We start from the raw sequence: 101,869 nt of genomic DNA, 5'->3' as shown, positions 1-101,869 counted from the left end.
TTATGCCTATGTTCACTTTCTGAAAAGCTAATGTTCATATTTTTTTATACCTATGTTCACTTTCTGAAAAGCTAATGTTCATATTGTGCTGTTGTTACACCTATTTCTAGGTGCATGAGTGTGCACCTAAGAATATGCGCATTTGAAATATTAGTACTTGGGCCAGATAAATTAAATTAAATTAAATTAAATGAATCATATCAAAGACTCTGAAGTCATGAAATGGGCCAAGCCCGTATAGCTGACTTTGTCAAACGCAGGCCCATTTGAGAACAGGTCCAATTCTCAAATTATGTAGTCCACCATAATTTACAGGACCTGCAAATTATGCTTCAATCGAAATATGGTGAAATTAGGGAAGAGGAAGAATTCAATTCAAGAACACAAGTGTAACCAAAAGTAAATTACTGTGTACTCTATGTTTCATATTATTTGCAACGATTTGACATAAAGTGTTAGTGCAAGGTGTTTAATCATTGCAAAAAATATAAAAGGAGTAAACTATAAATGTGAGTACTAAACTATTCATTTGTTGCAAATTGGGTACTCAACCATATCAAAGTATTATTGTGTACACAGGACCTGCAGATTATGCTTCAATCGAAATATGGTGAAATTAGGGAAGAGGAAGAATTCAATTCAAGAGCACAAGTGGAACCAAAAGTAAGTCACTGTATGTACTCTACGTATTATATTATTTGCAACGATTTGACAAAGTGTTAGTGTAAAGTGTTTAATCGTTGCAAAAAATATGAAACGAGTGAACTATAAATGTGAGTACTAAACTATCCCATTTGTTGCAAATTGGGTACTCAACCATATCAGAGTATTATTGTATGGATGGATGAATTTGCAAAATTTCCAGGTTCTGGCAGAGGAGAAAGTCCAACATTGATGCTTGCATCAAGAGGCCTAGGCCAAAGATAGAAAAGAAGTATTCATCTCTTAATTTTATATTGATTTATTTACGAAATTGTCACTATATAAACGTTTTTTTGTTTATGATAAATTTGGGGCTGCCTCGTAATTTCATAAAACTGTTCTTTACTCCGTATTTTGTCTTTATCACATCAATTTCTCTTCAATGGAGATATAACCTCTGTTGGGTAATACAGGCCATCGATTTGAGGAAAGAGAGTGAAAAATGAACAACACTTCAACGATGTTGCTGAGACGCAGCATCTGTTGCGCAACCTTGAACAATCCTCGTTGTTAATTATCCTTGAATAACAACAAAAAGAAGCCTCTTGTTTTCTAGGGTTCTCCTCAGGTTTCTGCCAAGGTGCTAGATGCTCTTTTTAATGCATCCCAGTCCCAAGACTCATCTTTTGAGGTTGGTTTTCCAATTTTAATCATTTCATTTCTGGGTTTTTTTTTCCCTTCTTGTTTTTGTAAAGATTTTCTCTGTGTTATGACTTGATTGATTTATATATTTGGGAAATTAGTGATTTTGTATATTTTGAAACTGTTGTGTATTTCTGACTGCAATTGGAGTTGGGGTTATGATTGTTGTGACAATTGAGCATTTGGTGGAAGACATGGAAATGTTTTATGATTGTATTGAGATTTCTACATTATTTTATGAGCTGTTGTGTATGTCTAGTGATCATTTTCCCTTGTTTCAACTTTCTAATTTGATTAGTTCATTGTGTTCTTGCAATCTGAATTGTTAAAAACTTAAAACATTCTTGAAAACTAAAACCCTTAATCCAAGACTCTAAGTTGGTGCTAATCATTTCCTCAAAAAAAAAAAAAAAACATAGGACTAGTATAGTGTATAGGAGCATGACATATTTCCCATGCTAGTTATTCCATGCCAATTTTGTTTAGAGGAAGATGGATTGTTTTTTTAATTTCCCAACCTCCTCTTCCCTTTAAGGAGTAAAATTATTTTTGTGTAATCAACTGAAGACACTGCCCCCTTTCTTTTACCCCAACTTGTCTTATTAATCCATTATTGAAATGGGTAAATTTGCTAAATAAGGATTGTTTTTGAAGTGGGTGATTGGGTGAATTAAGATATAACCTACTTGCCTTTGAACGGAATTAGGAAATACGTTGTGCAAATTTCTTCCTTACTTTCTTGACAACATTGTATATGTCCCTTCCTAAGCAGAAGTTGTGAACAATGTAAACATGTATTTTCTTAAAGTTATTTGTTATTCCTCTATTTTTAGTGACTAGAAAAGTAGAAACTTCAAAAGTGTCTTTGCTGTTGCTGGCTAAGTCGCTAAGGTCATAATTCTATGCAGCATGATCCCTTTGGGCGTACTTTAATTGTGGTTTAAGCAATCTGTGCTGGAAGTTGATGGTGTCTTTCATTGTTTTGTTATAACATATTTGCTTTTGAGAGCATGTACTGTTTACTAGATTCATAAAACTTTAAGAAGAAAATTGTCTGAAATGAGGCTAATGGATAATCCTTCATGTAATTATGACCTTGAGAATGTGGTGCCATTACATTTCAATTCCTGTATTGTCATGCTGGTTGGATCATTGATTCAAATTACTTGTGAATATTTGTGATTTAGGTTGCAGCTATTGTCACCCAACCTCAATCTCAGAGAAATAGAGGCAGAAAGGTCTTGCCTTCTGCTGTTGCACAACATGCCCTTGAAAGGGGTTTCTCTTCTGATCTCATTTTCACACCTGAGCGTGCAAATGTGGTGATAACCATGGCTTGATCACTCCAAATTATGCTTTTATTGTAAAATATTATGTTGATATTATTGTGTTGTATATGATGACTTTGGAGTTACTAGGGAACTATAAATGTGTCCCCTAGATGAAGCTTATGTGTAGGATTTTGCAATAGTTTGTTTCAAGATTTAAATTATATGCCTTGGTTTCTAATAACGAATGAAATATGCAAGAAATGTGCTGTAGCATGTGTTGATTCAACAGCTGTGAGCCTGTTATATGTACGATAGACTGCACCATAAGGGACATCATGTCCCATACTCCCATGTGCTACCTTGTAACATGATAAACAAATGTTGTGCTTTGATTGCCTTTGGGGCATAAGTACTTATGCATTGTGAAATTTGTTTTATATTATTGAATTCGATCCATATCCATCATAGGTGGACTGCAAAATGGTATGCACTGAGATTCTATCAGCTTCAATCTCACCATGTATTAGGTATAAAATTAATAGTTCTGAAAAAGAAAAGGCTACAGGATTTTCAAGAGTAGCTTCTCTTGTATTATATTGGTTAGTGTCAAGGTACTAGGATTTCTTGTAGACCTCCCCAGACCTTGCCTCAGGAACCATAACTGGTGCATCGTCAATGCTGTTGGATTCTAGAAAGGCTACTTCTTGTAGATGCTTATTAAATTATCTTAAGCCTTGACAATTTCTGTAATATCCTCTTTGTAGCTCTAATATTGTTTGGTAAGCAATGATTGAGTTGATCATTTTTTGTACTCATATTACCCAGGAATGGTTTTTGGCCAATCTTAGAGCCTTGGAACCTGAACTTTGTATCACAGCAGCGTATGGGAATATTCTATCCAACAAGTTTCTAAACATTCCAAAGCAAGGTTGGTACGTCAATCCCTTTATAGTCCCTCAAAGGCTCAAATATTTGTATCCCATTGATTATGTGACCATAGCAATAGAGCACCTTACTCAAATGATAGCATCGATTTCCTTGTTAATAGATGAGAATAGAATCACGATGATTTTTATCTTTTCTTTTCTTTTTAATTATTATTTTTTTAAAATTTCCACTCATTCTCCCCTCTCTAGTTCTCAACCCAATACTATCTCTGTTGTTTCTGCACATGTATAGGCACGGTAAATATACACCCAAGTTTGCTGCCCCTTTATCGTGGTGCTGCTCCTGTTCAAAGAGCATTGCAGGTTAAAATGATTTATTAGATCTTAACTATTTACCTTCATGCATGCATATTTTTAATATATATATATGTTGGGTGTTTCAATTATATCCAGGATGGTGTTAGGGAAACTGGAGTTTCATTAGCATTCACTGTTAGAGCACTGGATGCTGGACCTATCATTGCATCTCAAAAAGTTGGTGTGGATGACGATATTAAGGTACATATACTTATCATGAAACTCAATTATTGATTTGGAGTTGTATGTAGAACCTGAGTCTATATGTAGATTATTAAGAAAGTGAAATTACTAAGGAGTGGATGTATCACAATTTTTTATTTGCATCAAGAATTATCTTGTAGCTCTGAAGTCTTGTTAGACAAAATGGTTTGTTGTAGATACCATAATGTTTTTCTGTTTGCTCTAAATTTAGTAACATGTTGTATATAATTGTCAATTGAATGTAGGTCGCAGTGAGCGCAATTGTCTAGCTAATATACTTTCACCAATTTGCATGCAGGCACCAGATTTACTGGATTTTCTCTTTGATCTTGGTGTGTCAGCTGTCAACTTCTTATATATATCAAATACTTGCTGCAAAATTTCTGTTTTCTTGGTTAAATAGCTGATATGTTAGCCTTGACTTGAGCTGTTATTGATCTCAGCTGTCTCTGCTTTGCAACTTTATATATTGTACATATTATGTGTAATGTAAAGTTGTATTGTGAAATAGGTCCTTCATTTCTGCACAAGTAACTTATATGGAAGTATGTAATTATAACTTGAACTCGAATTGATGTTGACTAGGATATTGTTGTTCCCGAATCCTCTTTTTTCCAAATTTAGCTTTTCATCAACTAGCATACATATAATTATATTGCTAAACAAATTTTTCTCAACCCAAAAGCAAGTACATTTCTGATGCTGTGGTATTATGCTTTATAGGCTCAAAACTTTTGTTGCACGAGCTTCCTTCAATAATTGACGGAACGGCAAGAACTAAAGCACAACCTCAAGATGATTCTAAAGCTACCTTAGCTCCAAAGGTATCTATTCAGTTACTTTATAATATGACATGCTGGGGATCTTTTCTCCGTGCAAGCTGAGTTAAGAGGTGATCACTTTGTGCAGATTACTCCCGAAGAATCATGGCTATCATTTGATCAAGACGCTACTGTCCTGCATAATAAGGTAGTACTCTTTTATATAATTTGAGTCAATCATGACGACATTTTTAGGTACGGGCATTTGCAGGTTGGCCTGGAACTCGAGCTAGAGTTCTAGTTGTGGATGCAGCACATGCTCAAGAGAATGTTTTAGAGCTGAAAATAATTTCAACAAAAGTTTCCAGCACTTTCAACGCTCAGAATGCTGAGGCAGATTATGTTGCTTTCAGAAATGGTGCATTGATCTTTACTTGTGGTGGAGGCACAGCTTTGGAGGTCAGAGTCCTTAATTCTTTAGTTTTTTTAGAATTAGCTATGTTATTTCCTTTCCTTTGGTTGCAGGAGGTATCTGTTGTGGGGTATGCCAAATTGCCATATCCAATATTGGTCAATATAAGTTTCTCTAATGTTTTAACGTATTAGGATGATCACTAATGTTTGAAGTGTGTATGCCCCATAGTCTTCTTTTGAACTCCTTTCGTATAAATATTAATATAGTCATGTACTCATGTTTATGAATTTGGGTCGACTGGAAATACTGTCACATTTCTAAAATATGGTATTGGATTTAATCAAAAATGTCCTAACATATTCATTGATAATTAAAGCAGAGAACATTATGGTAATTCAGGTTCTAGAAGTTCAGCTCCCAGGCAAGAAAGTGGTGAATGCAGCTGCATTCTGGAATGGCTTGCGAGGTCAAAAGCTAAAAGTTTCTGTAGATAAGGGAGCTGCAATGTCACAAGTGTAAAAAGTGAGTATTTTCTTCGTTTTTCATCAGAACTTCCTAGTCAAGAAGGGGATAGATAGGCTGCCATAGTCGCTTTGATTGAAGAGTTGAAACTTGAGAGCAGCAGAGGCACTACTTGAAGTGCCGTCCATAGTTATAACAGCATTCCTGATTTTGTCAATACTAGCTTCTTTGCCATTATCATGTAACATGAGTTTTGGCTTTGTAATTTTTTGAACTACTGAGCTGAGACATCATACTTCTGCTGCCAGCAGCCCAGCAGATTGATGGTTTTTTTTTTTTTTTTTTTTTTTTTTTTTTTTTTTGGGAAAAAGCAGATCTATGGTTTTCCAATGAACTTTTACTGGGTTTTATTTGTAACCAGTTGTAATAATTTTATTTCAAATGCAAATCAGTTATGATCAGGAATAACTGGAATCAAGTTTGATAGCCAATTAAAAAGTGATAATGAGAATAAGGGCATGTTCTCATTTACTGAGCTGAAGTGAACTGAATTATTTATGAGAGGAGTAAATAAGAACTGAACTGAAATTAAGCTGAACAGACCCTATATTGAAATGTACTCCGTATTTGTCAACAAAGTTATATTCTAATCTCCTTAGTGATGTAATCCATCCTAGACTTGCGTTTTTCTTCATAAATTTTCATTATCACCCAATACCACCTCCTAAGTGTTAATGGGAATTTATGAAGAACATAAAATGATTTGAGTGAACTCGCATTACGTGGGGAAAGAATATTGAATTTTCTTATATATATATATATAGGGGAGTTTTTATAGCACCCATAGGATTTTATTTTTAAAAAATTTACTAGAGTGCTACTTAGGATTAATATTTTTAAAACGCTATAATCGGATTATGCCATGTAAGATTAGTTTTTTTTAAAGCGCTACGTAGGATTATCATAAAAAACGTCACATAGGATTAATAATTTTAAAACGCTACAATAGGATTATGCCACGTAGTATTAATTTTAGAGCGTCACATAGGAAAGTGTTATATTTTTGCCAATGGAAAAAAACAATTGCAATTTATTTTAGATCAAAATATTATATTAATTATAAAAAGAAAATCAAAGCGTTTTTTTGTGTGGCTGGCCATATCGTGTCGCTGACTGAAACACACCCAAACAGTAACCGAGTAACCCTGACTAGGGCTATTCATTTTCAGATATCTAATCCGATCAGAAAATCTCGGATCGGAGAAATTACGATCCGAATCTGATCCTAGATTTTCGGATATCCGAATTTTCGGATCGGATAGTTGGGTTTTCAGATCGGGTAGTTAAAATTTTCGGAAAAAAATCCGATCCGTATCCGATCCGAAGATCCGAATTTTTTTTCAGATACCCGATCTGAAATATCCGAAACCTTAAAAACTGGATCGATATCCGAAATTTCAGATCAGATCATCGGATTTCCGGATCGGATATTTTTGAACACCCCTAACCCTGACAGTCTAAGTAACTCCTAATACATTGAGTAACCCCTGATAGATTAAGTAACCATTAATCAACCAAGTAGGATCAAAGTAATCCCAACCACACGGTGTGACCCGCCAGGCCGCCACATATAAAATTTTGTGAAATAAAATATTATCTTTTATATTACGAATTTTATCTAAATATTAAGCTAAATTCTAATGTCAATGTAGAAAAAACAACCACTTGTACATGGTTCGTGAACGTTCTAGAATATTATGGATATAAGAGTAATGAAGGAAGCTTTGGAATATTCCGACTATTTCTTTCAAGCTCAATCTTCAACTATAAATGTAGGTCATGAGCATTTAATCAACATACATGCATACACACAAGAAGTCATACCTATACACACAAGTATTTCAACTCTTTGTAAATATCTACCTATTTACCTTCTCTCTATGAATCCACTATTCCTTTTTGTAATACCCCTTTGTGAGTTCACTTAATTAGAGTTTGTTATACTACTACTCACCGGCTCAACCTTTCAAGGGTTCTTGTGTACTCTCCTATTTTTCATATAATGGATTATTTTGGGTGTTTGTTGTCGTGGTTTGATAGTTTTTCCTACGTTAAATATTATGGGTTCATTTCATGTCTATTTATCTTGCCTTTATTTATCTTCCATATTAATACTTTCACAATACTTCTCAATCCCTTTCTACATTTTAAATTTGCTTCCGTTGTGTACTTACCAACCCTACCAATTTATATGTGTCAATTTATAATTATTATTATTATAAATCTGTCACATTTGTGCATATAAGTTCTTAATTTAATTTCGAAAATTTTGCTATTGAGAGACATGTTTAATTATAAAATCTAGCTAATCTATCATTTTTACAAGACATATAACATATTTCATAAGAATTAAGGTAGACAAATGAAGCAATTTATTAAAAAGGTAAGCAGATTAAGTAGAAAATCCTGTTTTTATTTGGCTATAGTCAAAATCCAATAGGTAAGTCTCACATGAAAATACTTTCTAAATCAACATTCATTAAACCAAGTTGTTCTTGACAGAAAAGGAAGGCAATGTTAAATATGGAACAATAAAGTATAACAAACCTCACGAAAAGTTTGCCTGACTGCCTTGTGGAAGAGAGTAATCAATGCTACATATCTCTCTTCTGAAGTATCAGCAAGCAAATCTTCTTCTTCTTCATCCTCTAATGTCGCACGAGGCTCCAAAAGTGATAAATAAACCATTAAAAAGGATCTCAAGGCTATAAGCGCAAATATACTTGTATGAAAGGTTGAGAAATTGAAACTATATCTAAATATGTGACTGGTCATTTATTATAAAAATAAAAAGTAATAACATAATACTACCTACTGAAACACATCTAACACTGGTCGAGTAACCTTTGACCGTCAGAGTACCCTTGAGGCATTGATTGATTGAGTAATCCTTCACCAATAACCAGATAACTTCTGACCAAGTAATCTCGATCGTGACCAGCCACATATGAAACTTTGTGATGAAATAAAACATTCTCCTTTTATATTACGAATTTTATCTAAATATGAGAAACAAAGTTATATATTCATTTTATAATAAAAAATTCAAGTAGTAAACTACTCCCTCCATTTTTAAATACTTGCTCCATTTCACCATGCGCGGAGTTTTAGGAGAAATTAGAGAAAATAATAAAATATGGAGGTAGTAGGGTTGGTGGAAGAATAAAAAATTGAAAAAAAAAACCAAAAGTAGTAGAGAGAATTAAGGGAGAGAATATGGAATTAATATTGTTGAGTCCACTTGGTGAGAAAATAATAATTAAACATTGTAAGAGCTTTCCAAATAAGGAAATGAAGCAAGTATTTAAAAACGGCCGGAAAAAGAAAGTAGAGCAGGTACTTAAAAATGGAGGGAGTAGTAAGCAAGTGAATATCACAAAGTTTATTAGATAATACTGTATATATTAGTAAAATAATTTATTTGAAAAAATACAAACAAATCGTGCATCGCACGGGCTTCATCTAATTTATATTTATATACATGCACAAATTAGTTTTAATTGCCACCTGCCAAACAGGCCGTTACATAGTTTATTATTGACCAAGAAACTTCATTAATCCAATGACCTAATAAGCTATATTATTTTTTTCATTTAATTCTCACATTACATACTTTGAGGTTTTTATGATACTCCTAGACGTCCTAGTGGCCGGTACTTTTGTCTTTCAAAAGCTAGACAATTTTTTTCAAGCTAGACCTGATTAATATCTGATATTAACAACTTATGTTAATATCAAAAGGGAAAAAAATAAATAAAGTAGTAAAAAATGAAAAGTTAATCTTCTCCTTTACCGCACAAAAAAAAAACATGAAAAGCTATTTTTTTTAGAGTTAAGTACAATATTGGAGTCTAAGGGCTTATTCACATTTACTAAACTGAGCTGAATTGAACTGATTGGAGCTGAACTGAATAAAACTGATCAAATGAATATTTTATGAGAGAAGGAATTGAATTGAACTAAATTGAACTGAACTGAATTAATTGGAGCTGAACTGAAATTAAGCTGAAGTGAATAGGCCCTAAGTTTTTAAGTTTTTTTTAACCTTTTGGGACCTATGTTTTTTTCACCTTTTGGGACCTAGAGTTAAAATTCCGGCAAGTTAACTCACGGGAGAAAAACTTAGTCCCTTAGCACTTATTTTTGGCAAAATAAGAAACATAATCCCTTCCAAAAAAAACACAGTCCCTTCATAAAAGCTATCAAACCAAAAAAAATAAGTCCTTGAATCTTATTTTAACCAAAAATAAGTGCAATCAGATTCAAGTTCTTTGAATCTTATACTTACCAAAAACGGATACAAATCCAAAAAACTAGTCATTGGAGAAAGTAATACAAGGAGTATAAATGCAATCAGATGCAAGTTCACTCTATTTAAGCAATTATCAAACAAATACACTCTATTTAAGCAAAAATCAAACAAATACACTCTATTTAAGCAATTATCAAACAAATAAACATAGTCCAGACATAATCAACCATATTTAACAACCACATTCAAAGAATCGAACCATAAATCAAAGAATCGAAAAAAATAAAAATTCAAAACCCTAAAACCTAATTACATACACTTTAAAAATCGAACTAATTCCACCAAAAAAAATCACCACAACAAAAGTTCAGGAAGCTTACCTCACTTTTGTTGAAGAATCGAGTGCAAATTAAATTACCGCTTTAGGAAGCCCGGATTGCACAAGAATTTGCAGAGAGAACGAGTGTTTGGAAGAAGAACAGGGGAAAAATGAAATGCCGCCAGAAATAAATAGCCATTCACAATCCCAAATGATGTGTTTGTTTACTCCCTCTAAAAAACAAAGCTTCTCGCGTACGCTTCCACTTCGCCACACACACATGAAAGCCGCCAATCAAATCAATCAAAATGTGCTTTTAACCTAAAATGTTAGGTAATTTTCGATAGCACTTGGCTTGCACAATGGAACTTCGTTGGGGTTCGATTTGATGAAAACCGAACTTGAAGAAAGTTGTACGTGGGGTTCGATCGTTGATGAAATTGTTCAGAACACCGTTGAAGAAGATGAAAAATGCGTCCTTTATAATGGTTTGATGGGAACTCATGCTAAAAGGTGGTGGGTGTGGTGGTGGTAGTGGTAGCGGATAGTAACAGTCAACCTCCTCCATTGTAGAACTGTAGAAGGTTGGAGAAGTGATGTTGGTGAATTTACAATAATATCCCTAAACAATTGATGGAAATGACGACATAATTACCCTGGTATAAACAAGTTTTTGTTAATATTGGATATTAACTTGTATTTTCTCTTTTTTGCCCACAAATTGTTGTAATACGCCGTATTTTCCTAATTAATTAATAAGGAATTATTTTATAAAAGGGTATTTTAGTAAATTTATTATTTGGAACCAAAATGATATTTGAATTTTGGCGCCAAAAGTATTTTGAAATCTAATTATTATTTTGGATAAGATTTATTATCCAAAACCGGATTATTTATACATTTCGGATATTTTAATGAAAGCAAAAACTATAATTTATTAATTAATTAAGAAGTCCGAAAATTCCCATTTATTTAGCTAAGAATTTCGGATTTTCTATGTATAGAAAATCTAATTTTCGTAGTTAGTTATTAGTGAATAATTAGTATTTAATTAATTAATTAATTATTTAATTAATTATTCTATATTAAGAGTTTTTATTTAATTAATTAATTGGTGAAAATCTGGTTTTGTGTGTTTAATTTCAAGGTTTGTTTTCTATGTGTTTTGTATTCTTAATGATTTTCAATTTTTTTGGGTTTTATGTGAGACAATTTTAAGGGTTTTCCTTTTTTTTTTTTTTCTTTTTTTCTTATGTTAATTTCTAGGAGAACATAATTGCTTTAGATTATTAACTAAATTTGTTGAACTGAAGTAAATGGTGACGACCATAAATTCACACTTAACTTAAATTATCTCACCTATATAATTTTAGGAAGTAAATAATTTTTACTAAAATTAAATTATTTAGTTGAAATTAAATTAGTTTAATTGAACTAAATTACACTTATGAGTTAAAACTTATAATCACTCTTGTATGGGAGCACCATGTGCCCTTATAGGTCCCTGAAATTTGGCCTATAATAAATACATTAGCCACCTCGCCCTATAAGTCCCTAAACTTTCATTTCTATTTTAATTAATGTCAACTCATCAACTAAAGGTCCCTAAACTTTGCATTTAAAATCATTTAATTTGTTGCCACATGTGCACTAAGGTTTTTAAACTATGCTTAGTTAGCTAATCAATTACATAACACTAATTAAAATAGACACCAAGAATGACACGTGTCAATTCCTGGTGTAGTTATTTCCCTCCAAAAACACACCTTCCCTTTTTGCTAAAATCTTCTTTGGAAATTTTCGTATAACATAACTAGCATAATATTGTTCTAAATCTTTTATACATATCTTTAAAAATTATAATAGATATATTCCTTTAACAGCATAGCGTAACATTTATATACACTTAACTTATGCATATAATAATCATGTACGAAAATTTGATTAAAAAAAATTTAGTTTTTATTTGTATCTCTCATATATACTTTTACATATATATTATCATATTTTAGGAAAAAAATTGACCAAATATCATTAAATCAAGGTTATTATTCCTACCCAATAGGTGTAATAAATAATTTTAAATAATACTTACATGGTTAATGATGACTCTTTCCCAAAATATTACTGAGAAAAGACTCAATTCCATATATACCGTCTCTTTTTATTTAATTCCGAAATTACCGTCCACGTCACCAGTTTAAACGAGTTTTTTTTTCGGTTTTTATAGAAAACCGCTATTTGAAGTAGTGGTTTACAAAAAATAAACTGCTACTTCAAGTAGCGGTTTTCATCTTAGTATGAAGTGGCGGTTTTAGGTATCATAATAATACGAAGAAAAAAAAAGTGTGTACTTCTTATCTCTCATGTTTTGACTTTTTGCTTCCAATAAAATATTCATCTCCCACAAGTAACACCCTCGATTTACTAACTAATAATAAACAAGAATTAAAGGAAAAATAAACAACTTTGAATAAAACTGCGGAAGCATACACCTAAATCGAAGGTATTACCACCACACTCAACAAATTGTCAAGTGCTAAGGCTTACAAAATCCCAATAATTACAACCCAATTAAACTAAGTGAGCTATTTATACAACTTTACAAACTCGTTATAAACAAATTAATCGAAACACTTGAGCTCCTTTAGCTACGATCACTTGATCAACTTGTTTAAACAATCTTTTCTGCTTACCATTAAGGACAAATTCCAAAATAGATCGTCGCAGGGCCGCCATAAGAATAAGACATGACCCCAAACACAAGTAGCACAACAAAACAACAAACACACACACGTCAGCAAAAAGCTAAGTAATCACCACTTATCAAAATATAGTATAATTGAATAATTAATATTACTAGCTCAACTAAACAATGTAGTTCAAAACTACATTACACATTATACTCTGAAAATAACCTTTATCAACTCAACCTCGAATAATAATGCTATCCTTTACTCAGTTAGCTCATCTATCCCATAATTGTGCCATGCTCTTTGTTCTATACCTAGCCTTGGACATGAGTAATTCGAATAACAAACCAACAAGTATAAAAACTTGAATACTCTCAATAACTAGAAAAACACCTTACACCAGACCACATACGGGCCAATTCCCACTGTAGGGAACCATAGAAAAATAGATAATAAAGATTATACTTCATTCTTAACTCATGATTATCATCCTCTTACTAACATGCCAAGGACTAAGGTATTTAACGTCGAGCCTCAAACCAAGAACAAAATATAATTCTCAACCTTTTGATCTCATACATCGACCAATAATCATAACACAAACTAATAGACAATATCTCAACAATGGCACATGTTCCCAAATAATATTACAATTCGATTCATAAATATCTCACCTCTTAGGGCAATAATACTAGCACCCAAAATAATCAAATCTCAACCCAAAAATAATACTCTGCATTACTAACCCTAAACCTCGATAAAACAATACTCCCTATAACAACAACATTAAAAAAAAACCCTAACACGAGTAACACAATAATCAATTCGACAATTAAAACATATAGTACAACAAAAGTAATACAATATTCAATACCAATCAAATCATATAATACCATATAATAATCAATTATATACATGTACAAGATTACAAATAATAAATCATACAATTCATACATAATAATAAGAAATATAATACAAACGACTCCAAAATAAATTCCGTGTGATTACCTTTCGAGAGTTTTAATTCACGGACTCAATTAAGAGCCTCCGATTTCACAAAATCCACGGACATAATTATATCAAAAGTTGGCTTATGGAGTTATGGAATGCAAAATTCATCACATTGGAAGAAGGTTAGGAAATAAGGTTACCCAATACTAATAAAAAAAAGGATAACATGAGGTTAGGTAATTGATAATTATTGCTTTTAGGGAAACAAAGAAGTGGAATCAGATGAAAGAGAAATAGAGGTATATACATATATATATAATAAATAAAAATAACTATTTTTTTATAAAATATAATATATTAAATCATAAAATATTCAGGTATTACACGTTATACTTCTTGAAAGAACCAATTTGATTCTGCCACCATTAGGATCGGCGCTTACACCAGAGAATTGATGTTGCCGCCACCGCCACCGTCACCGTCAATAACTCACTATTGTTGTAATATAAGGATGTAGGCATGGCAATTTTTTCAATTCAATTGTTAATCTAATCCCTAATTTGTTTTTATTTATTCAATCCACTTGTAATTTTTCAATTTTTGTAATTATGTGATTTAGATCTAATCAAATTAAGTTTTGATTTTATTTATTTTTAATTTTTTTAAATTGATTCGAAGTGTTATCAATCTTAAATGACTCTAGATTTGTTTTATTTTCTTCTTAGTATTAGTATTACAGTACTATATCAATCTTAGGGGTCGTTTGGTTGGGGGTAATCAAGAAAGGGAATGGGAATCAACTGGCTCGATTCCCAATTCCCATTGTTGATGTTTGTTTAGCACTTTTAATCATTCCCTTTACCCTTCCCATTATCCCAAATCCTTCCAACTTCATTTCCCACCCACCTAGACTTTCCCATTCCTTTTCCCTACCCACCTTCACACCACCACATCACCACCGGAAAACCATCCCAGACCACCACCGCCCCTACCCAGACCGTCGCCCTCCCCTCCCCCGAAAAAACCCCCCTAGCCCCGCAAAACCCTAGCCCCGATCTCCCTTGATCCTAAAACCGCCGCCCAGCCCTCCCACCACCTTCGAAACCCTAGTCGAACCAAACGACCCCTTAGTATTATAGTTATGTTAAATTTGTAGGAAAAGCTTTGGTTATTATAATTATGGAGTATTATAGCTATGTAATCAAGACTCTGTTTTATTCAGTTTTTTTTAAGTTGAAAGAACTTTTTTTTTTTTAACATTGTAACAGGAAACAGTTTTCAGTTTTGAAAGTCGCTACTTCAAGTAGCGGTCTTTAGTTTTGAAAACCGCTAATTCAAGAAGCGGTTTCTATGTGAACCAATAAAAAAATGGGTTTTTTTTCCTTGCTTACGTGGACAATATTCATGGAATTTTTGAAAAAGTGACGGTAATTTGGGAATTAAGTCTTTTGGTAGCATTATTTAGGGAAAGGGCTCGTTAATAATAAAAAAAATGATACTAATTATTCATCCAATAGGTGTAATAAATAATTTTAAATAATACTTACATGGTTAATAATAATAAAAAAAAGATACTAATTTTTCATTGAATTTTTAAAACAATCATATGGTATAACATGTATTTTTAATATACTCATTAGTCTAATCGATTATTTTCTGTACATTGCATGTTTCATATCATTATGTATGCAAAATAGGAAACCAAAACATATGTTATAGTTGTATTTTATTTATGTTATTTTTTATACAATTTTTATATTTTATTATTTAAATGTATTGAAATTACCGTGCATGACACGAGACCTAATCTAGTTCATACTCCGTAAATGAAAAGTGAGTCATTGTCTCATTGATGGTTAATGGACCAATTTACTTCATTTAAAAGTTGAGGGACTAAAATGCTACAAATACCAAAGTTCAAGGACCGTATTTTAGTTTAACACCTCAATACGGAGTTGGAAGAAAAGGAGAATAGGAAGGTATTAATTCGGCCCCCCTTTTTTCCCACCAAAACAAAAACCCTCTTCAATTCGCCTCTCTTTCTTCCACTTCCTACCATGAAGCAATCCTCCACCACCGGCGAACCCGAAACCCTAATGGACCCCACCGGATTCGACCCTAATGTCGACATCTCATCTCAACTCATGCAACGCTACTCTTCTTCCTCCGCCCCTCAACACCACCACCTCATCGCCACCGCCGCCGCCGTCAAATCCCTCCTTCTCGAAGAATCTCTCCCTCTCTCTCCTCTCTCCTACTTCGCCGCCGCCATTAACGAACTCTCTAGACCTCTAAACGACGACGCTTCTGCCTCTGCTCTCGCCACCTTCCTCTCCATTGTTCTCTCCCTTGTTCCAGAAGGTTCCATTTCTTCCGAGAAGGCGGCGGAGGCGGCGATGATTTTGGTTACTGTTTTGGGGAGTGAGGAGAGAGAGTTGATTGTCGGGTCTGCTTCTAGTGCTAGGTGTGTTGTTAAGTGTTTAGGGGTTTTGTTAGGGTTTTGTGATTTTAAGGATTGGAGTTCTGTTGAATTGCCCTTTCAAACTTTGCTTAATTGGTGCACTGATAAGCGCCCGAAGGTAATTCAGATTTGGGTTTTTAATTATCGCAATTGCATTGATATGGTGAAATCATTTATGTGTTTGTGTGATTGTGTACAATAATTTGACGTGGATTATTGCTTTTTAAACATTGCTCTTGACTATTGACTGTGGTTTGGCTATGAAATTAATTAAAATGTTTATTTCATTCACGCATTTTGAGGAGTGTGAAATGATTCAGGGAGTAATTACCGTCTTTTCTGTCGTATTTAGAGGTATTGTTAGGTAATTAGAGGCGTTAAGGGTTTTATGAGGTGATAGTAGAGGAATTTGTAAGAGAAAATTTTATGTTTGATTGGAGCATTTTGTATAATGCTTGTCAATTACTTAATTGTAGGTAGAATCTTTTTTAATGAACATATTGATGGCTAGTAGACTATTGGGAGTTGGGGATGGGAGGAAAGACGTATTGTGTTGCCCTTTTCTTGATCGATTAAGTACATATGATACATAGTGATATAAAGTACCCTTTAATACCATATATATATACACTTTCCAATGTACTTCATTGGATAAAAGATTATGCAAATATATCATAAATATTGTGTCGATGAACTTGGAACCCCATGCCTTTGTCTGTGCACACCATAACTGTTAGTTGATGATACTGCCTCCCTTAGCATGTTTAGGCCAGTTGCCCCTGCACACGGGTACAAGCATTTGCCCACTGTGAAATTATCCTTGATTACGATTTAGGCTCTGTTCTTGTCACCTTATGTTTCACTTAGTTAAGTGAGGTTTAGTTCAAATAAGTTTAGTCAAGTACAAGGGCAATAAATTCAAATAAGTTAGGTTAATAAGTCTAATTAACTATAGTTTAGGGCTTATAAGTTTGGTGAAGGAGAACATACCTGAATGGCTTCAACTGGGAGTAGGTTAGGAGGAAAAACGTTGGATTTGGTAATTGGTAATATGCAGGTTTTCTGATGGCAGATAGTTGTCTGTTTGCTATTAAGTTGTCAAGTTTGTTATTTTGGGAACTTAATTAGCCATGCTAGCTAGCCCTGCTGTATTTTGCTCTGCAGTACTGCAATTGTGATTTTTGGTAATGAGTTTCCAATTGTTTCAATTCTTCTCCGTGCTGAAGAACAATGTAGAGGTTCAAGTGGAAAGTGGAAACTGAAGGAACTGCAGTGGATTCGTAGATGGTATTTTATTGTAAAATATAGAACATGACATGTGGATAATGTATTTAATGTTATAATTCCATGAGTGATGGGAAATTTGGAAATTTTGTTGGTGCTAAGACCTAATGGCATTGTTTTCTTCTTTGCAGGTTAGAAAATGTGCTCTAGTGTACTTAGAGAATGCTCTTAAATCTTTTCAGTCTGAGACTGTGAAGAAAAAGGCGAGTGAATTAGTTATGTCTTTGTTGGAAAGTTTTATGTCTATTGCGATCAAGTTGGGTGTGATTCAAAGTGTTGATGGATCTGGAAGTGAGAGACAATGTGAAGCTGAGCAGTTGGACATCGTGCATGCGTTGAACATTGTGAGGGTTGCTATACCATATCTTTGTGGCGAAAGTAGTGAGAAAATCATTTTGAAATTAATCGAGCTTCTTGATTCACGCTCTTCTACGTTTTCAAGGCCTGTCCTTAATGCTATTGAAGTATTCTTAGAAAAAATTGAAGTTGGAATTAGTACGCAATTAGCTGGGGAAGTAATTGATGCCCTTTCGACATATATATCTTCAGAAATGAAATCCAATGACAGCATAATTTCTGCAGCAAACTTACTGAAGATCACTCTTGACAAACTTCATGCACGAGACACTGGCAAATGGAATAAGAGTCTTCCTGTTGGAGTTAATGCCATTGCAGGTTGCCCTGCTGACCTTTTTGATATATGCTGTCAATGTTCTTAGGTTTACGCCTGCGTAAATGATTTTAAGTAATCTTCTCTAGCAAAAAGCAGCAGTATCTTGATCTTTGTTTGGGAGTAGTTTTTTACTCAGTTTTTTCCCACATAATTAAAATTTGTTCCGCTATCATCCTTGTACAGATTTATCAAATGCAGTAACCAGAAAGCTTCTACTGTTCTTGTTCTCACTTTTTCTATTTGCAAATTTTGATGAAACTTCAAGTGTTAAGAGGAGGTATGATTAACTGCTCTTTGTTCTTTTTCTTTTTCTACTTCAACTGGCAGGGCTTCTTACACGTGAGGATGATATTGCTTCAAAGTCTTCGAGTATTTTGAAGAAATTGATAGATGACCAATTGTCTGATGACGTTGATTTCCAACTAGCTAATGTCGAGGAATCAAAAGCAATTGCATCAATGTGCTCAACCTTCATGAAATTGCTGGATTCTTTTGATGGGATTCCCAATGAACATACAATAGCGGTTCTATCTTTTCTTTTCCTCAAGCTTGGTAAGCAGATTCAAATTCTATTGCTCTATGGTGGTTTGGTGCTGAATTCATTCCATCTTTTGTTCTTCAACTATTTTGAACTCCAATTTCAACTGTACTCCTTTTAATTATTTGAATGTTAGTTGATGTCTCTTCTTGCTTAGTCTTTACAAAGTTAAAGATTTTGCATCCTTGTAGATCTGTTGTGTTACATTTGTGTTGTTGAATGAGATTCAATGCTATGACTATCTGTGTCGACTGTGGAATATGCGTTCTCTTGGTTCTTCACTCTCTTCCATTCTTTTGTCGCCACTGTGCCTCTTGTCAAATTTTCTCTGCTGCTACTTCTATAAAGCTCTTGGCTCACTGTTTCACTTAATTTACAACTCCCGTAATTTAATTGATGGAGAAAAAGCTCTGGTCTACAATGCTGATTTGTGCTGCTGCATGTGTTTAGGATGGTGTCGTGTTGAAGCTTATTTTTGTTGGCGTGCAAAAGAAAACAAATGGGATAGAATAAGAGAGAGAAAGCAGTTTGAAAGAAGTTTTACTTTCTTCTGTTGACTCCTTTAATATCTGGGTTTATAGGCTTACAGATTCTAATATGTCATCGGTACATTACTTTAGGTTGGCAGTTATGGTTGATTGAAGCAAGCTGTCTGAAGAAAAAATAAAATCAGTCCCTATACATAGTGGATTGTAAGCCAACGGTCAAAATAAGTTGTTTTGTACAGAGTAGTTTTGAAAAAAAAAAATCACAACTAAAACTGGAATCAATTTTTCAATAATAAACAATTTTAAATACTGGAAACTAAAATGATCTTAATTTTCTGGATTTATCACTTTCCAGTTGAAATTAGAATGCTAATTGAGTACTTAATTGAGACTTTGGTTAATTTTTACTTTGTACTAAGTATCTTGAATAACATTTTTTTAGGTATATGCTTGACACCTTGGTGCTCTTTCGAAAAATCATTGTAAACTCCCACTCTGAAAATTAGGACGGAGTCGTTAAGGGATCGATTTTCTTGAGGCATGCTATGCTGCATGGAAATATCCACGTTTCGTTATCTCACTGAAATGTTTCACGTTTCCAAATGATGGGAAACATCAAACAGGTACCAAATGCTTCATAACTGCTTATTCTGGCTATCTGAAACGTCCACAAGATTGTGTTGATGGAGTGGTGCAGATGCAAGTGGTCTGGATGTGTTAATTTCGGCCTAGAATAAGAAGAATTTGAAAAAAAGTTCTAGATCTGCTCTCATCATGAACAAGTGACTTCTCTCCCTCTTGCGACTTAATGCCACATCCTCCTCCTCTCTTTCTCCTCAAGCCACCGTCTTCTATTATCTGGAATTGAGAGTCTATCTTCCCTCATCACTGAGATCTCCTTGTCACCTTTTTCTTCCCAGATCCCTAATTCCCTATCATTGGATTCATACAAAATCTCCCTCTGCTGGCTGTATACTTCTGGTTGTCTGATCAAAATGTTATTTAAGAGAGGGCAAGCGCCCCTCAATAAGTGAGAGAGGTGAGATAGACAGAGGTACTTGATAGCCTTGACTAGGGATCCTGTACTAGTATGTCGAGTAAATTCTTTAGTTTCCCAGCTCTCTACCTATTTGTTAAAAGCAAAATTTGATATGTATGTCACATGGCAAATTAAAGCACGGACAGTCTATTTTTTGTATTTTAAATAATGTTTTATCATTGTTTGAAAATTGACATGTCTTCAGTCCGGTTTAGGTTTCCATTCCTGTTCTTGTATCCATTCTACGCTGAAGGCATGTATCTATTTTATCTTTTTAGTCACATCTCCAATGTTATTTTTTCACTTGTTGGGAAAGACTCAGTGTCATTGTTTTTATCCTTAATCTGATGCAGAATCTTCTTGATTGGATGTATTAATTTTTGTCACTTTTCTTTGTTTAAAATTTGATAAGAACTTCAAACTTCATCTCTGTAAATGTGTAGAGCAATACAGGAGAGCATACTGAATAACTGACAATTGAAGTGTTTTTGTGGATCATGCATACAGCATCAACTTTGATCTTGCACATTTTTATGCCTAATTCATGTGTTTATTTCTCACCTTTGCTTTTACATATCTGATGAGCCATGTTTTTTCCTTTTCAATTTAGGTCGCAATTCATTCTCACTTATGAAGAATATTGTCCTTAAGTTGACAGAGATCTTTACTCATCATGATGGCAGCAAGCAGAACACAGATCATGTAAGAATCTTTGTCAGTGTCTGTGCTCATGTTGTGGTGTCTGCATGTGTGTACGATGTTTGTGTGTGCTTCTCTTCTCTGTCTGTTTGTCTGCATTGATTTCAATGGGTATCTTTTAGTACTTAGTATGTTTATACTTTTACTTTGTGGAAGACCAGTTAAATGTTATTCATCTTTTCTCATCTGTATAATCTGCTATCGCTTATAATATGCAGGTCACCATTGACATCAAGACAATTTCTTATTCTATGATTTATAATGTCTAAGGGCTGACATGTCTTTAAAGCTCCATATGGTAGTCAGTATTAAATGGTGGTTATGGGAATAATTTGTAGTGTATAATCTTACAAGAAAAGTGTCATCTTAATGTCTGGTAATGCAACTCTATCCCCAAACAGGCAAACCTATTTTTTGCTTCATAAATTTCTATTAACGCATGATACCACTTCCGTAGTGGTGATGGATAAAAAAGCAAATATATGAAGAAAGAGAGATACTTTAAGGTGAAATTGGATTACCATGGGAATGAAATAAGGGATTTTTTATTTTTTTTTTATTATTATTTTTTTTAATCTACAAATGCATTCCCATTACCACCTTTTCTTATTGCTTGCCAAACGGGCATGTCTATGTTTTAGAGGCATTTTTAGTTTAGAAATGGGAACATTCTTTTAAGAGTGCATTGGAGACTGTAAAAGGGAAGTGATGCAATTTTTCAGTAATAGAGGGAGCATAATAAGCCAAAAACTTATGGCCTTTTTTGACAAATGGACGGATGTAGCCAGTAAAAAAAGGTTCTAATGCGGGGAGTCAAGTAATGGGTGACATACTAAAAAGGGTTTTGCAGAACGGACAATTCCAAAATCCGTTACAGAAAGGCTGTTATGTAACAAAATGAATGAGCTTTAATTTCACAACTCTGACCATTTGTCAAATTTGTTAGGATTTACATTCTCTACTTTACTGCAATCAAATATTTTATCCTCATTTACTTTAATTCTTTTCACTTTTGCACTCGGTAGTCCTGGATTCATTCATAGTGAATGAATGTAATGTTTTTACTCCATGCCATAGTCATGCACTGATGCACTAGTGCCGCAATGTGATATTTGTTCATGCTACTCACATCCTTAGGCTTCCACTGTGCACTTTTTCTAACAAAATTATATGGTAGTGTTATAGATAATGCTTGGCTCTTAGCTCCTTTTGCACTCTGTTGCTTCATTTTGTTTCTTAATGTCTACTAGCTAAAGAAAGGGATTGGTTTATTTTGCAGTTACAAATCTGTTTTGGCTGTGCTGTAGTTGCTATGGGAGCTGAAAATATTCTAAGCCTTGTACCAATTTCTTTTGACGCGGACAATCTAACATGTGCAAACATGTGGATGTTGCCCATTTTAAAGAAGTATACATGTGGGGCATCCCTCGGTTATTTCACGGAGAATATTGTTCCCATCGCTCAGTCACTTCAAAAGGCTTCTCGCAAAGGTAAATTGTGGTCCGAGTGGCACTGTCATTCCTGTAAAATGATTTTGTTCTATTGTCCTCCTGTCAATGCTATGAGAATATTGGAGGGAGAATAGTGATCTGATCGCTTGTGATGGAATGTTTTCTTGCCTTTTGCAAATCGCAAAAACCCATATGAAAGACCCTGCATTTTTTAGTACTCAGTTTTGGTTGTACATGTAGAGGCATCTTCTCTTGAATGATCGCTGAAGCCTGACCACTTCTGCTGGTTTTAAATCGGAAAGATATTCGAAAGTGATAATTAATAAATAAAAGTACCCTTACTTGAGTTTTTGTATAAATTTTGTACTGCAGGAATATTAACACACTTTAGCTTATAAAAGATTTATTAATTTTGTTTTTAAATTTTGCAGTTTTACCCATTGTAAGATATTATTTTCAGAATTATAATAAATTAAAAATTCAAGATTTCTATTTTTTAAAAAAAATGCTTTCAGAATGAGAATTTTTGCAGAAAACTGTTGAAGTTAGTTAAACATAATGGCATTTATTTGTTATCTTTTTGCTACATTCTTACTTTCACATTTGGCAATGTCTTAACTTTTACCGGTATTATATACGTCCGTTCTTTTATGTTCTACTCTCTTACTATAGATACACAATTTAAGAAATGTTGCTATAATAAAAAAATGAAGTGAAACTTGCATGATAAATTTTATTTAATTTGCTGACTATGATTTTCAAGGCATGACACATCATCTTTCAACTGCAATTAAAGTGAAACTGTTTGTACTTCTTAGAACACCAAATTGAGATTGTGCAAAGCAAGAGTGACACTGCTTTGGTTTTCTTCAATGATAATATCTTATTTATAAAATTCCTTTTCTTTGTTTCTCTTTCCGTGGGCTTTAATGCCTCAATGACTTTTTTTCAGATTATTGTTTTAGAATTGGTTTATAGATAATTAGGTGTCAGGGTTAGATATCAATATATAGTACTAGGAAGTAGGAAGTATTCAATTTTTCTTTACATCTTTTATTCAATTTTTAGTTCATGGAACCTTTTCTAGTGAGAGCTGTTTTGTAATCTGTAAATTACATGGTGAACCAGTTACTGATATTGTATCTTAAAATTGGTGCCTTTTCCAGTTAAAAAGTCAGAAATAGGACAAGATCTGCAGGGTCTTGGCCATGGTTTATGGGGTCTTTTACCTGCATTTTGTCGCCATCCAACTGATGTCAGCAAGAGTTTTCAATCTTTTGCGAAATTGATGCTCGTTCAGCTGAAGAAAAATGCATCCATGCGTGAAGATATTGTTGATGCCTTGCAAGTAAACATGGCCTATTTTGATTTTTTTTTTTTCTTTCTTGGTTTTGTCAATAGTCACATCTTTGTGTAACCTTTTGATAATCTTCTTTGTGTAGGAACTTGTTGGACAAAACAAACGCTTTCCAAAATTTGATGCTGCTATTGTCGAACCTGTAAAGCACTCACCTGATTTTTCATTGGAAGATTATCTAATTGAGAAAAGAAAATCATTCTTTTATTCCAAGAAAACTGCTATAAAAAACATTAAGGCTTTAGCAAAGTATTCTTGTGAACTGCTTCTGGCTCTGATGACTGTTTTTCTTGATTCAAAACCTGCAAAGCGCTCATCTCTGAAGGTATCTTTTAAGTTATTAGCTTGTCACCATGTTTAATGTGATGAAGGTTCATTGTTATTTTATTTAGGATTTTTTGTGAAAAACTACCTTTTATACATCAAATTTTGTGAAAAAATACCATATGAAAAATCGTTGTAAAAAACTACCTTATAAAAACTAAATGTTGTAAGTTACTACCATGTGCTTAATTTAACAATGAAAGTGAGGGGGAATTAGAGGTTATAAGGGGGCTTATGGAGAAATTGGGTGGAAAAGGGAGAAAAAATGATTGAAAATGGGTGAAAAAGGGAGAAAAAATGATTGAAAATGGGTCATTAAACGTCTCTTATTCAATGCAATAATTCGGCAAAAGGTAGCTTTTTACAACATTAATTGTTTTATTAGGTAGTTTCTTACAACATCTATTGTTTAAAAGGTAGTTTCTTACAACAATTTTTTATAAGGTAGTTTTTCACAAAAATTGACTTGTATAAGATAGTTTTTCACAAAAAGTCCTTTTATTTATGTGTTTATCCATACGTCTTTCTTGAGAAGATGAACTGGTATAAAATTTTGTCTCTATACCTGACATTTACATATATGAGGTTTGGATTATGGCTGTTTTGGGATACATTGTTGACGAATGCGAGAGATGTAAATTTTCTCATAAGGGGCATTAAACAGTGCTGACGCCAAAAGGGAGGGGAGGTTATGACGTTGGGTGACTTGGGTCAATCGTTTTTACAAAATAATTAATGGTATCTGAAATACACTGCCAAAATATCCATGCTATTGATCAGGCTCTTTTTTAGCAATCTAATTCATTAGGATGCTGTGAAAAAGTTCTTGCCATCTTTCTTAAACCATTTATTAAATCTTCATACATAAGCCTTAATGAATTTATTGATGTCATAGAAAACCTCTAGGTACTAATCATTTTATGGTCTCTAATTTCTCATATCACTGGTTTCAAATTCGCCCAGAAAGCTATCAGTTGCTTGGCCTCAATTTCTGATTCCTCTTCCACCAAGAAGATTTTTATTTCGTCTCTGGAGAGGTTCCCAGTGGTGAAGACTGTTTCTGTATCTGGAGATTCTGATCCATCAAATTTATTACTTAGTGATGTGCCATCGGATTCAAGCTCTGTAGATGATAATTCACAGTGGTATGGGATCTCTGTTGTTGCCTTATGATTTTGAAAAGAAACTTGAATATTTTTACTGCCAGTTATTTAAGAGTGATTTCAGTCTAAACTCTAAAATTTGGTGCTGTGATAATGTGCCCAGTTCACTCTCATGATATATGTCCATTAATTTTAACTTTGTTTAGGCCTTTGATACTGGGTTTAGCTTCATCCATTGTGGAGGGAGCTGATGAGGATCTTGTTGGTCTGATCTTTAGATTGACAAAGCACGTGCTGCAGGTTTGTCTTGTTTTCTTTACATAGTTGAGTAAGTTGACTTGTCCAACTTGTACGTATAGAGCTGACATATGTGTTTTTATGACTTAGTCTGGTGATGACAAATGTATTGCTGAAGCTTATTATACTTTGAGCTGTATTCTAGAGGTTGGTCCTTATTTTTTAATTCTGACAATAGTAAGCTCTGAAAATTTGATATGGCTGTACTCATTTTCTATATGTCTTTCTCTGGTTCAGGAACACCCTTGGTTCTGTTCTTTGAAAATGGATGAGCTAGTCGATCTTATAATTGGCTTGAAGTCTCCTGCTGATATTGCTTCTTTCAGCAATCGCCTAAGTTGTTTTCACTTATTGTTGGTCCATGCTTTAAAGGTGTAATTTCTGATTTTTTGTTTCTTACTATATGCTTTACATTGCAGAAAAATTGGCATGCTTATTTAATTAATAGTTCTATGTCGTTGAATGTGAAGTGAAGTGGAGTCGAAGGAAGAAGGGGTAAAGTAGGGGGATAAACCCTCGCGAAGTTTCGTCTTTATTTGCATTAGTGTATTCTTTTGTGTGTGTGTGTGTGTGTCTTGTTTTTTGGGAGACTTGTGCAATTTATGTGCTGCAGAGGCAGTTCTGTACTGTTTGTGTGTCATGGGTTACTGTTAGTGCAAACTGTTGCATTACTAGTGTTTTTTGGGAGTCTTGTGCTATTTATGTGCTGCAGAGGGAGTTCTGTACTGTTTGTGTGTCATGGTTTGCTGTTAGTGCAAACTGTGGCATTACTAGCTTATCAGAAAACTTTAATGTGGATCTTTTTAGGGGGTACTGCTTGTTTTTAACATCAGTACTATGCAATCCGCAGACCACAGTGCATGGAGGCTAATTTCATTTTGATAGCTTTGAGCATCCGTATGAATTAAACTGACATTGCAATGATATTGACAATGAGCTATTCAATTCTGCAGAGCAATTCTGATGTGGAGAATACACAACCTTTTCAAATTTTAAATGAGATTATACTTGCTCTAAAAGATGTAAGTGCTAATCTCAGAATTAATCTGAATGTGCTCTTTTAATTCTCTCTACATCTTTTCACTTAGTAGCGTTGTTGTGTAAAATAACTCTTATTTTGTGTCTGATTGTCCTCAGTCCAGAGAAGAGGCCAGGAAAATAGCTTATGACTTCTTGCTCAGAATAAGCTCTTGCTTAGTAGATTCATCTCCCACAGATCCTGATGGTCCATACTACAAACTGATTACTATGGTAGGCACATTTATAACTTATAAGAGCTTTTTTTTTCAACTTCCCACCATATATGTCAGACCTAATATCTCAAAGCTGACATACTCCCTCTGTTTCTTAATGTTCTACCCATTTACTATAACACTAAATACCAAGGAGAAGAGAAAGGCAGGGCCACCCATGTGGGGTAATGCTGCTTTTTGGGTGAGAAAATTTAAGGTATCTAATTGTTGATATAAGTGGGTCCCAAAAAGTGAGCTCTGAGAGGGTAGGATATGAAAAAACTCCCCCCCCCCCCCACCCCCACCCCCCACCCCCCCCCCCCCCCCCCCCCCACACACACACACGCACACACAAAAAAAAAAAAACACAAGGGAAAGTAATAGAGCAAAAAGAAACAGATGAATATGGAAAGTGGGTAGAACAAAAAGAATTAGACAGGTACTAATAGAAATATTCTATTTTTCATAATGCTAGGCTGTACTATTTTGAACAGGATTGTGGCTTTTCTGATTGATTTGATATCCTTTGTGTACCTACATATTAACATTTTTGTGCACTTGGATTGTTCTACAATGTTAATAGCATGTATGTGTTTCTAGTGTATTCTGGTAATGACTAATACATTGTTACTGCAAAATGACCAGGTTATGGGGTATCTCTCTGGCCCATCACCTCATGTTACAAGTGCAGCCATCGCTGCATTGTCTATGTTTGTATTCAAGGAACCAGAGCTCTGTGTGAAAATTCCGCATGTAGTTTCCTCTGTTGTATCTTTGCTACAGACCAAAGCTGTGGAAACTATTAAGGTTAGTGCACTAGAAAATGTTGTGGTTATCTGGTAGCCCGTAGTCCATAGCCCATTATCTTGGGTGATCATTCTTGGCTGTTACCTGTGCAGGCTGTTTTAGGATTTATCAAAGTATTGGTTTCATCTCTAGAAGCAAAAGACTTGCATAATTTTTTACCAGCTATTGTTGATGGAGTTCTTCCATGGTCATCTATCTCAAGACATCATTTCAGATCAAAAGTAACTATTCGTTGAACATGACCTATAATTTGCTTGTTGATGTGAATGCACAATCTTATATGATATTATTCCTCTTTATGATTACTAGGTTACTGTGATACTAGAGATCATAATACGAAAGTGTGGCTTTCCTACAATTAAGTCTGTGACTCCTGAAAGATACCAGTCATTCGTTAGGAAAGTTTCTCAGGTATGAATGCATGATCTCTTATTTTTGCATCTGCGTTGATGGCAAGTATTGCCCTCTTCATGTTTCCCTGTTGACAAATTCAGAATCGTCATGGGAATACAAACTCCAAGGAAGCTGATTCAGCTGATGCGAAGCCACAACTTTCAAATATTCAGACAAACGGGTTTGGATTCATAGCTTGGTTTAAATTTTTTCTTTTTATCTTTAATGCTATAAATATATATAAGACCCTTATCATTTACTGCTGCTTCATCATTCAGGTCAAAGAAGAGGTCATATAACGAGGCAAATGACAATGGAAGTGATTCAAAATTGCAAAGGAACAATAGGAGGAAACATATGCAAGATTTTCAGTCTCCTGGTGGTACTAGGAGAGCTGATGTGGGAGCTGATAGAAAGACCAATCAATTTAAGCATAATAATTCTAAAACAGGTCAAAATCAAAAAGGACAGAAATTCGATCGAGCCTCTGGCAGTATTCAAAAGAGACATGGACCAACGAATGGCCATACGGGAAGATTTGGCCAAAAGTCATAGTCATTCAGGTGTTGGCAAAGTTTTGAAATTATAGCTGACAAAACATAAGCGAAATGGAACAGTAAATACACCGATACACGGCTTCAGTTGAGTACACACCTGCCCTTGTAAAACAGGGTGACTCGTTAATCAAGTTCATCTCGCAAGTGTTAAGATTGTTGATCAGAAAACAACCCACCTTATAGGGAGGGTTGTAAGGTGGGTTGTTTGAATAGCTTCTGAAACTGTTAAGCACAGCTACAATATAGTTGGCTTGTAAAATTTTGATTGAGAAAGGTTTGAACCTCTTTAAATGAAATCAATCTTCTTCGTGATGCATTAGCTGCAGCTTTGAGACTTTAAGTGGTGTAGATAGTCTTGATACTTCCCGTTGGATTCATTAACTATTAGGAGCTGCACAGTAAGAACAATAAACTGTGATTTATGAGGCTTAAAAGTTTTGCTTGGCGCATTTTATGTTTAATAATGACAAGAGTATATGTAAAATATCCAATTCTATTTTAATCATCGTTTCCCATGTCATTAATATTTGCTTATTGTGATTCTATACGTTGATGGTATTGTTCATATGTTCTAATCACTTTTTTTTTTGAAAGAATATGCTCTAATCACTTTGTCTAATGAGCAACAGTCAACAGACTCGTATCATAAATTATGTTTCCAATGTGATTCTTTCTAGTAAAAATATGGATAATAAATTTTAAGGCTTGCATGCACTTGTACGCTTGGCCACCTGCTACTACTCATGTAGAGTTGATACATACCCTCTTATGTCCAATTTGCAAATCATGCGATGTGCTCGTCTATTATTTATCATGGTTTGCATTTATGTCCATTTGCTTTGACATGATATATCACTTATATGACACAGTTTGAGGTCGATGACTTGACAGTCATTCTAACTATTGGCTATTATTGCTTCCTTGGTGATGATTTGATTTCATGGACATAACAGTGTTAAGGGCCTGTTCATATTTACTTATTTTCAGTTCAGTTCAGTTTAGCTCCTAATTTCCCTCTCTCATAAAATATTCATTTCAGCTCAATTCAGTTCAGTTCAGTTTAGCTCCAATCAGTTCAGTTCAGTTCAGCTCAATTCAGTAAATGTGAACAGGCCCTAAGTTGCTTTCTCATGATCTTAGTAGCCCACGGATTTGGAAAAGAAGCAAAGAATCAATTATAGAATACAAAAATAGACTTTACTTCCACAAAATAAGGAAAAGAGCTAAAAAAGGAAAGATACATGGTCAAAGATATTAAAGAATATTCAATAGAATTTGATTGGACCAAACAAGGAATCAACTGAATCAATCAAATACCTTATGAAATCAAACAAAACTGCAAAATCAATCAATCAAAATTTATTCAAATCACTAGATTAATGAAATCTAATCCACACAACTATCCAAATCAAGTATTGACAATACAAACTCAACTCACCTTCTAAGCCTTTTAGATGGATATTTTTCTTTTTTAGTTAACAGTTCTATCTATCTCTATCATATCACATGAATCCAATTTTTTCATTTACTTTATCTCTGTAATGCTTACATCCATCCGCGCCCCAGTTAGTACAAGTTAAAATCCATCCCTACCCTTCCACCCATTTGGTTATCCATACCCATTCCAAATCAGCCCCAGCACCCATGGGTATGTTCAATACTTACATTCATTATTACATCCCCACCCGAATTGGTACAAGCTAAAAGCATCTCTACTCCACCACCCATTTGGTTATCTATACTCGCTCTAAACATGCTAATTGCTACATTTTTCAACCCAAAAAATTGATATATATAGTACCACATGCTACTTAAGTTAACAACAATAAATGTACATATGTGCCACTACCATACATTCGTTAATATGACAAATTGACAATTATCCCCCTAACTATAGTGATTAAATTGGGTATATAAGAAGAGGGGCGGACAACCATAATGAGTGGGTACATGGCGGGTCTAGTGTAAAATCCATATTTGACCCATCACTCATGACGGGTATAATTTTTATTCCCATCTCTACTCCACATACAACCAAACCGCCCCCTAGATGGAGATGAGGTAGGTCTCCTATTTAACCCGCTCCAATCGACATTTCTAGATGGGAGTCATGGACTCATGGGACATAGACTTTATCCAATCCACTTAGATGTTGTTTGTTTGTAAGGATAAATGATGGGATAGGGATTAATAATTCTTTTATTCCCTTGTATCTTATAATCCCTCATTTGTTTAATGAGAATGGTTCTATCCCATAGGAAAGAGATAGGGATAAAAATAAATTTTTCCCTCTAATTTTATAACAAAGGAGGCAGATATAAAGTATAGGGAACTAGGGATTAAATTGAAAAATAAAATACAATCTATAAATAAACTAAAACAATAACCGCTGACATCATCACTTTTTAAAATTGTACACATGTCAAGCTATTGTTAAAATCCCCCCCCCCTAAATCAATTGCTGATATCATATTTTTATTTATTTTTTTTAGCTTAAATTATAACAATATTTTTGTAAGACAATTATTATTATTATTATTAGGAAAATTTGTCAAAAATAAGTCAACCTTTGCGTGATTAGCTCAAAATAAGTCAACCTTTAGATTAATTATAAATAAGTCGAACTTTATATAGTTTCTTCTCAAAATAAGTCATGACCTGCTGAAGTTCAGAATGACTGATTGTTTCGGTTAATTGTGCCATGTGTCATTAGGTGGTTGGTTTTTTTTAAAAAATAATTAATTTTTTTTTTTTTTAGAAATTCAATTAACAATTTTATCAAATAATTAAACAAAAAAAAAAAAATTCATCCACTCAATACCCACGCCAGCCGCCCAGCCCTCCTCCCCACCAGCTCCCTTGCCACCGGTCTTCCAGCCGCGGAGACCACGGCCCGACGCCGGCGACCGTACTCCATCCCCTCCTTTTCCCCAATTTACAACACCCAACCCCGTCTTTTCCCTTTCTCGCTTCCCCACACCTCCACCTCGACACCCACTCCTCTTTCTCTCTCCTTTTTCGCTCTAGTTCGCCGGTAATTTGACGCTCTATTTAAGGGGATGTAGTCACCGGTAATTTGACGCTCTATTTACAAGGATGAAGTCATTCATAGAAAATTACCGAAATCCGACTTCCCTGGCAGTTTGGAGATGTCCTAAGGGATTAATATCGAACGAAACTTGACGACGAAAAATTGTTAAGTCGTAAAGCCTATTTCCTCTTCCAAAAATGGTGGTTGAATTTGGTCTTTGTTTGAATTTTGAACCATATGAACCTTCCATTTCCATGGTTTTGTGGTGACTGATGTCGTGGGTGGGGAAGGGGGGTTCGTGGGTGTGGGGAACAGGAGGAGAATTGGATCGTCAACGCCGGGGGAGGGAGGTGGTCGCCGGCGGTGGCAGGGGTAGCTTGCGGTGGTTGGGAGGGGAAGTGGGTGGGTTTTTTTTTAAAAAAAAATTTGTTTATTTAATCTAATTATAATTAACATTGACTTGTTTAGTAGGTTGTAAGTCATTGGACCTATTAAAAGAAAATATCCTTATAAAATCGACTTATTATGAGTTAATCGAAACATTGACTTATTTTGAGCTAATCACGCAAAGGTTGGCTTATTCTTGACAAATTTTCCTTATTATTATTATTATTATTATTATTATATTAATTATACTCCAAATTTTATATTATGAATTTATGAGCGACTATTTGAGTTCAAAATATAATTACTCGCGGTTATAGAGTACCCCGTAATGCATATTTTGCTTAACTTTTTACTCTTCTTCAAAATTAAAAAGATCTAAATATCATTGTAAATGAAAATTAATGGTTATGTTTCTATAATTTATCTCATATGAGGGACATATATAAAAAATATATTTATTTCAATGAATTTTTTTATGTTGTGCATCGCACGAGGCTTATCTAGTTTTACCATTAATGAAAGGAAAGGAAGAGGAGAGAGGAGAAATGTTAGTAAGGATAGTTAAGTAGTTTTACTACTTATCCTAATTTACTTCCCAAAGCATACCAAATTAATTCCCTACTTTCTTATCCTCATTATCCTTATCCATGTTGCCAAACGTCTCATTACAGTTTTACACCTATACTAAGGGCCTGTTTGGCTGTTCTCATACGTTGAAAGTCAGTTCAGTTCAGTTCAGTTAAGCTCAGCTCAGCTCCCAATTTTCTTTCCTTATATAATATTCAGTTCAGTTTAGTTCAGATGAGTTCAGTCAATGAGAACAGACCCTAAGGGTCTGTTCCGATTTAGTGAAATGAATTGTTTATGAGAGAAGAAAATTAGGATATGAACTGAAGTGAACTGAGAACTGATTAAGCAGAACTGAAATAAATAGTAAACCGTTGGCAATTTTTGCAAAACCCCAAGCGAAGAGTGGGAAGGTTTATCTCTTCATTCACATTTCCCACCATTTCTTCACAACCTTTTCTGCAACATCTCCCCTTAACAACTGCGTCTCTTCTTCTTCTCTGACGCGCATTCTAATGACAGCAATAACTTCTCAATTTCAATCTCCATTAAACTTCACCCAACAATTACGCCCAAATCATCATCAATCTCACTCAAACCCCATAAAATCCACCACTTACCCAACAAAACCCACTTCCCAAACTCCCTCAAAAATCAGAACTTTACCTTTGAAAACAAATTCTGAAGGCAAAAAATCCACAAAAAACCCAGGAAAATGGGAGAGAAAGAAGCAAGGCTATGTAGATTATGACAAAGGAGAGCATCACGTGACTGAGCACGTGAGTGGATTGAGGAAGGATGATATTCCTAGAAGGTACAGGATTAAGGTACAAGCAGATAAGTTTCAGAAGGATTGGTCAATTACTCAGGTGGTTCAGAAGATTTTGGCTTTAAATACGGGGGATGATATTGAGGGTGTTTTGAATCATTGGGTTGGCAGGTTTGCTAGGAAGAATTATCCTGTTCTTATTCAGGTAAATTCTCATTAATATAATTGTTACTAGTATTTTTATTTTTATCTAATGAAAATTTATGTGAATGTGTGTCAAAGGGGATTTTCTATGTGGGATTTTTCTTGGGTGTTTATATAAGCTAGGTAGTAGTGATGTAGACGGGATTCGAGCTGAGGTCTTGGGTAAAGCCTCTCGCGATTTTAACCAATTAAGCTAGTTGACATCCACTATGTGGGTTTTAAGGGTGTAGGTAAATGCTGTGGCTTTTGTTGGGTAATTTCAAGAAACTTTTGTGCCAAAATGCATTTTAAAAAATATTATGCAAACTGGCAGTTTGGTTGCTTTTGGTTATTTCTGTTGATAGTGATGATGATGATGGTGATGAGTGGCATTGTTGGTCAATGCAGTTTGTGATTGTAATATTTGCTTGGGGTAAATTTGAGTACATTGTAACATGTAGATGAAAACTTGATGAATTTTGAAGTTGGAAGTATAAAACCTTGGTATTTTGAAGGTAGCTCTCTACTCACATTTGAAGTTGATTCAAAACAATTGACAAAAATATAGCAAGCCTTTGAATTGACTCTAGGGGTCATAATGTTGGGGTGTCATCCCAAGTCCCACATGGAAGGAGAAAGGAGGAGAAGAGCTCCTTATAAGTGAGTGCACACTCCAAATAGTATGAGGCCTTTTGGGAAGGTGCCCAAAAACAAATCCGTGCGGGTTAGGCCCAAAGCGGACAATATCATACTAACGTGGAGTGGAGTGTGCGTGCGACCCATCAAGGTGGGTGACCCGGGCCCAACACGTAACTGGGTCCTAACCTTTATGATCCTTCAAACTATTCAGGATGTGCACTTATCTGCGTTGTAACTGTTGTTCATTGGCCTATGGAGTTAGAATCTCCCAATTGATTTAATGAAAGGGTTTTCTCCATTAAATCCATGTCTAACAGTTCGATACATGTGAAATTGTCCTGTCCAAGTTCTAACATTTCCATCTTTGGCTGTTCTAATCGTAGTCTGCAGGTTTAATGATATTAATTACACCTAGCTTGAAGGGTTATCCCCCCCTCCTAGGTTAGATTTGAGTGCTAAAGCTGTACAGCATCATATGCTAAGAAATTGTCTACTGTTGCTTATGTTCTAATGCCAAGTATCATGAGGTTCCAGGAATTTGTTCCTTTTTGTTTTTTTTTTTCTATGTGCTCATTGCTTGCACATTTCCACCATGGAATTCCCCCCCCCCCCCCCCCCCCAAAGGAGAAAAAAGGCTAAGTTTTTTTTGGCTGAATATAAGTAGTTTATTTACATTTTCCAGGTTTTCTGTTTTCATCCCAGTTTGGCCTAAATCGTTTTTTCAGGAAATGAACTTGTTGTTCTGCTAAGTGATGGTCTTCCATGGAACTGGTATAAACTTTCCTTGCTTCTGTTTCTCGTTAACCCTGACCAATGCTTAATCAAAGCTTTCAATGATTCTAGTTTTGCCCCCCCCAACACCCCCCCAACCCCCCCCCCCCCCCCCCCCCCCCCCCCCACACACACACACACACAAACATTTTCCTTCTGATGAATTTATGAGCATTTTTGTATTCTAAAATGATTAAGACTTGAAGAGTATTAATTTGTGCTCTTTTTCTTTCTTACTTTTCTCTTTACTTCTTTGGAACTTGGTAGTCTAGGTTTTGTGACCTGTGAACCAGATTGTTAAGTAGGTAAGTTGCATTTGCACAATGGACTTAAAATCTAATATCTGATTGTAGGAGTTGACTCAGTTGGGTTCTATTGAGCATGCAATTCATGTCTTCAGTTGGATGAAAAATCAGAAGAATTATTGTGCACGGAATGACATTTACAATATGATGATCAGATTACATGCCAGGCATAATAATGTAGATCAGGCTCGTGGCTTATTTTTTGAGATGCAAAAGTGGAAGTAAGTTCAAATGTGATCCATCAGAAGTTCTTATTGTATCATTCTTTGGTTGCTAGATGCATCTCATGAGCGAGGGTTCTAATTTCAAAGTTACAAGGAAAACATACTTGCATTGCAAAAGTATGTTTGATTGCTTAATACGTAGTATATTTTTTATTTCCAGGTGCAAGCCAGATGCTGAAACCTATAATGCTCTCATCAATGCCCATGGTAGAGCTGGTCAATGGCGTTGGGCTACAAACATTATGGAAGATATGCTTCGTGCAGCTGTACGTAATTGTATAATTTTGCTTAGTTGTTTACGGAGGATTTTGGGGGGGGGGGGGGGGGTTCGCATGATTGTCTGTGTTCTATTTCAGGTTTTTTCATATACAATAAGTACCTTGCCATATCTTATATCTGAGTATGAGTTTGAACTGATTTAAAGCATTATTACAGATTCCTCCAAGTCGATCAACATATAATAACTTGATCAATGCGTGTGGATCTTGTGGAAATTGGAGAGAGGCTCTTAAAATCTGCAAACAAATGACTGATAATGGAGTTGGGCCTGACTTGGTAACACACAACATCATTTTGTCTTCCTATAAAACCGGTGCTCAATATTCTAAAGCTTTGTCCTATTTTGAACTTATGAAAGGGACAAACATACGCCCTGACACTACAACTCTTAACATCATAATATACTGCCTGGCAAAACTTGGTCATTATGAGGAAGCTGTTGGTGTTTTAAAATCTATGAGAGAGAAGAAATCTGAGTGTCGCCCTGATGTAGTAACATTTACTAGCATCATGCATATGTACTCCGTTTGTGGGGAATTTGAGAATTGCAAGGCTGTGTTTGACATAATGCTTGGTGAGGGTCTTAAACCCAATATTGTGGCTTACAACACTCTGTTGGGTGCATATGCCTCTCAAGGAATGAGTGAAGAAGCGCTGAAAGTGTTCAATGAGATGAAGCAATATGGTATTCATCCAGATGTTGTGTCTTACACTTCTCTACTTAATGCCTATGGAAGGTCACAAAAACCGAAAAAGGCCAAGGAAGCATTTGACTTGATGAAGAAACATGGCTTGAAGCCAAATATCATTAGTTATAATGCACTTATTGATGCTTATGGTTCAAATGGTTGTTTAGCTGAGGCAGTGGAAGTATTGCGTGAAATGGAAAAAGAAGGTATTCAACCTAATGTTGTCTCAATATCTACTCTTCTGGCAGCATGTGGTCGCTGTTATGAGAAGGTAGTAATTGATTCAGTACTTTCAGCAGCTGAGAAGCGAGGCATTGAGTTAAATTTAGTTGCTTATAGCACAGCAATTGGAAGCTATATGAATGTTGGAGAATTTGACAAGGCATTATCTCTGTTTAAAGCTATGAGGGAAAAGAATGTGAAACCAGATTCTGGCATATACAATGTGCTGATAAGTGGTTGTTGTAAGGTGTCAAAGTATGATCAGGCCATTAATTTTCTTGACGAAATGACAAATTTGAACATTCCTGTCACCAAGGAGGTGTACTCCTCTGCTATCAGTGCCTATAGTAAGCAGGCAAGGGCCTACACATTATCTTTTGTTTTCTTTTAATTTGTATGGATGAATCTGACCCCTCTTCTGCCTCTTCTCTGTGTTTGTCTCAGGGACGATTGGCAGAGGCAGAATCTATGTTTACTAGAATGAAGACAGCTGGTTGTCAACCTGATGTCATTACATATACAAAAATGATTCACGCCTATAGTGAAGCTGGTAAGGTTGAAACATGGAGCTCTGACATTCTTGTACCTCTTCTGGAAGGATTTGATATCTAAAGAGAGAATGGATTTTAACTGCAGAGAAGTGGGACAAAGCATGTGCAATTTTTCAGGAGATGGAGGCAAATGATATTCAACCTGATGTTGTCGCCTGTTCAGCTTTGATGAGGGCATTTAATAAAGGAAATCAACCAGCTAAAGTTCTTATCCTACTGGAGTATATGAAAGAAAAAAACCTTCCAGTTAGTAATGCCGTACACTTTGAAGTCATATCTGCCTGTAGCTTGTAAGTTTAGACAATTACTGGCAGCATATTGTTTTTTCTTGCACTTTTTAATCACTGCTTGTCCGTTTTACTTCTATATGTTATTTATTCGCTTCGGGCTCTCTTTAGTCACTAACATGATAAATATCATTGATTCATCATCCTAAACTGTGTTTAATTTCTAAAAAATAAATAAGAGTGCTGTTTTACTACTTTTTTGTTTCAAAGTCTGATTTACAATAAAATTGGCTGAAAAGATGTGGCAGACTAATGTTTTTATTCCCGCATGCCCTTACATTTGATAAATGAGGCATAAGTGTTATACTTTGTTATATTGGGCTCCTTAAGCAAGATGTATGCCTTTGGATTCATGATCCTGTGCGTGTTTGTTTCTTTCAACTCATGCAAGCTCATTACAATCGTTTGGGTTTTTTTTTTTTTTTTTTTTTTTTTAAAAAAAAAAATATATGTATATATATATTTTAACTATTTTGTTGACATCTGATTAGGACCAATATGACATTTGATGATTGCATGGTTGTAATGGTGCTGTAATGATACCTACTTTGTCTGATTTTTCTTCTAATTTTTTTAATGGCAAATATACATACCAAATGTGTTGCTTTCACAAGGAAATAAAAGTGCTAGAAAACACTGGTAGCTCAAATATTTCTATGTGCAGTAGATTTTGTACTCCTAGTGCTCTTTGTTTAACTTCAGAACTTTGCTGATCTATTTTGAAGGCTTCGGGATTGTGAAACGGCAATCAATCTGATTAATGTGATGGAACCTACATTCCTTAAAATTTCTACTGGCTTTCTGAATCACCTGTTGCAATTTCTTGGAAAATCTGGGAAAATGGAGGCAATGATGAAGGTAAACCAAATTTCTGCACGGGCCTTTTGGTTTCTGAATTCTGACTAGTTCTTACAGTTGTTATGTATCTTCAACCATGCAGTTATTTCTTAAGATAGTAGCATCAGGTACGGAGATCAACTATTCTACCTATTCAACCTTGTTGAAAAATCATCTGGCGGCTGGAAATTGGAGAAAGTACGTTGAGGTAATTTGTTAATCAGTGTTCAGGCTGCTCCTCTACAGCTCTTAATCCACTATCATGAGGGACAATCCCAGATAAGATGCCTCTTTTTCTGTTTAATATCATTAAAATTGAAATTACCAAAATTTCAGTGTTTTGCTAGAAAGTTCTACTGGTAACCAAAAGAAGCAACCCAGCTTCAGTAGTGGTAGTAGCTTCAAAGGGATTGGTATCTGGTAGTATGTCTCTTCTGAAAATAAATTTTGATGAAAATGTAGATGAAACTCGTTTAAAGTTTAAGAAAAAGTCTTGTAAATAGTGGTATCCATTTATTCCTTTTATATTTAAATCTAATTAAATTTAGCAAAATGCCTAAATCACATTGCAGGTTTTGCAGTGGATGGAAGAAGCAGGACTTCAACCTTCAGTTACAATGTACCGGGATGTGTTGTACTTTGCTCAAAGAAGCGGTGGCTCTGACCTTGCTGCTGTCATTCAAGAGCGTATAGGTAAGTCTTCTTAGGAGATACCCCTCTTTATATTAAACATTAATTTTTGTTTTATATGTTTAAACTGAACTTAAAATTTGTGATAGATTCCTTGAAAAGTAGACCTCAAAACTTGGCTTCACGAAACCAGCTGTGCAGTTCTTCACTTTCAGCATCAGAGTTGACAGAGGAATGTGAACTTCATCCCCAAGTAGCAGCTTAAATCTTTGCAATTTGTTCAAAATTATAGTACAAAAGACTGGAGATGCTCGGTATAGGTCTATATTGTATATTGGTTTTACGGTTTTACCTGTATACCTGTCATATAAACAAGTCTGTAGGATGCTCAAGTTTTTTATCATATGGATCTTTTAGTATATATCTGTAATTATAGATCTTTTTGTAAAATTTTTTGAATATGGTTGCAATATATATATTTCCCTCATTTGTTTTTTTCAGGGAATATGCAGTTGACAAGACAACTAGTAGAAATACATAAATAACCCGAAACAAAAGTCTTGACTTGGCCCGAATCATGCCTAATATTGACCAAAACTGAAACTAATGTGACCTGAACGTTTAATGTGATTAAAATTGATTGATTTCTTATGATCAACTGACAAGCCTAAGATGAAGTGTAACCAGTCCAAATAACTCATTTGTTGAATAGTTGAATATGACATAAACAAATTGGCGCTATTGGAAGCAAAATTAACCAAGTAAATTGCTACCTCTAATATTAGTCATCCATGTTGCTGTGCTTATGCGCAGTCGTAAACTGCAAATTTGAATTAAGTAAGCATCACATTTAGGAGTAACTTTCTGCAAGTTATATTTGTATTTCTACTTCTGTAAGACTATTTTTACTTGTAGTTCTGTGTTCAGATGTTGGTATGCTTTCATCCCTTACACGAGGAGGAGTATTTTCTACAAGAACACGGCCAACTTTAGATGCAGAATGTATAGGCAGCTTAGCTCCAAAACCACAAGTCTGAAGAGTGTGCATAAAGTAACACCAAATGAGAATGTGCATAAAACACATTTGCATAGAGAGTTCAATAATCAGTACTGCTTGCCGCAGTTCATAGTATGTATTGCTAGCCATTGAAATGTTTCTTTTACTATCATATTCTGCAGTGTTAGGAAACTCTTGAAATTATAAACCTTGTAATATTTAGTCAGTATATTTCAATAGGCTATGTACAAACAATGATTAATAATTTGCACACTACAATATTAAAGGGAAAGAAAACTCTGAAAGGTAAAATTCCCGAGTTACAAAAAAAAAATGAAAATAGAAACTATCAAAGTCACATTCTTAACCTAGTATTTATGCTTCTCATGGTATGGTTTTCAACATCATACCAATTAGGTCTTAACTTTTTTTTTTTTTGAAGAATTAGGTCTTAACCTAGTATGTCAAGTGAGTGTCCTTTCTTCTATATATGTTCATTTACCAAAATATCGAATCTATATGACTAACCTGGGAACAAGAGAAACTATAAAGCAGCCCTGAAAAATATACTGGCAGCGTTGCCTCAGGCAACGATAGAGTTTACAGTAATGCGAAATAACTGCTAATGGCTACATATTAACAAGTGGTCGCACCTTTTACAGCTTAAGCCTAGATGTTAGGTGCATAGGGAGAGGAAGATAATTCTTCCTGCTATGCATTTCATAATAGGTACATAGTCCGCCCATGCTGTTTTATTTCTCCTCGTACAAGCATGCCCTGTGCTCTATCATAAAGATATCATACTCTGATTGTAATACTGTAGTTCTCTGCTCTATAGTGGCCAGATACCTTCATAAAAACTTAGAACATGGAATTTGTCATCCTTCTTCCTGCCTGAAGAAGCCATATGTTGAGCTGGTCTCAGTTTTCGTGACCTGTAAAAAAATGTCAAGTAGCAGAGTTGTTCAGGCATTCTAGTACATATGGATAATATCGTAAAAACAAAACAAGATGCTATTCGTGGAAGACAGCCACATTTTAATTTTATAAGTTTCAATAGCCTTTACTATTCAAATTGATTCTCCATCATTCAGTAATTCATGCCTTCGATACACTTTCCTTGACACACAGGGTTAATTTCTTGTTGAGCACCAAGAAACCTATACCACAAAACTAGGTGCTATGATGCAAAATAAAACAAGATGTTATTCGTGGAAGACAAGTTCATAACTGAACTCCACTTCCCATCACCCAACATTATTTATACTTTATCATGTTGCCCTAATGAATGCCAGAAAAGAGTCTTACTGAACCCCTTGCCCCTCTCCAAAAAATAAATAAATAGAGCATTGCCAAGAACACTTAGCAGCAGTAACAAATGCAAACCTCAGCAGTCCGAGAAGGGGCCGTAGGCAATAAAGGCATTAAAGACGTCCAAAGAATAGGGTCTGCTAAAGGGTCCATAGCATTGTAATTTGTCAAAAGTGGAGCAGTGAGCAGCGGAGACAAAGGAAACATGTTCTTGTGAAGGTATGATCCGCCTATTCCAAGGGTAGACCCCAATCTCTCAATTCCAGAGTCATCACTTGTTTTCTGGACAGCTTTGCCACAATCAATCTTGCTAACATAACTCTTGTTCTCTTTCTCATCACTATTATTAGTGGTTTCCTTTGCTTTAGATGCTTTCTCTTGCATGTCCTTGTATGCAGCAGATCTTGACAATATGCTCAAAGCAGAAGTTGCAGACCCTTTATTATTTCTCTTTGCTTCATATGAAGTTCCCAACTGAGGCATCTGATAAGGCTCTGTGGACTGGATATCCCGTTCAAGTGATTTGAGCTCTGTCCCCATTTCTTCAGCACTGCTATGCTTTCCACTATCTGATTGTCGGATTTTGCTCTGGCCCCACCACTTGATATAACCTGTCAAATCGAGTTTTCTTTCAATCGGAAAACCCCCAGGATAGTCACCCTCGGCTGGCATATCTTCTCCTTTACCTTGGGGCAAGAAATTAGTTTGTTCAAGTGAGAATTAAGGTAGGAATGTAGAATGAAGTATAAAACTAAGCTCAATTAAAACAATCAAGTAACCAAAAATGCAAAAAAAAAAAAAGCTTAAGATAACACTAAAAGAAAAAATCAGCTGAAATTTCTAGAATACCATAGTGAATTCCATGATGGTATTCAGTTGCAGTAGCACGGCCCAGTGAAGGTTCCCATCGGCCACTGGATCAAAGAAATAACAAGAGAATTGTTGAGCTTGCTAATAGACTTTAAGATAAGTGATAAAGTCATAGAAATACGGGTTGGCACCCATAAAAATATAGAAACAAGGATATTTGCGGTGTGAGTATAATAATTTAATTCCATATTCCAATGGATTAAAACTTGGATAGATAAGAAAGAAGATTATGCAATTCACTACTTTGTTATGAAGCCCTGCTGGCTGCTAGAGCTTTATACATAAACAAAGTATAATCGTACCATGCCAAGATTGTCAACTCAACTAAATTGTCAGATTCAAGTGTCAATGACGAATATGTACAGAATAAAGACAAAGCTCTTTTCTGCTACTCTGATGTATTTGACAAAGGTATTGCAAGGAAAATTAAAAAGTACAAATAACAAAGGTGGGTAAAAAAAAATAGTGATTAAGCTACTCAAAGATATGGAAAGCATACCTTGAAAGTGCACGATATTTAGCTATACCTCTTGAGAATCCACTACTCTTTCTGCACAGACCATACAAGACAATCGACAAAGAGTGTTAGTTAAAAATCTTAAAATGCACACAGTATATTGTGACAAGAAGAGGAGGTTGTGAAAGCTAATGGTTTTCACCTCCTGAGTGATGCTAGGTATTCCTCTCGAGAGACGTTCTGCATTTCATCTAAATCTCTACTATAATCTGTGACCTGCATCACACTACCGGCATTATTAATTTTCATGTGAATCCAAAATTTCAACTTATCTTTCTGTGCAGTTACAAAATTAACCATGTCTTTGGTAATTTGGCTTTAGATATATGGCAGAGGATTAGGTTTTTGGAGTCTCACTGGAAAATTGATAAGAGTTCCTGGACCCCAATACTTCAAGGCAGCAAGATCATATGCTCTAGCTGCAGCTTCCTCGTCGTCATATGCACCTGAGCACAAGATATTACTTTTTAAGTGAAAAGATCAAACTAAAGCTATAACTTTAATAAAGCATTCATGTACTCACCCAAATAAACTGCAAAGAGTAGATTGAGCAGCGTTCATCGGTTATGATAGCCAACAACGAGCAAAATAATGTCAGTTTCTTATAATTTCAATCAAACTAGCACTGTAGAGGAAAGAATCAGAAATGCTAACAGCCTTAAGAGAGAAATTACAGAAAAGGGAAAGGAAAACAACAAAAAAAAAGTGCATTTAAGGGAGGAAAGAATCAGCACCTTGTTTTCCCTTCTTATTCTGATTCTGATTCCACGTGCTTTTATCCCAAAGATGAGCTTCATATCGACCCGTCCATCTATGCCTGATGTTTCAAAATTTTCCCAAATAGACCCCCCCAAAAAAAGGAGAAACAAATTAATATTAGCTTTTTACATCAAAAATATCCCTGAATATTCTATCTTGCTTCACTTGACTTCTAAATAAACCGAAAATATAAAGTTTTTTTTTTTTTTTAATACTTAAACTAAATTTCTTGATATTTTAGATATAACTTATGGATGTACTTGGTACATCTTAGTGTTTTCATCTTCATAACCATCACTACTGGCAAAGATCACCCACCCCTCATTCGTATTGTTACATAAGCTCCTACCCTATATTACTCAGACTTTAATTCACTTCAAGGGCCTGTATAAGATACTCGAACTTCACATGGGTACGGACACTAAACACTTCATCTTAAACTAAAAAACGCACAAAATTTTCATAAATTTACCACACTTGAGAAGCTAGCAACATACCTATAACCAAACTAGTTTCAAGCCTTAAGTAACATACCCCTAATACACAATCTAACATCTCCACCCTAGACTACAACATACTCATACAAAATTTCCGTAAAATCCATTTACTAGTATGCTAAGTTTCAAATCCAAGCAACATACCTAGTGTCCTAGTACACAATCTAGCATTTCAACACCTTAATCAAGGACAACAAGGCTAAATCTAGCAATAAATTCGGGTTTCCTCGAAACCTCATTACCACCTTCTCCATCACCACAACTAACAAGACCTTACTTACTAACTAACCTAGCTCACTTCCAAACGGAAATTCTCCTTCCGTCTCTAAAAGCTCTTCCTATTTGAACGGTGATTAAACATTAAGAGACGAAGGGAGTACCACTACATCCATTGTTACTATCACTATCCAATGGAAGGCAGAGTAACCTAATCAATTACATCAAATCAGCCCAAATTACACCACAATTTCTCACTCATAACAACACAAACTACAAAAATACATCAAACAAACATTCCCAAATTACACTACAAAATAAAATTCAGTTCCACAATCAAACAAAAACCCATCAAAATCAGATCAAATTCAACCCAAATTTAAAAAAAAAAAAAATAAAATAGAAAAAGAGAAAAACCTGGTAACACCACGGTAGATGGAACTACGTTTACCAGCAGTAGAAGGCGGCATTTTACTAATCCTATCTTTAGCAGTAGACCCTCCTCTTTCTCTCTTGACTTTCTTCATTAACACCACTCCTACACTCTCACTACTCTCTTTATTCTTATGTATTGCGGCCGAAGCCACTGCCGCTGCCGTTGTTGTCGTACCCGATTTCATATTCACTGTCGCCACCCCAACTCCGCCGACATCGCCGCTTGACGTCGACGCCATACTCCCCTCCACCACCACTTCCAACGGTAACAATCAAGATAAAATTATAAATTATAAATAAATATACTCAAATAATGACTCAAAATAAGTATCCTATGTAAAAGATAACAATAATACTATAGACTGTATATATGGTATGATATTGAAAATGATAGTAACAAAATTATTGGTGTTTTTTTTTTTTTTTTTGGGATTTAAGTGGGATGAATGAATGAAGAAAAAACGAACAGTGTGAGAGAGGAGGTTAAAAGTTGGAGGAGAGAAAAAAAAGGGGACCCTCAACGGCTAAGTTGGGTGAGAGGGGTATTTTGGTAATTTTGAGGGGTTTGGCATTTTTTTTCAAAATTGTTTGTGGAATTGTCAGGAAAGAAGACCCGAGTTCACGTGAGGTGTATCTAGTAGAGGTTTCCTAGTGTCTGTTGAAGTTTAACTCAAGTCGTCATCTTCTTTTGTGAGAACGACAATCTTTGCTTTTTCGTGTTTTGTATTTTTTGAGTCGTGCTCATGGTGTTAGATTGTGTTTTTGGACGTAAAAAAGCCCACCGCGGTAATGATATAAACAGAATTTGATTTCGATCAATAATTTATCATATTGTGCGTAAGACTTTAATTAATAATTAGGTAGATTGATAAACATGATTATAATGTATTGGTGTTAAAATGTTAGTAATATCTATTCAAAAAAAAATGTTAGTAATATGAGGTTATTTTGTATTCAAATGAGTTGATTAAGTTTAGTTAAAGTAAAATATTTTTATATTCAAGTTGAACGATGAAGGTTCAAAAAATCAAAGTGCGATTTTGAGTTGAATCAATGGATTAAGCTTTATAAATATAAATTTTATTCTCTCATTTTATAGGAGAAAATACATAAACAAGTTTTAAAGAATATAGTCATTGAAGTTCAATTTCAACCATACAAATGTACAATTGGCATCTACTCAACTAAAACCATATTAAAAACCAACTACTTTAACTTGTGAATGAATTATTTTTTCAATTGGGATTAATGAATAGGTTTTTTGGGTTTAGTTACAATCTAGGTTTGGGTCACTAAAATTTGTACAAATTCCATCACTTCGAGTTGGTTTTTAAAGAGTGAAATACCAGGTGCAAGGGGATTATAATCAGAGAAGAAAGAGTAGAGAGAAGGGAGAGAGTTTTTGATAATATTAAGATCAAGAACAGATTACAATCCTTGGAAAACAAGTAAGGAAAACAGCTGAGAATATAAACACTACATGACAAAGTCACCTAACCAATCAACACTAATCATTGGTCACTGAATACAAGGAACCTGCAAGGAAGCTGCAGCAGGACAGGTGTAGCACAAACATAGGAGCTGAGCAGCTGTTATAGCTGTCATACAGCAGCCAATATTTAACCATGATTAGGAAGATGGTTAGAGCAAAGGTTATACCCTCATTACCCCCCCCTCAAGCTGAGTGGTTGTGGGAACAACACCCAGCTTGAGAAGTAAATGATTATGCTGTTTTACTGGTAATATCTTGGTGAGAACATCAGCTAATTGCTCTGTTGAAGGAACATGCTGAGTGATTAAAGTACCATCTTTGACCATGTCTCGAACATAATGGCAGCCCATTTCCACATGCTTTGTTCTCTCATGTAACACGGGGTTTGCAGCAATAGCAATAGCAGCTTGATTGTCACACTTTAAAAGAGTTGGAGCAAGACAATTCAAGCCAAGGTCCTTGAGAAGAGATTTCAGCCAGGTAACTTCACAAGCAGTCATAGCCATGGCCCTGTATTCTGCTTCTGCTGTAGATAAGGCCACTTTAGATTGCTTTTTTGCCTTCCAGGAAACAGGGGAATCACCAAGTAGAATACAGTAACCAGTAGTGGAACGTCTGGTATTGGGGCAGCTTGCCCAATCACTGTCAGAGTAAGCAGTTAAGTGAGCAGCAGAAGAGGAAGCAAGTAAGATGCCTTGAGATCTTGTACCTGCTAGGTACCTAAGCAATCTTTTTGCTGCTTGCATATGAGTAGAGGTAGGAGCATGCATGTATTGACTGAGCAACTGAACTGAAAAAGCTATATCAGGTCTAGTTACAGTCAAATATATAAGTTTCCCAAGGAGCTTCTGATATATGACAGGATTGGGAAGTAGTGTCCCTTTCTCTGCTGTAAGTTTGAGATGAGTGTCCATGGGAAGTTTCAAAGGCTTTACATCAAGCATGCCCTGATCCTTTAGAAGATCAGTGATGTATTTTCTTTGAGATACAAATATGCCTCTATTTGTTTGATCAATTTCCAATCCCAGAAAATATCTAAGAGCTCCCAAATCTTTCATGTTGAAGTGAGAACATAGAAGATCTTTGAGGTGGCTAATCTCATACTTGTCATTTCCAGTTATCAGAAGGTCATCAACATAGACCAAGATTGCAGTAATAGATTCACCAGAATGCTTAGTGAACAGACTGTAGTCAGCTTTTGATTGATTGTAACCAAAAGACAGCAGGGTGGAAGACAGCTTAGAAAACCACTGTCTTGGAGCCTGTTTGAGGCCATATAGGGATTTGACCAGTTTGCAAACTAAATTAGCACCTTTGTGCTGAGTACTGCCAGAATTCAGAGATATTCTGCTGCCAAAAGCTGTGTATCCTTGTGGAAGAGACATGTACACATCTTCTTCCAAGTCACCATGCAAAAATGCATTTGTTACATCCATTTGAGTGGTGATCCATCCATTCATTGAAGCAACAGCTAGGAGTGCCCTCACAGTTGCCATTTTTGCAACTGGAGCAAATGTTTCCCCATAGTCAATCCCATATTGTTGTCTGCATCCCAGCACAACTATTCTTGCCTTGTGTCTTTCAACTTCACCATTGGATTTGAATTTTGTTTTATAAATCCATTTGCTGCCAATGACTTTTTTCCCTTGAGGAAGCTGTGTCACTATCCAAGTTCCATTCTGCTCACATTGAATCAAGAATTGATTCATTGCATCAATCCAACACTGTTCTGTCACAGCTTGTTTAAAATGCACAGGATCTTGATGTTCTGCAAGAACAGTCATAAAACAAAGAAAGTCTTGATTCACAGTTTGAGTTGCAAAATTTGCAATTTTTCTGTCAGATCTTTTCTTGGGACCAACATAATCTTTCCACCAGCTTGGTGGTTTAGATATTCTGGTGCTGTGTCTTGAGCTATCTTCTGTCTCAGCTGTGTAAGTAACAGAATCAGTATGGGTTTGGTCAGAGCTGGCAAGGTCAGTTTGGTTGTTTTGTGTGGTCTCAGGTTGATTTTGTGGAGTTTTAGGTGGGTTATTATTGGTGGTGTTGTCAGGCTGGTTTTCAGGCTCAAGATCATCCCAATCAAGAAGAGATGGCTGCAAAGGTTTTTCAAGGTTAAGAAAATCTGGGAAAGGGTGCATGTATTTATCAATTGATTGCACTTGAAAAGGAAAGATGGTTTCATGGAAGGTTACATCCCTAGAAATAAACATTCTTTTTGTTTTATTTCAAGCAGTCTGTATCCTTTTTGAGTTGAAGGATATCCAAGAAAGACACAGGGCACACCCCTAGGCTGAAATTTGTCTTTAGACAGAGATGGATTTGAGGCAAAAGCTAAATAGCCAAAAACTCTCATATGTTCAAAGCTTAGAGCAGATTTATGTACGACCTCATATGGAGTTTTATTGTTCAACACAGGTGTGGGCAGTCTATTGATTATATGGACTGCTGTCATGACACATTCACCCCAATATGACAGATTCAAGCCTGCCTGGAATCTAAGAGCTTGAGCCATTTCAAGTACATGTCTGTGTTTTCTCTCTGCTCTAGCATTTTGCTGGGGTCTGTCTACACATGAAGTTTGATGCACTATCCCCATTTCACCAAAGAACTGCTTACAAGGTCCATCATCAAATTCTAAGGCATTGTCTGACCTTAGAGTTTTGATTTTGGAGTTGAAATGTGTCATGGCATAGTTGTAAAATACTTTAAACTGAGATAGAGCATCAGATTTGTGAACCAGCAGATATACCCATGTGTTTCTTGAACAATCATCTACTATTGTGAGAAAATATCTATATTTTCTTCTTGTGCACACTTTATATGGACCCCAAATGTCCATATGAACTAGTTCAAAAGGTGAGGTGGCATGAGATTCACTGAGAGAATAGGGCAGTTTAGTGAACTTAGCCATGGGACAAGTGATACAGACTTGGGTTTTTTCATGAATGGTCTTCTTTACACAAGGAATGTGTTGCAATTTTCCAACTGATGCATGTCCTAGCCTGTGATGCCACACTGCAAAGGGAATTTTCTTCTCTGAATTTGCAGCCAGACAAGTGTGAGAGTTCCATTGCTGAGTGCACTCATTCAGATTCAGAGGTTTATTAACCAAGTAGTACAAGCCATTTTTTGCCTTGCCTATACCTTTGATCTTTTTGGTGACTGTGTCCTTGATAACACAGTGATATCCATAGAAATTGACTTCACATTGAGAATCCTTGGTCAATTTTGGAACAGAAAGAAGATTGTACTTGAAGTTAGGCACAACAAGAACATTTTTCAGAACAATAGAGTTTTCCAACTCAGCATTTCCAGTATGAGATATCATAGATGATGCTCCTGTAGGTAAAACAATTCTAGAAAGATTCTTAGCAGCAGTCAGATTTGAGAGAGAGCTCAGATCAGAGGTCATATGATCTGTTGCTCCAGAGTCAAGAATCCACCCTTCAGTCAATTTTTCACTGTCACAAGACACCACCATGCCTGAGAAATTATTGTCAAGTTCATTATCAGTTTCACATCCTTTTGCAGCACTTGAAGAAGGCATGAGTTTGAGCATTTGCTCAAATTGCTGTTGAGTCAGAGTTATATTTCCACCACCTTGAGATGCACTCTGAGCTATTGCAGCTAGCTTAGGTGGTGGTCTGCTGCTACTCTATTTTTGTTCTGAGTTTCTAGGCTGTCCTTTCATAGAATTGACAGGCCTATGCTTAGAATGCCATGTTGGATATCCAACTACAGTCCAACATCTATTTTGACTGTGCCCTTTACCACCACAAGCTGAGCATTTTTCAGAGAAATTTGTTCTGCTGCCCTGCTTACTATAAATAGCATAAGCATCATTGTCAGATACAGGAAGCTGAAGAACTTCCCTTTGGCTTTCTTCTTGTTGCAATATGGAACAGGCAGTATCAACTGTAGGCAAAGGTGTCATCATGAGAAGCTGAGTTCTCAGTGCACTGTACTGGTCACTAAGACCATTCAGAAACTGGAAGAGTCTACTCTCTTCTTGATATTTAGCTATTGCATTCAAAAGTCTTCTCATTTCAGTTGTTGTTTCAGTAACCACAGGCATAGCATTCATAGAATCAAGCTCTTCCCAAAGACTAGACATAGCAGTATAATAAACATTCACAGTGTTATTATTTTGCTTAAGACTATACAGGTCTTTGTTTAGTTTGTATTTCCTAGATCCATTAGCCATGGAAAATCGTTTTTCAAGCTGAACCCATGTCTCTCTAGCAGTATTAACATAGAGTACAGACTTCTTGATTGTATCAGATAAACAAGAATGGATCCAGGAAATTACCATAGAGTTGCAGGTATCCCACTAATCTGTCTTCATAGCATCTTCTGCATATGCTGATCTGAGTACAGTTCCCAGCACAAAACCAATCTTCTTCTTTGAGGTAAGAGCTATCTCCATGGATCTTCTCCAGGATCTGTAGTCTGCTGCTCCTGTAAGCTTATCAATGGAGATGGAATAAGATCCATCATTAGGGTGCAAGTAGAGCACACTATTAGTATCAGTTGCCATAAAGATGAGATTTTTTGAGAAAAGAAGTAAGGTTTCTGCAGCAGATTTTTGAAGGAAAGATCTGTTTCAAAGTTTTAACAAAATCCCGATTTTGCACAACCTGGCTCTGATACCATAAAGAGTGAAATACCAGGTGCAAGGGGATTATAATCAAAGAAGAAAGAGTAGAGAGAAGGGAGAGAGTTTTTGGTAATATTAAGATCAAGAACAGATTACAATCCTTGGAAAACAAGTAAGGAAAACAGCTGAGAATATAAACACTACATGACAAAGTCACCTAACCAATCAACACTAATCATTGGTCACTGAATACAAGGAACCTGCAAGGAAGCTGCAGCAGGACAGGTGTAGCACAAACATAGGAGCTGAGCAGCTGTTATAGCTGTCATACAGCAGCCAATATTTAACCATGATTAGGAAGATGGTTAGAGCAAAGGTTATACCCTCATTAGTTTTAGATTGGGTTTGGGTTGGATTGATTTAGTCAAAACACAACTCAATTCAAAAGTAGTTTACTCTGCTATATAACAGTAAAGTAGTTATTGTCCTGTCCGAAGCTCTAGATTCTTAGTTTTTGTAATTTTATTTATATTTAGTGAGGATAATTTGACACTACAACATGATAAATAATTGTTTAAGGATAAATATTTCGTAATAAATACCCTTAAAAGTTAAAAAATATGAGTTTGAAAAAGTGAAAAAGTAGCTTATATCAATGTAATTTTGACAATGAATTAGTGTAAGAGAAGAAGTCTATAATAGTACTATAAATACTATAAATATATTGGAGGTTTGATTGCATGTTTAATTATTTTAAAGTTATTAAATGTTTAAGACTACTATTTTTGTTTTGAAATATTAAACAATGATGTTATGATGGAATTGTGATTTTTTTTAAAACAATGAGTTTTTTTTTTTTTTTTTAAACTTCGTTATGAAAGTTTATAAAATAAATTAGTATAATTGGAAGAACACATCCTAGCACGAATACATGAAAACACAAAAATTACTTTCCATAATTTAGGTTTAATTTTTATTGCCATTAGTGATTGTCTCCATCTGTAAGACTTTTCTGTACTCATCATTATGAGAGTTGTTACATGAGGCAAGTTCTCTTTGCTACTTTATTGTATTTGGTAAGAGTTTGATTTCCATTTGATTAATCTAATTGTAGTTCTAAACCTTTTTTTTTTGATCCCGCATTAATATTAACCAAAGAAATAGCAATGTACTCCTACGAAGTACAAATCTAAACTCAGATTAAAAACATAAACATATATTGAAGAGTTAATTTCCTAGAAAATGAATTATTGCCAACAACAATAATTATTACTTGTTGTCCTTTTTTTTTTTTTTTTCTTAAGCTTCTAACACAATTTTTTGAATTTAAAGGTGCAATGTTTTGGATTTCAATTTCTCTCAATGATGGACTTCGTATTTTGGTAATACATTTTATATGGTTCCAAATTCACTTTTAAACATTGAGACTCTACTGAGAAATGAAGCCAAACTTTTTCTTTCTAATACAAAATCACTTAAAAACTTCTAAGTACATTAACAGATGAAAAAGGCTAAAACGCCAAGTATAAAACAGAGGGAGTACTATAGTTGTTATTTTAAAATCAGCAACCATTCACTATGAAAGAATAAGGGTGCTTCGTTCACCTTCTCACACTTAGTACTGTGATGCTTGTTTGTGAGAGTTATACATGTTAGTATTGTTTACTCTTGGTATTATAATTTACATACATCAAAGTATAAAGGAATGTCAAGTATGCCTATTTTACTTGCGTCAAATTGTTCTACATCCTCAGTTGATGTAATTGACTAATAGCAGCATGTAATTGTTTGGTTTATCACACTGATCAGTCTTCCGCGGAGAAGGTTCAATTATTTACCAGACTCGCTCTTTATGATGCTGTGTATGTGCCACTCCTGTTCATCTTCTATATGTAATTGGCCTGGACTATTTTCTTTGCCAAGTATTTTCCTAAGAAATCATATCCATGACAATAGAGAGCTTCAATCTCTGCTCTTTGGCCATGTTGAACCATTAGGGATAACTCCTCCTGATAATCATCCTGCAGTAAACGGAATTGTTTTCAATTTAGGCTGAAAAAAACTTCTAGGTAAGTTTATGTCCAAAGTAATTTTCACAAGATCTAGTGCTGAACGTGAAATGTAATGAGCTTCTATTGACTACCGGAAGTATCTCCAAAGATGTGAGGTTTTTTGCAATTTGTTTGTCCTTCGGCTTCAATGGGGTCATAGATTCTTCAGGTATCAGCTGCAGATCATCTCCTCTCACTCCTAACCATCTCACATTACAAGCTGAACACAAAAACATGATAGAAGTCAAACTGCAGCTTGAGAAACTAACATATATGTGCTTGTACAAGTATTAGATGCTGTTACCATATTTATATGCCTCAAGTCCCATTCCAATGCTTCCATACTTGTAGGTGCACAGAATACTTAGTCCTGCCGGATTCCTTCACAAGTGGATGCTAGAAAGATCAATATATCAGCAACGCAAGGATAAACTAGAAAGAGAGAGATGTACCAATCAACCAGTGCCAGAATAGGCAGATTTGGGAAAGCTTTGGTCATCTTATGAAGCAGAAACCTGCTTTGGAAGAGCAATGAGGGAGTTGATTATGAATCTTGCCTAGAATAAGCAGCAAGTTGGTTAATGTGTAGCATAGGAGCATACCTTGTGGCTAGATCTGGGTACCCTTTGGCTGTGATGAGTACGCTTGGGACTTGGTTAAAGAAGCAATCTTCAACCAATCGTTGGAATATGGCATGCTGAACAGATCAAAACAATTGTTGAAGAAATGCAACTAGCCTTCATTTGGTGGCTACTTCAATAGTTCAATCCATAACGATGAAAATACCTTCTCTATCACAATTATGTATCTTGCATCTGTTGTCATATTGAGAGATTCTAGCATGCTAAGATCACCTGAGATAGGATGCCCTGATGATCCACAAACTGAACAGTCCACGACCTCTTTGTTTGGCTCCTATCCATCGTTGAAAACGCATGCAATAAGTCAGCAAGTTCTGTATAAATCTACTAAATGACCTGTGATTATAATACAAGTATGTAGATATTTTGGACAGAGGCAGCAATCTCTTCAAGCTCTATAAATTTTCCTTCATATGTTAAATAAGAAAACATTTGGAATATAGCTACATGGTCATTTTTGCAAAGAAAGAAACCCACATCTCAGGCATTGCTAGTAATGTATCGCACCATTACTAATCAATATTGCCAACTTATGTTTCTGGGACTCTTCACTGCAACTTAGAATATCTATATATGTAGTCATTTGGAATCATGGACACTTCAATTTAACTATTGATGAGGTCAGACAATCATATCCAAAATTCCAAACTTGAACCAAATCCTTGGCCGGTTGGCCCGGAGTGTGACTTTTTCATTAATGTACTAGTATTTATTAGGAAAGAGATAGGCTTGGTACCTGAAGCAGTATCCGGCCAGCAATAAGCCCTCTTGTAGAAGCCATGATCCCAAGACTATACCGGCTGCAATGAAGCAATGCAACCACATCTGCAGCATACACAGCAAACATTTACCCACCTTGTAGCAAGTGATTAGTCCAGATGCCACAAAAACAAGAAAGCTAAGATTCTTTTAGGCGCCCTTGGAAAAAATAAATGAGATGCCTCAAGTAACTAACTCTAGTCCTCATAATCCATAATATGAGTGATTTTAGCCACTGTATTTACATATTGCTACATTAAGAAATTGGTAATTGCATCAATATGGTAAAGTGGCCTTTCATATGTTTTTATACTTGATATATGACCTGTAACATACATAAATAGAACGACTAATATCTGTTTATAACCAACAAAATCAGCTAAAATGACAAAATTTGAATATGAGGGAGTATATTTAAATTCCATAATAAAATTTATGTATGCAATTTCTATTTTCATGAATGTCTCAACACAAATTGCTAGAAGGTTTTTCAATAAAAGAACACGAAAACCAAAACGAGAGCATAAAAATTGACCTTGAACAGTCCTATTGACCTGTGTTTGGGAGCTAAAATATTCAGATGAAGTACAAAGCAATTTGTAGTAGAGTTCTCGTTGAGTAACTCTCTTTTCCTCCACCAATATCTGGTAACACATTTCCATAACCTTCCACACTGTACAATACATTAAAACCATCAAAAACTAAAGAAAATAAAGGAATTTCTCATTGACATTTTAACAAACACTTAGAAGGCGATAGATAAACCGACCTCGAACAAAGGCTTTCGTAGCATTTTCTCTCATCAATGATCGTTTCGAGACCGAGTGCGAGAGAAAAATGTGTGAATCATCACTCATTAATCCTCGATAAACATTCGCATTCTTCGAATTTCGACTTGTCTGCTCATTTAATCAATCAATCAAATTTTGAAAAGATAATTGCTCATTCAAATGAGTGAAAAGGTAACTGCTCATTCAACCAATCAAATGTGTGAAAAGATAATTGCTCATTCAATCAAAAATATCCAGTAATTTTACATTAAAGTAAAAAATAAACAATGAAATTTTGATTTTGATTTTGAAATTGATAGAGTAAGAAGATGAAGATGAAATCAAACCAAAGGAAGATCGGAGATTTCTGGATTCGGCGAGTTCAAGATCTTGAGGAAGTTCAAGACTGCAACCTCGATTCGAGCTCGAACCTGTTGGAAATTCAGGCAGAAATTGTGAGTTGTTTAGAGAGAGAAGGAGAAGAATTAAGAGAGAGAAAGAGGACCTGAGAAGGAGAGAGAATGTCGGCATAGCAGAGTTGCTGATGAGAGAAGAGTAGAGAGGATTGGAAGAGCTCCAACATTGTGCCTCTGAAAATGATTTGGTTTTTGCTTGCTACACTTGCTCTTTTAACAGTTTTTGGCGCCAAAGGTTTAAAATTAAGCCTATGCAATGATAAATTAACATTAAATCATTAACAAAGCATGTCAAGTTCGAACACTCAACCTCTTGAAAGAAAGATCATTGTTTAAGCAACTAGGTTAATTGTCGTTCATACTCTAATTTTGCAAGCTTACTATCCGGGATGGTCCATACCATGATACCACAAATAAAATATATTATTTGTAATTTAAAAAGGAGAATCAATCATCAATAACTATAACTTAACTATATTCTATAACTTTATACTAAAGGCGAAACCAGGAATGACACATGACATCTCATGGTTAAAAATTTTTGGCCAAAGCTTCTTAGAGAAGTTTTTAATACAAACTATACAAAAATATTTCACTTCCTATTTGATAAGAATACTCCATTTGTACACATTCAAACAAAGATATTATTTTTTTTTTATGCAATTAAAGTTTTCTATCTATAACTTTGTGATATAATTAGTTATTTTTATTAGGTGTGCATATATTATTCTCTCTATTTTCTTTAATTAGAGTGATAAATTTTTTTTTTATTTTTTTTTGTAACTATAGAGCTTTCATCTTATTTTGCAATTAGGTATAATTTTTAATAATTAAATAATAGTTTTAGACTAATGATAACTTAAGTATTAAATATTAAAAATCACCGTGCATGGCACGGGACTTAACCTATTATATACTAAAAGACACACCAGCAATGACACATGTCATCGTCTGATGTGTCCTTAAATATATTTTTTTTATTTTCTTTTATATCCATCCTTGGAAAAAATATTCTATAAGTAAAGTTTAATGAGGTAAAAAAGTTGACTAAAATGAAAATAACCTTAATTGTTAATTATAGAAAGAATAAAATACAATAACTTCTTTAGGAAAAATATCATATGCGTAGGTCATAGTAGATTATCAACATAAGATTATTATTGTTAAGTAAATTACCTTCATAACCAATATTAATGTAAGAACATCAATCAATAACTATATAATTTATTGATTGATAACTATTACGGAGTAATTATTATATAAAATATTACCAAAATATAATTTAAAATATATTAATATCTAATTAGAGTTCATATCATGAAAAAAGTTGAATACGAAATAATATGTTGTCGGAATGATGTGTAACAATATTATTTTAAGTTGCACAGTTTTGGTTAAAATAATAGAGTGATTTTAATAGTATGTACAAAGAAAATTTATTCGCATGGTTAGTACATAACTTAAAAAATTTTCATTTAGTTAACAAGAAAAATAACACTCTAAGCTCCAACAATACCACACCGAAATGCATAAAATAACCACATGCTCAAATGATTATCTTTAAAGTACATATATTTAGCTAATCGGTTTTTTCATAACTGTTTCATTTTAGTAAATGTTTTGGAAGTTTTATTCACACTAATTTTTGCTAATTTTTTTTCATTGACTAAAATAGTTGTAAATTGATAATAACACTGAAAATTATCGTGCGGTGGCACGGGACCTAAACTAATGAAGATAAAATAACTAATGAAGATAAAATAGGAAAAAGAGAGTTAGTGGAGGGTAAAAAACTAAAGGTGCTTAAACCAGTATTATTTCGCTCAAAATCCATGAAACCCACTTAATAGGAGCTGGAAAACCATTGAAGAAAAACTAATCTACCATTACTAAGTTGTCCATCGAAATATCCCACACAAAGTTTTACCAGAGATATCGAGGAGAAGGCAGAATTCCATGTACAATGAAATTAAGCGCAAAGCTTAGATCTATCTCCCTGGAATTTGCAAGCTTCTATAAATAATTTTAATTTTAACTGGTTTGACAAATTAATAGTGCCACGTGTCTTGTTTCCATTAGACGTAGTTAAAAAATTAAATTAAAGCTCCACCGACTCTAAAAATTCACCTCCTCCCTTTATTCCATTTTCACGTTATTTTTTAAAACGGACCACTAAAAATTCAATACATGACAATTTTAACCAATGTACCCTGGTTATTATAAGCTAGGAATTGTTTTCATAAGGACACGCCCAAAGATGGAACCGCCATAAGTTAATCTATAGTTGGACCATTTGAACAAGAATGTTCAATGTTGGGACTGGTAACATCAATTTCTTCTTATTATTTTCCTCATTTCTTTCATCACCAATGGCAACTGGCAAGCCTTCCACGAGGAAGTAGTAATGTAGAATTATTATAATTAAGAAATTGTGTAAAATGGAATGCATTGGAATTAGTTAAATCATTGGAAAAGTAAACTGTACTTTTTTTTTTTAACACGAACAGTCTATCATTTATCAATCACTTAAGCAAATTGTCTCATAAATGGCATTCAGAAGTACACTTCACTTAATTAAAGAATGTTGCACATATGGGGGGGGGGGGGGGGGCACACATGGGGGGGCAACTGTAATGAAAAAGAAGAAGCAAGAGGACTAATTCGTGCAAATGAAAAGCTAACAATAAGGCTTATTAATTTTTTTTTAACCTATCAGTGTATCTTACACAGGTTGCTTACATAAGCAACAATTCAAAGTGCACTTAAAATTAATTACATTAACTTTAATTTGTGCACCACTAAACATAATTTCACCGATTTTTAAAAAAATTCTAAACATCATGTATTATGTAACAGAAAATTCAAATTTATAAGTTTGATTTACAAAAGAGGTACTAAAGTCATTTCATCTAATAAATTGGAAGTAGTTTTGTCATTTCATTCACTTTTCTTTTTTATTTATTATTTTTAAAAAGGGAAAAAAGAGATGATTTACAAATTTGTAAAATAGTCTAATTAATGAAGGCTCAATCAATTTTTTTATCATACTCCAATATGTTGGGATTAGGAGCAGAAGCAGAATCACAAAATGATATAGAGAAATAAATAGATGAAAGATGGACAAGAAGAATAATAAGAGACACACAATTAAACGTGGAAAAAACCCTCAAATGAGGTAAACAACCTACCGACAACGAGTACTAATTATCCAATATATGAAAAAGGGTATGAGAGTACAACCCTGAATAATACAAGAGTATGGTACGACTCTCTAAATTAAATTAGATCTAATTCTCAAAGAGAGCTAAGAAACTCACTAATGAGTTAGTAATAATTGTGATCTCTCTATGACAATACACTTTGTGGTATTTGACATGTGTTATGTGTCTTGTGTCATGTCCACAAAACAAAAGTAATATGATAGACATGTATACTACAAACGTAAGCCTTGACCTTAGAGAGCAAATATTATAACCTTAGACACCAAGGATATTGTAATAAGTAGCAATAATAACTTGTTTGTAACTTCATTTGTGACATATACCCAACATTCTCCACCTTGGCACTAATTCCATAATAGTGTGTATTCGTTGTATGAACCTCATGTATTAGGCAAATCTGTCACATGCTAATAAACCCGAATGATCTTCAGGCTTAGAATTGAAATAGAAAGTGATATTTTTGAACTAGCTTGACATGGAAGCCAACGCCATTTGAAGTTTGGTATAATGAAGTCAAAATTGAAGAACATTGAAGTAAATAAAGATTTCCACTTCAATGGCCTTTATATTTTCATGAGCACTTTTAAGACTTTGAGAGCTCCACCTTGAGCTGAAAACGTGCACCCCTTAGAATCAAGAGCACCCACTGAGATTAGATTCTGCTTCATGGTAGGAACATGTCGAACATTAGATAACGTTATAATATTCCCATCAATAGTCTTGATTCAAATAGAGCCTACTCCATGAATTTTGCAACAAGAACTGTTGCCTATAAAAACAGAATCATTCTTTACTGATTGATAATTAACAAAGAGATCCTACTGAAAACAAACATGGTAAGCATAACCAGAATCAAGAACTCAATTAGAATTTCTACCTCTAGGACGAGAAGTAGCCAAAAGAACAACTTCAGAATCTGAATCAACAACATTAACTTCAGACGTTTCCTTTCATGTTCTTCTCTTTCATTCTAGCTTTCTTTTAAGTTTGTAATAATCGAAAACATCATCCCCTTGCGTCTTTTAGTATTTACAGGATATGTTGGAATTATGTCCAGTCAATCTGGTCTGCTTTTTGGTACTTGAATTACTATCCACAACATACAAACCTTCAAACGATTTGTCAAGACCATCAAGATTGTATTTCTCTTTAGACAAAAGACTAGATTTAACATCCTCATATGACAAAGTTTCTTTATTGCCATAAAGCATGATTTCCTAGAAGTGATTAAAAGATTTAGATAGTGAGAAAACCAATACAACTTTATCAGATTTTCATCAACAATTTTGACTTCTACGTTCTCAAGATCATTTAAAAATAGAGGTAAACTCATTAAGATGAGTTTGGATGGGAGTATGGTATGACTCCCTTGATTATATTTGATCTAATTCTCAAAGAGAGATAAGAAACTCAATAATGAGCTAGTAATTGTGATCTCTCTATAACAATACACTTTGTGGTATTTGACATGTGTTATGTGTTGCGTGTCTTGTATCATGTCCACAAAACAAGAGGAATATGATGGATATTTATACTACAAATGTAAGCCTTGGACTTGGAAAGCAAGTATTATAACCTTGGAGATTAAGAATATTATAACTTATAAGTAGCAATAATAACTTGTTTGCGACTTAATTTATGACATGTACCCAACACAGTACTCCATTAAAAAAAATAGTTACCGAGTATACCATTATACCCCCACACACCATTCGGACAAAGTAATGACGATCGAAACCGTCCTAGTACTAATACTAATAATAAATAAACTTGTCCTCATCCATTTGAAATCAAATTGCTTACTTACAAACATAGCAAGGAATAAATAACGTTAGCTTCACTACAAACACAAATAGCAAAGAGTATTTTCAACGACGATTATTCCCCACTATATTTTTCAATTGAAAACAACAGAGTACTAAAGTACTATTTTTAACATAAAAATCAAAGGAAACTTCCGATTACACTAACATCCAATTCTCCTAACACTTGTCTACTTGTTTCTCTACTGTTATATTTTATTCAACACCTCCCGCCCGCCACCTCCACTTTACTTCTGCATTTTATTTTACAGTATTTTTTGTTATCTTTCTAACTAAATTATCTCTCCTACTCCGATGTTTTTCCGGTGACGTTATCGTTGAAATTAGGGTTTTTGTCGTTCAATTTTTGGCCGACTATGGCGGAATCACGGCGGCAGTTGAAGGCAATGCTTCGCAAAAACTGGCTCCTCAAAATTCGGCATCCTTACGCTACTTTTGCTGAGGTTTTGATTCTTTGTTTTTTTGTTGTTGATGTTTTGAATGTTTGAACTGAATTTTTGTTGTTTTTTACTTTTGGTTGTTGCTTTCTGTTTAAGAATTTTGATCCTACAGTTGATAGTTGTTTTTGAGTGTCTTGTAATTCGAAAAATGAGAGCTTGATCGTGTTCTATTCTCCATTTTGTTTTGAATTTTTTTTCGCGTAGTTTTTGTTATTTTGCTTGAATTTGTGTTTAGAATTATTAATATTGTTGATTTTGGTTCATTTGTAGTGTTATTTAGTCTGAGCAGGGGAATGAATGAATGAATGAAATGGTTATAATTCAATTTTATTTTACTTATTTATTAATTTTTTGGTTTAGTATTTAATTTGGCCGTTAGATTTTACTTTTCGAATTAGGATACGTTGGAATGTTGCTAGAGGTGTATTAAAATATAGAGTAGTTTGGGAGGGGACTACTAAGTGGATAGGGGAAAATTAGTGTTCTACTAGCATTTTGGAAGTAATTATTGCTTAATTTGCTCACCTTAACAACATTGGTGTTTCATGTTTGGGTTAATTGAGGCATCGGGAAAGGAAGAAATGCACTATTTCTTGCTTCCTTTAAGGCCAAGTTTGGTTTGATGTAAAATGTTTTCATGGAAAAAGATTTTTCCTTTTTTTTTTCCCATTTCCCCTTTTTTGGTCTGTGAAGGGGTAGAAAACAATTTTCCACGGGAAAATTGCATCCTTAATGGTAGAAAATATTTCCGTTACAAGATTAGGTAAGCCACATTTTCCTCTCTCTTCCTTACCTTTTATTTAACTTTCCTCTCATCCGTCCTCACATTCTCACTCGTATATTTTACTTTTCTTTGACTTTTCTTGTATGCAACCAAACAAAGGAAAATTAATTTGCTCACTGTGTTTTTACATGAAAATATGTTTTCCATGAAAACTAATTTTCATCAAAAATATTTTTTACATCAAATCAAACAGGGGCCTAAGTGCATTCTCTGCTTTACTATGATAGTAAGGATAACACTAGGTTGTTGTTGTTGTTGTTTTTTTTTTTTTTTTTTTTTAGTTATTTTTTGTATTTATATCTAAGATATTTTATTTATCAATGGTGGTTCTTAGATACTTTGTGTCACAACATGTGGCGCTCAATTTTAATGCCACTACAATATATTTGTGCTTCCTACTGTCCTACATCTAATAATCTACCACTTGTTGTGGGTCACAGAATCTTTAATAGAGATAGAAACAAAGCATCTAGTGGACTTGGATATATAAAGATGTAGATCTAGTAAGGCGCTAACTCTAGGCTAGAACAAGAACTTTGTTCTTATCAAATGTAGGTAAACAATGGTTTATTTATCCAGCATTAGCCTTTTGTTTGTGAGGTTGGGGAATGTGTTTTGAATTGCTATAATAATGTTTTCAGCAGCATAGTCATAAAAATCCCGATTCAAATCTTAGAATCTTACAATTCTACGATTCATGTATGTCCATACGATTCGATTTAAGATTCTATCCGATTTTACATACTTCCTCCGTTTTTTTAATATTGCACCACTTGCCTTTTAATGAAGTTTCACAAATATTGCACCATATCCGTTTTAGGAAAAGAAATACTTGTGTTCACACTACAAACACCTAATATACCCTTGCTTTTCAACCCTTACTTTTTATTTTGTGTAACAATCACATGGGCAACTTTGTATTTCTTTCTCTCTTATCATTTTTTCCACTTCCAAAAAATTTGTGTCAAACCCTTATGGTGCAGTAATAAAAGAATGGAGGAAGTATTTAACTAGTGAAAACTTTTTAAGTTTAAAACATGCCTACAAAGTTATTTATAAATATATATTGTCAATTATTGGTTGCTTAGTGGGCAAACAACTATTTTCTATTAATAATTAGGTTTTTTTACCTATTTGTATATATTCAATGAAATTTGGATATGACGTTTTGATTATACATGTCAGTAGAACTTTACAATCCTACTATTCGATTTTACGATTAATTTTTGAGAGCCCCTGCGATTCAAAATAGAATCTTGATTTTGATAACTATTGCTGCAGATTAATATTAGGTGTGAATTCTTGTTAGCTCTATCCTATGTATGCATTTATTTGGCTACGGTTGATCCTCTTTGGCTTATGAATTATGTGATGATGTGAAGAAGTAGGATATCTAAGATTTATTTTTCATCTTCCTGATTATTCATCTTTTACCTTTTCTTTTTCATGTAGATATTTCTTCCTACAGTGGTGATGCTGATGTTGATTGCTGTTCGAACTCAAGTTGACACACGCATTCACCCTGCCCAACCGTATGCTATCCTTAACTTTTGTTATTTTATTTTGATTTGTCATCTTTTCTCTGCATCAACAGGAGATCATGCCATTTTCTGTATGTATGGCTTAGCTCGTTTTCTGATGTATAAAATATTTAGAAAGAGCTAAATTTTAATGGGCAGAAACCAAATGGGTTGCAACTTAAATGAATTGGAAGAGGGGAGCACTTTTCATCTCTTTGTTTTATCCAAATTAAAAGTTTGTGAGTGAAATTTCTAATTTGAGGCACAATGTCCATGTTAAAAAGATCAGAAAAGAGAAAAAAAAATATGATTAGATTGTTTAATCCAGACATGGTAGCAACTCACATCATTGAAAATCTATAGAGACCAGCATTGGAGCTAGGAGTTACTTCCTTTGATCTGAACCCAGGAATAAAAAGATATTGGATATATCATTTTTGTCCTCGTTGCTTATTTGTTGCAATTATGTTGGTGTAGTGTTGGGTAATTTTTACCCAAAGGAAATTCTTTGAATTGTATGTATATATTAACATTGGTAGAAGTAAAATGATACTTGACTTGCTAAATTGCTTATAGGAATATTCGGAAAGATATGCTCTTGGAGGTTGGTAAAGGTGATATATCTCGTCCCTTTGACCAAATTTTGGAATTCTTAGCTGAAAAGAATGAGTATTTGGCTTTTACTCCCAATTCAAGTGAGACAAGAGCAATGATTAACTTGCTGTCATTGCGATTCCCCTTGCTGAAGGTTTGCATTGCTTGGCTCTACCGATTTTCTTTGGTTCATAATTTTTTTTAGGTTTTGCTACTTTGCTAGTGTACCTTTTGCTCCAAATTTAAAATTATTGCATATTTATGTAATCCTTTATGATTCACTGCTGCTGGCCTGCTGCAGTATTTGTGAGCTGAAACAAACTCTTTAGTAATTAACTGAATGGATATGGAGTTCTATTTTGGGAAGTTGGGGGATTTCTCTCTCTCTCTCTCTCTCTCTCTACCATACACTTTTGTCTTTGTTCTTCTACGATGGCCCACATGGACACTCATTGTTGTAGATGAAGGCTTTGGGTTCTAGGGGATGTGAGAAGTTGCTATGCACATTGATGGTGCTGTTGCTATTCCATGGTGGATTGTGATAAGTTTGTGGGTCAATTTAGCTGGTTGGATAGGTCCTTCAGCAAGAAGAGAATTGGAAGGGGCTATGAAACTATTTTTGTGGGAATAATCTTGAATTAGGGTTTTCTTGGAGGTAAAAATTAGTGGTGATCTATGTTCCAACCATGTTCTTGTGGGGTGGACCAGAGATTCTTAGTTAGTATTGGTGGCAATAAGAAGTTAAATCAGAGATGGTGTCGGTGTTTCAATGATAAGCTTGCTAGGAAAATTTTGGGTGATAGCTGCTAGTAGTCATCAATAAATTTAAAGGATGTTGCTAAAACGTGACTTGTATTTGCAATGTTATTTCTAGCATGTAGAACTCTACTTGTTGAATCGTTGAAGTATCACCAATGAAGTTTGTTTCACACACAAAATTTGAAAATCTTTATTTAATCAAAATCCATATTTTATTTGAAACAAGGATTCAAGGGAATGTACAACAATGAAATCAAAACTAAAATTATTCAAACCATTATATAGGTGGCCTACAGACCATGAAATTAGATTGCAATCCCAATCAAATCCCAAAGATTCAAACTAGATATTAATTTAAAGTTGTCTCGTAACTAAGTCATTTATATAAACACTTCCTCACTCGTAGCTGTATACCTTTACCAACCAAAAAAATTAAATAGATGCAGGAAGGAAGACAACTATTTAAAAATTAGAAGAGCCAAGTGATTCCAAAATTTCAAATCCCATGACTATATATATATATATTTTTGAACATTTTTGAGCACGTAAAACAAGTACACAAGAACAAAGACCAATTTACTAATTTCATTTTTATTTAGTGACCACAAGGCTTTTATTTTATTACATTAAGATAGAGAAAGAGAATGGTAGTTGCATATATGCAATTGCACATGTGCTTACCCTCAGTATGTACTAATTAGCAATATAAAATATAACAAGTTTACATAATGTCCCTAGTGTGCAGTTTGCAACCGTGCATTAATATTATTAGCGAGAAAGCTATAATGGAGTCAAATCAATATATAAAAACTTACTAGTCCCCTAGTAGGTCTCCATGATAGTAAACTAATAGAAAGACATCTAGCAAGGTCATGGCCACATCCTAGAATATCAAAGGTTGAGTTATATGGATTTTTGGGTTTACTTGTTAGTTGGGGTGGTTAGTTGGGGTGGCTAGTTGGGGTGGTTGAAATGGAGAGTGGCCACGGGAGTGTTGTGTGACCAAAGCATTCCTTTACAATTGAAGGGGAAATCCTTATAGGGTTGTTATAAGACCAGTGTTGCTCTAGGTACAAGAATGTTGGGTTTCTAAGAAGGAGCACATTAAAAAGATGGAGGTTACGGAAATGTGTATGTAATATGGATGTGCAGGAATACTCTAAGAGACAGAATTAGAAATGAAGTTTTCCGGAAGAAAGTGGGTGTTGCAGGCATTGCAGACAAACTAAGGGAACATCGCCTGCGCTTTAGGCATGTAAGATTAAGACTCCAGGTGCACTCATAAGAAGAGACGAAGAGTGGGATCATGGAGAGGTTAAACGGGGTAGAGGGGGATCGAAAATAACTTGTTTGGAAAGAGTTAGGAAGGATATGAAGCATATGTATTTGCATGAGAATGAGGTAGTCGTCATAAGCGATGGAGGAGGAAGATTTTTGCGGGGGACTATACAAAATAATCACTCTTGTTTCATGTAGTTAACCCCACTTATGGGATTAAGGCTTTGATGGATTGATACAATTGGTTAAGCAAACAGTCATAGCTAATTCTACAACAAGGGAACAACTTAAAAAGGATAGGGAAGGCTGATATATGTGGATTTTTAGGTTCAATTGATTAACCAGGTCTTTATAGAAAATTCTGCAACCTGCCTATAACTAAACAACTTAGGAAGGATAGTTTTGGGTGGAGTTTAGAATTGACTCAAGCATTTGAGCTCAAAAGGGAAATAGTGGCATCCCCTATCTTTGCTGTGCCCAATTTTTCCAAACTATTAATGGCTGGCATATCTAGTTATATTTTGCATTTTTTTTGGTGATGGCAAGGCTGGTGTGGACCAAAGAAAGGAGAGGGGAGGATTGTGTTGAATTGTCTTTATGCACACCCTAATTAAAGTGTTGATACTTCCCTATGCAGCCAACATTAAAGTTGGTGCAACTCTATACACTTGCTTTAGTTGGTGCTACTCTATCACTTCTATGAATCCCACCCAAGCTATAATTGTTATACTCCTCCGCTTTGAATTAATGGTTACACTTTTCTATTTCAGCCATTACTAAATAATGATTACACTTTTACTATTTCTATTTTGGAACATAGGACGTACATTAACATTTCCTACACTTACCTTATAAAAGTATTCTTTTCTTACTGACATTCCTTAACTATACATAATCTTATAATTTATCTCTTCACTTTTTTATTTTCTCTTATTTTCCAATGATTGCCTTGCTTGTGATGAAAAGCAAACCGTAACCATTATTTCTAAATGATCACAAGACAAATTTTCCTTCTGAAAAAAATGTTTCATCCCAAACCATGGAGCCAAGCCATACTAGCAAACAAGATTAAGTCATTTACCCCAAAAAAAAAAAAAAAAAAAAAAAAAGCCAAAACAAGATTAAGTCAGATAAGAACATCAAATATCCCATCTCACAAGAAATTTCTTGGTTTGTATCTGGGCCATCTTGTTTTTCTATAACCTTCTTGAAAATCCTTCTACAAGTTTTTTTATACCTAATTTATTTGAGCTTACGATATTTCCAGAATCTTTCTGAGCTTTTATTCATATTGATTTAATTTGTTCACAGTTGGTTGCTAGAGTCTACAAGGACGAATTGGAATTTGAAACCTACATTCGCTCAGATTTGTATGGTACCTGCAATCAAGAGAAGTGAGTACATTATATGTGTGTTTGATTAAACATTCCTTGAAGTTTTTGTTTTACTCTTTTAGAATGGTGGGCTGATTAAATTTTGCAAATTTCTTGATAGAAATCTCAGTATAGGAGATTCAACTATTGTAGGATTTAAAGTGTGTCCGTGCATGTGTGTCTGCCAAGCCATGCCATGTAAATTCTGTTTATTCAGCTTGTTTTTCAGTGTGGACTCATGGGTTTTTGTTTTTGTTTTTGTTTTTTTTTTTTTTTTTCAGGAATTGTCCAAATCCTAAAATCAGAGGGGCAGTGGTATTTCACAGTCAAGGTCCTAAGTTATATGACTATAGTATTCGCCTTAACCACACATGGGCTTTCTCTGGGTTTCCTGATGTCAAATCCATCATGGATGTTGATGGTCCTTATCTTAATGACTTGGAACTGGGTGTGAATTCTGTTCCAATTTTGCAGTATGGATTTAGTGGTTTCTTGACTGTATGATCTCTTCCCATACCTATACAACCATTTTTGCACATTTTTTTACCTGTCTGCCTGCCTCTTTGTAATCAGTCATGCAATTGTACTTAGTTCTCTGGGAAAGAGCTGCATTGTAGGAATAACATGTGCTGTCCCGTGTTTGTATCAAGTATGTTATGCATTCTATATGGTTATAGAACAATGTATCTGAATTTATGTGAAACTTTTTCTTTCGTTTAGGACCTTGGTAATATGGGTTAGTTAACGGACATGTGGGTGCCATGTATCAGTGTTTCATAAAGACATTGGTTCACTATTAGACTGTTAGTCTTTATGTTAGTGGAATTGATAATGTGTTTCAACTAGTGATATAGAGTTCTACTGCACCATGTTAATTTCTATTTAGCCTAGTCTTAAACAGTTGATCTGGTGAAACTCAAATCTTAGTTGCATTTGTCTCATAGGTCTTGTATTCATCATAGAGGCTAGGAGATCCTATAATGTAACATTGTTTAGAAACTTTAAGTGTTAGTGTAGGTGTTTACATTTTTTTTTGTTAAATCAATGTCTTTCTACGGCTCCTTGCCACATGGAACCCCTTGTTTTTGGTTACAACATAGTGACTTGAGTTGGCACTTGATTCATTAATTGGTAGTGTCTTCTCACTATCATGAAAGGATGATAGCTATGTTGAGACTTTAGATCTCTATCTTCCCATGTCTATGCTCTAAATAAATATACTAAGCCACACGAGCAGTTTGACAATTCTGTGACAAACTATATATTATTTTAATTTATTATGTGGTGGGCAAAATGAACACAGAGCACACCACAACCTGTTAGCAATACATGAATACAAGGGGAAAATAGATATCCCATCTCCCTCAATCAAAGGCATCATTTATACAAGCACAAGTACTACTACCCATTTTTGATGGGTTTTTTGGAGTCTGAGTCTTGTATTCCTTCTGCAGCATGGTAGAGGAGTGCTTTATCTTAGGTCAACAATGAAGTTTGGTTTTACTTACAATAAATCAAGAAATTTCTTATGTTAGTTTCAATGACAAACTAAATGGCTTTTCTACATTCTATAACAAACCAACTACCAGTAATTTTATAGTCATCAACAAAATTTTTCTTACTTTGTAGATCTAGGATTTATGACTTTAAAATTCTTTTTATTAATTTGTATGAAATTCTGAAATATGTGTGATTGTAGAGATTTCATGTGTGCAGCTCATACCCTGTATTCTGAATCTTTTCCTATTAAATGAAGAGTAATTGTTGGCCCAGAACAACAGAAATGGCGATTAGCATGATCGTATGTCAGAATGTGATTTACATAAACAACTATGTTGAAAGTTATGACATCCCTTGCATTTCTTGGGCCTGGTCAGTAGGTTATTTGACTCTTGATTACCTTCCTCTTTTATAGCTGTTGTGATTAAATATTGCATATTACTATCATCTATACCTGTAAACCTAATCGCCCCAAATTACTTTTATGTATAAATGTAGGACCGAGCTTCTATTTTATATTGAAGTTTATTACAATTCAAATAGCCAAATAACTAAGTGATTGCCAATGCTGTAAGTTAGGCCCCCAGCCGTGTTATGTTGCTATCTAGCATTTACTACAAGTTGCCTTCTTAGACTCTTCATCGTCGCCACTGCCTGCAGTAACTGTATGTTAATTATATCACTGCAGGGTTTGATTTTTATTTATTTTAATTTAACTCTTGGTGCAGCTTCAACAAGTTCTCGATTCCTTCATAATATTTGCTGCTCAGGAATCTGATATTAGCAACATTTCTGATGGCTCTGAAGCTCCTGTGTTCAATTCCTCTGACATACAATCCTCGCTGAAGTTTCCTTCAATGCAGTTCATTCCTTCAAACATACGGCTGGTTCCTTTTCCAACTCGGGATTACACTGACGATGAGTTCCAATTTATTATTAAGAAAGTTATGGGAGTATTGTATGTAACATTCGTTTTCTTGTTATAAGCTTACATTTGCAGAATATAAGCCTTTAGTTGTTCACGTCTTTGTATTGTGATGCACAGGTACCTGCTGGGTTTTCTTTATCCAATATCTCGCCTGATAAGTTATTCTGTTTTTGAAAAGGTTGGATAATGAATGAGTGATACTTGAAACAAGCAAATAACTATTTTGTATATCTAATACTTTTTAATTCTGGCCTGAGCTTATTTTCATTCTTGTTATTCTAGGAGCAAAAAATCAAGGATGGGCTATACATGATGGGTCTTAAGAGTGACATTTTCCAAGTTTCATGGTTTATAACTTACGCTATACAGGTAATTAATGAACTACACCTTCTGAAGTGCAACCACAATAAATTTTATAATTTTATATTGCCGGAAGTGACTTGCTTGCCCTTTGCTTGCTTCTAAATCTTTTTTCATCCTTTATAGTTTATACATCTTGTCAAAACATCCTTTATGGACGTCTCAGAGACTCAGAGTTGTCGATTCATATAATAGAATCTTAACATTTTATGCTATTGGGATAAATAATACTGTAGTCCAACTCTGCCCTATCTTCTTTAAACAATCCCAACAATTGATTAATTTGGGATAATCTCAACATTGGGGGTTGTTTGCAGTTCCTTATGACTTGAGACCTGTTTAATAAGTTTAAGAAAAATCAACTGGATTGTTTAGATGATCTATTTTATTCAAAATACCTTATTACAACATTTAATTGAGGCCAAAAAAAGGGTTACTTTGAGCCTTAATTTTCAGTTATGGTGAATTATTAGGTTAGTTTTTGAATTGATATCATAATGGTTTTTTTTTTGTATCTAGACAATTTTAATGGTCGGTAACTACAAAATCATTTTAAAAAAAGATGTATAATTTTGATAATACATTTAGATGATTATGAAATTTATAAAATAAATTCACATTGAAGTATACCCAAACATTTGCCAAAATTTGAAATTGTAAAAGTGCCCTAAATTTGTAACTTAAAATTTTCTGTCATGGTCTAGTATTCGCTATTCTCGATTTGTATTCGAAAATGACCCAATTTTAAATAATCCAAACTTGAAACCTACTCGATTGACAGTTTTGAGACTTTTGACAGATTTAGCTAGGAGCAGGGCAAGCTTAGGGTCTAATGCCCTCTATTCGGCTTACAATTTTGTGAGTGATTTGGTTTGAGAAAATGGGATTTTGGGGATCACTTGTCTAATGAGGTACAGAATTGATGGTATCTTGCGGGATCAAGTGTATATTTAAGGCAGATTGTGCTTAGAGTTTTTTTGGGCCAATTCACATGGGTGTTTTTTGGCATTTCTATTTGATATTTCATCCCGTTTAATGTTTTATTTATTTATTTTAATTACAAATTCCAGACTTTTACACCATTTTTGCACTCTCCTTCGACCATTTTTGAGATATATGCATTAGGAAAAAGTATAGTCACCAAATGTTGCAATTATTAAAGAAGTATATAACTTGTAATTTGAATTATTTTTCCTGTATACTTTATCTTGGTGGGCTTTGGTCCTCCTCTAGCTGTAATTGATTCAGGGATTATGTAGCCTGTAGTGGTTGCTTATTTTGCTTGTCTTCCATTTTTGGATTTTGATGAAATTTTAATTTGGCTTCTCTCCCAATATGCAGTTTGCAGTATCTTCTGGGATCATTACTACTTTCACTATGTGCTCCTTGTTTGAGTACAGTGATAAGTCGCTGGTGTTTGTATACTTCTTTTTCTTTGGCCTTAGCGCTATAACACTTTCGTTCTTAATTTCTACATTTTTCACAAGAGCTAAAACAGCTGTGGCAGTTGGGACACTTGCATTTTTAGGAGCCTTCTTTCCTTATTACACTGTCAATTATCCAGGTGTACCAATGTCAGTATTTGAGTCTTTCATGATGGTGATAGTTTGTTAGATTTGTGTGCCTGTATTATTTCTCTGATTTTCTTTATTCCAGGGTATTGAAGGCTGCTGCATCGTTGCTGTCTCCTACAGCCTTTGCATTGGGATCCATAAACTTTGCTGATTATGAGAGAGCACATGTTGGATTGCGTTGGAGCAATATATGGCGTGTATGCTTACATTATTTATAAGATGCATTTCTCAGTCTGGCTTCCTACAATTCTTAAAGTTTCTATGTTAATGGTTCATGTAGGAATCATCTGGGGTTAATTTTTTGGTCTGTCTGAGCATGATGGTGTTTGATGCAATATTATACGGTGTGATTGGTATCTACTTGGATAAGGTATGATCATCAAAGCCTCGTTATACTCCCTTATCAAGGATGACGGAATATATGTGGTTGACAATTTGTGCCTCTTGTGCTAGCTTTTGATTACTAAATGCTTCTTAACTTGGAAGTACTCATTTGAAATACCACCCTCACAATTTTTTGATTTGTTTTCTTGAAAGTGAAAAATGTTGCTTGCACAACAAGACATTTCAGTTTTGTGCGCCTAAAATGGATAATATTATCTGCCTTCATTTCAAGATATTATGCCACTTTGGTGGTCAAATAAACTGTATTATAATGTAAATATGTCAAAGCTTGTATTAATGTTTCTTGCTTTTGATATCAATTTATAACTTAGTGGCATGAGGGAACTAAATTATGGTCAAAAGCTTATATGGTTTGACACTTAGATCACAAAAGTAAGTTGTGAAATATGAAATATTGTTTTTTAAGAGGAGGAAAAACTGATGATTATTTGGAGATCTAAACCACTAGGTAATCATTGCACTTAATGTGCTGTTATGTTTGCCGATATTGTCATGAGTCTTTCCCCTCCGGTTTAAGTAGAAATTTCATTGAAATAGACATGCAAGCTTGATGTAGAAAATGCACGTTTATTCTAGTTTCTCCCCTCCCTTTTTCTCCCTTTTAAGTTTTAACCTTTGTTAAGAAAAGATTAACTATCGTTTATGTATTAGTAAGTCTTTTTCTAAAGGTGTTGATCAAAAGTTTTTGTTGAAATATCTAGTAATTCTTCTTGATCAAATGATTTTTGTATGGCTAATAACTTACAGAGTTTATATTGTGTATTCAGGTATTACCAAAAGAGGATCATGCCAAATTTTCATGGAAGCTTATATTGCCTAAATGCCTCTGGAGAAATAAAGATAAAATTAAGCATTATTCTTTCGAATCTGGGTTAAAAGTCGAGGGTACTAGCTTGGAAATGAAACAGCAAGAAGTTGAAGGCCGGTAGGTTGGGTCTTTAACGAAGCTATGTGACTAATATTTCCTCCTTCCCCTTTACTTTTTTAAATTTAGCATGTTGATGTGCAGGTGCCTCCAAATAAGGAATCTTAATAAAGTATATGCTTCCAAAAAGGGGAATTGCTGTGCTGTCAACTCATTGCAGCTGACTTTGTATGAAAATCAGATTCTTGCTCTTCTAGGTATGCATGCAGGCTGCCCTTAACTCTATTTTTCGCGGCTACTGTTAATTTGGATTGCTAGATTCTTAACAATCAAATACTAGTATATGAAAATGTCTATTGAATATTGATGTTACTGGGAGATTTGTGATTAAAAGCTTAAGTATCCAGATACATTGCAATTTATATATCAAATTAGTTTACAGCCAGCTTTAGAATTGAAGAGGTCAGAATTCTTGTAGGATGGGATGGGAGGGTTTTAAATTGCTGAACTACTAAGAGATGTGTCATCTGTGTATTATTGCTAACTTTGGTGATGTGCAAAGCAAACAAATATTTTCAGAAAGTAATTTGAGAAAGTTAATGGCTTCCTACTTTTCTAAAGCTCAAATTGAGTACTCTGAAAACACATTGCTTTGGTAATATTCAAAGCAATGTTAATTAAGTTTCAAAAAAAAAAAAAAAAGGCAATGTGAAATACGAATATGATGTAGACCACTTTATTTTATGTCATCTAGGAAGCTATGCATGATTTCTCTCTTTATAATATGTTTCTTTGTAGCTAAATTTCTACTTTATGTTATGTAGGACACAATGGGGCTGGTAAGAGCACAACCATATCCATGCTTGTTGGACTTATTCCTCCAACTTCTGGGGATGCTTTGGTTTTTGGAAAAAATATTTTGACAGATATGGTATGTGTTTCCTCAGAAGATATTGTATAATTTAATTATATGTGCTGTCCTTATTTTTTTTGTTATAATATATCTTCAATTAGGATTTCAGGTGGATGATGATGTCTGTTGATTTTGTGCTTTATGTATCTGTGTATGTACATCTATGTTTCGTATTGTAGTTCGCTTTCCAGAAAGGATGATTTTCTATCTTTATACTGTAGCGACAAGATTACGTTTTGAAATTTTCTGAATATATGAGCAATAGACTTGGCTATTCTTGTAAAGACTTTCCACCTTTTGTTACTAGAGAATAGTAAAAGTTGTTTCATGATTAGATGTCATATTTTAACGCCAAGTGATTTGGTTTAAGGCATCCCTCTTGGGTCAATAAATAATGGTGTACTTAACAAAATGACCAATTTACCGAGTAAAGACATTGTGCTTGTAAAATGTTTACGTTTTGATGAAAGAGGTTCAGATTTGCTATATGGTTATTCAATCGTCATCATGTTAGTGGATATAGAGGGAACTCCTAGCTACACATTGTGTAAGATTTCCATTCAAAATTTTTGGTACCATATTATGCAGGTTTTGTACCAAATAGTTTTGGTACCAAAATATGTGATTTTGGTACCAAAATTGTACTATGTGAGGTTTGGTAATTTCACACAGTACTCGTGGATATAGACCGAGTGAATGAGCTTATCGAATCTACATTTAGTGTTTCTTTTACTGTTGTCTTACTTGCCCACATCGTTGTTTCTAAGTGTTGAATTTAGTCTACTATGTAATTTTTTCTCGTCTGATGCAGAATGACATACACAAGGATTTGGGAGTATGCCCTCAAAGTGATATTCTTTTTCCTGAACTCACTGTAAGCATTTCAAGCAATTTGGATAGTACATTCCTTGAAAACTGTGATAGTCTATTATTATGAAATATGGTGTATAGCCTATAGCTAGACCTCCTCAGATCCGACAACTGCACAATGGAGGTTTATTCTGCCTTTCAGAGGCAATAAGACTGCCATTGTTCTGGTTATTTGGAGATTTGAAATGATTCGTCTCAAATCTAGTGATAGCTTCAAAGTGTTTGTAGGCTAATGAGAACTATTTTTGACCTTTTGAAGAGGGAACACTCACACATATGTACACACACATCTTTGCATCCCACATGAGGCAGAATAATTGAGGTGGCCTTTGTGCTGGTGGTGACTGGTTCTGTATTGAGTCATTGCTAAGGAGTTGTAGGCTGATTTTCGGATGTCAATGTCTCTTTTAGTTTGCTCTGTGATTTTAGCTTGAACACTTCCGCTGGTATGCTTTGACATGACTCAAATCTTTGTAGGTGAAAGAGCATTTGATTTTGTTTGGCGTACTGAAAGGCGTGAAGGAAGATATTCTAGAAAGGGTTGTTACTGATATGATTGATGAGGTATTGATGTACTGATTGTGTTCTGGGCTCCTGAATTATGCTTGCTGCTAATTTCTTCTTCTTCTTCTTCTTTTTTTTTTTTTTAATTTTTTTTTTCACCTGTTCATGATTTCTATCTCATTGATGAGGACTCACTGTCCCCATCTCTGCAGTATCTTTAGTTTTAGTTATCTAAAAGAACTTTATATGAAAGAGCCAGTAGAGAGCTGGCTAGCAGGATGATTTATCATAAAATGGTATAGTGGTTTCAACAAAAATGCACTTTTGACTTTTGAGGCTATAACTTGATGTCATGAGGACACTTCATGTAGTGTAAAAACATTGAACTTGCAAATTGAAGGACTTTGTCTGAGATAATGTCAGAGCTGTGCACTGATTCTTTCACATGTCAGTATATTTTTGCATCTGTTACATTTTTATGGATGGAATAATCTATTATGTTTCATATACTTAGTGGCAATTAGGCGGCTGTAAGTTAGATAATTATCGATTTTAGAATTGAAAATTTTGTCATGTGTTCTAGACCCTTTTTAGAGGTTTCTGTATAGTTGGCTTCATGCACTTCCTTCTGAGTTTTTGAGTATTCCTTGTCCTCTCCTGTCCATCTAGAGAGGTTCTCTTGTAATTACTTCTCTTGGAGCATGCCTTTTCTTTCTTTAGGGCTCTCCTTGTTTGTGCCATCATTCTATGAGTTAAAATATGTTGATTTTTGCCTTTAAGCCTTCTCCCATCACATTGCAATCCATAGTTAAAGATAATTTTTTCTGTGTAAAATAACCTTCCTTAGACTTGATGGTACCTTAAACTGAAGCTTTTCCATGAAATTTGCACAATATCAGGGTGCTTTTTCTTGAAGATGTAATGTCCTTTTGAAAAAAAAGTACCTTGATTCTTTTCCTTTCTGTGTTGGTAGTTAGCTTTTCGCCTTGTTTATCATTTTTTGACAGGTTGGTCTCTCTGACAAAGCTAACACCCTTGTAAGCTGTTTATCTGGTGGTATGAAACGGAAACTTTCTCTGGGAATTGCTCTTATAGGAGACAGTAAGGTTGGGTATCCCTTTGTTAGGGTGATTTCCTTTTTGTTTTTAATTTTTAATTTTTATTTTTTATAATGTGAATCTCTCTACAAGCTTGCTCATGTGTTTTGCAGGTTATTATTCTGGATGAACCCACTAGTGGGATGGATCCTTATTCAATGCGCTTGACATGGCAGCTAATAAAGAAGATTAAGAAAGGAAGAATAGTATTATTGACGACACATTCAATGGATGAGGCTGAAGCATTAGGAGATCGTATAGCTATCATGGCAAATGGCTCTTTGAAATGTTGTGGAAGGTTTCTTCTTATCTCGAGTCATCACTGTGAATAAAAAGTAGAACTAAAAAAAATGAGTAAATTGCGTTATATTCTTATTTTCCTTGTTCCGTTGGGTTCATGGTGTTGGTTATTACTTATTAGTATGTTCTTCTCATGTGAAGAGGGTGGGGGCTGATATTTTTTCACCTAAATTACGGATTTATTTACATTCACGTAGTGTGTTGCTATGTGTGTGTGTGTGTGTTTTTGAATGATTGGATTAGATTGTGATTCCAGCTCCCTATCTATTCTAAATTTGGATCTATTATTGATGCAGTTCCCTTTTCTTGAAGCATCAATATGGGGTTGGTTATACCCTTACTTTAGTGAAGGTTAGCCTCAGCTTTGTGCACAATGGATAATCGTATTGCTTATTTTTAATAAAAAATTACATGATTTCACTAGTCTCATTGCATCTTCTTTTTTACTAGCTTTGTGCACACATGGATAATTTTATTGCTTAGTTCCACTAAAAATTACATGACATCACTAGTCTAATTGCTTCTTCTTTTTTACAGACTGCACCAGGCGCCACTTTTGCTGCAGATATTGTTCATCGCCATATACCTGCAGCCACTGTAGTGAGTGAGGTACGTGATTATTTTCGTAACATTTGGGAGAATAGCTTTTTGTTGCTTTGCACGGTTGCACCTGAACACCACATAATGGGAAAACAGACATTAATAGTTGAATTCTTATTCTTGAAATTTGTAAAGATCTTGGACATAATTATGTTTCTATTTTGTTATTTTTCATTCCATCCTGAATTACAGATTTTATATTCAAATTTGTTGATAGGTTCTCCATACTAAGTGAAACTATTTTGGATTACATGGCTTAGGTTTTAAGTACATCATTGCATGCTGATATTGGTTTTAATTTGATGTCTTAGGTGGGTACAGAGATATCATTTAAGCTCCCTTTGGCATCATCATCTTGTTTTGAAGAAATGTTCAAGGAAATTGAAAGTTGTATGAAAAGGTCAATATCAAACTCTGAAGCTGGTGCATCTGAGGATGAATGTGTTGGTATTGAAAGTTATGGCATATCTGTGACAACTTTGGAAGAGGTATTTTTGAGAGTGGCTGGGTCTGACCTTGAGGAATTGGAGTCTATAGAGCAGAAATCAACTCCCCATGATTCTCTGGTTACTTCAGCCTCTGAATATCAAACACCTAAAAAAAGCTTCTTTGCTAAGATTTGTGGAAGTTACATGGACTTTATGATGGTCATGTGTCTTATTGTGGGGAGGACCGTGAGAGTGTTCTTTGCTGCAATCTGGTGTTTCATTAATTTTCTATGCATGCAATTTTGCTGTACTTCTGTAATTTCGAGGTCAGACTTTTGGCAACACTCAAAGGCATTACTTAAAAAGAGAGCAGTATCTGCTAGGAGAGATCAGAAAACAATTGTTTTTCAGCTTCTAATCCCAGCAGTCTTCCTATTTTTTGGACTTCTTTTTCTTAAACTGAAGCCGCACCCTGACCAAAATTCTGTAACTTTTACAACTTCTAACTTTAATCCTCTGTTGAGTGGTGGTGGTGGTGCTCCAATTCCATTTGATCTAGCCTATCCTATCTCAGAAGAGGTTTGTTGATTAGAATTCTCTTTTTGATTTTTACAATCTCTTTTGTTTATTTCCGAAGAAAAGTATGATGCATAAAGCAAGTCAAAGTTTACTGTGAAGTTACTAGTAATAGAATGCATCAAACTAAATTAATCAGACAAGGAAGTCTATTTCAGATTGCATCACGCATAGATGGTGGCTGGATTCAGGAGTTCAAACCAAGTACATACAGATTTCCTGATTCAGAAAAGGCACTATCAGATGCCATAGAGGCTGCTGGGCCAATTTTGGGACCACGCTTACTTTCTATGAGTGAATTTTTGATGTCTAGCTTAAATGAATCCTATCAGTCAAGGTATGAGCTCCACTCCTATGCCATCATACTTTTTGTTTCTATATTTCTGTTCTTGCTTTAGCAGATTGGCTGTTCTACATTTGCAATCAATTTCCTTTTATGGTTTACATGTATGCATTTACGTAAACTTACGTTATCTTACCTATTATCTCTATTAATAGAAGACAACTCAGGAATATCACTGCCCTGCTTAGTAAAACCTCTGTTTGATGAATATGAGGCCTTAATGTTCCTGTCCCTTGTATTTTTACTTTTCTATGTGGGTGACCCTGCGCCTTTGTGTCCTTTATGTTCCATTGTTACTTTTAAAAAGCATTAAGCTAAAACATACTCCTAGCACTAATGTTGATTGCTAAATTCATCGATGGCTTTATTTAAATAGTGTAATGAGTATTCATTTGCTTTTCCACCTGCAATGGACATTTTTTGTCATCAATATCTTTGATTATGTATTGTTAAATAATACTCCGTAAGTTGGTATTCTGAAACTACATATCAAATAATTCTAACAAGACCCCACATGAGTTTGCTTTTTTCTTTCATTACCCCACATGAGTTTGCTTTTTTCTTGCATTTTGGTGAATGTATATGGTCAAAGTTTTGGCGTTTTTACTAAGACATTCTAAATGGGTTCATATAGTTCTTAAATTTGTGTATAATGATTTGCTGAATGATTTGTTGAATGTGAATGATTTACTAAGACATTCTAAATGTATTACACCATGCAGATATGGAGCTGTTGTAATGGATAAGCCAAATGATGATGGAAGTCTAAGTTATACAGTGCTACACAACAGTACTTGCCAGCATGCTGCTCCAACTTACATTAATTTGATGAATTCAGCAATCCTCAGGTTTGCTGTTTCTGATAGAAACATGACAATCCAAACACGTAATCATCCTCTACCAATGACAAAAAGCCAACACCTGCAGCACCATGTATGACCCCAGATCCTACTGCAATGATAGTTTGTGCTCACTTATTTACTAGTGATTAGTGACAAGTTTGATTGGCTTAATTACCACAAATGTTCAAGTTTTCATATGCATGACTTCGTCTATGATAATTGTATTTTAAGAGGTAGCTTAGGCGGTCATTATGTTTCTTCAAAGTCTGAATGTGTTTAGCCAACCTTTGCTTGCCTGACTAGTTAGAGCTGGCTACAGAAGTTCGTATCTTATTATCTAAATCTTGACAGAAAGCTCGAGCTAGCCAACACCAGCCTATCTGAATGATTGACAAAATAAATTTTTTGTATGAGATAAGATGCTTTGCAGTTAACAAAAATACTTCCGCACATGTACTTATGGACTCTTTGTTATTGAACAAGTGTGGAAAAATCATCTCACTAGGCTAGTTTCGTTTGGTATTGAACAATGTGGGAAAATCATTGTCCTAGTGAGATTTCCCCATATGTGATTCTTTGTCTCTAAATTAATGAACTAGCTAGCTTTCTTTTTTTTTTAAAAAAAAAGTTGCTTTTGCAATTAACAATAATTTTTACAAATGATTTACCAAAACACGATGATTGAGGCTTGTTTCAAACAAATTATTTTGTTATACATTATTTATTAACTGTTGTGCGACATATGGCATGTAACTCATTACTCATGTTACATTCTCTAAGTGTCCTTAAGATGCAACTGTGATTACATGGCATGCAACTCATGTTACACACTCTAAGTGTCCTTAGAGACAACTGTGATTACTTGGCATGCAACTCATGTTACATTCTTAATTTGCAGGACTTGGATGCATTCTCTGCTGCAATTATTGTCACCATAGCTTTCTCTTTTATCCCTGCTTCATTTGCTGTTCCTATAGTAAAGGTATTTGTATTAGCTGTATATAACAGGTTTTTATTTTATTTTCATATAGTAAATGCTTTTATTTTGGTTACTGTCTTGATAATAATGAAACAGCTTATAGAGGCAATAGGGCTGTTTGTTGGTTACTGTACTTGATGGTGCTATGGACATTTAAATTAGTGTTCAGCGAATTGATTATTGCTGCCGTGTAGTTATGCCTTGCATTCGATGTGGCAGATATCTAGTCTCTATTCGAGATTTATTATCTTTTTTCTGGAAAGGCATTAGAGTACCATATGTGTACAATTATATGGCTCTAATGTGTTATGGACTAAAAAACTTCTGTGATAGCCTGTTTCATGTTTAGAGACTTAGAGTAACCAAAATTAGACATCAGTTGGATGCATTTGTCAAACTGATGCTATTATAGATGATAGTCAAGGAGAAGTTTGTGATTAACTTTTACATATTTGGTTTTTTTTTTTTTTTTTTTTTTTTTTTTTTCTCGAGTGATATGGAGCTCCTCTTCAGACAAAGTGGTACATTTAAGGACCATTTAAATGTCTGTTGTCATGAAATATTTGCCAAGGGAGCTTTTGAGTTGTTCAGTTGTAACTTGGCACTTTGACCAAGTCCCTTCATCCTTTTCCCTCTACAACCCTACAAGTATTGTTACAGAGAAGGCATATATGAAATGTACTCTTTTAGTGAGTAATATGGTGAAGTTGGTGGATCAGCTGACCAAGTCACTTCAGTTCCTATGCAAATTTTATATTGTGTTTTGCCAAACTCTTCATCAAGTGCGTGGGAATTTTCTCCATATACCAAAGATTTTTTTTCCTAAGCGTCATTATTTACTCTCTACTCACTTTTGTTTGACATACTATGTAACCTTTTTTTTCTTACTACTATCTCCGCTTCTTAATGAACTTAACATTTTCCATTTTGGTTCGTTTCTAAAATATGTCAACACTTTCACTTTATTTCATTTTTTGCAAACTCCTTTTACTACATTACCCCTCTTACCCCACAAAATTCACATTTTTACTCACTCTCTTACTTTATTCACCTTCTTCTTACACCCACCCACTCTTGTATATTTTCTCTCGTTAGCCATCATTTTCTTACACTCACCCACTCGCTCACTAATTTTCTTTTGTGCGAGTAGTAAATGTTAAGATCAAATGGAAATGGAAGTAGTATATAAGATTCTTTATCATTATTCTGTCCATATTGGTAACAGTTGTGTGCATAGAAAACAAATTAAGCTTGAATATACAGAATGTAGCTCCTTTTAGAAAGAGTAAAATTAACTATATTATGCTGTGACTAGCTTGATTTGTTGCGTTTACTTTCTTTTTTTTTTTTTTTTCTTTGGTGAATATTTTTATTTTACATGTTGGTATTGTTTGAGGATTGCTAATATTGGTCTTAAGAAGTTGAAATGTGTGATCTCAGGAACGTGAAGTAAAAGCTAAGCATCAGCAGTTACTGAGTGGGGTATGATTCATTTGGCCCTATGTATACCTCTTGGAATTTAGATATTATGCTTTTGAATGGGTGATTATTACTTTTCTTTTGGTGAAAGTCATGTAGCTATTCATTTTGCCTCAGGTATCTGTACTATCATATTGGGCTTCCACCTATTTATGGGACTTTGTCAGCTTCGTTTTGCCGACATCTTTTGCAGTTGTTCTTTTCTACATCTTTGGTATGCATCATTCCTTAAATTTCCGAAATTTGGGTTAATGTCTTCTATGGAACTCTGAGTCACATGGTGCTATAGGATATCCGGTTTTTTTCTTTTCATTTTTACATGTCAACTAAAGTGTAGATTTTGTTATTAAAGGCTATAAAAAGTGAGTCTTTTTCTTCAAATCTACCAAAATTTAATCTTTTATGTTGTTATCCTCCTCTTCGTGGTCTCTGCTTATGGCAAAATACATACTGGTCCTCTGTGTTACCCCGACACTCTCCTCAACCCAGAGTATCGCGTGTCGACTCGACACGATGCTCGACACGCCTGGGTTGAGGCGTCGATTCACGTACCGGAAAAGTATCCTGGAGGGAGTGTCGGTATCAAGTAGATCGGTCACAACTAAGTAGAAATTCACGAGTTGGTCGGACTTTCACAGCGAACTCCATTGTTGCAACATTATAGTAGCTTCTCGATGAAGAGAGAAAGTAAAAGCATATATAAATGGGGAAAACTTGGGCGGGACAATGGGTAAGGGTGGGACGACTGTTGATTTGGGAAGGTAAAGTGGTGGGACAGCTGTTGATTTGGGAAGATAAAAGTGGTGGGATAGCTGTTTAACTGTTTGCCAATACCCTTTTTTAAAAAAAAAAAAAAAATTATTTTTTTACTTTTACTTTTGAGTATTTTATTTGAATAGGTGATTAAAGCACGTCAATAGACATTATATGTGTCATGTATGGACTACGAAGCACTCCGTAAATAGAACCCATGATAATTGTTACAGAGTACATACCAATTTTTGTTAAATACCCTTTTAAATTAATTGATAATTATTACAGTACTATTTTTTTTAATCAAGTATCTAAAAAAATTCCCGACACTTAAGATACCAGCCGTGTCCAAAAAATTAGTCAAGACACTCTTTTGACCATATCCCCGTATCGGCTGCTTTTTGAATCGCAGGATCGGATTCTCCGATCCCTACTTAGATACGACACCCAAACTCAAGTCTGTGCAACATAGCTGGTCCTTGTCTTGAAAGTGCAAATAAGAGAAAAGTGTATTTCTTACCTGAGAATCTTGACGGCAAATGTGCTCTTTTGGCCAACTTTCTCTTTTGTTTTCTTATTGTTACTTCTTGTTTAACTCTTCTTTTTCAGTGCTGTGCCTAAAATTTATGTCATATTGATCTACAGGATTGGATCAGTTTGTGGGAACAGGCGGTTTTTTCCCAACAGTTATTATCTTTCTGGAGTACGGCCTAGCAGTTGCATCTTCAACATATTGCTTGACCTTTTTTTTCTCTGACCATAGTGTGGCACAGGTTTGGCCTCTTCTGGGTTGTTTAGCATGATTTTTATAGCTTTGGTACAAAACCGATTTAGTTCCCTGCTTAGCATAATTATATTTATTTTCTCACAGAATGTGGTTCTACTGGTCCACTTTTTTACCGGACTCATTCTTATGGTCATCTCCTTTGTAATGGGGGTTATGGAAACAACTGCTACAGCAAATTCTTATCTTAAGGTTTGGGCTCTTCTGTCGCATTTTCCTGCTTCAGATTTTGTACTTTGATAACAATTGCTATGTTACTCGGACTCTTTCTTTTACCTCACGTGTCCGTGTTGACACAACGTCGGACACCGACACTGACACTTGGACACTTCATTTTTAACTAAAAACACAACTTTTTTCTAGAAAATGGGCAAGTCCGATGGTTGGACACCCATGTCTAATTTGACACTTCATCCGAGTCCAAGTAACATAGAATAATTGTATGCTTTTGTTTTTTCCTTAGTGCTATGGGAACACAATTATATGGTCGTGGCACAAAAAATTAATATTATTCACCAGCAATTTAGTAATTCATTCTGATATACCTCGCCTGGCTTTTTCACTTATAGTCTTGTACTCTTGTTCATGCTCTGTTTCACAACTTGTTTTGGAACCTTTTTAAAAGAAATTCACAATATCAGGATTGGTCTCTCTATGAATTACTTGATTCTTATGTTTTTCTCACCAAATCTTCTGCCGCTTCTTTTGTAAATCCTATTAAGTCTGTTACAGAAGACATGAATCTCACTGTTGTATATCTGTGTTACAAGGTATAGAGATGCGTAAACTCATCTTCAGTGTCCTCATCTCTTCTTTCGCTGTGAGGTTGCAAGTGCATTATGGAGCAGGCTTTTTTTTCGTTATAAATGATTAATTCTTTAATTTGTGATTTTTGGTGGTATAAGAAAAAGATAGTTGTGTGGATATTTGTGCTCGTGGTGATCTTTTGGATCTTTAGGATAGGGTTTAATGACTATAATCTTCCATAATAATGCTAGTGGGTGTTGTTGATTTTGTAGTGTATCTTGTTCTTAGAGCATCACCTATGGTTGTAGTTAGAGACTTGTTTGCAATTTTTAGAAGTTTACCAAACCCGAGCACCCGACTTTAACCCGATTTGAAACTATCATATATTTTTTTAGCACAACTTGAAAGCAACCTGAAATCTGACCCAACCCAACCTGTTGACTTGAATTGCCACCCCTAGTTCTAAGCTACTAGCTTGACCATTAGAATTGAAATGGGAAATTAGCTTTTTTGCTTGGACAAGCAAATTTCCTTTACAAAAAGTTGATTGACAAGTGAGGATTATATAATTAGCAAGCTAGTATCTAATCGTTGAGGTAACATGGAATGGCTAGTTAGCTACCATTGGAGATGCTCTATCTTTCCATGTCAGGTGCTTTTCATCTTGCTTCGTTCATCTCAGATTAATTGCAACAGTTTTACAGGTGCAGAGTTTTGAGATTTTTAATTGACATGTTATATTGTGGGAATGCTTATTTTATGACATTTGTTTTTGGGAGAATTGATTTTTTTTATCAATTCTCTGGATAATTATCATAATAATCTTTCTATGTCTTTTTTTTTTTTTTTTTTTTTGCTGACAATGCTGATAATAGTCCTGATGTAATTAATTTTGCAGAAAATTTTCAGACTAGCACCTGGATTCTGCTTTGCAGATGGACTTGCATCATTAGCCCTTCTACGCCAAGGGATGAAAGATAAATCCAGTCATGGGGTTCTTGACTGGAATGTTACTGGTGCCTCTATTTGCTATTTAGGTTTTGAGGTTCTTTACTCATCCCAAATTATTCTTTAGTAATGCTTTCATTCAAGAATAACAATCACACTTACGCTTGTTGTAATGCTCATTAATATTGTGATTGCCAACTTCTGCCTTTTTTTCTTCTGAACTTCAAATCACCGTCAAATATATATTATATGTAAACTTGTCCAGGGAATACCCTGTTGTGTATTTTATTTTCATAGTGCTTCTGAATTATTCTTTCTTTGATGCTGATTGTTTGTGGATAAACTGGGATTGTATGTCTCCTACATATGCTTGACTTATCAGTAGCGATCACACCCTCATGGCCTAGTGTAACATGGTCTCTATCAAAGTGAGCTCAAGTGTGTTTTTATGAATGGAACCCTGTTGAATTGGGAGTAGAATGGTATTTTGGTTCCCTTTTGGTTCATCACCAACTTTGTTTTTTGGGCGATGAATAAAAAGACTTATTGTGAAGTTCTGTTTTGCCAAATTATGCACTATAGCAGTACATTTATTTTCTTTACTCTATGTGAAATATGACATGATATCTTGCATGAGCAATAATTGCTCTGATTTTCCTTTCTAATAGGGTGTCGGTGTGTCACACTGTCAACCTCATGGTATTCAAGCTATTTGCAAGTTATGTGGTTTCTTTGTCAAAATATCTTATTAATTTTCTGTATTATTTCAATCTTTTGTTTTTTTAAAGAAAATAATAGCACAGTAGTACTCGAATTGTAGGTACGTGTTTCATGTTTCGATATTAGAACATTGTATGTACATGTTTTATTGTAATTGCTCTAAATTATTCAAAGCAATTGGACATACTTGATAGATTGAACATTTTTACTTGTACTAGTAGGAGGATCGCCAAGGGCTCTGAAAAAGGCTTTTATTGTTATTTGCACTTTTGCAGAGTATCTTCTTTTTCCTATTAACGCTTGGACTTGAAGCTCTACCTCTTCGCAAAATAACACCCATTACAATTAATTTGTGCTGGAGTAGAATTAAGAGTTTGTGCTGTGTGAACAGTCCGAGCACCAACAATATATTAGAACCTCTATTGGGTTCATCTTCTGATGCTGTGGCTCTTGACCTTGATGAGGATATTGATGTAAAAGCAGAAAGAAATAGGGTGGTTTCTGGTGCTGCTGATAGAGCTATTATATACTTGCGTAACCTGCGGAAGGTATGCTTTTTCTGTTTCAGTTTTTGTGTTTTATCTTACTGTGGTAGTATTGACATGAATCAGTGGAAATTTTAGGTTTACCCTCGTGGAGAAGTTCAAAACCCAAAAGTCGCAGTTCATTCATTAACTTTTGCTGTCCATGAAGGAGAATGTTTTGGCTTTCTGGGGACAAATGGAGCGGGAAAGACAACCACCTTGTCAATGTTATCTGGTATTGTATCAAAAATTTCAAATGGATTTCTTGACAATGCCCGCACTGCCTTTGTTCATAAAGATTCTAGACTATTTATTCTAATTCATTGCAAATCACTAGTTGTGTGGTTCCTGAGAAAACATTTGCATTCTGTTTTAACCTCATGCGCAACAGGGACTGCCATAAAACCGTTAGGTTGCATTATGCTTTACATCACAACATTATTTCTTTCCTGGCCCTCTAAGCCCACAAACTAACTCTGGTAGCAATGGGTAACGTATTGATTGATGTATTAGTAAAACACTACTAGGCAAATCATGCGAGGTATTCTTTTTTCAATTTATGTTCCAAATTGATGCCTTGTTTTCAGTTATGTGAGCAGAAACATTTCGTTTTTGTTTGTGTGGGAGAGAACGGAATTTCCTTATCTAAGTGGGACATTGAAATAAAGGAGTAAGAGGATGAATTTTTCAAGGGAAATCATGGGGCTAGTTTGTTTGGGAACCTTATTTATGTGAATAATCATGGAAATTAAAGTTGTAAATCATATTGGAAAAGTGTTTTGTAACTAATATATTTGCTTAGTTTTCCATTGTTTGGTTCCTAATTGTTCTTCTCTGTATTTGTTATTACTGTAGATACTATTGAAAAGTGTTACGTAACATATTTGCTTAGTTTTCCTTTGTTTGGTGCCCAATTGTTCTTCTATATTTGTGAGTACATTAGATGCTACAGATTTCTGTGTATATTAAAATTTGTCTTTTAGTTAACATTAATAATATTTCTCTGGCTTTCTACGTTTCTTATACGTTTTTTTTATTTAAATAGTTATTTTCTGTATAATCCAGATGACCTTACTTGGAAGTTGATATGTTATCTCTGAGTATCTAACTTAATTTATACTTGGAGCATTTCAACAGTTTATTATTTTTGAGTGTACTTGATTGATAATCTATTCTAACTTTCATATGTAGGCGAAGAATTCCCTTCAGAGGGAACTGCTTTTATATTTGGAAAAGACATACGCTCAGATCCCAAGGCTGCTCGTCAACATGTGTGTCTTTCTTTCTTTCTCTTAATTAATCACCTACACACTTGTTTACATACTGAATAGTAATTTGTTGTTTTACAGATAGGTTACTGCCCCCAGTTCGATGCTTTGTTAGAACATTTGACCGTTTGGGAACATCTTGAACTGTATGCAAGGATTAAAAGAGTATCAGATGATCGGATTGAAGAGGTATGAAATGCTGTGGAGCAAATTCTATCCGTTGTTTATGGTATATATGTTAAATATTCTATCTGCACCCATTAAGATTTCTCATTCCTGCTTCCTATAATTCCCTTATTAAGCAACTCAATTGTTCCATTGAATGTACAGAATGCTAAACATTACTTTGTTTTCAGATCCACAATTTTATCAGTTTGGAATGGTGAAACAGCCTAGTATCTTGTATAATTGAGTACAGTTCAGTCTAAGTTTAATCTAGGTGTTTCTTGTCTTGGCTCTGAAAAAGTGTCCTTTTGATCATCAGTCTTGACCAGCTTACATTATTATATTCTGTTGTTTTATGTCTTTTTTTTAGGCTGTATCACTATAGATCTGTTATTGATTGATTATTTTTTTAGGCTGTATCACTATAGATCTGTTATTGATTGATTATTTTTTTAGGCTGTATCACTATAGATCTGTATCACTATTGATTATTTTATAGGTAGTGATGGAGAAGATAGTTGAATTTGACTTGTTGAAGCACGCCAATAAACCATCTTTTTCCCTTAGCGGGGGTAACAAGCGCAAGCTATCTGTGGCAATTGCAATGATTGGAGATCCTCCCATAGTCATACTTGATGAGCCATCTACAGGTAATTTTAATTGATGAAGAATCACTGTTTCTGATAATTCTCCGAATTCTTCTGTTGGAATGTTTTCGTTTTGTGACTTCCATGATCTTGCTATTGATCTCGGTGAATGACTGGTAATAAATTTTGAGCTAAGTATGAGAGTGTGAGTGAATTAACATTCTTATGCCAGATTCATTTTGCCATCGGCTATGTATTTTTTTTCTGTAATCTAGACTGGATGGTGAATGAAACCAACCCTCAACCCTCTTTAGATAGCTATAATTTTTTTTGATATTCTTCTAATTAACTATGTCTGAATCTTAATCTAATGATATTGTGAGAATTATAAAATATATGAACTCTCAATGGGTTTTGCTCTTAGCTAATGGAGTGCAGAGTGTGATCTGATCTGGTTCTCCCCTCCTCTTTCATAATGTGTGTGGAGGCTCAACTAAAGATGAATCTATAATGTGTAATTAATTATTCCTGTAGGCATGGATCCTATAGCTAAAAGATTTATGTGGGATGTCATTTCCCACCTGTCTACAAGACGAGGGAGAACAGCAGTTATACTCACTACACACAGCATGAATGAAGCTCAGGCACTGTGCACCAGGATGGGAATAATGGTATGAACATTATTCATAATCTTTTTTAGGGTCCCTTTTAATCTGCAGCTTTTAGTGACCATATTATGTAATTATTGTGATTTAAGGTTGGGGGACGTTTAAGATGTATTGGAAGTCCACAGCATTTGAAGACACGATTTGGAAATCATCTTGAGCTGGAGGTACTAATCATACTTTCAACTCCAACCCTGTGGAAGGAAAATTGTATATTGCACACAAAATTAGAAAAGAGAGAACATGTGAGTAACTGGGAATATCTTACAACTTTACCTCTATTTTTCAGATAAAACCAACAGAAGTGAAGTCTGAGCAACTGGAAGCTCTATCGCTGATGATTCAAGAGAAGCTCGCTGAAGTTCCATCTCATCCTAAAAGCATACTAGGAGACTTGGAGACTTGCATTGGGACTGCTGATGATATTACAGCTGACAGTATACCGGTAGCTGAAATCAGCTTGTCAAGAGACTTGATAGTAATGATAGCTCGTTGGCTTGGCAATGAAGAACGAGTAGGTACTCTAATAAATTCAAGTATGGCATCTGATAAGATATTAAGTGAACAGTTATCAGATCAACTGATCCGTGATGGTATGGCCTCTTCCCTCCATCTCTGCTTTCTCTTACTGTATATGTACTCGATTATGGTTTTTCTTTTCATTAAAAGTGATTGGATCATATATTTATAGTTGAAGATTGCATGTTGGATAGAATGATTACCTGCTAATTTCATGTCTTGGTTAAAAATATGGATTCGTAATTTTAATTTCAATATATTTATAATTGAGATAGAATCTGGATTATGAAGGGCCAACCAGTGTATGCATTTGGTCCGGCAGCTTAGCAATAATTGCATAAATTAAGTGAGAAAATGAAGTAAATTTTCTTTTTTAGACATATACTCAGTGTTTTTCGTGCATGTGTCCTCCTGCTAACTTCTTTGCCAGCTAATTAATGCATGTAGATGGTCTGCATTATGGATTAATATTAGTAACGAAATTCATTGCCTATTAAATCAAGGTAATTAGAACTTGGTGCCTTGGTTGCACAATGTCATGATAACCATGATTGATGGACTAAAGAGAATCAATGATCCTTTTTATATTTTATATTTAATTAGCTTTGCCCCTATGATATTTTGTTAATTTATTCTGTTTCAATGTGATTGTCAATGTTATGTAGTATGATAAACTGAAAACCTTCTTAGAACTAATCCACCAAAAATGCTTGGTGATATTTGTTAAATTCTTGAGCGCATTGGCTTGTGTGACAAATTCTCATCATCCATTGGTTCAAGAACACTATATAAACTAGATGAGTAGATTTAATGTCAACTTTTTATTTCCCAAAGTGAGATATAACTCATGCAAGCTATTTTACTACTGGTGTAGTAGGGTTGTAACTTTTGTTCTAATTATGCTATTTTTTCTTGCTCTGATTCTTCGAAATATTTATGAGTATTTCGTTTTAGTACTGCTTGTTGAAAGAATTTTGAGCTTTCCTTTCATAGGAAGCTATTTTGTGCTTTTAGCTATAAGAATAGAAGTGATGCATTTGACTTGATTATACTTTTGTAGGTGGCATCCCATTACCGGTTTTCACTGAATGGTGGTTGACAAAGGACAAGTTCAGTGTAATAGAGTCCTTTATTCTATCATCATTTCCTGGTTCTACTTTTCAAGGGTGCAATGGATTGAGTGCCAGATACCAGGTATTGGAAGTTTTTGCTGTTTTTCTTCTCTTATTCTTATTTATTTAATTTTTTATTTTTTTAATTTATTTATTATTTCATTTGCTACCTGCAATTCATTGTATCAATCTTATAATTATATGGCAAAGAAAGTGGTAAAAATTCGTGCAAATACTATTGGTTGTAGATTTTGAGATTAGCCTGTGGATATTGTCACTTAAAATGTCTGGAATAATGATCTGTCTTGTTGGCTTACTGTGATTGGAGTAGAAATACCACAGTTTCACTCTGATCTCAAAATACTGTGTGAAGGAAAACTGATACCCATGACTTTTTTTCTGCTTTGATCAATATACCTTTTTTGTTTTTCATCCCTTATGTCCAATTTGTCTATCTACTGTATTATTTCAGAGACTTGTGATCCAGTCTGTGCAATTACCTTAATATATCCCTCATAGTACCCGTACTGTAATTCTCTGGCATTATTGCATTTAGACATTCAATTCTGTCCCCCTAATTAGTGTTTCTGATGTTTGGGTACGCCGGCACATCTTTGCATCATAGGTTTTGAGTTTTAATCCCTCCCTCCCCTTTTATTTGCTCCATGTGACTATGTGAGTTTTAATCTTTGGTCAATGTGAGAGTAAAGTTTCTGATGTTTGGGTACGCCGGCACATCTTTGCATCATAGGTTTTGAGCTTTAATCCCTCCCTCCCCTTTTATTTGCTCCATGTGAGTTTTAATCTTTGGTCAATGTGAGAGAAGTGATTGTCCCCATGGTTATATTATAATGGGGCAAACTTAAAAGGACAAACTCATAAGGAAATAAGTGCAAACAACGGGATAGAGGGAGTAATCTGCAGCTTAAGGAAATTGGTGCAAAAAACGGGATGGAGGGGGTAAACCTTTGGGGCCAACCAAACCTGCTGTTGTGTCTTGTACTCTTGTGTATCTGTTTCTCTTTTCCTTCTGTAACCCCCACCATAAAAGGATCTGCATGTGGTACTCAAACCAACATGGATGTGCCACTGTAGCTTGCAAATGTGCATTTATGATCAATGAAGTTCTTTTCCGGCCATTTTGAACCATGATTTGACATTTAAATACCAGTTGAAAGTCATTGACGTTCATCTTTTCCTTGGTAGGCTGCTTCATATTAAATTGTATGTGATAAACTTTTTCTTTGCAGTTACCATTTGGCGAAGGTCTGTCATTGGCAGATGCTTTTGGTCACATCGAACGGAACAGGTGAAAAATTGCTCAACTTTATTAATCGTCCTGCCCCTCTTTATTGTTTATAACTTATATGTAAAATACTCTTTCAGGACTCAAGTTGGTATAGCAGAGTATAGCATCAGTCAATCCACTTTGGAGACCATTTTTAATCATTTTGCAGCTAACTCGTGATGATATATGCGAACTTGAATATGTAGGAGGTTTCTGTATCTTGTTGAGGCAAACTCAAGGTTAGTGTCACTGACGTGTCTGCAATAGGTAGAGACCACAATAGTTTGTTCATACAAACCTCATAATTATAGACAGTGATTGAGCACAAATTTTGATTTTGTTCTATCTTGTATAATCAACATATTGAGTGAATATTTATGTATATTATTAACAAATTAGATGTGAATCCATCTAATTGAAATCATGATATGAATTTCATATCTTATTGGTATCGTAAAGATGAAGATATTGAATAGCATATATAGCGTGGTAGAAGCCATGGATGAAGTAGAGAGCTTGTACAGTTGCAAAAGTACTCAAGAAGTGACGTTGTTTTGGTCAATTTGCTTGCTTGGTTAACTCTTTCCCTTCCCTTGACAAACGCAACTTATAATTTGATGGATGAACTTTTTGTTAACCAGAGGGACTTAATATTTGAACTTAAGTAACCATATTGTGGGAAATTATTTGATTTTGATTAGCAGGAGGTTTTTTTTTTTTAAAAAAAAAAAAAAAAAAATGGTAGAGTCTCCAAACGATGAAAAATTCGAAAAGTTAGTCCCCAAGTGTTAGCTTAACTCAAACTCAAAAATTGAGACTCAGTGCCCTTATAATTAGGATCCAATATATAAGATTAAGACACAAAAATTGCGACTCATTGTCCAATATACGAGAAGTAATTTCTAAATCCCAAGATTCCAAATTTTAAAATATTTTCCAACAACTAAGACTCATTGTGTGTCATACTACTTATTCTATTTCACTAGTCTTTGCTCTTTAGGCATATGATAAAAACAAAAACAAAAAATCAGGCATTAATTCAGTTCAATAAATGAAAAAAATCACAGCGTTGATAAATGTCCTGTAAATAATCTTTGATCTATAGCTTAATATCATTTTCTGAAATAACATAAATAAAAAAACGTATACCAATGCAGCAATCTATGTTTATTAACTGTCATTTTCTGAGCCAGAAACTTGCTTAAGTGACAGCTGACTTAGTATAGCTCTTATGAAGACAAATACTAGTATGTCATTTTCTATTGTAAAAGATGTTTCTTTATGGCTTGTGGCTAGGGTTAGTCACTTAGTCCAAATACATTTTTTTGTTCACACAAGCAGAAAATCCATCCTTTAAACAGATGATCTAGACTGAAAAGAAAGAGGGATTTACAGAATTCAACTGAGTAAAATCCGATAGCGTGATTTGATTGTTATTTCACTTATTTACCTTCTCTTGATCACATTCTAAAGTGTGGAACAAGTACCTTTCTACTTATTGGTTCACAATCAAATCTTTTAGAGTAAAAGAAAGACTAATAAGCCAAAATAAACCATACCATATGTCAACCTTTATTCATAATTTCTAGTTACTTGTGAACTAGACCAAACATTTATCTACAATTATGTTCCTGAATTCATCACTAATTAAAAGTTCAATAATCGTACTTGTAATTAACTGAACTGTAGTTTTCAGGATAAATTTCTAAGACTAAGACAGCTAAATTAAACCAAGTTCTAATAATGGACTTGTATTTATATTTGTTGCTAGCCTTGTTACTTGCATGACTGAGATAATAAAAGTCTTGCCGTCTCATAAACTTCTTCTGACCTCTTCCTCTTTCTCTCTTTTTCACCTTGGACTTCTAATCTTACCCCAAACAGCTTTGGCTGTTTTTCGTAGTTTTCGTCATCATCTTTGTTGTTGTTGTTGTTGCCTTGGCTTTGATCTTCCTTTCGGTTTGTGTAGACCGCGACCAAGTCAAGTAGCTCCTTGCACTTGTTCTTCATGTTTGTGAGCTCTGAGCTTAGCACCCCGTTTTCCTTCTTGAGTCTCTTGTTTTCATCCACTAGAATGTTGAGCTCAGAGGATGATGAAGTTGATGAGGATCTTTGATCTTCATCATGATTATTAGGAGCTTCGGAGTTTGTTGGGTTGGCTGAAACCGTTTGTGGTTGTGGACGGTGTGCCCAGGCTTTTCGACGTCGAATTTGGCCGATCAATTCTTTCTTGCCTCTTTGGAACATTTCGTTGCAGAACTCCCATCTGGTTGTTGCCACTTTCCTGAACCCCTGAGTATGAAAACAAGATATACATTATCAATATCATTTAAACTGAGTAAATAAAAACAGTGCATGATTAAAGAGAAAATAAGGCATGTATAGAAGAGATAATTGAGGGCAATAAAACGATAATTGATTAGAAATGATATCACCTTTGAAATATATCAGTGCACTAAAACTGCAATTCGTGTTTTTATTGACATTACTATTTTAATGTTAAAATATGTCTTAGATCTACATATCCTTACTAATGGCCCAATTTGAAAATCTCATTTACACTTGTAATCTATGTTCCTTAATTTCCTCTCAATTGTATTGGTAATTTGGTACTTAGGGAGCATTATGTTAATACTATGAAAAAAAATTAAGAATATGACTACTATTAAGCACATAGTAATATTTCTTTCTTTCTTTTAAAAAGGGATAGATGAATATTGTTTTGTTGTTGAGAAAATCATCGTATTAATGTATAGTGTATTATACAATAAGGATTGAAAATTTAAGGTGATCAAAGTTATATTGATCACCATAAGCCATCTTACATGCATTATGTAGTCCACAAAATAAAATAAAATAAAAAAAAAAAAATGGGCTCTCCTTTAGAAGAGAGGGATACATATACATGCTACACGATTAGATGTTATCAAATATCGACAATTGATAAGGATTGAATCTCAAAACATAAAATCTCGACGTATTCCATCACCTACTACATAATTTGATCAATACAAGGGCAGCCCATGGAATTAAAAACTAAAATAAATAAAGTTTTCAACTTGTTCTTTTCTATACAATTTTCTAAAGATGTTACCAATTCCGCAATTTAAAAAATTGACACCTTATTAAGAAAATAAGGAAAGAAAACGTGTAGAATACAAAACCTACCAACCCCTCTTTATTTTTCATATTTTCTTCGTCAAATTTTTTGCTTTATTATTTTTCTCTGAAAAAAATGACTATTAGAAAAAGACAAATGTCAAGTGACTTTTAATGCTGCAAAAAAATTATTGTCGAGTGGCTATTCCACATTCTCCAGCTCAATCTAGAACAAAGCTAAAAAAAGGGATGATTGATACTTCCAATTTCCCAATTTCTCGTTGAGAGTTTGACTCATCTAGCCCCATCATATTCACAGTATTTGACCATTTACTTTGTAAGCAAATAGTACAAAAGTAGTACTATACATATGACAAATTGAAGTATCCAGGCCAATCATGGTGCACATATTTGTATGTATACTCGAATGCATGTAAGAATTTTTTATCCATCATGTTTATGTATTAAGGGTGTAATTTGCAGAATTTAAATAGAGAATTCATCTTGTGATCTTGAGGTAAGGGGATTGATCCTTAATAGTCATTGGTTTATGGGTCCATGAGTCTCGGAATTTAATATATCTAGGGGTTATTTTTTAATTGAAAGCATAGCATAGCAAATAAGTGTTAAGTCATCTTCAGTTGATGAAATTTTTAATTACTTGAAACTTTCATTATTTGACTTTGATTAATTAAGCTTTTTTTTATTATTATTGAAACAATTAAATGTTTATGGTTAATGATATGTAGGACTAAAGAGAGTCCTTCAACGCCTCATTATTCACCTATATTAAATTTCACTAAAATCATTTAAATTACCAAAAACAAAAAATCAACTAAATCCATCCTATGAAGGGGAGATGTTTGCAATTATTATTAGTATATCTATTATAATTTATTTTAAAATAAATTATGAATAATTAATAACGGGTATGGAATGGAACTATTACTCGTACTACTCCGTATTAATTAAATCCATTTTGAGCGAAGTGTTACATATATTAGATAAACCGTTACTTTAATATATACTTGTATTAATAAGATTTGAATGTAATTCGGTCTATTAACGTAAGTATCATTAGGTAACCATTTTTAATTATATTTTACATTTGTTCGATTCAAGATTACGACTTACAAATCATTACGAATTACCCCGTGCAATATTATAGCATGACGAATTGAACTTTAATTATCATAGTCTCAATATCCTAAAATAGTACATGTGACTCAACCTTTTCAAGACAAATGAAATGCAAAATATTAACATTGTTGTTTACCTGAAGTAAGTCTATAGAATTGTAATTACCCAAGTAAACGTAACTTAAAGGATTAATTAACTTATATCTTTGTTACAAACAGACAAATACCAACTACAATCATAATCAACTTGTTGACAATAGCTTTTAACCTTTTATCCTTTTCCCATTTGCTAATCATGATTAAATAAACTTGGCAAACCCGCAACAACAACAAACAACAATATTAAGATCAACATAATCATAATTAAAGATCAAAATGATGCTCCTAATTATAATTAATTTTCCTAATCAAATTCATGCTTATACACCTTTAGAAATAGACTAGACATTTTTTAATGGATATTTGCTATATGCCTAGTCAATTTTAAAATGTTACAAAATTGATCAAAGTGTACATAAAATTATGTTAAAAAATTACTAACCATTAAATAAAAGTTGACTATAGAAATAGTAGTTTAGCAAAACTTACGTAAGTATTGAGTTGTCTAACAAAGCTAGAGAAGTTGCAATGCTTGAAGAAAGAAGGGAGCAAGTCCCGGGCAAACTCGGCCGGCTGCCACACCACGAAGGCGGTACCGCCTTCGTTCCACGATACAACGGTGTCGGTCTCGGGATCATCCACAAGCATGTATGTCTTCAACAAAAAGGGTGGTGGATTTGATTTCCTTACTATTCCATACTCAAACAACCCCTTCTCACAAACACCTTCCATTAATTAAAATCTTTTTTTTTTTTTAATGTTTTTGTGCTTTACTAAAAAGGAAAATACTAATTATTTTCTTAACCCTTTTTTATGTTATAAAAGAAATAAGAATCTTAAAATTTGAAGAAAAAAAATGATTAAAAAGAAGAATAAAAAAGGGTTGAGAAAAGAAGAAGGGCAGTTAAGAACTCCCAACCCCAGCAGTAGAAACCCAAGACGACACCACAGTTCATGAGATTTGCAAGGAAGCTTTTCTTAGATGATGTTTTTATTTCTTCTCTTTGTTGTATTTCTCTCTCCAAATTTTTATTTGTATATTTATTTGAATTTTTCTCTCTCTACATTTCTGAGTTTGGAAGAATTATGTAATATGAAGTTGTTGAAACGTATGTTCAATGTTGGACCGTCTTTATATAGTCCGTACTAACTAGAAACAACAGTTAGTTTCATGCTTTTCATATTAGGTACACGTATATATATTTTGTTTTTTTTTTTTCTTTTTCTCTTTTAAAATTCTAGTTTCAATTCTCTTAGTACCCTTTGAATTTAATTTTTGCATTATTCATATAATTTTTTTTTTTAACTCATTTTAGTGATTTATATATAAGCTAAGGAAACTATGTATGTATATATACTTTATATAGTTAAATCGATACTTGTTGAAATTATATCAATATTGTATAAAAATGATCTATGAAAAATTGATTTCCATTATTTCCCAAAGGGTTTGTGCTAAAAACTTCATAATATCTTGAGTGGTATCTAATATTTGGTATACAACAAATATTATTGACAACAAATTATGACCAAATTAATCCATATTTAAAATGGTATGGACTATGGAGGACGGGCCCTACTTATCGTAATCCAGAAATATATTCTCTATCATCAATAAACCTATACTAAAGACGAACCTCAAATGACACATGTCATTTTGTGATAAAATATTTTCCCGCCTAATTTTACTTTCCAAAAATTTCTTTTTAGTGCAGTTTTTACTAAATCTTACCATACTTAAATTATCATTTTCAAGGATAAGTACACACACGATATTTCGTTGCCTATTATATTAACTATTAATAACAATAAATTTCCCTTTTATATTACTGTACAACAAATCTAAAGTTGGAAAAACATTATTCAATTAAATCAATCATTTATAAAATTTCTACTAATCAACAAATAAGAAAAATGTATAAACTATAATATGATACATAATAATTTCTTATAAAATTAATGTTAGTACCATAGATTCACAGGCGAGACATATTTATGTGTCAATTGATTTCATTAAAGTTTAATTTATGATAATCTTTGAATTAATAAGTTAAATAAAAATCTTAGTACTATCCGTGCATGCACGGGGTCTACACTAGTTATACAAGTAAAAGGGGCTTTAGTGTCCACCTAAAATAACCGCAACACCCCTCTTCTTTTAAAATTGAAAAAAATAATTAAAATAAAGAAAATATTAATCAATCAGTACACATAAAGGAAAAATTAATTAATCAGAAATTAAAACAGGAAAGCTTAATCAATCAGTAAACAAAAAGGAAAGATTAATCAATCAGCCGATAGAAAGGAAAGATAAATCCATTAGCAGATAAAAAGGAAATTAATCAATCAGCAAAAAAATTAAACAGAAATTAAAATAGGAAAGATTAATCAATCAGTAAATAAAAGGGAAAGATTAATCCATCAGCAAATAGTAAGGAAAGATAAATCCATTAGCAGATAAAAAGGAAATATTAATCAATCAGCAAAAAATTAAATAATTACTTGAATTAAGGGTCTGTTCACATTTACTTAATTTCAGTTCAGTTCAGCTCCAATCAGTTCAGTTCAGTTTCAATCAGTTCAGTTCAGTTCAGCTCTTAATTTCCCTCTCACATAAAATATTCATTTCAGCTCAATTCAGTTCAGTTCAGTTCAGCTCCAATCAGTTCAGTTCAGTTCAGTAAATATGAACAGGCCCTAAGTGCTAAATATTTAAAGGGTAATGCTTTAAGCATTTAATATACTCCATTTTTTTATTAAGTTGGTAATTCATCGGCAATTTACGAGTAAATCAGTGTAATAAATGTTAATTTAAAATTCCCTTAGTTTTTTTAAAAATTTTATTTTATTTGCATTTCTTGGAAATGCACGGATAAGGAGAGTAGAATAATATTTTGAGTGAATAAATTATTATAGCAAAAGTAAGATGGGGACCATGAAAGAGAAAGTATGTGAAAGAGGATAGATATTTTTGTTATATAAATAGGGACCATTATGGAAGAGAGATATGATAAAATAACTTGAATGGGGTTTAAGTAAGAAAAAAAAAATGATAAAATATAGTATAAAGTTACCAAATATAGAAGTGATGTATTTTAAAAAAAATATCCATAAAAGGAAAGTGATGCAAATAAAAAAAATGGAGGGGGTATTTATTCTTTCCACTTTTAGCTTCTTATGCATTTATTTTCCATAATTAAATTACATTATATACTTTGTATTTATTCAATCAATCAATTAATACTCCCTCTGTTCCTAAATCATTGATGCGTTTGAACCAAACACCCTCGATACTCCCTCCGTGTTTAAATAAGTATTACAGTTTGACCAAACACGCATGTCGAGACATGACTTTAACCATTAATTTATCTAATTTTATGTTAGTTAAATTATATTATAGAAAATTGATATTATGAAAGTATACATTATAATGAATCCAACTATGTAATATACGTTAACATTTGTTTTTTATGTATCAGTAAATTAATAGAGTCAAAACCATTATGTGAATAGGAAAAGAAGTCAAATTGTAACACTTAGGGCCCGTTCACATGTACTTAATTTCAATTCAGTTCAGTTCAGCTCCAATTAGTTCAGTCAATTCAGCTCCAATCAGTTTAGTTCAGCTCTTAATTTCTCTCTCTCATAAAATATTCATTTCAGCTCCAATCAGTTCAGTTCAGTTCAGCTCCAATCAGTTCAGTTCAACTCAGTTCAGTAAATGTGAACAAGCCCTTATTAAAACACGAAGGGAGTAGGAACTCCCACCACCTTTATCAATTATGCTTGCGTATATATAATACAGTATAATACAATAAAGTAGATATTTAAAATTTATACATCAAAGTGATTTATGAATAGTTGTTTTAGTCGAAGGTCTAATCTGGTTGAATATTTTATTACCACATAGCAGGTGATAAGAATCGATCTCAAAATTCCCTAAAACCAAATAGACTACCTAAGTTATTCGGTTATTCCTACCTCTCTATGTTGCAAGTGTTATCCTAGCTATCTAATATTAATGGTTAAAACTCAAAATTGTACATTAAGGGTTTGTTCTCTTACGTTGAAATTCAGTTCAGTTCAGTTCAGCTCAATTCAGTTCAGTTCAGTTCAATTCAGCTCCTAATTTCCTTCTCTTATAAAATATTCAGTTCAGTTCAGTTCAGCTGAGTTCAGTTTAGTTCAGTTCAGCTGAATTTAGTCAATGAAAACAGGCCCTAAGATTGCACAAATTACAAATAAGTACTCCGTAAAGCCTTAAATTAAAAAAAGAATGGAGTACGTGTACATATTACTATATTAGCAATATGCCGATGTGTTGTACTACGCCTATTAAACTATCTTCGAGGTACAACACCGTAACGTTAATGACCTCGATCCGTCGTTAGGTGAGCTTGGAATATTCTAAATATGGAGTGTATAATTAATAAACTCCTTGCTATTTGTCATTATATAATTTTATTTTCCAATCAACCAATTAAGGATTGAAAGAGAAAGTCAGAAAGTCTTCTACAATGGACATGATGGGTCGTCTATTTCACACTTTAGTAATAAGGAGTACGAGTAGTGTTTTAAATATCTTTTAAACATCATAAGTTATGATTCTTATTACGAGTACAAGTTAATAAATTATCAATGTAAATTCTACTGAATACCAAAAGGTGTTTTATTTTCCCTAAAAGAATTTTTTTTTTAAAAAAACAATGTTTTTTCTATGTGGTTGACCACACTATGTAATCAGGGTTATTTATATATAGGGTTTATATAATCGTTCAAGGTTATTTATTCTGGGGTTATCTTACTCAGTCGTTTAGCGCGTTTTTTGAGTGAGAGGGACCCCTGACAGACCGAGTAATCTCTAACCAAATAACCCCTAACCGACCGAGTAACCCCTGAATAATCTTTGACCGACCGAGTAACTTCTGATTAAGTAACCCATAACCAATCGAATAATCCCCTGAATAAGTAACTCCAGAATAAGAAACCTTAACCACACGGTGTGGTTAGCCACATATAAAAATTTGTAAATATATATACTAATTATTCGGATTCAGTTGCAAAATTTAAATCATTAATTCATTTAATTTCATAGTTCGATAAATTAGGTTACAGTTTTGTAAGAAAACATTTTTTATTTCTCCATGTATCTTACTTTATAAAAATAAAAAGAATGAGTTTTTTCCTTAAACTTTCTATCGTTTTCTATCATTCTCTTAGGTCTGAGAGCTTGTTATATACATCCGGGTGTATCGTACACCTATGTGTATTTTGTTATCATTTTGATGACTGTTTTTTATTTAATCATCAAATGAAGAATAAACACTAATTTTAGGTAAGTTAGGTGTATGGTACACCCGAGTGTATATAACAATTTCTACTTATGTCTTTGGCCTCTAACGGCCTGTTCACATTTACTGAATTGAGCTGAACTGAACTGAATTAAACTGATTGGAGCTGAACTGAACTGATTGGAGCTGAACAGAACTGAACTAAGCTGAAATGAATATTTTATGAGAGAGGGAAATTAGGAGCTGAACTGAACTGATTGGAGCTGAACTGAACTGAACTGATTGAAGCTGAACTGAATTGAACTGAACTTAAATTAAGTAAATGTGAACAGGCCTAAACCCACAAAATTTATATGCATGTTAGGATGTTACCAACCTATCAATATTTCAATTCAACGTAGAAGAATTTCGTTTTTACACAAATC

General features: G+C 34.3%; 7 protein-coding genes and 1 pseudogene across 8 annotated transcripts; 4 read left to right on the top strand and 4 right to left on the bottom strand.

The window, feature by feature from the left end:
• The first annotated feature begins 1,000 nt into the window (after positions 1 to 1,000).
• On the top strand, positions 1,001 to 6,050 carry LOC145608053 (uncharacterized; annotated as a pseudogene). The gene is made up of 10 exons (XR_014105707.1): positions 1,001 to 1,333; positions 2,532 to 2,666; positions 3,441 to 3,543; positions 3,795 to 3,865; positions 3,956 to 4,060; positions 4,362 to 4,395; positions 4,787 to 4,887; positions 4,973 to 5,032; positions 5,080 to 5,283; positions 5,639 to 6,050. The product of XR_014105707.1 is annotated as an uncharacterized LOC145608053 (transcript).
• Positions 6,051 to 15,970: 9,920 nt separating this feature from the next.
• On the top strand, positions 15,971 to 29,188 carry LOC145608106 (uncharacterized). Its single transcript, XM_081663708.1, has 18 exons — positions 15,971 to 16,555; positions 17,853 to 18,396; positions 18,722 to 18,946; positions 21,070 to 21,161; positions 22,438 to 22,648; positions 23,776 to 23,957; positions 24,052 to 24,291; positions 25,254 to 25,435; positions 25,600 to 25,693; positions 25,781 to 25,837; positions 25,928 to 26,062; positions 26,644 to 26,712; positions 26,828 to 26,941; positions 27,568 to 27,729; positions 27,822 to 27,950; positions 28,039 to 28,140; positions 28,224 to 28,303; positions 28,401 to 29,188. Exons 1-18 carry the CDS (start codon positions 16,034 to 16,036, stop codon positions 28,675 to 28,677), a joined length of 3,417 nt encoding a protein of 1,138 aa, XP_081519834.1. The 5' UTR covers positions 15,971 to 16,033; the 3' UTR covers positions 28,678 to 29,188.
• Positions 29,189 to 33,052: 3,864 nt separating this feature from the next.
• LOC145608033 (pentatricopeptide repeat-containing protein At2g41720-like) lies at positions 33,053 to 39,531 on the top strand. The gene is made up of 10 exons (XM_081663638.1): positions 33,053 to 33,638; positions 35,380 to 35,552; positions 35,716 to 35,821; positions 35,991 to 37,100; positions 37,190 to 37,295; positions 37,382 to 37,586; positions 38,309 to 38,441; positions 38,524 to 38,628; positions 38,993 to 39,113; positions 39,200 to 39,531. Exons 1-10 carry the CDS (start codon positions 33,180 to 33,182, stop codon positions 39,313 to 39,315), a joined length of 2,634 nt encoding a protein of 877 aa, XP_081519764.1. The 5' UTR covers positions 33,053 to 33,179; the 3' UTR covers positions 39,316 to 39,531.
• A 1,058-nt stretch (positions 39,532 to 40,589) lies between these two features.
• On the bottom strand, positions 40,590 to 44,999 carry LOC145607827 (AP2-like ethylene-responsive transcription factor At2g41710). The gene is made up of 9 exons (XM_081663424.1): positions 44,635 to 44,999; positions 43,480 to 43,562; positions 43,269 to 43,277; positions 43,103 to 43,191; positions 42,888 to 42,961; positions 42,728 to 42,778; positions 42,208 to 42,272; positions 41,434 to 42,044; positions 40,590 to 40,982 (listed from the first exon to the last, which is right to left on the bottom strand). The coding sequence occupies exons 1-9, from the start codon at positions 44,889 to 44,891 to the stop codon at positions 40,926 to 40,928; spliced, it is 1,296 nt and encodes a 431-aa protein (XP_081519550.1). The 5' UTR covers positions 44,892 to 44,999; the 3' UTR covers positions 40,590 to 40,925.
• A 4,803-nt stretch (positions 45,000 to 49,802) lies between these two features.
• On the bottom strand, positions 49,803 to 50,459 carry LOC145606901 (uncharacterized). Its single transcript, XM_081662739.1, has one exon. It carries the CDS (start codon positions 50,457 to 50,459, stop codon positions 49,803 to 49,805), a length of 657 nt encoding a protein of 218 aa, XP_081518865.1.
• A 1,925-nt stretch (positions 50,460 to 52,384) lies between these two features.
• LOC145609378 (meiotic recombination protein SPO11-2-like) lies at positions 52,385 to 55,548 on the bottom strand. The gene is made up of 11 exons (XM_081664875.1): positions 55,471 to 55,548; positions 55,313 to 55,396; positions 54,965 to 55,094; positions 54,731 to 54,868; positions 54,173 to 54,261; positions 53,582 to 53,710; positions 53,398 to 53,492; positions 53,248 to 53,310; positions 53,100 to 53,176; positions 52,881 to 53,015; positions 52,385 to 52,782 (listed from the first exon to the last, which is right to left on the bottom strand). The coding sequence occupies exons 1-11, from the start codon at positions 55,546 to 55,548 to the stop codon at positions 52,631 to 52,633; spliced, it is 1,170 nt and encodes a 389-aa protein (XP_081521001.1). The 3' UTR covers positions 52,385 to 52,630.
• A 4,968-nt stretch (positions 55,549 to 60,516) lies between these two features.
• Positions 60,517 to 92,294, top strand: LOC145606818 (ABC transporter A family member 1-like). Its single transcript, XM_081662658.1, has 40 exons — positions 60,517 to 60,868; positions 63,102 to 63,181; positions 63,746 to 63,917; positions 67,112 to 67,194; positions 67,455 to 67,671; positions 69,402 to 69,631; positions 69,719 to 69,779; positions 69,884 to 69,970; positions 71,303 to 71,535; positions 71,618 to 71,732; positions 71,816 to 71,905; positions 72,708 to 72,865; positions 72,950 to 73,062; positions 73,630 to 73,736; positions 74,530 to 74,592; positions 75,066 to 75,152; positions 76,100 to 76,198; positions 76,303 to 76,487; positions 76,786 to 76,840; positions 77,027 to 77,098; positions 77,401 to 78,096; positions 78,252 to 78,430; positions 79,159 to 79,369; positions 80,177 to 80,260; positions 81,698 to 81,739; positions 81,854 to 81,950; positions 83,135 to 83,262; positions 83,361 to 83,465; positions 84,919 to 85,065; positions 85,964 to 86,236; positions 86,312 to 86,447; positions 87,404 to 87,483; positions 87,562 to 87,669; positions 88,145 to 88,295; positions 88,767 to 88,903; positions 88,990 to 89,064; positions 89,187 to 89,490; positions 90,477 to 90,610; positions 91,779 to 91,837; positions 91,915 to 92,294. Exons 1-40 carry the CDS (start codon positions 60,782 to 60,784, stop codon positions 91,994 to 91,996), a joined length of 5,622 nt encoding a protein of 1,873 aa, XP_081518784.1. The 5' UTR covers positions 60,517 to 60,781; the 3' UTR covers positions 91,997 to 92,294.
• A 1,018-nt stretch (positions 92,295 to 93,312) lies between these two features.
• Positions 93,313 to 96,885, bottom strand: LOC145609621 (heat stress transcription factor B-3-like). The gene is made up of 2 exons (XM_081665070.1): positions 96,643 to 96,885; positions 93,313 to 94,108 (listed from the first exon to the last, which is right to left on the bottom strand). The coding sequence occupies exons 1-2, from the start codon at positions 96,883 to 96,885 to the stop codon at positions 93,593 to 93,595; spliced, it is 759 nt and encodes a 252-aa protein (XP_081521196.1). The 3' UTR covers positions 93,313 to 93,592.
• Positions 96,886 to 101,869: the final 4,984 nt, after the last annotated feature.

This window comes from Chenopodium album, chromosome 23 (assembly GCF_948465745.1).
Source record: "Chenopodium album chromosome 23, dcCheAlbu1.1, whole genome shotgun sequence".
NCBI lineage: Eukaryota > Viridiplantae > Streptophyta > Magnoliopsida > Caryophyllales > Amaranthaceae > Chenopodium > Chenopodium album.
This window is presented reverse-complemented; position numbering and strand designations above follow the sequence as displayed.

Excerpts from the sequence above, each read along its gene's own strand:
- LOC145608106 (XM_081663708.1), top strand. The coding sequence starts at position 16,034 with ATGAAGCAATCCTCCACCACCGGCGAACCCGAAACCCTAATGGACCCC. Across the intron at positions 21,162-22,437 it reads GCAAGCAGAACACAGATCAT|TTACAAATCTGTTTTGGCTG; the intron begins GTAAGAATCTTT and ends TTTATTTTGCAG. Across the intron at positions 26,942-27,567 it reads ACTACAAACTGATTACTATG|GTTATGGGGTATCTCTCTGG; the intron begins GTAGGCACATTT and ends CAAAATGACCAG.
- LOC145608033 (XM_081663638.1), top strand. The coding sequence starts at position 33,180 with ATGACAGCAATAACTTCTCAATTTCAATCTCCATTAAACTTCACCCAA. Across the intron at positions 35,553-35,715 it reads TTTGAGATGCAAAAGTGGAA|GTGCAAGCCAGATGCTGAAA; the intron begins GTAAGTTCAAAT and ends TTTTATTTCCAG. Across the intron at positions 37,587-38,308 it reads GTCATATCTGCCTGTAGCTT|GCTTCGGGATTGTGAAACGG; the intron begins GTAAGTTTAGAC and ends TCTATTTTGAAG.
- LOC145607827 (XM_081663424.1), bottom strand. The coding sequence starts at position 44,891 with ATGGCGTCGACGTCAAGCGGCGATGTCGGCGGAGTTGGGGTGGCGACA. Across the intron at positions 42,273-42,727 it reads AAATATCGTGCACTTTCAAG|TGGCCGATGGGAACCTTCAC; the intron begins GTATGCTTTCCA and ends TCTTTGATCCAG. Across the intron at positions 42,045-42,207 it reads CCATCATGGAATTCACTATG|GTAAAGGAGAAGATATGCCA; the intron begins GTATTCTAGAAA and ends TCTTGCCCCAAG.
- LOC145606901 (XM_081662739.1), bottom strand. The coding sequence starts at position 50,459 with ATGGTAATTTCCTGGATCCATTCTTGTTTATCTGATACAATCAAGAAG.
- LOC145609378 (XM_081664875.1), bottom strand. The coding sequence starts at position 55,548 with ATGTTGGAGCTCTTCCAATCCTCTCTACTCTTCTCTCATCAGCAACTC. Across the intron at positions 55,095-55,312 it reads AAATCTCCGATCTTCCTTTG|ACAAGTCGAAATTCGAAGAA; the intron begins GTTTGATTTCAT and ends TTAAATGAGCAG. Across the intron at positions 54,262-54,730 it reads GGTCAATAGGACTGTTCAAG|ATGTGGTTGCATTGCTTCAT; the intron begins GTCAATTTTTAT and ends TGTATGCTGCAG.
- LOC145606818 (XM_081662658.1), top strand. The coding sequence starts at position 60,782 with ATGGCGGAATCACGGCGGCAGTTGAAGGCAATGCTTCGCAAAAACTGG. Across the intron at positions 76,488-76,785 it reads TCTTTGAAATGTTGTGGAAG|TTCCCTTTTCTTGAAGCATC; the intron begins GTTTCTTCTTAT and ends TTATTGATGCAG. Across the intron at positions 80,261-81,697 it reads TTGCTGTTCCTATAGTAAAG|GAACGTGAAGTAAAAGCTAA; the intron begins GTATTTGTATTA and ends GTGTGATCTCAG.
- LOC145609621 (XM_081665070.1), bottom strand. The coding sequence starts at position 96,885 with ATGGAAGGTGTTTGTGAGAAGGGGTTGTTTGAGTATGGAATAGTAAGG. Across the intron at positions 94,109-96,642 it reads TTAGACAACTCAATACTTAC|GGGTTCAGGAAAGTGGCAAC; the intron begins GTAAGTTTTGCT and ends TTTCATACTCAG.